Genomic DNA, 144,179 nt, shown 5'->3' on the forward strand with positions numbered 1-144,179 from the left:
CAAATTGTATTGGGTCGATTTAATTATGATCTATTTAAATGTCAATGATATAATTATGCATGATTCAATTTTAGTTTCATGTTTTCAATTGAGTTATCAAGTAACCATGCAATATGTTATTTTTTAAGTATGAAATTATGAAAGATGATCATGGAGTTTATCAATAATGTATGAATGATTCATGAAAATAATGAATGATGCTTTCAAGGATGTTTCAAGTAAGTATCTATGCTTGTGAGAGGATTTCTCACACACTCATGTTAAAGGTGAAAGGTTTTCTCATATACTCATGGATTCATAAAGATGAAAGGTTTTCTTATACTTGTATAATTCATCATTTTAATAAGCTACTCTTATAACTACTTTATGATGTGGATTAGTATTATTATTGCCTTTCCTAATAATGTTAATGATTATTATTTATGACCTCCGTTAGGATATTGACTAAGCACTAAGAGGACTTTGAGGTGGGGTTTAGTTCGGAAACTCTAGAATGACCAAACAGAACTCTAGTAGAAACCTCTAGGGTACGACGATCATCACGCTCATCCTCTTGCTCATGGCTAGAGTTGTCTATTGTGAGCATTACATGATTGGTTAGTCCTCAAATCCTGAGGGTGTAACTAACATGAGTTTTATGTTCTTTCATTATGATATTTCTTTCTTTTCTTTGGGTGAGCTAGGGTCCATTCTAGCCCCCTATCTAGACTAGTAGAGGCCTATTTAGAATAGTACGAGTATATACTTCCGACTATTTGAACATATTGCTTTACGTTTCTTCTTGTCATGACATAAGCTAGTCCCTAGGTGCGGCACAGTGATTGGAATCCGGAAGAACCTCAATCAAGACTCTTAGCATATCATTCATAAGCATACATAAGGTAAGTAACAAAATAAGCTAAAGAATACACATGGAAGCATAGTCTCGAAAAAGAGCATAAGTCTCAAAATTCGGAATAAAAATAACATAGAATCTAAACATCGAACATGCCTCTACTAACTAGATGTGGGCATAAGACAAGCTCCTAGATCACCCAATATAAATAATGAAAGAACTTCATAAACTCATAAGAAAATAAAGTGTCACATCGTCGGGACATAAGGACTCACCACCAATACAATGTTTTAAGCTCGAGCCACAAATAGAAGGATGAGTGTGATCATCGGACACTATATTATGATACAATATAGAAAAAACGTATGTGTTAGTACATGGAATGAACTAAGAATGTGAGAAGTATGCATGAACAATAAACATAGAAAATAATCAATATGAAACGTAGGATGCAAGACCAATTTCTTAAAATATGAAAAAAAAACATCAGAACCTTGAAAACATCATAACTATTGGTCAATGCATCAAAAAATAATTTGCATATGAAATTCATAAATTTTCATTTAACCTGGTGTGGGATTTAAACAACACTCAATACCATGTGAGCTATTACATGGAATACGATGATCTCCACAGCAATAATGGGTAGGTTACCTTGCAAGGGTATACTCCGTCATGGTACTCCTTTTAATTGTGCTATATGCGGATCCATTAGATTTTCCATATTGGCATCTTTAAACCTACGTGGGAAACGTAGTTATGAACTAAAGGTTTCTACTAGGATTTGCTTGGGTAGCTACAATGGCTACCAGATCGAACCCCACCTTAAATTGCTCTCAGTGCTAAGTCTTTATCCCAACAAAACTTTCATGAAAAAATAGGCGTTAACATCATTAGGAAAGATAATAATAGATATCAGTCCATATTTATAAAGATATGTAACATCCCTCAAAAATGCTCACAAGTGCCTTAAGAAATGCCTTGAGATTAGGTCGCTAATGTAACGCCTTATCCGTAATTTTTATGGAAAATTCGAGTTCGGAATATCGATCAGGGGTCAAAACCTATAGAAGAATAGTTTCGATAGATTTTTAGGACCCGTAGATTGAAACATAGAATACTCAAGAAACTGTACAAAATACAAAGGTCCGCAATAAGTCCGCATCGTGGACCTAGCAAGGGTTCTCTAGCCGAGTTGGATTTTAGTAAGGGCATTTTAGACTTTTTCCAAATTATTAGCTAATGAACCTAGACATTTTTAGGACCTAATTCAACTCAATAAATTAACCTAAACCTCAAATTCTATTCATTCTTCTATAATTCACCTACTCAAATATTTTTCTCTCTACAAAAGACTCTCAAGGACACCATTAAAGACTTCAAGTAAATTCACTCAAGCTCTCCATCAAAACTCTCAAGTTCTTTAAAATTATTTGGTGTTCTTACTCAAGGTATGTGGGTATTGATTCATGGATCCTTTCATCCTTGATACCCAATCAATTTCTCAAGATTTTCTATCAAATTAAAGTTTGATATTTCATGGGTTTTATGATCTCTATTCCTATTGCATGAATTTTGATTCAAAGTATGATCATGAGTCTATTTTGATATAAATTGATGTTTATTGCATTGAATTGAAGAGTCTTCCCAGGAATTCTCCTATTTTCATTTCTAGGGTTCATGATGAAAATTATGAGTATTTTCAATTATACTTCCTAATGATATTATCTATATGAATTATGTATGGGCTGATATAAAATTTATGATTACGCATGTTTTCAAGTCAATTACATAATTTTTAAATCAATTGATCATGCATTCATGTCTTACCTAAATTTCAAATATAAGCTATAATCATGAATTTCCAAGTATGAATTATGATTATGTATTTCAATTATGATCATGGACTATAAATATGTTTTGAAGGATGATTTTCATGCAAATTATGAAGTAAGGTGACTTAGGGCCCTATGTGGTGAACTAAGGCCAGACGAGATGAATTATGCAAATATGATTGTAATGATAAAAGGACAATTCGCACATTACAAGTATGTTATGAACATGAGCTACTTCGTGATTTCAAACCTATGATAATGAATATGATATATAAAATTATGATTTCTATGCTATGTATGTATTCCGTGGGATTTGACTTAGCACTGAATGTGGACTTGAGGTGGGGGCTCGAAGTATGGGGTCCTTATACAAAGTCTCTTATCTCATAACTACGTGCCACTGTAGGATTGTCTTCATGACCTAGCTATTAGATCCTCATATAGCATATGCATGACCCGCTTAGTGGGGTAGAGTTTACCTCTGCAAGTAGGTTCCCCTTTTTCTTAGTTGTATGGAGAGACAATGGGATTCCATGTTATAGCTCACATGGTTCTATTGTGGGTTATGGTTTCTATCCCACATATGTATGATCTCTTATGTATGCTATGATTTTAAATTATGCTTTTTAAATGCTTTGGTCAATATGATTTTCTCATGTCTTTACTTACCTCATCTTACCATGTGATTTGCTTGACCATTGCATTTCATGATTTACGTTGCATGTCACACCCACATACTTAGTATATTCCAATGTACTAATTGCATATTTTTTTCCTACATTGTCTCATAATGTAGGGGTCGAGGTTTAAGATCACACTCATCTACGTGGCTAGTTAAGCTTTCCTATCCAGCGGTTGTTGTGAGTCCTTATTTATCGGGGACTAGTTATAGAGTTAGTTATTATTTTCAAAGACTTTTTCTATGTTTCATATTGAGGGTGAGCTTAGGACATGTCTTAGCCCCCGCCCATATTCATGAGTAGAGGCATCTAGTTGGACAAATGTTTTGAGCTTATGTTGTCATGTGTCATTCTTAAATTTCTATTCATGAGTTAGACCTCTAAGAGATAGAAACGGTAATATATGGCGGGACAGGGCCCCTGGCATACCTCTGAATAAAAAAATGTCGACATCAAATGACCAGCACCAAGAGCTAGGCTCCAGAACAGTAAAGCCCTTCCAATATAGCTAAGTGAAAATCCTAAGCTAGAAGATCTCTAAAATGAACATTTGTACCTACGGGTATGAAATGCAGCCCCCCATAGAATGAAAGGTTAGTACGATATATAAATTGAGTATATAAAGCATAACATAACATAACTGAGATAACAACTGAAATAGGGATGCAGGAAACAAATATGACTGTTAACAATCACTGTGCCTACATCTTAAGATATGTAGTCATAAACATTATCATACACTGTACGCGGCCCTCTAGTGGACTCGGTGTCATAATCTTTTCATCATAACAACATACCATCATATCATCATGTCGTCATCTCCTTTTATCATATATATTACTTCATTATGTCATCGCATATGCCTTATATCATCGTATACGGCATAATCTTATCATATATGTCATCATATTTCATCCAGTCCATTATGGGGCTCGGGGTCACAATTGTATCACTATATTTTCACATGCATGCCTACATAAGGTATTTGGCCCTTTAGTGAAAGACTCGGTGAAGGGAGTGGTGTACATTTATAGCGTACCAGCATCATATATACATACTGTACCCGACCTTCTAGGGAGGGACTCGGTATTTCTTCCTTATTTCACCACACATACCATCACACACGTACCATTATATTATAATACATACCATCATATTATAGCTGGCCCGGGACTCAATGAATAATTGTATCATTATAACATATTATCGTGCCTCATATACGGAATCATCTCCTAGTACAAGAAATTATACGTACTCGGCCCGGGACTCGGTGAAAGAAGTAGTAAAGCTATGCCTGATATAATATCTGGCCCATCATGGGATACGGAGAAAGAATGGTTACAGCATGCACGAGTAGAGTAGTGAGAAACCATATGCAATTAAGTCACCCTCTGAGACTCAATGAAACAGCCAAGTGAACCGTCACCTGAAGACCAGAGAAGTAAATATCCAAAGTGCCCTTTAGATGTCATTAGGAATTACATCAATTGGGGCCTCAGGAATCACAGACATATATCAAGACAATACCACATAGCTTATGCAAGAAAAGACACAACTTATGCAATCAGAAACATTTATCGCTATAGAGCCTTTAGGAAGAGGAGTTGGCATCTCCACTTACTATTCACTATATAGAAGGCTTGAGAATAGTAGTTTATCTACTTTTAGACTTTTAATGTTCAGAAGTGACTACAAGTCACGAGTTATACTCAGAGCTCATAATTGGAATTACCTCTAAACCCATATCATATATCATTTCACTTACAATTAAGCCATTCCAAAGGAAAGAAGAGATAGACTTTACATGTACTACTTTTCATCACATAGAAGACTTAAATACAACAACTCAGCTATTGTAGGAGTTCTAACATCAAGAAGTGGACAAGACTTATGAATCATACTTGGAGTTTTATGAGTGGAATTATCCTCACATTTCATATACATATCAATCGTAACTTACATCTAAGACATGCCAAAGAAAAGAAGGGATAGCGTTACATACCTGTTATGGATTAATCGCTTTCAAACTCACTTCGGTACTCCTTTAACCTATTTAACATAAAAGTAATACTAATATTAGCAACCTTCTACCTTCCATCTTCTAAATCCACAACCCAGCACCCATAGGAATCAATTCCTTATTCTCCTTTCTCGACTAGTCTCGACTACTCTATTAGTTAGTTAAGGAGTTAATAGAAATTGGGCAGCATCTCTCCTATAACTTGCCCTATCCAAACTTTAAATTTAACCCCCAAACCTTAGACTCCAACCAACAACAAAAATAAGCAAAATATATAAAAGTAAACCACTTCAACATTACACAACACAAACTCCAAACAACTCGCTTAAAACTACGATACCAAAATAGGGTATTTAATCTCTATTTTGTAAAACATTTAACCACACGAACTGTAGGGCTAAGTGTCTGCAACTGAAAGCTACCACACCCTTTTTGGAACGTGTTCCATCCCTTCAACACACAATAAAACCATCTTCAACCACAACACCACAGTCGCAACACCACCACATAAGTTTAATTCACCTAGAACGGCTCCAATTTAGTTTATTTCTAACGCTAAGCATAATTATTCAATTTTCTTACTTCCATCTCCATTTAAGACATGTAATATATTCCATAACAACATTATTAACTCCACTTTAAAATGGAAGGCCTTACCTTGTCCAGAACTTGCCAAGATTCACCAAAACTAGCCTTAGAAGTTCCTTAACCTGCTGAAAGTCAGCGGACTGTTTTTGTCACTTCTTTGCTTCCCCAAATAATTAATTCATATTATTAAACACCTTTATGTTATTGAGGAACACCTTAAATAATTAATTTATGGAGTGGAATGGGAGGACTCACCTTAATCTTAACCAAGTCGTGGCTACTCTCTCTTCTCCTCAACATTTTTCTCTCAATTCTTTCAACTTAAGTATGCTGAAAAATGAGATATTAGTAATAAGATAAGGTGTATATTCCTACCTTTGGAGAGTGACATGTGGTATCCCTATAGGGGTGACATATGGCAGCCCCTAGGGCGCCACCTCATGCCATGCCTCCAATCCTTGGCAGCCATGTGGCAGCATGGGGTCCACTCAAGTAGGTGTGTCACCTACTTGTCCAAGTAGGTACATCACCTACTTAGTCCAAGTAGGTGCATCACCTACTTGTTTCCGAGTAGGTGCTACGCCTCTTTCCGCCTCTTCCGTAGATTTATAATCTCATCCTATTTTAAGAACCTATGTAATCTTTGCTACGTAAGCTCAGTATGTACTCATGTAGCTTAGTTATGTAAGATATCCAAGTTTGTATCTTACGCAAATAAATCGATTCCTACGACTCATTACTCAACCTCCAACTCCTTCCGAATTCTCATAACTCTATTTCCAATCTTCACTATTATAGGGCATCACATCCTCCCTTCCTTAGAGTTATTTGGTAATGTTATAGATAATGTGGATCACATGATAGCTTTAGAGAAGCTAGATAGGTGTTCCCATGTACCAAAAGTGTGGGGCATAACATCCTTCTCCCCTTTAGAACATTCATCCTCGAATGTTAATTAATCTCATAAGGTCTTACAAAGACTTTGAGAGTTCTCTATAATAGTTGTCATCCACAGTGATCTTATTTATCAAACCAATCAATTTAGGAGTTTAGGTCACCTGCAGACATTGGGAATAGGGACAACTATTTCTTTTCCATCTCTTCTTTGGCTTCCCAGGTCATTTCTTCTGTATTCTTATCTTGTCATAAGACTTTGATGGAAGCCACATCCTTAGTTTGCAACCTTCTAATTTGCCGACACAGGATGGCGATAGGTTTCTCTTCATAGGATAACTCATGTGTTATGTGGACCTCATCCACAGGAAATACTTTGGAAGGGTCGTTTATATTTACGGAGCATTGACACATGAAAAATTGGATGTATTGCTCCTAAATCGGGTGGTAGGTCCAACTTATAGGCAGCTCTGCCTATCCTACAACTGATTTGATGAGGGTCAATGTATCTTGGGATAAGTTTCCCTTTCTGGCCGCATTCATTATTCTTTTCATTGGTGAGGCTTTTAATAACTCCCAATCTCTAACTTCAAACTCTATGGGTCGACGTCAATTATCTGTGTATGACTTTTGTTGACTCTGGCTGTTAATAGTATTTCTCTGAATAAACTGCACTTTATTAATAACTTACTGGATCACATCTGGGCCTGTTCATTTCCAAGTCGGGATTTTTATCTCCTGTAATAGGTTATCAGGTTTTTGATGCTCGATCTTGTTTAAGCTATTTCACAATTTCTCTTATGCCAACTTATAATACTCTAGGTATATTCCAATGTGCCTTTACTCAGATTTTCTTTCTAATTCTCTTACCCCACGTCATATTGAAATCCTTACATGAGAATGTGTAGGTACTTAGTTAGTTCCGAAGATGCCGTAGCATTTCCATATTAGTTATCCGCCTGTTAATGGCTTTTAGATCTGTCTAACTTATTCCAACATAGGATCTCACTTGAAGTTAAAGTGCTCACGTTAACACATTGTAATATCGGTTGGTTTCATCTCACGCTTGTATGTATCATATCCACTTCCCCCCTTTAGGGTGTATCCATGTGATTGTCTGTTTATTTTCAACTTTCCAAATACATATAAGTCTTTTCTAACATATTTGGCATACTGCACCATATCCATGTCTTTCTTTATATCACCTATACTTTAGGTTACCCATATACGAAACCCTAATACAATTATGATGTGCTTAAAATTCTCGATATATCATATAAAATCTTATCTGATGGTTGGTACTCGAGTAATGTAATTGATGTAGCAATTTAGCCAAAGCCACATTCTATGTATTCTGGTTAATAGTCAGTTAATACTTGTAGTCGCTTCAATCCTACTTAGGCAGCACTTATATTTCGATGATCAGTGTCCAAAATTATCTTAAAGTAATATTTTTGTCCCAACCTATATCATCTTTTTCTTTTTGAAGGATGCACATTGCACCACTTGTTCCTCAAGTCTACTATCCTTGTCCCCTAAGGATTTCCCTATTTTGAGGTAAGATTATGTGCATGCAGTACCCTTATATGCCTCCTGCCTTTCATCCTTGTCATGTACCCGATGCTAACTTCTAATTTTACTCAAAATCATATCAACTTTGTTTTAATAGAGGCCTTGTCCTATCACTTTTTTATCGTACTATACCTTTAGTTCGTAGCTGTCTATTTCCCTTTTTGTTCGATACTCATACTTAATTAATCACGTCCAATTCGAGTGCTTTCTATAGTAATCCTCTCACTCCTCTTGTCTATGTCCATTTGTTTTTTTGGGCACAAAGAGTTCTATGTTACTCCTATATCCCTCATAAAACACTAGTTTTACATAACCTCCCTTTCTCATTTTCAAAACATCTTCTGTTCACCTCAATCTATTCTTAGCATACCAGTCATTTCTAGCATTCATCCTGTCTTGTTGCTCACCCTCACTTTCGTTACCACTCGACCTTTTATTCTGAATTTTCCCTATAATTTTGTGTAAGTCTTTCTTATTCATTCTCTATTTGCTTTTTTGTTTTCCACAAACCACATCAGATCCCTTAGTTACTTTCTTACTAGGCTTTACTCATTTTCATAATGATCTTCATTATATTCACATTATATCCTGTTCTCATTCAGTCCCCTAGTATAATGCTTCTTAACCTTTCTCACAATTCTTACTATGGGTTACTTACCCTTCTTAGTTAGTCTTATCCTTAATATCCCATAAGCTGTCTTGTTAATACTTCATATCCGTCGCAATTTTTTTCCCTTGCACTCTTGTCTAAATCATACTGTTACTTCTTTTAACTATAGCTGGTCATAGTTTATCCTTGTGTATCAATTCAGTCGGTACCTTACTATTTCGTTCTATCCAGATCTCTCAGTCTCCCCTAAATCATCTTCTCAAGATCATGCATCTTTTCCAACTTCATTTTACCATACCAGTATCAACCTCCTAGTTTCTATTGCCATCAATTCAGCAATTAACTTATTTCTCGGGGTCATCCATACTTATGGTTTAACCAAATCTCATCATTGTTGTTGGCATGACCTTTCAAGAAATACTACAGCCCTGTATCTTATTCTCTTCTTATTTCTAGGAAAATTTGGGTAGAGTTTCCTCTATATTTCTTACTATCTTAACACCTTCACGCAGAAAATGCCAACAATGCCTCACAGGGCCAACATATGTATTTACCTCATATCATATCCTAGCCACACAGGGTGCCCACAATTATTAGTATAAAAATGGACTTTGATGGAAGCCACATCCTTAGTTCGCAACCTTCTAATTTACCGACACAGGATAGCGATAGGTTTCTCTTTGTAGGATAACTCCTGTGTTACATGGACCTCATCCATGGGAAATACTTTGGAAGGGTCATTTATATTTGCAGAGCATTGAGCCAAGAAAAATTGGATGTATTGCTCCCAAATCAGGTGGTAGGTCCAACTTATAGGCAGCTCTGCCTATACTACAACTGATTTGATGAGGGCCAATGTATCTTGGGATAAGTTTCCCTTTCTGGCCGCATCTCACTACTCTTTTCATTGGTGAGGCTTTTAAGAACTCCCAATCTCTAACTTCAAACTCTATGGGTCGACGTCAATTATCTGTGTATGACTTTTATTAACTCTGGCTGTTAATAGTATTTCCCTGAATAAAGTTCACTTTATCAATAACTTGCTGGATCACATTTGGGCCTGTTCAATTCCAAGTCGGGATTTTTATCTCCTGTAATAGGTTATCAGGTTTTTGATGCTCGATCTTCTTTAAGCTATTTCACAATTTCTCTTATGCCAACTTATAATACTCTAGGTATATTCCAATATGCCTTTACTCAGATTTCCTTTCTAATTCTCTTACCCCGCATCATATTGAAATCCTTACACGAGCATGTGTAGGTACTTAGTCAGTTCCGAAGATGCCGTAGCGTTTCCATATTAGTTATCTACCTGTTAATGGCTTTTAGATCTGTCTAACTCATTCCAGCATAGGATCTCACTTGAAGTTAAAGTGTTCACGTTTACACATTGTAATATCGGTTGGTTTTATCTCATGCTTGTATGTATCATATCCACTTCCCCCTTTAGGGTGTATCCATGTCATTGTCTGTTTATTTTCAACTTTCCAAATACATATAAGTCTTTTCTAACATATTTGGCATACTGCACCATATCCATGTCTTCCTTTATATCACCTATACTTTAGGTTACCCATGTACGAAACCCTAATACAATTATGAGGTGCTTAAAATTCTCGATATATCATATAAAATCTTATCTCATGGTTGGTACTCGAGTAATGTAATTGATGTAGCAATTTATCCAAAGCCATATTCTATGTATTCTAGTTAATAGTCAGTTAATACTTGTAGTCGCTTCAATCCTACTTAGGTAGCACTTATATTCCGATGATCAGTGTCCAAAATTATCTTAAAGTAATATTTTTGTCCCAGCCTATATCATCTTTTTCTTTTTGAGGGATGCATATTGCACCACTTGTTCCTCAAGTCTACTATCCTTGTCCCCTAAGGATTTCCCTATTTCGAGGTGAGATTATGTGCATGCAGTACCTTTCTATGCCTCCTGCCTTTCATCCTTGTCGTGTACCCTATGCTAACTTCTAATTTTACTCAAAATCATATCAACTTCGCTTTAATAGAGGCCTTGTCCTATCACCTTTTTGTCGTAGCATACCTTCAGTTCTTAGTTGTCTATTTCCCTTTTTGTTCGATACTCATACTTAATTAATCACGTCCAATTCGAGTGCTTTCTATAGTAATCCTCTCACTTCTCTTGTCTATGTCCATTTGTTTTTTGGGCACAAAGAGTTCCATGTTACTCCTATATCCCTCAGAAAACACTAGTTTTACATAACCTCCCTTTCTCATTTTCAAAATATCTTCTGTTCACCTCTATCTTTTCTTAGCATACCAGTCATTTCGAGCATTCATCCTATCTTGTTGCTCACCCTCACTTTCGTTACCACTCAACCTTTTATTTTGAATTTTCCCTATAATTTTGTGTAAGTCTTTCTTATTCGTTCTCTATTTGCTTTTCTGTTTTCCACAAACCACATCAGATCCCTTAGTTACTTTCTTACTAGGGTTTACTCATTTTCATAACGATCTTCATTATATTCACATTATATCATGTTCCCATTCAGTCCCCTAGTATAACGATTCTTAACCTTTCTCACAATTCTTACTATGGGTTACTTACCCTTCTTAGTTAGTCTTATCCTTAATATCCAATAAGCTGTCTTCTTAATACTTCATATCCATCGCAATTCTTTTTCCCTTGTACTCTTGTCTAAATCATATTGTTACTTTTTTTAACTATAGCTCGTCATAGTTTATCCTTGTGTATCAATTCAGTCGGTACCTTACTATATCGTTCTATCTAGATCTCTCAGTCTCCCCTAAATCATCTTCTCAAGATCATGCATCTTTTCTAACTTCATTTTACCATACCAGTATCAACCTCCTAGTTTCTATTGCCGTCAATTCAGCAATTAACTTATTTCTCGGGGTCATCCATACTTGTGGTTTAACCAAATCTCATCATTGTTATGGGCATGACCTTTCAAGACAAACTACAGCCCTATATCTCATTCTCTTCTTATTTCTAGGAAAGTTTAGGGAAAGTTTCCTTTGTATTTCTTACTATCTTAACACCTGCACGCAGAAAATACCAATAATGCCTCACAGGGCCAACATGTGTATTAACCTCATATCATATCCCAGCCACACAGTGTGCCCACAATTATTAGTATGAAAATGGACTTTGATGGAAGCCACGTCCTTAGTTTGCAACCTTCTAATTTGCCGACACAGGATGGCGATAGGTTTCTCTTCATAGGATAACTCATGTGTTATGTGGACCTCATCCACAGGAAATACTTTGGAAGGGTCGTTTATATTTACTGAGCATTGACACATGAAAAATTGGATGTATTGCTCCCAAATCGGGTGGTAGGTCCAACTTATAGGCAGCTCTGCCTATCCTACAACTGATTTGATGAGGGCCAATGTATCTTGGGATAAGTTTCCCTTTCTGGCCGCATCTCACTACTCTTTTCATTGGTGAGGCTTTTAAGAACTCCCAATCTCTAACTTCAAACTCTATGGGTCGACATCAATTATCTGTGTATGACTTTTGTTGACTCTTGTTGTTAATAGTATTTCCCTGAATAAACTTCACTTTATCAATAACTTGCTGGATCATATCTGGGCCTGTTCATTTCCAAGTCGGGATTTCTATCTCCTGTAATAGGTTATCGGGTTTTTGATGCTCGATCTTGTTTAAGCTATTTCATAATTTCTCTTATGCCAACTTATAATACTCTAGGTATATTCCAATATGCCTTTACTCAGATTTCCTTTCTAATTCTCTTACCCCACGTCATATTGAAATCCTTACACGAGCATGTGTAGGTACTTAGTCAGTTCCAAAGATGCCGTAGCGTTTCCATATTAGTTATCTGCCTCTTAATGGCTTTTAGATCTGTCTAACTTATTCCAACATAGGATCTCACTTGAAGTTAAAGTGTTCACGTTTACACATTGTAATATCGGTTGGTTTCATCTCACGCTTGTATGTATCATATCCACTTCCCCCCTTTAGGGTGTATCCATGTGATTGTCTGTTTATTTTCAACTTTCCAAATACATATAAGTCTTTTCTAACATATTTGGCATACTGCACCATATCCATGTCTTTCTTTATATCACCTATACTTTAGGTTACCCATATACGAAACCCTAATACAATTATGATGTGCTTAAAATTCTCGATATATCATATAAAATCTTATCTGATGGTTGGTACTCGAGTAATGTAATTGATGTAGCAATTTAGCCAAAGCCACATTCTATGTATTCTGGTTAATAGTCAGTTAATACTTGTAGTCGCTTCAATCCTACTTAGGCAGCACTTATATTTCGATGATCAGTGTCCAAAATTATCTTAAAGTAATATTTTTGTCCCAGCCTATATCATCTTTTTCTTTTTGAGGGATGCACATTGCACCACTTGTTCCTCAAGTCTACTATCCTTGTCCCCTAAGGATTTCCCTATTTCGAGGTGAGATTATGTGCATGTAGTACCCTTCTATGCCTCCTGCCTTTCATCATTGTCGTGTACCCGATGCTAACTTCTAATTTTACTCAAAATCATATCAACTTCATTTTAATAGAGGCCTTGTCCTATCACCATTTTGCCGTACTATACCTTTAGTTCATAGCTGTCTATTTCCCTTTTTGTCTGATACTCATACTTAATTAATCACGTCCACTTCGAGTGCCTTCTATAGTAATCCTCTCACTCTTCTTATCTATGTCCATTTGTTTTTTGGGCACAAAGAGTTCCATGTTACTCCTATATCCCTCATAAAACACTAGTTTTACGTAACCTCACTTTCTCATTTTCAAAACATCTTCTGTTCACCTTTATCTGTTCTTAGCATACCAGTTATGTCTAGTATTCATCCTTTCTTGTTGCTCACCCTCACTTTCGTTACCACTCGACCTTGTATTCTGAATTCTCCCTATAATTTTGTGTAAGTCTTTCTTATTCATTCTCTATTTGATTTTCTATTTTCCACAAACCACATTAGATCCCTTAGTTACTTTCTTACTAGGCTTTACTCATTTTCATAATGATCTTCTATATTCACATTATATCCTGTTCCCATTCGGTCCCCTAGTATAATGCTTCTTAACCTTTCTCACAATTCTTACTATGGGTTACTTACCCTTCTTAGTTAGTCTTATCCTTAATATCCCATAAGCTGTCTTGTTAATACTTCATATCCATCGCAATTCTTTTTCCCTTGTACTTTTGTCTAAATCATACTGTTACTTCTTTTAACTATAGCTCGTCGTAGTTTATCCTTGTGTATCAACTCAGTCAGTACCTTACTATATCGTTCTATCCAGATCTCTCAGTCTCCCCTAATTCATCTTCTCAAGATCATGCATCTTTTCCAACTTCATTTTACCATACCAGTATCAACCTCCTAGTTTCTATTACCGTCAATTCAGCAATTAACTTATTTCTCGGGGTCATCCATACTTGTGGTTTAACCAAATCTCATCATTGTTATGGGCATGACCTTTCAAGTCATACTACAGCCCTGTATCTCATTCTCTTCTTATTTCTAGGAAAATTTGGGCAGAGTTTCCTCTGTATTTCTTACTATCTTAACACTTGCACGCAGAAAATGCCAATAATGCCGCAGAGGGCCAACATATGTATTCACCTCATATCATATCCCAGCCACACAAGGCGCCCACAATTATTAGTATGAAAATGGACTTACCTCGTATGTCTACTCGAATTGTACCTGTTATACTTCCTTGTCTACTTTTCAATTTTATGTGTCAATCATATTTCTACACCTTACCTACGTGTTCTATAACTTCCAATATCGTCAGTTACTTTGTTCTATCGATGTTGTCCTTCTGTTGAAATCTCAGGTTAGTATGAGGAATTTCATTCCCTATGACTCGGCTTTATCGCACGATCTTAAATATGAAAGAAAGTATCATTCTAAATGTCATATAGCCTTCTGCTTATAGATGTGGTGCACAACACACCGATAAATAAGACTCTACTAGACACGGTCGTTAGACACTCAAAGGATGAACTACTCCGATACCACTTCTGTCACGACCCAACTCCATAGGCCGCGACTGGAGTCCGACCTGGACCCTCATATACATATCTATCAGCTATAGTCAAGTTGAACTATGTGTGATGTGATACTACACACAAATACCCCAATGGGTCAAAATGTTTTCAGGTACATATAGCCTCTTTCATTTATATCATATCATGAAAGGGCATGCAAGACGACAAGGCTGCTGTAATATAAAAATATTTACAACGCGACATACAGGCATAGCTAAAATAAACTTATAAACAACCCACATACACATGTCTACAGACTTCTAAGAGTTAGGAACGGTAACATATGGCTCGATAGGGCCCCCTACGTACCCCTGAATAAACAAATGCTGACATCAAATAACCAGCACCAAGAGCTAGGCTCCAGAACAGTGTAGCCCTTCTAACATAGCTGAGCGAAAATCCTAAGCTGGAGGATATTCGAAATGAACATCTGTACCTGTGGGCATGAAACGCAGCACCCCAGAGAATGGGGGGCTAGTATGATATATGTACTGAGTATATAAAGCATAACATAACTGAGATAATAACTGACATAGGGATGCAGGAAACAAGTATGATAGTTAACAATCACTATGCCTACATCTTAAGTCATGTAGTCATAAACATTATCATATACTGTAACCGGCCATTTAGTGGACTTGGTGTTATAATATTTTCATCATAACAATATACCATCATATCATCATGTCGTTATCTTATTTTATCATATATATTACTTCATCATGTCATCGTATATGGCCTCATATCATCGTATACGGCATAATCTTGTCGTATATATCATCATATTTCATTCGATCCATTATAGGGCTCGGGGTCATAATTGTATCACTATATTTTCACATGCATGGCTACATAAGGTATCTATCCCTTTAGTAAGGGACTCGGTGAAGGGAGTGGTGTACGTCTATAGCGTACCATCATCATATATACATACCATACTCGGCCCTCTAGGGAGGGACTCGGTATTCCTTCCTTATTTCGCCATACATACCATCACACACGTACCATTATCTTACAACACATACTCATATCACAAACGGCCTGAGACTCGATGAATAATCATATCGTCATAATATATTACCATGCCTCACGTATGGAATCATATCCTCATACATGGAACTATATGTACTTAGCTCAGGACTCAGTGAAAGAAATAGTAAAGCTGCACCCGATATAATATTCAGCCCATCGTGGGATGAGAAGAAAAAAAGGTTACAATATGCACGAATAGAGTAGTGAGAAACCATATGCAATTAAGTCACCCTTTGAAACTCAATGAAACAACTACGTGAACCATCACCTAAAGACCAGGGAAGCAATTATTTGAAGTGCCCTTTAGATTTCATTAGGAATTACATCAATTGGGGCCTCAGGAATCACAGACATGCATCAAGACAATACCACATAGCTTATGCAAGAAAAGACACAACTTATGTAATCAGAAACATTTATCGATGTAGAGCCTTTAGGAAGAGGAGCTGGCATCTCCACTTACTATTCACTATATAGAAGGCTTGAGAATAGTAGTTTAACTACTTTTAGACTTTTAATGTTCAGAAGTGACTACAAGTCATGAGTTATACACGGAGCTCATAATTGGAATTACCTCTGAAGACATATCATATATCATTTCACTTATAATTAAACCTTTCCAAAGGAAAGAAGAGATAGGCTTTACATGTACTACTTTTCATCACATAGAAGATTTAAATGCAATAACTCAGCTATTGCAGGAGTTCTAACATCAAGAAGTGGAAAAGACTTATGAATCATACTTGGAGTTTTATGAGTGGAATTATCCTCACATTTCATATACATATCAATCATAATTTACATCTAACACATGCCAAAGAAAAAAAGGGATAGCGTCACATACCTGTTATGGATTAATAGCATTCAAACTCACTTCGGTACTCCTTTAACGTATTTAACATGAAAGGGATACTAATGTTAGCAACCTTCTACCTTCCAGCTTCTAAATCCACAACCTAGCACCTATAGGAATCAATTCCTTATTCGTCTTTCTCGACTAGTCTCGACTACTCTATTAGTTAGTTAAGGAGTTAACGGAAATGGGCAATATCTCTCCTATAACTTGCCCTATCTGAACTTTAAATTTAACCCCCAAACCTTATTATCCAACCAACAACAAAAATAATCATCATATATACAAGTAAACCACTTCAACATTACACAACACAAACTCCAAACAACTCGCTTAAAACTACGATACCAAAATAGGGTATTTAATCTCTATTTCATAAAACCTTTAACCACACAAATCGGAGGGTTATGTGGATGAAAACAGAAGCTACCACACCCATTTTGGAACGTGTTCCATCCCTTCAACACACAATAAAACCATCTCCAACAACAACATCACACAACTTTAATTCAACTAGAATGGCTCCAATTTACTTTATTTCTAATGCTAAGCATACTTATGCAATTTTCTTACTTCCAGCTCCGTTTAAGACATGTAATATATTCCATAACAACATTATTAACTCCACTTTGAAAGGGAAGGCCTTACCTTATCCAAAACTTGCCAAGATTCGCTAAAACTAGCCTCGGAAGTTCCTTAACATGCTGAAAGTTAGCGGATTGTTTGCGTCACTTCTTTTCTTCCCTAAATAATTAATTCACGTTATTAAAAACCTTTATGTGATTGAGTAAAATCTTAGATAATTAATTTACGAAGAGGAATCATAGGTCACACCTTAATCTTAGCCAAGCCGTGGCTACTCTCTCTTCTCCTCAACAATTTTCTCTCAATTCTTTCAACTTAAGGATGCTGAAAAATGAGAGATTAGTCATAAGATAAGGGTATATACCTTTGTTTGGAGATTGACACATTGCAACCCCCTAGGGGTGACATATGGCAGCCCCTAGGGCGCCACCTCATGCCATGCCTCCAATCCTTGGCTGCCATATGGCAGCATGGGGTCCACCCAAGTAGGTGCATCACCTACTTGTTTCTGAGTAGGTGTTATGCCTCCTTCTGCCTCTTCCATGGGTTCATAATCTCGTCTTACTTTAAGAACCTATGTAATCCTTGATACATAAGCTCGGCATGTACTCAAGTATCTTATTTATGTAAGATTTCCAAGTTGGTATCTTACGCAAGTAAATTGAGTCCTACGACTCATTACTCAACCTCCAACTCCTTCCGGATTCTCATAACTCTATTTCCAACCTTCACTATTATGGGGCATTACATCCTCCATTTGTTAGACTTATTTGGTAACATTATAGATAATGTGGATCATATAATAGCTTTAGAGAAGCTAGATAGGTATTCCCATATACCAAAATGCGAGGCATAACAAATCTGGAGTTCTGAACCACCATTACTATACTAGCCTGAGTGGTGACCAACAAATGTGTTGTGACTCCTCCTAATGTTCCTACTCCAGCCTTAAGAGTAAGGTATTTTGCACAAATGAATCCTCCAAAGTTTTATGGCTCAAAAATTGATGAGGATCCTCAAGAGTTCATTGATGAGGTCTACAAAATAGTGAGTATTATGGGGGTGACTTCAGAAGAAAAAGTGGAGTTGGCGGCTTACCAACTTAAGGGTGTTGCTCAAATATGGTACACTCAATGGAAGTTGGAGAGGGTGGATGAAGGTTCTATTGAATGGAAAGCTTTCAAACTTGCGTTTCTTGATCACTTTTTCCCTCTTGAGTTAAGGGAGGCTAAGGTGTTGGAGTTCATAAATCTTTGACAAGAAAATATGGGGATGAAGAATTATGACCTCAAGTTTACTAAGCTATCCAAGTATGCTCCTTCAATGGTTGCCAATCTACATGCCCGAATGAGTAAATTCATATAGGAGGTGTCCGACTTGGTTGATAAAGAATGTTGCACTGCTATGCTGATTAAGGAGATGGATATATCTTGGCTTTTGACTTTTGCCAAACAAATTGAAGGAGACAAGCTCAAGGAAATAAGGATGAGGGATTCTAAGAGGGCCAGGTATGAAGGTGGGTTCTCCAATGTTAGGACCGTTGGTAGTAGTGGATGCTCTCATTAAGGCCAAAGCTTGGGGAAGAAGTTTGATAAGTATAGGGTACCATACCCTAAAGCTCAAGGAGAAGGAGGTGTAAATTCTAGTAACCCTTTTTTTCCTAAGTGTCCAAAGTGTGGAAAGCATCATGGAGGAAAGTGCTTGACGGGAACGGGTGCTTGCTATAGATATGGCAAGATGGGTTATAAGCTATCCGAGTGTCCTCTTATTATAAACAAGGGTGGAGAAGGTCGTCCTCTAGGAGACCAAGTGCAACAAGACGCCCAAGCTCAACCTAAGGGTGGACAATGCAACAACTGATTATATACTCTTCATGCTAGATAAGAGGTTGATGAGGCTCCCGATGTGGTCACGGGTATTTTACGAGTCTTTAACTTTGATGTTTATGCATTGCTTGATCCGGGTGCCAACTTATCTTTTATTACTCCTTATATTTCTATGAGATTTGATGGGTGACCGAGGTGTTAATAGAACCCTTTTCAGTTTATACTCCCCATTGGTGATTCGGTATTAGCTAAGAGGGCTTATAAAAATTGTCGTGTATGGGTCTTTGACAGATTTATTCCATGTGACCTTTTTGAACTTGATATGGCTGATTTTGACATCATTCTTGGTATCGATTAGTTACACGTCGCTTATGCATCCATATGTTATAGGACTTGTGTGGTTAAGTTTCACTTTCCTAATGAGCCTATTCTTGAATGGAAGGGTAATGATTTAGTGGTTAAGGGTCTATTAATCTCATGCATTAAGGCCCAAAAAATAATTTCCAAAGGGTGCATTTATCATATTGTGCGAGTTAGGGACATCGATTCTAAAACTCCTACTCTTAAGTCAGTCCCTATAGTTAATGAGTTCTTTGATGTGTTTCTCAATGATTTTCCCAGTATTCCTCCCGAAAGGAAAATTGACATTGGCATAGATTTCCTTCCCGATACCCAGCCTATTTCGATTCCTTCTTATTGTATGGCTCCGATGGAATTATGGAGTTGAAGGAACAATTGAAGGATTTTTTGGATAAGGGTTTTATAAGACCGAATATTTCACCATGGGATGTTCCCATGTTATTTGTTAGGAAGAAGAATAGGTCACTCCAAAAGTGTATAGACTACCGTCAATTGAATAAGGTTACCATAAAGTATGGTCATTATGAATTTGTAGTAATGTCATTTGGTTTGACTAATGCTCCCTCTATATTCATGGATTTGATGAATCAAATTTTTAACCATATTTGGACGTGTTTGTAGTGCTATTCATTGATGATATCTTAATTTATTCTCGAAATGAGGAAGATCATATGGGTCACTTGAGGATTGTCTTGCAAACATTAAGAGACAACCAATTATTTGCTAAATTTAGTAAGTGCGAATTTTGGCTAAGGGAGGTTGCATTTCTTTGCCATGTGGTGTACGGTGATAGGATTAAAGTAGATGCAAAGAAAATGGAGGCGGTTAAAAATTGGCCTAGACCATTCTCTTCTTTGGACATTAGAAGCTTTTTGGGCTAAGTCGGATACTATAGAAGGTTTGTTGAAAGGTTCTCATCTATTGCTTCGCCATTAACTAAGTTGACACAAAAAAGGCAAAATTCTAATGGTCGGAAGAATATGAGAAAAGTTTCCAAATATTCAAGAATCGTCTTACGTCGGCTCCTATTTTGAGATTGCCTAAAGGTTCGGATGGGTTTGTTATTTATTATGATGCTTCGTGTGTTGTTTTTGGGTTGTGTCTTGATGCAACATGGTAAGGTTATAGCCTATGCCTCTAGACCACTTAAAGTGCATGAAACAAACTATCCAACCCATGATCTTGAACTTGCGGCGGTTGTGTTTCTGTTGAAAATTTGGTGTCATTATCTTTATGGGGTGCATATTGATGTGTTTACTGACCACAAAAAGCTTGCAATATGTGTTTAGTCAAAGATACTTGAAACGTAGGCAAAGGAGGTGGCTTGAACTCCTAAAATTCTATGACATGAGTGTATTGTACCATCCGGGTAAGGAAAGTATTGTAGCCAATGCCTTAGTCAATTATCTATGGGTAGTGTTCCACATGTTGAGGAAGATAAAAGGGAATTGGTTAAAAAGGTCCATACATTGGCAAGTATAGGTGTGCGTTTGGTTGATTCCAATGATGCAGGCATTCTTATACATAATAGTTCAGAATTATCTCTTGTAGCAGACGTTAAGGATAAATAAGACAATGATTCAATTTTGATCAAATTGAAGAAGTCGGTTGCCAAAATATCCATTGAGGCTTTCTCCCTAGGAGAAGATGGGGTACTACGTTACCAAGGTCATTTGTGTGTTCCAAATGTTCATGAATTAAGAGAGTTGATATGAATGAGGCCTATAGTTCTCGATATTCAATTCATCAAGGATCCACCAACATGTATCGTGACTTGAGGGAAGTGTATTGGTGGAATGGCATGAAGAAGGACATAATGGAGTTTGTAGCTAAGTGTCTAAATTGTCAACAAGTGAAAGTTGAACATCAAAGGCCATGAGGTCTAGCTCAAGAAATCGAAATTCCTACATGGAAATGGGAAGATGTGAATATGGACTTTGTCACAAGTTTGCGACGTACTAGAAGACAACATGATTCTATTTGGGTCATTGTGGACCAAATGACCAAATCGGCATATTTTCTACCGGTCAATACTTCTTATGGTGTCGAAGACTATGCTAAATTATACATTCGTGAACATGTGAAACTTCATGGTGTTCCTTTGTCGATTATATTAGATAGAGGTACTCAATTCAGTTCATATTTTTGGAAGTCATTTCAGAAAGGTCTTGGTACTAAAGTAAAGTTAAGTACCTCTTTCCATCCTCAAACTGATGGATAACCTAAAAGAACAATTCAAACCTTGGAGGATATGTTAAGGGCATGTGTGATTGATCTTAGAGGAAGTTGGGATGACCATTTGCCATTGATTGAGTTTTCCTACAATAATAGTTACCACTCTAGCATCCAAATGGCTCCTTTTGAAGCCTTGTATGGGAGAAGATGTAGGTCTCCAGAGGAGTGATTTGAAGTAGGTGAAATGCCATTGGTTTGTCCAGATTTGGTAATTGATGCAATGGATAAAGCAAGGCTCATAAGAGAAAGATTAAAAATGGCTCAAAGTCGTAAAAATTCCTATTCGTACACTAGGAAGAGAGATCTTGAATTTGATGTGGATGATATGGTGTATTTGAAGATTTCACCTATGAAAAGGGTAATGCAGTTTAGTAAGAAAGAGAAGTTGAGCCCTAGATTTATAGGACCCTATAGGATATTGAAGCGCATTGGAAAAGTAGCATATGAGTTAGACATGCCACTTGAGTTGGCTTTGTTTCATCCGGTATTTCACGTGTCAATGTTGAGGAAGTTTGTGGGTGATCCAAATTCTATTGTGCCAATGGAGAATGTAAGTATTGAAGAGAATTTGACATATGAGGATGTCCCGATTGAGATTTTAGACCGGCAAGTGAAGAGGTTAAGAAATAAAGAGGTTGCATCCGTCAAAGTGTTATGAAGGAATCAACAAGTAGAGAGTACTATGTGGGAAGTGGAATCAGACATAATAAAGTGTTATCCGTATCTCTTTTCTTTCACTCGAGCCTAAAGGTACTAAATTTTTCATGATTAAATCAATTAAACTCCTATATTTCAGTTCCATATGTCATTCATATGAATGCATGATTCATGAAAATGATTTTTTCTAAAGGACTATGTCTTATTTTAACTATGAAGCTTACATGTTCTATGCATCTTTCAAAGTGTCCTCATAATGATGTTGGGTTGTTAGTCATTTTTCCATGTCCTTCCAATATTAGTTGAATCTCATTCGAGGACGAATCTTCCAAAGGGGGAGATATTGTAACATCCCTCAAAAATGCTCACAAGTGCCTTAAGAAATGCCTTGGGATTACGCCGCTCATATAACGCCTTATCATTAATCTTTTTGGAAATCTGAGTTCAGAATATCGATTAGGGAGTCAAAACCTAAAAAACATATAGTTTCGGTGGATTTTTAGGAGCCGTAGATCCAAAGACAGAATTCTCAAAAACCTGTACAAAATGAATAGGTCCACGACAAGTCTGCATCACGGACCTGGCAAGGGTTCTCTAGCCGAGTTGGATTTTTAGTAAGGACATTTTAGACTTTTCCCAAATTGTTAGCTAATGAACCTAGACTTGTTTAGGACCTAATTCAACTCAATAAATTAAGATAAATCTCTAATTCTATTCATTCTTCTACAATTCACCTACTCAAATATTTCTCTCTCTACAAAAGACTCTCAAGGCCACCATTGAAGACTTCAAGTAAATTCACTCAAGCTCTCAATCAAAACTATCAAGTTCTTTCAAATTATTTGTTGTTCTCACTCAAGGTATGTAGGTATTGATTCATGGATCCTTCCATCCATGAAGCTCAATCAATTTCTCAAAGCTTTCTATCAAATTAAAGTTTGGTATTTCATGAGTTTTATGATCTCTATTCCTATTGCATGAATTTTGATTCAAAGTATGATCATGAGTCTATTTTGATATAAATTGATGGTTATTGCATTGAATTGAAGAGTCTTCCCATGAATTCTCATATTTTGATTTCTAGGGTTCATGATGAAAATTATGAGTATTTTCAATTATACTTCCTAATGATATTATCTATATGAATTATGTATGTGCTGATATAAAGTATATGATTATACATGTTTTCAAGTCAATTACATAATTTTCAAATCAATTGATCATGCATTCATTGCTTACCTAAATTTAAAGTATAAGCTATGATCATGAATTTTCAAGTATGAATTATAATTATATGTTTCAATTATGATCATGGACTATAAGTATGTTTTGAAGGATGATTTTCTTGCAACTTATGATGTAAGGTGACTTAGGACCCTATGTGGTGACCTAAGGCCAAACGAGATGAATTATGCAATAATGATTGTAATGATAAAAGTACAATTCTCACATTACAAATATGTTATGAAAATGAGCTACTCCATGATTTCAAACCTATGATAATGACTATAATATATGAGATTATAATTTCTATGCCATGTATGTATTCCGTGGGATTTGACTTAGCACCGAATGTAGACTTGAAGTGTGGGCTCGAAGTACAGGGTCCTTATACAAAGTCTTTTGTCTCATAACTATGTGCCACCGTAGGATTGCACATATAGCATGTGCATGATCCGCTTAGCGGGTAGAGTTTACCTCTGCAAGTACATTCCCTTTTTTCTTCGTTGTATGGGGAGACAATGGAATTCCATGTTATAGATCGCATGGTTTTATTGTCGATTATGATTTCTATCCCACATATGTATGATCTCTTATGTATGCTATGATTTTAAATTATGTTTTTTAAATGCTTTGGTCAATATGATTTTCTCATGTCTTTACTTACCTCATCTTACCATGTGATTTGCTTGACCATTGCATTTCATGATTTACGTTGCATGTCACACCCACATATTTAGTACATTCCAATGTACTAATGCATATTTATTTCCTACATTGTCTTATAATGTAGGGATCGAGGTTGAAGATCACACTCATCTACGTGGCTAGTTAAGCTTTCCCATCCAGCGGTTGTTGTGAGTCCTTATTTATCGAGGACTAGTTATAGAGTTAGTTATTATTTTCAAAGACTTTTTCTATGTTTCATATTGAGGGTGAGCTTGGGACATGTCTTAGCCCCCGCCCATATTCATGAGTAGAGGCATCTAGTTGGATAAATGTTTTGAGATTATGTTGTCATGTGTCATTCTTAAATTTCTATTCATGATTTAGATCTCTTATGATGTTTCTGCTTTTGCTTTACCTTATGAATGCTTGTGATATGTACAAGAGGCTTGGTTGGAGCCCTTCGGGGTTTCAATCACTATGTTACAACTAGGCCCTAGGTCGGGTTGTGACAAGATAACATAGGAATAGCTCATCTATCAACTTCATCATGAATGTTTGACGAAATTTCATCACAACCTTTAACTTTTTTAATATGATTGTGCAAGAATGGTGGTTATTGCACTATAACTTATTTGCTTATAGTATCATTGAAACATCATTTATAAATTCTTGCTTAAATCATCTTTGAACATCATTCATAAAGCTTTCATTGAAATACTTTGAAAATCATGATCATAGCTCATAAATAATGCTTAAAACTAGCATATAGCATCGGTCTTTGCAATCCATCATGAAATCATGCAACATAATGTGAATTATGCATAATTTAATCAATAATCATAATATATATCATGAGTAAGAAGACCCAATCCAAATCATAAAATTAGGGTTTTTAGAATAAGAAATCATAAGAGATTTTCAGAAGAAATCTTTGGAATTCCATGGGTGAAAGGGCCCAGGATGAATTCCCACATACCTTGACCTTTAGAAGCCCTAAATTACAGAAAATTAAAGCTTGACCTTGAAGAAATCCTTAGAATTTTCTTAAGGAAGAAGGAGACCTTGAGAGCACACATTTAGAGAGTAGATTTTGATTTAGAGTGTTAGGTTGAGAATTAGAGGGTTAGGAAGGGTTATGGTAGTTAATAGGTTATAATACACTCTCACAAACTATCCACATTCATTAATAAAAACATAAGGAAAGACCAAAATGGCCCCAGCTTAAACTGGATTTGGACACCTAGATAGACCTCCATCACGGCTCGTGAATCCCAATATGGGTCGTGGTGATAATCGTGAACTGGAGAGGGATATTGAACTTGGGAGAGGCTTCCACCTTGGAGGGCACCAGAGTCCTTCAATGGAACTATGGTCTATGGCCCCTATCGTGGTCCTCACAGGGACTTGGAGTCTTGGGGACTCAACTCAATAAAAGGGACTACGATCTGTGGTGCTCACCATGATCCATGGTCCCACTCATAAACCTATCCCTTGGCTTCATATAAATACCAAGGCAGTTCTCCTTAGGTGGTAGTGAGAGGTATGGCCAGTGATGGCTTTCATGGTGATTGTCTGGTGACAAAAAGTTGAGTTTTCTACGAGAACATCCTTTGAACCTCAATTTTCTAACTTTCTAACTTTCCAACTTTCGAAGCCTTTCAATATCTCCCCATTGGGAACATTCATCCTCAAAATGGACTCAAACTATAATGAATAGAATAAGAAAAGAACATAACAGCCCAAAAAGAATACAAACCATCTCAAAAGTGCATAAAACATGAAATATTCAATCTCAAGCTAAAACATGACTTTAAAACTCTTTTCATGAACATGAATGCATATGAAAATATGGGAATAACTGAAACACATGGTTTGGGCTAAATAGATCATGAAGAAACTAGATACCTCAAATAGGTACAGAAGGAAAGATATGAGCATATCGAGACATCATATCGTCTTCGGCTTCCTATGCTGCACCTTCAACTTCTTGGTTCCACCATAACAATTTAACTGAAGCTACTTCTTTGTTTCTCAATTTTCTAACTTGACGATCTGGAATTTCAACCTGAACTTCCTCATATGACAGATTTTCCTTCACAGCAATACTATCCAAAGGCACAATAAAGTTAGGATCACCAACAAACTTCCTCAACAAAGATACTTAGAAAACCGGATGCACTGATGCCAAATTAGAAGGCGAATCCAACACATATGCCACCTTGTCAATCCACCTCAAAACTTGATATAGTCCTGTATAGAGGGAACTAAGCTTCCCCTTCTGACCAAAATACATCACAACCTTCATGGGTTAAATTTTCAAGTTAACTCAATTATTAATCTCAAATTCAAGTTTCCTTCTCCTCACATTCGAATAGGACTTTTATAGACTATGGGTTGTCTTCAATCTTTCTATAATTAATCTCACCTTCTTCATAGCTTCATGTACCAACTAGGGTTCTATCAGGGCAACGTCACCCAAATCAAACCAATTAATAGGATACCTACACTTCCTACCATATAAGCAAACTCTATCAATGCAAAATAATCATCCTAATTACCTTTATAATCCATAACACAAGCTCTCAAAATCTTGTAGGGTCTGAATGGTACGCTCGACCTGACCATCTATCTGTGTGTAAAAAACTGTACTAAGCTTCACTTGAGTACCAAGACCCTTTTGGAAAGATCTCCAAAACTAAGATGTAAATTGATTACCTTGGTCCAAAATGATAGACAATTGGACACCATGTAGCTTAACTAACTCTCGGATATACAATTTAGCATAGTCCTCAGCTGAATATGAAGTCTTAATAGGAAGAAAATGAGTTGACTTAGTTATCCGGTCAACAAGAACCAAATCGAATCATGTTGCCTAGGAGTACAAGGTAAACCAGTAAAAGTCCATATTCAAGGGTTGCCACTTCCAAGTAGGAATCTCAATATCTTGAGCCAAACCTCCCAGTTTTTATGCTCAACCTTCACTTGTTAACAATTAGGACACTTAGCAATAAACTCTGAAATATCCCTCTTCATGTCATTCCACCAATACACTTCCCTCAAATCATGATACATCTTCATGGAACTCGGATGAATAGAATACCGCGAGCTATAAGCCTCGGTCAATATCATTTCCCTCAAGCCATCAACATCAGGAACACATAATCGTCCTTGATACCTCAACACATCATCTCCCCCTTGAAATAAAGCCTCAATGGCATTTTTGGCAACCGTCTTCTTCAACTAAACCAAAGTAGGGTCACTATCTTGTTTTGTCTTTATATCTGCCACAAGGGGAAATTTGGAACCATTCTGCATAATAACATGCCCATCCTTGAAGTCAACCAATCGAATACCTAGACAGGCTAGTCTATGAACATCCCAAACTAGCTCTTTCTTCTCATCCTTAATATGCAAAACATTATTCATGGATAATCTACTAAGAGCATCGACAACCCCATTTACCATTCTTGGATGGTATAGCATACACGCATGTGATAATCCTTCAATAATTCAAGTCATCTCATTTATTGAATATTCAAATCATTTGGAGTGAACACATATTATAAACTCTTGTAATCAATGAATACATCCAAATGAACACCATACAAATAGTGTCTCCGCAACATCAAAGCAAATACTACAGCTGCTAACTATAAGTCATGGGTTGGATGATTCTTTTTGTGAACCTTGATTTTTCTAGAAGCATAGGCTATCACTTTACTATTCTGCATTAGCACACAACCAAGACCAACCCGTGAAGCATCAAAATAGATAAAAAAAACCATTGGAACCTTCTGAAAAAGTCAATACTGATGCGAAAGTCTATTCTCACACACCTCAGACCATTGGAATTTCACCTTTTTTGAGTTAAAGTTGTCAAGGATGATGCGATACAAGTTAAACCCTTCCACAAACTATCTATAATAATCGGCTAAGCCAAGAAACTTCAAATATAGGAAGGGGAAAATGATCTAGCAAATTCTTAATCATTTCGGTCTTCTTAGGATTAGTCATAATACCTTCATCGAATACAATATGGTCAAGGAAAGCAACTGACCTCAGCCAAAATTCACACTTGCTAAACTTAGCAAAAAATTAAAGGTCCTTGAGAATTTGTAAGACAATCCTCAAATGATCTGCATGCTCTTCGTCACTCTGAGAATAGATCAAAAGATCATCAATGAACACAATTACGAACATATCCAAATATTTCTTGAACTTTCTATTCATCAAATCTATAAAAGTTGCAGGAGCATTCGTTAGTCCAAAGGACATAACCAAGAATTCAAAGTGACCATACTGGGTTCTAAAAGCCATCTTTGGAATGTCTCATTCCCTTACTCAAAGTTGATGATGACCATCGAAGATCAATCTTTAAAAAGTATCTTGCTCCTTGAAGTTGATCAGAAAAGTCATCAATCCTTTGAATTGGATACTTATTCTTAATTGTGACCTTTTTCAATTGTCAGTATTCAATACACGTACAGAGAGAATCATCCTGCTCTGTTATAAAGAGAATGGAGCACCCTGTTGAGAGATACTTGAACTAATAAAGACTTTATCCAACATATATTTCAACTGATTCTTTAACTCTTTCAACTTTTTCGGGGCCATTCGATAAGAGGGATTAGAGATAGGTTGGCTATTAAGGAGAAGATCGATACTAAAGTCTATTTCCCTTTTGAGAGAGATGACTAGGAGATCATTAGAGAAAACTTTCGGAAGCTCGTTAACAACTAAAACTGACTCAAGAGTAGAAGCTTCAGAATTGGTATTTCTAACCCAATCTCGATGATAGATGCAACCTTTAGAAATTATGTTCCGAACTTTAAGGCATGAGATGAATTGACCCTAATAAACAAAATTACTACCCTATCATTCTAAGACTAGCTCATTTGGAAATTGAAACTTAACCACATGGGCTCTACAACATATAGAGACACAATATGCATGAAGCCAATTCATTCCAAGAATAACATCAAAATCTATCATATTAAATTCTACAAGATCAACTAAGGTGATTTTATGAAAAATTAGAACTGGACAATATCTATAGACTCTTTTAACCACAACTAAATCACCAACAGGAGTATAAACCAAAAAAGGCTCTAGCAAGATCTCAGGACTAACAATGAATCTCATAGAATAGAGAGTAATAAATAATAGAGTAGCACCTGAATCTAATAGTGTATAAACATCAAAGTTGAAGACTTTCAACATACCAGTCACAACATCGAGGGAATACTCTAACTCCTGACATGTTTGAAAGGTATAAAATCTTTTTTGGCGCTGATCGCCACTTGAAATAGTAGCACACTAATCCGGAAGATCAGTAGCTTGAGTCTGAGCCTGGGGTCTAGCCTAACTCCTACACTATTTTTCATGATGACCCCATTTTCCACATATGTAGAATATATCCAATCTCACTAAGCACTCTCCCCCGTGGGTTTTCCCATACTTTTTGCATGAATGGAAAACTTGACCACTCGGAACTTCTCCCTATGCCTTAGGATTAGGCACCTTATCCTTATCAAATTTGGGAGCAGGAGTGTTATATGAATCTTGGCTTGAATACCTTTGATGAAACTGAGGATGGCCACCTTTTCCGGGCTTACCATGAGAAACATTTCCACCATTGGCTCGAGCCACTTAGACTCCCTCTTAGACCTCTCCTTTAGCTATTCCTCCTCAATTTACTCAGCATATATCATAAGCCTTAAAATATCCATTTCCTTGATAAGCATGGCGGTTCTACACTCTTTGACCACCAAATTGGACACGCCCAAAACAAACTTTCTCATACGAGCCCTTGGATCCAAAACCATGAAAGGAGCATATTTGGAAAATTTAGTGAACTTGAGGGCATACTCTCTCACGCATATGTTACCTTCGTGTAAATTGATGAACTCTTGCACCTTAGCTTTTTTCAACTCCAAAAAAAAGAATCGGTCAATAAAAGCATCCTTAAACTACTCCCACTCAACGGGACCATCATCTCTACCTCTCTAACTCTTCTATTGACCATACCATACTTGAGTGACCACTTTGAGTTGATATGCCGCTAGGTCCACTTTTTCCACCAGGATAACACCCGTGATATCAACGATCTTACTAATACCCTCCATGAACTCTTATGGATCTGCATCTACCTTAGAACCATGAAACTCAAGAGGGTTCACACAGGTGAAATAACGAACTCAGCTAGCCGTCGTACCCACATTTGGGTTTATGGGAGCTACCACCTCTTGGTTCACTTGAGCCTCCATGGATTGAGTATATGACCCAAGCCTAGGGCCTAGATGTGACATGGCAAATGAGAAACCCGAAAGTACCTCAAACAAGCCTCTTAGCATTCTTTTAGCCTTTCATAGGTAATGACAATAAATAAACAAGAAGAAATCATAATAGTAAATCTTCAATTTACATATGTTCAATAATACCTAACTTTTAGATTTAACGGGGCTAAGACAAGTCCCTAGCTCACCCTCAATCATAATAGAAAGAAATGTCATAGTAAGTGTCTAAAGATCTCAACATATCATAAGCTAGAAAGAAAAAAGAGTATTGTTCCCGGAATATGGGAACTCACCAAAAGTAGTCTTCAAATGAAATCTCAACTAGCCACGTGAAGAAGAAATAGGAGGAGCAAAATTCCCTACATGGTGATATCATGTAGGCAAAAGAGTATGTGTTAGTACTTTGAATATACTAATTATGTAAGCATGCAGGAACATTGAGGAAATATTAAAACATTTATGTAATATGAAACATAATCCAATGCATGCATAATCAATCATATAGATATCCTTTAAACATTCATTTTGTGGGAAAATGACCATAACCGATATTTAAAATCATGTGATCTATTACATGAAATCCAACATAACCCCCTATATTGGCTGAAGAGACTACTTGTCGGGTAGAACTCCATCAGCTTCATTTATTTCTTTAACTTTAACTTTAAGGACTTTCATGGATCCATTAGCCTAAGCCTACAAGGGCTCCTATGTTGGCACATAGTTAATGAGAATAGGGGTTGCTACTAGGATTTCCTTACCGAATCCCACCTCAATGACCCATTTTGTGCTAAGTCAATCCCACAGAATAATTTAATACTTTAAAATAGTCATAGCATATAGCTTGAGAATTCAAAATATCATATTCAGTAGAATAGCTCATTCAAACATTTGGTGATTCAAATATGCAAGAATTATCCTTATAGCATAAAGAATCCATCATTCATAGAATATCATCATTCTATTATTCTATAAGATTCTTTTTTTGTCATAGACATTGCTTTCATAAACATTCATTTGGAGTCAAACCTTTTAAGTCAAACTTTGTTTAAAACATAGTAAAACCAAGTGGGTTCAAATCACTTCAACTTGCAAACATGTATGTAAATAAATATGAATAAATACTTTGAAATCCATTAATTAAAAATCATGATTTAAACAACCCACCATGAATTTCAAGAACCTATAAAGGGATAAATAGATAAATTACTTCCAAACCATCAATTCATACATATGAAATCATGTTGCATCAAAATAGACCAATAATCATTAGTTTAACCATGATTCATGTTGTTAAGTAAAACTAAAAATTTTACTTGAAATCAAGAGATTTAATTGAAAGAGTTTTTGGACTACATGGGTGGAAGAACCCATGGATAAACACCCACATAACTTAGAGTAAAGTTTAAAGAAAATAAACTTAATTTATCATATAATCAAAATACTTTAGGCATGAGAGTAGAAGGAAAACTTTCATTGAAGTCTTACATACCTGGAATCCAAAACGTTACTCAGAATTGAAGAACTTAATAAACACTCTTGAATCCTAGCATTTTCTCCTCGCCGGAGCATTTTGTGTACTACTCAGAGTATATAAATCACCAGAATAGTATTTATACACTACTAAGAACTAAAACTATATTTTGAGAATGAGTAAGGAGTGTATAGAGAGAAGAGTTGCTTGAGAAAGTTTGATGAATAAAATGATGAAATAAGGTGGGTATTTATAGGTGTGAAAGAGGGATCTACTAATAATTAAAATAATTATAAAAAAATCTAAAAATTTAATGAAAGATTGTTATGGCATGGGTGATGCCAAATGGAGGACTATTGATGTCATGGGTGATGTCAAATGGATCTAGATCTTTCCATGGTTGGTGAGATGAACCTTTTTTTAACGGAATACCCTTTTTCGAAGCTGCGTTTGAAAAAGATAACTTCCTCATTAGGACTTGTTGTCTTAATATGAATTGTTACTCTAGAAATCTACTTTTATGTCATTCAAGAATCAACAAATTTAGAGATACTATAGTGAGATATGACTTTTCTTCTATAAATACTTCATTTCATCACAAAACCATGTCTTGCAATAATTAATTTATTTGACCTACTTAACCTCCGAAACTTAAAATATGGTCTTCACAAACATTGTAGGTAATGATGTTAGGGTTATTCAAAAATTTGAATCACCTAATTTAAAATATCTTATTAAATGTTATTCCCAAAATATAGAAGCAATATCATTTTCATTGAGATTTGGAATATCATATACAATGCTTTTAGGGGGTGTTACATTATCTCACCCATGGGAACATTCATTCTCGAATGAGGAAAGACTTAGATTGAGTTGAGTAGAGTGTAAACCAACAACCCATCATTAATGCAATAGTGCAATTAAATACATCATTTGAAATATATTTCATAATTTTGCAAGCATATGACAAGAAAAGTTGAAATGCAATGATTTCAAGTAATTAAGCAAGGACAACTTAATACCTTAAGTTTGGGTAGAGGGAAAAAGATGAGGGTATCACTTAATCATATCCGCTTCTGCTTCCCATGTAGCACTTTTGATTTATTGATTCCTCCAAAGAACTTTAACAGATGCAACTTCTTTGTTCCTCAATCTCTTAACTTGCTAGTCCAAAATTTCAGTCGAAACTTCTTCATAGATCAAGTTTTCTTCAACATTCACTACTCTTAAAGGAATAATGGAACTAGGATCACCCACACATTTTCGCAACAGAGATACATGGAACACCGGATGAACCATGGCCATTTCTAATGGCAACTCCAACTCATATTCAACCTTGTCAACACATCTCATGATTCTATAAGGCCCGACATACCAAGGGCTCAATTTCCCTTTCTTACCAAACCAAACCACACCCTTCATGGGTGAAACCTTCAAAAACACCCAATCGATCACATTAAACTCAAGATCCCTTCTTCTAGTGTCAGAATAGAACTTTTGATGAATTTGATCCATCTTCAACCTTTATCTAATAATCTTCACCTTCTCTAAAGCATCAAGTACCAAATTGGGGCCCAACAAGGTCATCTCTTTCACGACCAACCTCCGTCGGCTGTGACTAGTGCCCGAGTTGGGCACCCACTTAGCGTGTTAGCAGAATAAACAAAAGTAGAAATCAAAAAGGGGTCACTAGAGAGCGCATGAGAACAGATATAGCACAAAAGGGACGTTAAGGCCATCACGGAAAATAAATCCCAAAACATATATACATAACCCACATCCCAAGTCTACATACCTCTACAAAATGATAGCCTAGTCATATGATGGGAAAGGGCCTCGTCGTACCCTTAACCAATATGTATAAATGTACAACGGAAAAGTTAGTACCAAAATAGCTCCAGACAAAAGAGCACTACCAACAAATAGGGTAAATATCCTAAGAGAACGGATTAGCAAACCGAGCATCTGTACCTGCAGGCATGTAACGTAGCCCCCGAAGAAAAGGGGTCAGTATGGATAATGTACCGAGTATGTAAAGTGTTACACCCCACACTCTTGAGCTCAGATTGTCTTTTAAGCTTCTTAAAAGTTATGAAGTGAGTCGTATAATCTACTACACTATCACACAACTTTAAGAAAAGAAGAATGCGATACCCCGTGAGAGGGAAGGTTGGGAATAGGGCTAGGAGAGTCCAGAATGAGTTAGAGGCCAAGTAATGAGTCATAGGACTTGATTTACCTATGTAAGCTACTAATTTAGAAGTATTTCGGACCTAAGACACTTTAGTACATACCAAGCTTACGTAGAAAGGATTACATGAGCTCTTAAAATGAGACAAGATTATGAATCCATGAAGAGAGGGAAGGACGACACGTGGCAGCAAGAGAAGGTGACACATGGAAGCCTAAGAAAGTGAAACGTGGCTGTAGGTGACCCACCTACTTAGGGTCAAGTAGGTGACCCACTTGCTTAGGGGGTGGACCCCACTGCCATATGGCAGCCCCTAAGTGGTTGTATGGTTACATTGGTCCAATAAAGGTTGGACACATGTCACCCTATGGGGATGACATGTGTCACCTACAAAGACACCCTATATATTTATTTTAAGTGACTAATAACTTGTCCTTCATCCAAAACTTCAGCAAATAAAAGAGAAAAAACTCTAGAGGAAAAGAAAGAGGCAGCCACGGCTTGGAAGAGTCTAAGGTAAGTTCCAATTTTTCTCCGCGAATTAATAGTCTAAGGTATTCCTTAATTATGTGGATATTTATATATGTATCTTACGATGCCTACGTAACCATGTCTTCATCCCTACACTTGGAAAAGATAGGAGAAAGTTGAAGGAAAACCTAGAAAGCCAAAGAAAGAGGGCTACGGGTTTGGGGCTGCCAAGGTAAGCCTCTGAGTTTCATTCCATTAATTAATTATTTAAGGTGTCCCACGGTTATGTAATGGTTTTTGATACATAAAATTCCATTTCGGGGCAGCAAGGAAGTGATACAAATAGTTCGCGCAATTTCAGCACGTTTGGAGAAGTTCCGAGTCGCAATTTGGCAGTTTTGGCCAATTTTGGGTAAGGTAAGGTTTTTTCTTTTAATTTGGACTATATTTTTTTGTTATGGAGTATGTTATACGCCCTATAGGTGGCTGGAAATGTGAAAATATCATAGATATGCTTGACGTTGAAGATAATCTAAATTGGAGTCGTTATAGTTGAATTATCGTCGAAGTAAAGTGTTGTGCTTGTGGTGTGCTGCTGCAGGCGTGTGGTGGTGTGTTGAAAGGCTTTAATATGGTATAAATAGGGTGTGGGTGCTTTTGTTTGCAGCCACGCAATCCCTCATGTCGTATAATTAAAGGTTTTACAAAATAGAGATTAGAAACCCTAATTTGGTATCGTAATTTTCAGCAAATTGGTTGGAGTTGGTATTGTGTAATGTTCCCATGTTTTGTGTGTATATGAGATGCAGGTTATTGTTTTTGGTTAGATTTAGTACTTAGGGATGTAATTGGAAATTCGGATAGGGTATGTTATAGGGGAGGTGCTGCCCAATTTCCAGTAATGCTTTAACTAATTAAAGAACTAGTCCAGGAGACGAATAAGGAAATAGATTGCATGAATACTAAGGTGCAACTTAAGATGCTGGAAAGTCAAGAGTGTTTGATATTCATATTACTTCCGTGTTGAATAGGTTCAAAGGACGATGAGGCGAATGTGATAAAGAGTCACTCGTACGAGATATGTGAAGCTTTCTCTTGGCATGTTTTTGGCATAGGTATATAAAGCTATCTTTATTTTCTTTTGGAATGTCTTAGCCTTAAGTGAATTGTATGTGAAATTAGGGGGTAATTCCATTCCTATAAATCCAAGTATGCCTCATAATCCCTGTCCATTGCTTGGTATTGGAACCCCTGCAAAAATTGAGTATCGCCTGTCAAGGCTTCTACGTGTTAAAAGGTAGTGTGTGGAAAGCTATCTCTCCTTTATATTGATATGTACTTGGCATGAAAATGAGATTATGATGCCATGGTTGTTTACCGAGCCCCAGGATGGGCCAGGTACAAAATATATACATGATGACCACATGAAGGTAAGTACAAACTAAATAGAGCTTATTCTCTTTCTTTTTTTGCATGTCCTAGTTGTAAGTTAAATATGATATGAGCTCCATGGTAATTCCATTCTTAAGCATCTCTTATTTACTTTTGAATATTGAACTCCTATAGTAGTTGAGCTATTTCCCTTGAAACTTCTATATGTTAAAGAGGTACCAAATGTACAGGCTCCAAGTCTTGAAGACTATATGATAACAAGTATTTCTGATTCCATAAACGATTTGGCCCTATGTTAATATGTGTCTAGGGTCCCCGAGATTGCAATTGATATAGCCCATAATGGCATTTAGAGGACACTCGAGATGACTACACCACTACTCGGGTCCTCGGGCAAAAGCTTAACTTTCTTATATGGTCGAGTCTCTGATAATGATTTAAATTGCATATGGTTACTCACTACTCTACTCGTGCATACTGTAACCCCTCTATCACAAAGTCCTAGGCCGGGTACATTATCATACACAGTTTAATGCATTATCCACCAAGTCCCTCACTAAATGGTTGAGTACGCTATACGAGGATATGATAATGCAATAACATAAACAACTCACCGAGTCCCTCACTAGAGGGCCGGGTACGTATGTATATGTATATGATGATGTATTGTAATAAGGTGGCGATGGCGCCGGGTCTATGATGGTCCTATAGATATAATTCACCAGATCCCTGACAGGGTCGGCTATATTGTATGATTTGAGTATGCATGCTTTTATGATTCACAGGATACAGGTACAGGTTTCGGATTTGATATTTTATCCCCTGCTTCTCTATTTCAGATATATTTCCAGTTGTATTATGTTATGGTTCTTTTCTTGGGGGGCTACATTTCATGCCTACAGGTACATATACAGGTTTTGGAAGTCCGTCAGCTTAGGATTCCATTCAGCTCAGCTGGAAGAGGCCCCATTGTATTGGAGCCAATTTTTTTGCACTGGCTGCTGATGTATATCATTATTTTGTTATTCAGGGGTACGGCAGGGGCCCTTTCCCATCATATGTTGTCGTTAATATTTTTCGAGGTCTGTAGATATGTATATGTGGGTTGTGTATGTTAGTCAGTTCAGATGGGTCTGTATAATGTATTGTATATGTTATTATGTTATGGCATCCTTTTCGGCTTGCGTGGCCTTTCATGTTATGATACAAATGAAAGAGGCTACAGATATATGAAATGTTATAACCCATGGGGGTTTTCATATACGTATCATATTGTTTGTAGTCCGGTTTGACTATACTTGATTTATATGTATTACGTGTCTACAATTCGACTTGACCACAGTTGATAAATATGTATACAGGGGTCCAGGTCGGACCCCAGTCGCTACATACGGAGTTGGGTTGTGACATAATGCATGGACTGTAATAGATAAAGCCATTACCAGAATAGAAGGTGCAAAAATGAGCAAAATATCCAGAATATCAAAATGCTTTTCATAACCACAGATAATGTATACAGAAAAACATATGCCATATTCGGCCCCATTATGGGACTTGGTGAAAAAATCATGGTCGTCGCCCCGTTACTAGCGCCACAGCACATCATAACTCCAGAGTAGGGAATATCTCCGTATAAAATCATATCATATCAGATGATCATATCAGATCATATCATATTATATGTGTACATGGCACATCATAACTCCATAAATCAAACCTATGTACATGGCGTACCTGCCCCCTCATGTCGGGGCACAGTGAACGATGTAGAGAAGTATGCACGATAACAAAACTTGACCCGGTCTAGGTGAAGAAAGCATTGAGGCATCCACGAATGGAGTAGTAAGAAACTAAATGCACTTTAAATCATTTTTGAGACTCGATGGAGTTAACAAAATGAGCTATTATTCAAAAATCAAGAAACAATTTGTATTAAGTACCTTTTGAATATCACTATGAGTTATATCCAAATAGAACTTTTGGAATCATATACACAGATCTAGGCACGATAAAATATCCTTTGGAAAATCAAGAAGTTGTCCATCCTAGCGGCTCTACGAATAGGAACTTCCTTGGAATCATATAAAAGTCATATACTTGTTTCATAAAAACCATGCCAAAAAGGAAGATTAGCTTTATATACTTATGTCAAAATATGCCAAGAGAAAGAATGGTTAGCTTTACATACTTATGCCAAATATATGCCAAAAGAAGGAACGGTTAGCTTTATATACTTATGCCAAAGACATGCCAAAAGAAGGAATGGTTAGCTTTACATACCTCTTACGGATTACTCCTAATATGTTCGCCTCGTCGTCTCTTATACCTATTTAACATGAAAGTAATACTATGGTTAATGAACTTTCACTTTCCAATTCCAACTCTACAACCAAGTCTCCATAGAGTTCATTTCCTTATCCATTTCCCTCGACTAGTTCATTACTAGTTCCTAAGTTACCAAAAATCGGGCAGCATCTCTCCTATAACTTCAACATCTCTGAGATTTCAACTCGGCCACCATGTTAACAACCATACCAACAACAACAACCATCAGTATATATACAATTAAATCACTTCAACATTACTCAATACAACTCCAAACCACTAGCTCAAAACTACGATATCAAAATAGAGTCTTTAACCTTTATTTCGTAAAACTTTTAACCATACCAAAAGGGGGGGTCGTGTGGATGAAACCAGAAGCACACACACCCTTTTTAGAACACTTTCCATCCCTGCAACACACCACCAAACCAGATGGAAATACATCACCACAATCACAACACACTACTAGACTTCGATTTAGCTATAACGACTTCAATTTAGTTTGTTTCTAAAAGCGTACTTATGAAATTTTTCCACTTATAACCTCATTAAAGACATGTAATATACCTCATAACATCATCATAAACTCATTTCGAAAGGGAAAACTTTACCTTACCCAAAACTCGCCAAAACTTGCCGGAACTCGCCTCGGAATTTCCTTTAGCGCAATTGAAACTTCGGGGCTGTTTGTTAATGTTTTGTGGCTTCTCCAAAACATAAATTTACATTATAAATACCTTCATAACATAATGGTATATCCTAGATAATTAATTCATGGAACAAAATCGGAGAACTTACCTTTTTCCTCTCCAAATCCATGGCCTTCTCTCTCTACCTCTCTAGTTTCTTCTCTTCCTTTCTCTCTTATTCTTTAGTTTTATAGAAATGTATGGAACTTTTACAAGTCTTAATACAAATATATATGTAGGCCACCTAAGGGGGTGACACATGTCAACCCCTAAGAGGTAACACATATCAATAAGTGGTGACACGTGTCAAGCCCTCATTGGGCCAACACACCCCTTCCTCTAATCACAGGCTACCACGTGGAATGTGGGGTACACCACCCTTGCTCCAACTGCTTCCACATGGAACTCTCTCATGCTGACATGTGGCAATCTCTTATGCTACTATGTGGCACTCTCTTTTCCCCCTCATGGGTTCGTAATCTTATCTTACTTTACGAACCTATGTAATCCATCCTACGTAAGCTTGGTATGTACTCCAGTAGCTTAAGTATGTAAGATTTCCAAGTTGGTAGCTTATGTAAATAAGTCGTGCTACGACTCATCATTCTGTCTCCAACTTCTTCTAGATTCTTATAACTCTATTTCCAATCTTCTCTACTATGGGGTATCGCATTCTCCTTTTCTTAGAGTTGTTTGATAGCATTATAGATTATCCGACTCACATAGAAACTCTTAAGAAGCTTAATAGTTCTTAAGAAGTCTTAAGAAGCTTTAAGAAACTTTAGGAAACCTTAAGAAACCTAAGAGGCTTACAATCCTTCCAAGAAATTTAAGAGCCTTTCAAGAGACTTAAGAATGCATTCTAAGGTACAAAAATACGGGGTGTAACAATCTCACCTAGTTCAAACCAACCAACCAGGGATATACATCATCTCCCATAAAAGCCTCAAACGGCTCCATGTCAATACTTGAGTGGTAACTATTATTATAGGAAAACTCGATGAACGGTATATGATCATCCCAATTTCCTTTAAACTCCAACACACAAGACCTTAACATATCCTCTAGTGTTTGAATCTTTCTTTTGGCTTGCCCATTCGCTTGAGGATGGAATGCGGGGCTCAATTTAACCTTAGTACCGAGGCCCTTTTGAAACGATCTCCAAAAGTGAGAAGTGAATTGGGTACCATGATCCAAAATAATGGATAACTGCACACCATGAAACCTCACCAACTCTCGAATATACAACTTGGCATAGTCTTCGGCACTATAGGAAGTCTTAACCAGTAGGAAATGAACCGAATAAGTCATTCTATCAATAATTACCCAAATTGAATCATGACGCTTCCGGGTATGAGGTAAACCCACGATAAAATCCATATTCACATCTTCCTACTTTCAAGTAGGGATTTCAATGTCTTGGGCTAGGCCATCCGGCCTTTGATGTTCGGCCTTCACTTGTTGGCAATTCGGACATTTGGACATGAACCTTGCTATGTCCTTCTTCATGCCACCCTATCAATAGAACTCTATTTAAGTCTCGGTACTTTTTCATCGAATCGGAATGAATGGAGTATGTAGAATTATGAGTTTCTATCAAGATCAAACTCCTTAGGCTATCAGCATCTAGAACACATAGCCGATCTTGGTAGTATATCACCCCATCTCCCCCTTAGGAAAAGACATCTATCTTCTTTTCCTTCACCAACTTCTTTAACTTGATAAACGTCGGGTCAAGATCTTGCTTTGATTTAAAATCCACCACCAAAGAGGATTCGGACCTATTTTGAACAACCATACCACCATCATCAATACCACACAACTTCACCCTTAATCTAGTCAACCGGTAAACATATTTCACCAACTCCCTCTTCCCTTCATCCACATGGGCCACACTCTCCATACACACTCTACTAAGTGCATCGACAACTACATTGTCTTTACCCGAATGATAGTGCACACTCATGTCATAGTCCTTAAGGACTTCTAGCCACCTTCTTTGCCTTATATTAAGGTCCTTTTGGGTGAACACATATTGAAGACTTTTTGATCGGTATACACATCCACATGTACCCCATTGAGGTAATGTCTCCAAATCTTCAGAGAAGAAACAACGGCTGCCAATTCAAGGTCATGGGTAGGGTAGTTACACTCATACACCTTTAATTGTCTAGAAGCATAGTCTATGACCTTGCCGTTTTGCATTAAGACACAACCTAAACTAATATTTGAAGTATCACAATAAACTACAAACCCTTCTAATCCTTCTGGTAGAGTCAAAATAGGAGTGGAGGCAAGTTAATCTTTCAAGGTTTGGAAACTCTTATCACACTCATCCGTCTATATGAATTTGTATTTCTTTTGGGTCAATTTCATCATATGAGATGAGATGGAAGAAAATCCTTCGACGAACCTTCTATAGTATCCGGCTAGATTCAAAAAGCTTCTAATGTCTGAAGGAGATAAAGGTCTAGGCCAATTCTTAACTGCCTCCATTTTTATAGGATCAACCTTGATCCCATCACTGGACACTACATGACCAAGAAATGCCACCTCCTTCAACCAAAATCCACACTTACTAAATTTTGCAAACTATTGCCTATCCCTCAACGTTTGCAGCACAACTCTTAGGTGATTTTTATGTTCTTCCTCGCCCCGAGAGTAAATCAAAATATAATCAATGAAGACCACAACAAAAGTATCAAGGTAAGGTTTGAACACTCTATTCATCAAGTCCTACCTTGTTCGGAAAGCCATTTTGGGAATGTCACACTCTCTCACCCGTAGTTGGTGATGGCCGGATTAAAGGTCGATCTTAGAGAAGTGACTTGCCACTTGTAATTGATCAAACAAGTCATATATTCTAGGGAGTGGGTACTTGTTTTTAATGGTCATGTTATTTAATTGTCGGTAGTCTATGCACATTCGAAGCGACCCATCATTCTTTCTCACAAATAACACGGGAGCACCCATGGTAAAATACTTGGTCTTATAGCAAAATACTTGGTCTTATGAAGATATATACCAAAATCAACTTCCCTTTTGGGAGGGACACTAGGAAGGTCATTAGGAAAGACATCGGTGAACTCATTGACTATGGGAACCAACTCAAGAGGAGGATTTTTAGAGTCGACATCCCTAACCCTCACAATATGGTTGATATAACCCTAAGAAATCATTTTTCGGGCCTTAAGATAAGAAATGAACTTACCCTTCATTACTAAATCACGACCCTCCCATTCAATAACGGACTCATTTGGAAATTGGAACTTGACTTGATGAGTCCTACAATCTATGGAAGCATAAGATGCATCTAATCAATCCATCCCAAAAATGACATCGAAATCTACCATGTCAAGCTCAATGAGATCAAAAGGAATAACTTTATGCAAAATATACACGGGCAACCCCTATAGACCTTTCTAGAAATAATCGACTCACCAATGTGGGTAGACACCAAATAGAGCTCTAATAACATTTCGGGTGACACATCAAACCTATTAGCAAGGAATGGAGTAACAAATGATAAATTTGCACCTGAATCTAATAGTGCATACACATCAAAACCAAAGACCCTTAACATACCGATAATAACATTAGGTGTGTGCGTCCTCAACCTCTCATCTCACATGCAAGGCGTAAAAGTGGTTGGTGTGTTAGACACCTCCTTGGGCTTGTTGACCATGGGAAATTTATCCTTGAGGCCTACCACCACAATTTATACAATCCCTTGCATAGTGGTCCAACTTGCCACACTTAAAGCATGTATTGGAGCCGGTTAAGCATTCCTCTTTGTGAGTCCTTCCACACTTCTTGCAAGTAGGGAAAGTTTGAGCAGCAATATTCTCTATTTGAACCATTGGTTTAGCACCCTTGTCTTTGTTGAACCTTAGAGGAGGAGAATTGGTGGAGCCTTGTCCCATAAAAAGTTGCCTACCTTGGCCTTTGCCATTATTACCATAACTTGACCTTTGAGGGTTAAACCCTCCACCATCCACTCTAGCCTTTTTGAACCCCCTTCATCTCTCTCTCAACTTCTCTTCTTCAATTTTCTCTAGGTAAGTTATTAATTGAGAAATGCCCATCTCCTTGACTAACATGGATATTTTGCACTCCTTGGACACCAAGCTTGAAACACCAGAAATAAACTTGCTCATCTTATCTCTTGGGTCAGAGACCATGAAGGGGGCATACTTTGACAGCTTAGTGAATTTGAGAGCATACTCACTCACGCTCATACTCCCTTGACGGAGTTGATGAACTCTTGGATTTTGGACTCCCTTAGCTCCAATGGGAAGAAGTGGTCTAGGAAGGCACCTTTGAACTCTTCCCATCCTATCGGCCCCATTTCTTCATCCCTCTCAACAACCCATTATTCATACCACACTCGAGCCACACCTTTGAGTTGATAGGCTACTTGCTCGGCCTTCTCATTCGGTGGCACACCCATGATAGCCACAATCCGGTATACCTCATCAATAAACTCCATAGGATCCTAATCTAGTTTAGAACTATCGAACTCGTACGGATTCATCCTTTGGAAGTCCCAAATTCTAGAGGCCGAATTTTGTGTTTAGGGAGAAGAAACACCTTGATGCCCTTGGTTGGCTACGACTTGAGTCAACAACGTAATGATGTTGCAAAACTTGGCATGGATTACCCATTCCTTATGATGTAGGGCATTGGGAACCGGAGGAGTTTGGTCCTCATTGTCAACCCTTGCTCTTGGAGGTGCTCTTCCACGACATTATCTAGAGAAAATGAAATGGGTCGTTAGTTAAAGGAAAGCTTAGGATACTAAGGCACGACATGAATTTGAAAGAAGTGAAAACTTTTCTAAATGTCTCATAGTCTCCTATTCATAGTTATGGTGTGCTTCCAACTATGAAGAAGGTCCTATTTGAACCCGAAAGTACCTCAAACAAGCCTCTTAGCATTCTTTTAGCCTTTTATAGGTAATGACAATAAATAAATAAGAAGAAATCATAATAGTAAATCTTCAACTTACATATGTCCAACAATACCTCTAACCTTTAGATTTAATGGGGCTAAGACAAGTTCTTAGCTCATCCTCAATCATAATAGAAAGAAATGTCATAGTAAGTGTCTAAAGATCTCAACATATCATAAGCTAGAAAGATAAAAGAGTATTGTTCCCGATACATGGGAACTCGCCCAAAGTAGTCTTCAAACGAAATCTCAACTAGCCACATGGAGGAGAATGAGGAGGAGCACCGGTACCTACATGGTGATATCATGTAGGCAAAAGAGTATGCGTTAGTACTTTGAATGTACTAAGTATGTAAGCATGTATGAACATTGAGAAAATATTAAAACATTTATGTAATATAAAACATAATGCAATGCATGCATAATCAATCATATAGATATCCTTTAAACATTCATTTTGTGAGAAAATGACCATAACCAACATTTAAAACTATGCGAGCTATTACATAGAATCCAACATAACCCCTTATATTGGTGGGGGAGACTACTTGCCGGGTAGAACTCCATCAACTTCATTCATTTATTTGAATTTAACTTTAAGGGCTTTCATGGATCCATTAGCCTAAGCCTACAAGGTCTTACCCATTCGGTGCTAAGTCATCCCACCGAATAGTTTAATACTTCAAAAAGTCATAGCATATAGCTTGAGAATTCAAAACATCATATTCGATAGAATAGCTCATTAAAACATTTGGTGATTCAAATATGCAAGAATTATCCTTATAGCATAAAGAATCCATCATTCATAGCATTTCATTATTTTTTTATTTTATAAGATTCCCTTTTTATCATAGACATTGTTTTTATAAACATTTATTTAGAGTCAAAGCTTTTAAGTCAAACTTCATTAAAAATATAGTAAAACTAGGTGGGTTCAAATCACTTCAACTTGAAAACATGTATGTAAATAAATATGCATAAATACTTTGAAATCCATTAATTAAAAATTATGTTTTAAACAACCCACCATGAATTTCAAGAACCTTTAAAGGGATAACTTGACAAATTACTTGCAAACCATCAATTCATACATATGAAATCACGTTTCATCAAAATAGATCAATAATTATTAGTTTAACCATGATTCATGCTATTAAGTAAAAATAAGAATTACCCATAAAAAAATATTACTTAAAATCAAGAGATTTAATTGAAAGAGTTCTTGGACTATATAGGTGGAAGAACCCATAGATAAACACCCACATAACTTAAAGTAAAGTTTAAAAAAAATAAACTTAATTTATCATATAATCAAAATACTTTAGGCATGAGAGTGGAAGAAATACTCTCATTGAAGCCTTACATACCTGGAATCTGAAGCGTTACTCAGAATTCAAGGACTTAATAAACACTCTTGAATCCTAGCATTTTCTTCTCGTCAGAGTGTTTTGTGTACTACCCGGAGTATATGAATTACTGGAATAGTATTTCTACACTACTAAAAACTAAAACTATATTTTGAGAATGAGTAAAGGAGTGTATAGAGAGAAGAGTTGCTTGAGAAAGCATGATGAACAAAATGATGAAATAAAGTGGGTATTTAAAGGTGTGAAGGAGTGACCTAACAATAATTAAAATAATTATAAAGAAAAATTTAAAAATTTAATGAAAGAGTGTAATGTCATGGTTGATGTCAAATGGAGGACTATTGATGTCACGGGTGATGTCAAATTGATCTAGATCTTTCCATGGTTGGTGAGATGAACTTCTTTTAACGGAATACCCTTTTTCAGAGCTGCATTTGAAAAAGATAACTTCCTCATTGGATTTGGTGTCTTAGTATGAATTGTTTCTCTAGAAGTGTACTTTCATGTTGTTCAAGAATCAACTGATTTGGAGCATCCTACAGTGAGATATGATTTTTTTTCTATAAATACTCTATTTTATCACAACACCATGTCTTGCAATAATTAATTTATTTGACCTATTTAACCTTCGAAAATTAAAATATGGTCCACAAAAGTTGTAGGTAAACTCATAATAAAGTAAAGTGTCACATCTTCCGAACATGAGGACTCACCACTAATACAATGCAATAAGCTCTAGCCACAAATGGGAGAATGAGTGTGATCATCGGACCCTACATTATGATACAATATAGGCAAAAAGTATGTGTTAGCATATGGAATACACTAAGTATGTGAGAAGTATGCATGAACAATAAACATAGGACATAATCAATATGAAACATGGGATGCAAGACCAATATCTTAAAACATGAATAAAAACCATGAAAACCTTAAAAACATCATAACTATTGGTTAATGGCTCAAAATATCATCTTCATATGAACTTTAAAACTTTTCATATAACTTGGTATGGGATAGGATCTTAACCGATACTTAATACCATGCAAGCTATTACAAGAATTCGATGATCCTCACATCGAGAAGGGGGGTCTACCATGCCAGGGTATACTCTGTCATGGTACTCTCTTTAACTTTGGTAAATATGGATCCACTAGCTTTGCCATATTGGAATCTTTAAACCTATGCGGGCAACGTAATTAAGGACTAATGGTTGCTACTAGGATTCCCTCGAGTAGCTACAACGGCTACCAAACTGAACCCCACCTTAAAGTCCTCCCGGTGCTATGTCTTTATCCCAATAGAACTTTTATAAAAATATAGTCATTAACATCATTAGGAAAGATAATAATAGATATCAATTCATCTTCACAAAGATAACATAGGAATAGCTCATCTATCAACTTCATTATGAATGTGTGAGGAAATTCCATTATAACCTTTAACTTCTTTAATATGATTGTGCAACAATGGTCCTTATTGCACTATAACTTCTTTGCTTATAGCAACATTGAAACATCATTCATAACTTCTTTCTTAAAGCATCTTTGAACATCATTCATAAAGCTTTCATTGAAATAACTTCAAAATCACGATCATAGCTCATAAATCATGCTTGAAACTAGCATATAGCATTGGTCTTTGAAATCCATCTTGAAATCATGCAACATGATGTGAAAGCCCAATGCAAATCATAAAATTAGGGTTTTTAGAAGAAGAAATCATAAGAGATTTTGAGAAGAAATCTTTGGGACTCCGTAGGTGAAAGGGACAAGGATGAATTTCCACATACCTTGATTTTTAGAAGCCCTAAATTACAGAGAATTGAAGCCTGACCTTGAAGAAATCCTTAAAATTTGCTTGAGGAAGAAGCAGAATTGGAGAGCACACTTTTAGAGAGAAAATTTTGATTTAGAGTGTTTGGGAGAGAATGAGAGGGTTAAGAGGGTTAAGGGTAGTTAATTAGAATACACTCTCAAAAATCATCCACATTTATTAATGAAAATATAGGGAAAGACTAAAATACCCTCAGCATAAATTGGATTCGAACACCTCAACGAACCTCCACCGCGGCCCGTGAAGCCCAATATGGGTCGTGATGATGATTGTGAACTGGAGGGGGAAATTAAACTTGGGAGAGGCTGCCACCATGGAGGGTACATAGTCCTTCAAGGGCACTACAGTCCGTGGCCCCTATCGTGGTCCTCACAAGGACTTGGGGTCCTAGGGACTCAACTCCACGGATGGGACTATGGTCTGTGGTGCGAGCCGTGGTCCCCCTCATAAACCTGTCCCCTGATTTCATGGAACTACCACGACAGTTCTACACGGGAGGTGGTGAGAAGTACGACCAGTGATGGCCTTCATGGTGCTCGTCTACTGCCAAAAAGCTGAGTTTTCTCTGAGAACTTCCTTTGAACCTCAATTTGCTGAGTTTTCAACTTCCGAGATCCTACACTACCTTGTGCTAGATCCTACTTTGAGACTTATCTTTCACTTTATGTTCTCATTGATGTTCTACTTACTTATGTATGCTAAGTGGCTTGGTTGGAGTCCCTTGAGATTTCAATCGCCGTGTCACGCCTAGAATCTAGCTTTAGTCGTGACAATACTAGAGCAAGTCACTAATTCAATAGACTCATCTAGAAAAATTAAGCTCACCTAAAAATGAATTTTTTGGGGGGGACAACATCTTGTAAAAATAGTCTAATCTGAATCCCGAACAAGGTGAATTAGCATCTTTATTAGGTGCTTCATATGTGAAGAAGTCCGGTAGGAAATAGATCACTGCCATGTAACGGGAACTCTCCGAATGTTTTCGTCACCACGATAGTAAATGGGTCATGCTAAGGTCAGTTAAGCAATTGTTAATAGTTTTGGACTAGAATTAACATGCCGAAGGATAAGAATTATCATTAGAGATTGAAAGATTTTTGATGTGATCATCACTACATTTTGAGTCAGACTCATTCTTTCGATGGGCCCATACTACCGACATCACTATTTTCTCTCAGGGACTGAAAATTTAAAAGCCCCATCTATATCACCCCATTCATCCAAAAGAGAGGGGACGGAGCCTATGTATTAGCATGACTCTTAGATTTAACATTATGATATTCTCTCCATTTATGATGGATTGACTGACTTTTTGCTGAAGTCTTACTGCATCTTTTTTATATAGTGATATGAACAATACATTGGTATCACATAAGAGTTGACCAATTGAAAGGGTATATATTTATTGAATCAAATAATAGGTACCGTTGAACTTCTTTATAACATTGTCATTTGTATGAATATTTTTTATTTACAATGGTGAAATGTTGTTATAGAAAATATACCATCAACATCTATTCCAAAAAAAATTGATTGTTAAAATGAAATGCTGTTATAAAGAGTCTATTGTTTGAATTAGTGTTTTTCTTTTTCTATAGGAAATGTACAGAGGGTAAGGACGGCAACTCAAGCCAGTCATGAAGAGTTTGTCTTGATTGTTGGATTATAGTTTGATGCATTTAGTATTAGGTTGTGCATGCTGAATTGAGCGTGACAACGTAAGATTTTGGGTGCTTTCTCCACAACAATGCATGCTATCGTATCTAGAATTACATGATTTTGTCACTGTTTTATTAGCTAAAACGTATTAATATGTTTGATGAACTAATATGTTGGGTCCGTGCTTAGCACGGACATATTTATCTAGTATATATATAAATGTATAACTACAAATATTCTATATCTGATTTAAAATGATGATTTTTCTGTATGACGTTATGCAAAAAATAATTCGAATAATTGCATCTGTATAGTAATAATTTTTTTAAAAAAAATAGGTATTCAACGATATATGTTATGTTGCAATAATTGATTTTTTTATATATGTTTTTACTGACAAACACGATACACATGTGCAACGCACTTACACTAAACTAATTACATTAAAAGTGGAAAGTTCTTAAAGATAAAAGTTAAATTACTATAAGTACCATCTAAATAATTTTCAAATCCTATTTATAAAAGAAAATCGCATTACTTCGTACTCCTTCGTCAATAGACACAAACATTCAACTCACACTAGAACTTGTTTTGATCAAGACAATCCAATGATCGGGAATATTATCTCTAAATTAGTTGTTGCTCTTCTTTTTTAACCTGTGAGACAACAAATTACAAAGACACCATACGTCCTCAGTTAACAAATTGTTAATTATTTAAGATTTATATCCCATATTATTGTCATTTTTCGTGCTTATTTTAATCTTTTGTTTCTGATTATTTCAACTGTGTAGCCAAAATTGTCAACCATAGCTTTCATACTCAGACGCAAACTCATTTTTGTTTTAAGCGAGGAAGAAACATCGAAACTCTTAAATTTATTATCATAATAATATGTCGCTGTATTAAGCATAGCTTATAGGATAATTTCTATATAAATTATACATTGAAAGAATGATATAACTCTATTAATTAATGTGCATTTCAAAAAATGATGGGCATTCTCAATATTTTTACAAGTTTAGGATCGTTTGTTAGTTGATTAAAGTCCAACCTAATGAATGAATAACTTAGATTATTCATGTATTAATTTTATGCATTGTTTGATTTGTAAATAAAGTTAAACTTTTATTAATTTTATACAATGTTTGGTTGGTAGGTTTCATATATTGTATGAAAGTTTTTAATATGTAAATTCTATATGGTGTTTGGTTGTGTTTTAGTTATTCTACATAATTAATACTCACATAACTTATGAGAAAATCTATGTATAATTTTATGCAAGGTAGAATATGAAATAAATTATGGGGGTATTAGTTATACATAAATTTAAATAATAAATTATATATTTATCTCCATCAATTTACGGAAAACTACACATAATAAACTAAGGGAGTAAACTATTTACTTAAACTGAACCTACCCCAACTTATTTACTGTGATTGGACCAAAGGCCAAAAGCAATTACATCACTGCCCCGCCCCTCTTCGCCCATGTCTGTTTTCGCGTGACCTTCATGATACTGTCAGAGTATATATACACTCGTATATACTTTAATGGTATCAAGAAGTAATTGGACAGTTTATTCAGTGATTAGTTGCTTTTTGCTCCTAGATAACAATACAATACAATATATATATATATATATATATATATATATATATATATATATATATGAATAATTATATCAAGAAATAATTGAGCAGTATAACAATAATTATTCCATCAATTTACTTAAATCTTTTTTTTTTTAAAAAAAGAAGTTTTATTTAAATATACGCCCAACAGAAAAATATTTATATTAGATGTGGATCGAAAATTGAATGATGTTACCTAGGGTTCTGACGAAATCGGCAGCCTCAATACAAATGTTGGTTTTCTTATTGTTTTACTTTCAAAATCTTTTTTTTTTTAAAATTATGTGCACTTTTAAAATTATACTATTTTTCTTCTTTTTTTTTTTATCTTTTTTTAAAAATTAAATAAAAATTAGAAGTCTCTCCACCTACAAGTAATCGATCTACGAATTAGTTTAAATTATACTATATGAATGTGGCCATTAGTTACATATTTTTAACCGATCGAGTCAATTTAATTTGTTTACTTATCTGTTTGTAAATAATGTATATTGATTTACAACAAATTAAAAATTCAATAAGCAATAATTTATGTATTTTAATTTGTACATAACTAAATTCTATATAAATAATACCTACATAACTAATACCAACATCACTAATACTTGCATAACTAATACATGCATAACTAATACCTAGATAACTCTAACCAAAAACCAAACAATCCCTTAGTATTTTCGACTTTTGGTTACGTGTGAAGTTGCTTATTAGTACAACTAATTTCTTAGATTTTGGTGTTACTTCATTTTGTCACGAAATTATAATATTCACAAGTTCAAAGTGTCCTCTCTCGCTCATTTGAGTGAGTTACATGCGAAGAAAAATATTTTAAAGATTTTTGTGAAAGAATTGACTATCTTAAAAAATTATGTCGATATATATAGTCGCATCCTTAGGTATTGTCCATCTTTTGTTCTTTCGCAAGCAAGATTTTACGAAGGCTTTTGATTTTCTCTACCTGTAAATGGAGATAATAAAAAATAAATATACATTTAAGGATAGCGAAAATTCTTGTATTTCCTCTACATTCTAAATAATTTGACAAAAACACATCTTTGGGTTTTATAAGTACAGAATCTTATACTAAAAAGTTGAATTACCTAAATATTCATTCCTTTAGTTTTAAATGAAGACCTTACATATTTAAATGAGATTCCAGCAGCCAACAGCATTAAAACAATTCAATTCATTCTTCCTAAACTGCTTATTCCTTCTTCACTCTCAACATTGAAGAAATTTGCATAGATACATTGTGGGTTTGGAGAATTATTTGATCGTGTAAATGTGTTGTTACTGTTGAAAACTAATTATAAAAAAAAATCTAACGTTTTTTAGTCTTTTGAAAACAAAACTGCAAAACAAACTTTTAATAAATGATAAAATTTCCTTTGACATTGAGTTATTTCGTAAATAAATATTATTCCTTCTTCATTCTACTACTAGAATTTATGTCCCATCATCAATTCTCTCTTGATTTAATTTTCTAACAATTTTTTGTATGACCACTTTGTGGGTTGAATCTCGGTTAAGGAGCTTAACTTTTAATTTTCTGAAGATTATAGAAAATCTTATCAAGAATGTGACTTTCAACAGTCTGGTAGAAAAATAATTTTAGAAAGAAAATATATTAACTTAATTGACAGAATGATGGCTAAAACACAAATAGAATTGTGCAAGAGTGCTATGTTTCGATTTTATATTTTATAACTAAATGAAATATCTATCTACGTATAAAATACTTTTAAGCATATAGTTTCTGAAAAAATAAGATGAAGCAACACACATGCAGAGAAACTATTTACTATAACAAAAGGATGTTGATACAAGTGAATAAGAGGCATCCGAAGCTTTGCCAAGCTTCACAGGCACATAGAGTGTCTATGATATACAGAACATCAATTTAAATGAAAGGAAATCAGGCCGATAGAGTTTCCCTTATTTTGGTGAAGCAGAACACTTCATGTCAGCGATGAAGATGATAAATTAGAAGACAACTAAAACATTTTCATCATGTTAAATCGACGAAATAGACTTCTTTCAAGAATAACCAGGAAAACTCTGAAATCCATCAAGGCTTCATTCAACTGCAATTATGCTGGTAGAACTTGTGGTAAGACTAGAACGCTCAAGTATGAATGCTGATTCTCATTTTACATAACCCACTTAGCAACTTGGAAAAGGAAATTGTCGATTATAAGAGTCGCTCTAGGAACTACCCAACAAAAGTACTTACTAATCTTCATTTATATGATCAACCTCAGAACCTAATCTTCTGTTCGTCCAGGCATTTGAGGTGGAAATGTCCACCATTTCTGTATCAGCTTCTCCAGTTGATAAACTACTAGGTCTAGTCTCCAGAACCGCAGGAGTAACATTGTGGCTCTCAGTCATACTTCCAACTGTACAACTGGTAGCACTCTTGGATCCAGATTCTGGTTGTTTTGGAAGACTCTCATGTTCTTTCACAGCATTGAGCACCCTATCATCTACTTGAGATGAAGGAACTGGATAACTGGATTTACTAGCTTCAGAATTCCGATCTTCTTGAACCAGTTTCCTCTCAAAATTAGGAGTATTTTGATGAGGAGAAGAAAGAATTTGGTTCATCTGTTGACAAATAGCTTCCAATGGAAGGATGTTCTTTCTCATCCCTGAACTAGGGTCTGTCTCATTAAATGAGTCTTGGACATTTCCAGAAAGTACCAGGCACATCTGCAGAACAGAGAGAGAAGGATACATGTATCATGTTCAGAATACTTTCCAGAGAAATGTGGTTTTATTGTCTTATACTGGAAAGTATTTATGCATAGATGAAAACAAAGTATGTTTGGAGTGAACTATTCACCTTGTTATAAAGCTCTGCAACACTTAAACGATCTGGTTTACGATCACAAGCAACTTGAGAGATTCCTTGTGGAGCTGCATGCAAAGAAGTGCACGATTGGCTGCTAGGTCAGTACATTCACTACATGACATGCAATAGAAGCTTGAGGAGGCAAATGATTACTTACAAATTGCTACTAGTCTTGCGAAATGGTCAATCATTTCAGTATTGACTTCTTCAACATTTCGATTTGGTTCATCCACAACCTTGGTATCACACACCATCCCTTCGTTGGGCAGTTCATGAGATTTTTCATCATCCTATAGGGAACGCACAACGATCAATATAACACATGAACAAGTGTAGCTCCACAGAAGTAACCAATGATGCTGCCACCCTTAGTGACCTAGATTTCATAAACTAGTTCACTGAAAGAACTTTAAGCAATTAAGCAAGTCAATGAATTGTACTGAGTTCCAAACATGTCCAATGGTTGTTCCTCAAGAAAAGGGGTCATATTATCAAGGCCTGATTAATTCTATAGGAGAATATCCTTATATACAGCTGAGAATTCACAAGGTTCTATACTAGTTAAAGTGCAAACTAGCTGAGAACATGTAGTTCCATTCATGAGCTAAACCCGCCAAACCAGGTTAGCTCACGAAATACTTGGATCTCAGAGAGTATAAAATACTTGGATGTGAAATTCCTTTGATTAGTTTTCTGATACTGACTTGACATACACTGAACGACAGAAAAATTAGGGATCAATAAACCCTTTGGACATGTACATGACAGATCACAAGCTATCCAACATCATGTATTTTAAGAGTTCGATAAAACAACTTACAAAGGCTTCTTTCTGATATTCTGCATTAAGGCCCTTTTCAAGAAGCAGCACCCTTTTCTTTATAAATTCAACTTGTCTTCTCTGCATCTCTCTAAAATGATACAATGAAGACGAATCTTGGATAATTTGTCGGTTTGAAGGATCACTTGTCCCATGTGAAAGTTCAGCTCCATAGTTATTCCCATCACCAGTAGCTTTCACCTGACTTCCAACAGACTCAGCATTAGCTGTATTTACCCCGTGTGGTGGTTGAGAAACTCCAGGAACAGTAAATTGTTCTAGGGGAACTCCGGAAGCTGGCAGTTCTTGGAAAGGTCCTGGAGCAGGAGGAACTTGTGGCTGAGAAGCTCCAGGAACGGGTAAATTTACGACAGGAAGATTGAGTTCTTTACAGATGATCTCTTGGATCCTCAACTCTTTGTCATCAACAATTGTCTGCCATCTTCCGTAACCATGCCTGCATAACCATAGACCCAGAAAATCGAAAACAATATCAGCAGAACTTAGCAATTTGCCGCAATTATTGAATTTAATGTTTGCTCTGCCAGCTCCTCAAATCCAGAGATGAACTTATAACCTAAGATGAAGTTAATAGAAATGCACAGTGAAAAAGACGTGATCCTAAATACATTAATTTGTGTTTCAAGGAGAAAATGGGCAATGACGGTTTACATGGTGTGAACAAACAAAATTGTCATAAGATGATTAGTAAGCAAATACCAGGGCTTGACAAAGTGAAATAGTTACAAGTTCAGTTCTAGAACATATGCAAAAGAGTAGCATGGCAATCTTAGATGTCAATTAGTGAAAATTTTGATATGAACATAAACTGATAAAGCAAATTCTTTTCCGTTAATCAGCAAAGATTTTGAGCATTTTCACATGTTTTACTTTTTGTAAGTACAGGATAAATTCTCCAATCAAGTTTTGAAGTAAAGGGTATATCTTATATTTTCTGTAAATTTGTCAGACCTACCATATTCACTTTTTTAGAATTTTAGGAAAGGGCTCTAGTAGTTGTGATTGATGAAAAGAAAGTAGGCCAATTAAGTACTAGAACAATACTAAAGATCATCTATTCAAAGCCTTCATCTCTTTAATTCAATAGACTTTCACATGCTTTTCACTACTGGTAAATGCAATCTATCAACTCCTGTCCTAGTCTTTCTTTATAAAGCACAATTTCAGAACTACAGCTTTATTTCAACTGGCTAAGCAGTTCCTAAATTCATTATAGAGATCAGCAGAGATAAAGGTTACATACTTTATCAATGCCCGTAGAAGCAGCAAATCATGCTCATCCTTCCAATGTTTTCCACCTTTCAATCCAGGGAACCGAGACATGATATCCTCGGCAAAAAGAGAGCCACCTGTCTTTTCTGAAAAAGCCTTCACCTGAAACAACAGAACATATTTATCAACCTTGAACCATGAATACACCTCTATAGTTGTAGCTTAATGAAGATCTGCTGTCATCTGATAACACAACTTGAGGTAGAAAGCTTCAGCTTTGTGGGAAATTAAAGATCACATATAAACATTTGACAGTGTCAAGATGACTACATGAAAACCGAGCAAACGTCATAGTTCTAAATTATTTTAGACATTACAGGCACAAGAAATTCAGCAACAGCACTGCATTTTACCATTCTATTTCTGACAAGTTACATTATATTTATACGTCTGATACCTCAACCACATTGCAAAATAGCATTAACCATGAAATAAGACACTTCCATTTTCTCTTTTCAAACATGAGAACAGAATCTCGTGTTTTCATGCCAAAAGACCAAGTTGCAATAGCAGTAGCACAAGTGAGGATGCAAATGATGTGTTGGATGTGAAACAAAGATATGCTAATTGGAGCAATTTATAAAGACATGAAATGTATTCAATATTAAGTTTAAGTTATGATTTATTGTTGCCACAATAAACAAATTAGTTGCTAGAAGTAAATAACTAGACAAGGGGAACAAATAGGACATGCATATCGGAAAAGATCTAATACATTCTATCAAAGGTCCTGTTTGAGATACACCCTGTTACAACCACACACCAGTGAGAATTCGATACTGCAAAGCTATATAGGACACTGGAGTATGAAAAACTTGCCTTGTCCCTTATAAGAAGCAAGACAGCTATCCTAACAAGCACATCTGGTATTCTAAGTCCTTCTTTTGGAACACCATCTGCAATCAAAAATATTTAAATGTTTCCTGACCCGCCAGGAGGAAAAGGAGATTTGAAGCCTATAAATAAGAATCATAAACAACGATTTAAGAATCAATACAATTTCTTAACCTGAAAATGTAGGTGAGTCAGTGATTTCTTCAGATATGTGTGACAAAAAGAGAGCTCCATAACTGTATAACAGTGATTAGAACATGTCAGTACATATGATCTAACATGTCTATCCAATAAGAGAAATACAACACTAGGAATTTGTCAAAATAAAGATTCATGAAAAGAATCTGTGTCTTGGGGGAAATAAGTTAGGCTTGTCACAGTGTAACTTTACAGCAGATGTAACTTTACTTATAATTACCATAACTTTAACATAATATAGATTGAAGATGTAATACCCTATCAAGTTGTCTACTACAATTGATATGGTATCAAAAATTGTGCTTCGTCCGTTTCAATTTGTTTGTCAGGTTTTGACTTTGCACGGAGTTTAAGAAACTAAAAAAGACTTTTGAATTGTAGGTCTTAAATTAAAGATATGTAAAATGTACCAAATGCCCTTTCATCTTGTGGTCTTAAACATGCCATGAGGAAAGATGAATTGAAGAGTTGCCAAAAGAGGAAAGAGACATTCTTTCTGAACGGACTAAAAATGAAAGTAGGACAAACCAATTGAAAAGGAGGTAGTACCAATTATCAAATTCATATTGATGCGAAGGCACGGGACCAAATCACCGACAGATATCTCAATTATTCAATCAGTATATTCAGATCCATAAAAAATTTAAGAGAGAGAGACAGAGATAGAAGGAGAAGAGTAAGAAGATGCATGATGAGCGACTTTTGATAACAGAAAGAGGTAGTGGTTTGGCATAGAAGGCAAGTTCATCTACGTATACCTTTGGCTGAGACATAGCTACAGCCTAGAGCAACAGAGAGTTTAAATGTACTAATAATCGGGGAATATAAAACTTCACAGTTAATGTATGCACATACTCTTGAATTTCTTCATAAGTTTTCTGCTTCAATCGTGGAGTGAAGTCTGCCCAGTCAAACTCACCAGCCCCAAATCTGTAAAGACAAGAAATTATGTCCAACATTTTCAGATTTTTGTATGTACAGAAGATGTGAATACAGAATAGTAGGAAATTATTACTACTCATCTACAAGAACTATGTTCAAATCTCAAACTCAATGGTAGGAAGTCTTGAGAGGAGAATATAAAGAAAAATGTAGCAGAAAAAAGAATACAGAAAAAATGAAACCTCATCAAAATTTGGACAAATGCTGCCCTTTGGCTTTGATTGAACCCCAGTACCCTAAATGATCTTCCTTCTCCTTCCATCAAAGGGAGTGGTTCAGTAGAATCAACTGTCAAAAGAAAATATATTCTTCACTAAAATATTGCTTTTCATTAGTCGGAACTGAAATTCAAAAATGAGATTGAGAACCCATATCCCACCGCGGGCTTTCTTTCTGTGAGCCTTCCTCGCAACTGGCGCTCCCGGTGAAGCTGTCTCACCATCACTTGAATCAGCTTCAGCTTCATAGTTGTCATCCTCTCCATCGGTGCTCACATCCTCCAGACCAGCAAGATCATCATCCTCAACTGACACCATCTAGGAAGAGAATAAGATATGAAACGTGGAATCAAAAAGGGAAAGTAGCAAGAAATTACTAGATTAACGTGTCCAATAAAGAGCAACCACCAGAAAATATCAAAGAATGAAAAGGAATGACGCATGACACAGTGTTTAATAGCCCATCAAACTCATTCAAAAGAACAAACAAAAATTAAATTAACAAGCAAAAGATTTCACACCTGCTTACGACTCCTCTTTCCCTTCCCCATGGTCTTGAATTCTTCAACTTGACGCACTTCATATTTATCTCGTAGCAGTTCTTCCCAATAAGATGCTCTCTCAGAATTGCTTACAGTTGCTTTATTCTCCACAGGGGCAGTTGGTGCTTCCTCTTCTGCTATTGCTTCTGCTTCTTCAACGTACTCAAAATTAGCAACCTAAGGCATTCATCAGTTTATATCAGCAAATGAAGAACAACGGCAAACATTGTATATTACGAATTTTAAAATGGTATCACTTACACAACTAAATCAGGAATTTAGTATATCAATCATCATAACATTGTTTATTAACTATCCTTACAAAAAACCATCTAAACCATCAAATTATTTCGTGCTTATTCAAAGCCAAATATTTGTAAAAAAAATTACTTTATATGCAAGCAAAAAAGTCCATTCAAGGACAGCACTAAGTAGGTGATGAATATGTACTGTTAAATAAACTCAGGTTCACATTAAACTTGGAAGGACCTGAGAAAACTGTACTAGAGTGTCTAATTCATCTACATTTAAGAAGTTAAACCAAAAAAGTCAAATTATAAGCATTTTCATTTAACTCTATCAGCTTGTACTAAATTGAAAGGCTATTGGCCACAACTCCAAACTGCATGTCCGTATATATAAGAATTCCTTATACTAGATGGCAAACCTCAATGGAACACCTGGAAGGAATATTTGATCAGCCCAATAAAATGACCCAATCATGTCAACACTGCCAATCCCCAAAATTTATTGCAGAAACATGAAGTTCACTGTCCTGGACTTTTTTTTTGTTTTAATAGTCACAGTTCTAGATCTGAATTGACATTTTCTTTTTGAAATTTACATGAAACTAAATATAAAAGCTCGACAAGCCAGAGGGTACTGACATTTCATGAGATCCTGAGATACCATGGAGGGGGATTTCAGTTTAGGAGGAACCTTCATGACTGGGAGATGGGAGAATTTCAGAGCCTGGTCGAGCTATTTTATGGGCAGATCACAACACACACTCATCAGATATATGGAGATGGCGAGAGATCCCTATTACCAGAGTTTACTAGGGGGTGAGGATAGGCTGGTTCGCTTAAAGAGAAACTTTTCTATGATCAGGTCCAAATCATGTTGCACATGAGCAGGCTCTGTAAGATCCAGTATGGAATCTTCTTTTCCCTACCGGTCTATCTGGGTCACCAGTGTACCTAGAAGATGTGTTACTTTGCGTGGATGGCAACTAGAGGAGTGATTTGACTGCAGAAAATTTGAGAAAATTAAGGATCAACTATGTGAGCTGGTGCAATGTGTAGATGCTCAGGCGAAGATGTGAATCCTCTCCTATTGCATTGTAAAGTGGCTACTAATTAGTGGTCGGTGGTCCTTAGCTAGTGTGGAGTACAATGGCTGATGTCAGGCATAGTGATGGAAGCATTGCAAAGTTGAGCTAAGATCGCGGAAAAGAATCCCAAGGGTATGAAATGTCGCACCACTAGCCATTATGTTGGTTATATGGAAAGAGAGAAATAGGAGAGCTTTTGTAGGGGTCGAGCAAGATATTGTAAAACTGCAAAACAGTCTTTTGTTCCTAGTTTCTTTTTGGTGTCACCATGAGGTTCCTGTCTCTGGAGAAGATTGGGCCTCTCTTGGAGAAAACCATATTTTTCTATAGATTTCTCTACTTTTTTGGGTATACGTCTTGTATATGGGGTTTTCTCCGTATTGTTAATAAAATACTTTACCTTACCACAAACAACTAGACAACGTCAACCAACTGAGATCCATTAGTAAAAATGAATATACTTATTTTGCTCAATTATATTGACCTATACATTTATCATCTGAAAGATGCCTCACCAATATAAGTATACAACTAGCATATGGTACAATATAAACATGTTGACAATAAAGAGAACAATTATACTTTATGAGAAGTGTCTTCTTCAGTGACTAATCATAAATTGCTTTTCGGTTTTACTAAGTGAAGTTTATTTAACATGTAATTACTTTTTCTCTTTTTCCGGGAGGGGGGAAGTAAATTTACTTTGATAAAAAATGTATTTATTTAACCTTTAATGCACTAAACTTAGCTACTGTAAAATTGTAAGCAACTGTTATTAAATGAAATAAAAGCTGACCCAAAAAAAAAGGAAGCAACAAGGCTCCTAGTGCTTAAGCGAGAACTAATGTTCATGCTTCTTAGAGGTGAAAAACAAATTAAAAACAATACAAAAGATACCTGAACATATATGAAGTTAGTGCTTATAACATCATCATTGGTACTACAACCATCATTACTACTTTTAGGGGTCGTTTGGTTGGGAACAAGTTATCCCGGAATTAATTAACCCGGTATAAGTTATCTCGGGATAAGTTATTCCACCATGTATATGGGATAACTTATCCTGTCACTATGGAAAAAATGGTGGAATAAATAATCTTAGGAGTACCTAATACCTCAAACCAAAGGTGGGATAAAATAATCCTACATTTTATCCTGGAGTATTATACCTTAAACCTCACACCAAACGACTCCTTAGCATCTAATACATAATAATATATTGACCCCAACTCAATTCAAACGTCATTAAAATGTAAGTAGAACAAGCCCATAGAAGAATAATTTCAATTGCAAAGTTAAGTTTCAGTTTTCAATTTGTCAAACATGATATAGGAATAAGTCGCTACACTTAAACTTTAGTGAATTTTGCTATAATTCAAGTCAATTGCAAGAATAATTTCACAAAACCAGTTTCCTGTCATAAAATGCTAAAATAGATATAAAATAAAAAAAAAAAAAAAAAACCTTAAAAGCCTTCAGAAATGAATCCTCCTCTTCATCATTTGCTGCAGCATCCTCATCTCTAACTTGCTCACGATCAAGTAGTCTAAAAAAAATAGAACGAATAAATTACTTGAATTATAATTTTTATAAAACATATACTCCCTCAGTCCCAATTTATGTTGCACCGTTTCACTTGACACAAAGTTTAAGGAAAAAAGAAAGGCTTTTGAAAGTTGTGGTCCAAAACAAACCTCGGATGTTTGCGTGACTATAAATCTTTTCATTAAAAGGTAACAGAGAACTTTGAAGTTAAGTTATTTCTAATTATTTTCTAATTATAAAAAGGGGACATTCTTTTTGGGACAGACTAAAAAGGAAAGGGTGTCACATAAATTGGGATAAAGGGAGTAATACTTGGGTACTCCACAGACCCAACAAATCAGTCCCAGATTGACCTGCTTGTAATTTCAGAATAAAATGTTTGGGAAAAAAAATAGTACATTGAATGTGATAGTCATGCTAAAATTATAGTTTAAAATGTGAAACACCGAGCAGTACAGAAAACGGTAGAATCAATATAGAAACAATATAAAATATTACTTTCATATTGGAAAGAAAGGTGGGATTAAGAGTATGACGGAGAAATAACTCAAGTGTCCGTTTCAATTTGAATAACAATTTCTTTGACTCAAAACATACATAATTAGAAACTACTACACTACATCATTTGTTATAATTAACAATACTTTTAAAATGTAGCAAAAAAATCACGGTAAACAAAGAAAAGCAAATTGACTCCCCAAAGTTATAGTGCCATATAAAATAAAACAGAAGGTTAACACTTAATATTAATTGACATAATACATAAATATGACCCTTAACTTGGCTTCAGCTGGCAACTATAACCTCTACCTTTTCTAGTGCATAAGTTGGCACTTTAACTATCCAAAACTTGAACAAATAGACACATTCGTCCTACATGGCGTCCTACATAGCGTTTTTGTGTCCTACGTGGCGTCCTACGTGTATTGCGTCACGTAGGACATATGTGTCTATTTGTTCAATTTTATACAAGTTTAAGTGCCTACTTGTGCACACCCAAAGTTGGAGGGCATAAATGTGAAATAAGGCTAAGGCCAAGTTAAAGGGCATATTTATGTATTATGCCACATTAATTTTCTCTCAAGTCTCAAGGGAGAAATATTTGCCATTTTAGGATAGGTCAGATTTTTGGGACGATCAAAAAAGGAAGGTTTAACTTAATCAGATGGTGGGAAATGTATAATGCAAAATTTAAGAAGTTATACCCCAAAATTATGTTTAAAAAGAGAAACTAAAGAAGGAATCTCTGGGTAAACAAAACTTACCTATCTATTGCAGCATCATCATAATGAATTTGTCGGGATTTTCCAGCCTCATCATTGTCATCAGCAAATAATTCTTTTGATCCATACCTTATGATGTCATCTAATTCTTCCTGCATTAGGGAACCACTCAGGATGGAAGGTACATCAGCATTTTTTTGATGAAATAAGAAGGATATCATTAACAAAAAGCATCAAGAAGATGCAAGCATTACAAAGAGATTATCAGCCCCAGAAAGGCAATAAAAAAAAAAGGTATCACAACTATCAAGATTGATCTATGGAGCTGATAAATGGTTGGCCCAACTAAAAAGACTAATCAAACATCTAGCCTTAAGAGAGGAAATGGGAGTTGGGATGCCATCAAAACACCTTTTCTTCTTCTCTATCCATACAACAACAACATACCCAGTGAAATCCCACAAGTGGGGTCTGAGGAGGGTAGGATATATGCAGACCTTACCACTACCTCATGGAGATAGAGAGGCTTTTTTCGAAGACCCTCGGCTCAAAAGTCACGGTCCCAAGTAAGAGAGAAAAACAATATATATATATAGCATAATGGCAAAAAAACGGAAAAGCAATGCAAATTTTACAACACAAGAACAATAACAATAACAAAGTAATGTGATAATCAAAGGCAATAATAACACAACTATAAAATACATAAGCACCACAAAATACAAGCAGAAACCAAAGACCAGATCTTTTTGATGGACTTTCTACATCAGCATTATTGTTGTATAGGGAGAAAGCAGAGCAGTAACAATTATTCCTGAGGGGACGTTAAAGAAGGATGGAGTAAGATTGCATTATAGATTCAAAGATTCATTAATGCTACACATACGACAGATAGAGGCTGGGTATGGATTCACCTTTTGGGGCGTTCTCTGAATCTGTGGTCTCAAAAGGTTTTCCAAGAAAAAGGAATTTTTTTGTGGTGGATGTATTGAAACTGAAAAAGAAACCAGCTTAAGAAATCATTTGCGATGGGCGAGGATAAAACTGAAGGAGATGGAGGAAACATTCCATAGGTAGTGGAGGTTGAAAGCGGCCGATATGGTTACACTATTCTAATTTGGTGAGCAAATTCAGACGAGCAGCGGTCGGAGAATCTGGGTGATAAGACCTCTTAGAAGCTATGAAATATGGGGCCAACAGATCTTACAAATAGGGGGACGAAGGGCATGGATTTCACATCAGGCCCTAGATCACTTGGGCACATCGAAGGAAGCAAGCGATTTCAACGTGAGGAGGCATGTGACTTTTTGAAGTCGCCCATACCCGATGCTCCACTCAGCCGCAAGTCTTTGGGCCAGTATTTATCAGGCCCGACCCAAGACCCTCTGGACATCTTATATGAGTTCCATGCTTCTTGAGATATAAACACACCGAATATCTATAGAAGTCTTGATTATTCTAACTGCGAACAATACAGGAAACATCACAACTCAAATTCAACTTGTTCTACCTTCAATTCCTCAGGGACAATCCAGTGGTTTCGGGCGAGATCCTCCCGGGGAACTTTCGGACAACGTTCAGAATTTGTCGCATTTTTCCCCAGACCAGGTTCTATCTTTCCTCTCCTCAGCTGATTATTTGTGCTCCCATATATATTTTAGTATCACTTTCTGATGGTTTGATTACTGCTCTTCTTTCTTAGTTCTTACCATTAGTGTTTTAGTTATTGTTCTTCATTTTTCTTCTTAACTTAGTGTTTAGTGTTCTTGATTTGCCTATTAGCTAGTGTGTGTTGTTTCTCTATTATACATTTTATATTGTCAATTATTATCTCGTTGCTTGTATTTTCTGGATTTATTTGTTATCAATTTTTCACTTTGTAGTTCATATCGTTTTAGTGGCTTTGGATACTGATGGTGGACTAGGGTCATGTCCTCAATTGGGGTTGAAGGCGAAGGGAAATAGTGGAAAGAGGGAGACGGGTTTTCGTAAGTTGAGAGTAGGATCGTGGAACATAGGCTCGCTTACAGGGAAGTCCATAGAGCTAGTGAAGAGTCTTAAGAGGAGAAAGATTAATATAGCCTATGTTTTGGAGACTAGATAGGTAGGTTCCAAAGAACGAGATGTGGATGGATTTAAATTATGATACTCAAGAGGCTAAAGAGATAGGAATGGAGTAGGTATTCTAGTCGACGCAGGTCTTAGAAAGTGTGTGGTGGAGGTAAAGAGGATCAATGATAGGATGATGTTTATTAAGCTAGTTATAGGCAAGCTTATTGTGAACGTTGTTAGTGTGTATGCACCCCATGTGGGCCTGGATGAAGAAGTCAAAAGGCTCTTTTGGGCGGATTTGGATGAGGTAGTGAAAGGTATACCGAGTACGAAAAAGATTTTCATTGGTGGAGATTTAAATGGGCATATCGGTACAACTTCTAATGGTTTTGATAATGTCCATGGAGGCTTTGGTTTAGGGGAAAGGAATGGAGGTAGGGTATCTCTCCTGGAGTTTGCTAAAGCTTTTGAGTTGGTTATTACTAACTCGTGTTTTTTGAAGAGGGATAATCAATTGGTCACCTTTAGTAGCACGGTAGCTAGGACTCAGATTGACTATTTACTCCTCCGGAAGGGTGATAGAGGCCTTTGTAAGGATTGCAAGGTTATTCCGAGTGAAAATCTTACTACTCAACATAAGTTTTTGGTGATGGACTCTGAGATTAAGAGGGATAGGAGAAAGAAGACCCTTTTATGACTAATCGAGGATTAGATGAGGGGGGGAGCCTAACTCCCGCCCTTTCTCGGGAGATGGGGGGAGAAGTTGATTGGTCTACGGGCCTGGAGTAGTAGCGGGAATGTGAACAACATGTTGGACATGATAGTTGGGTGCATTAGAAAAGCAGTTTTCGAGGTTCTAGGGGTATCAAGAGGAATCTTTGGTGGTCGTCAAGGAGATTGGTGGTGGAATGGAGAAGTACAAGGCAAAGTGAAAGCCAAGAAGGTTGCCTATACGGAGTGGTTGGAGTGTGTGGATGAGGAGGAGAAGAGTAAGCTTAAATATATCTATAAAAAAGCGAAGTCGGCGGTCACTAATGCTAAGACAGCAGCTTTTGAACGCTTATATGTCGAGTTAGGGGAAAAAGGTAGGGATAAGAGATTGTATAAGCTCGCCAAGGTGAGAGAGAGAAAAGCTCGTGACCTGCATCTAGTAAAGTGCATCATGGATGAGAAAGGTGAAGTGTTAGTGGATGAGCCCCTCGGCAAGGACTGTGTGCACTCTACCTTAAGTGGGGTCTCCCTAGGTATGTTGTTGTTGAGATGGAAACAACTCTTTGGGTGCATAGCAACATTTTGGAGAGGATGTCAAGGGGTATGAAAAAGAGGCCTTAAATATTTTTCCAGAAAACTTATAGCAAGACTAAGATCAACAATCTAGTGCCAAAGATTCTTTCAATTCCAAGATCGAAAGGTTCACAAGAACTTATGAATTTAGTTGCTGTTAATGTCAAATTCAGAAGCAATAGGGACAGAAACAGGGACAAGTTACAGTCAGTTGAACGTCCATGAAGATAAATACAATCTCATGGAACGTTAGGGGGATAAATAATAGGAGGATGTGAAGAAGTCCCACACTCCATGTTAATTGAACCCAACCTAAGCTAGGCAAGTGATGTGTGATAATTGTAAAAAGAGAGAAAATCGGAGCAGAGTCATTAAACACTAATTTCTTAGCATTGAACCTTACTTCAATGACGGGAAAGCTTACGACAGAGGTAATAGAACAAAGCCTTAGGCTGATAAACACCAGTGGTTAATGGAATGGGTGGTCTCCTTATATGGTCTTGGACAATCCTTCCCTCAAGCTAGCTTTAGGGGTTGAGTTAGGCCCAAAATTCATTTCTTTACGTGGTATCAGAGCGGTACCCATCTCACCTAATATTGGGCCCCATACTAAATTGCTCACACTCCAAATGTTCAGCCCTGCGTGGGAGGGGGGTTGTTAAGAAGTCCCACATTGGTGATTAATAGGATGGGTGGTCTCCTTATATGATCTTGAGCAATCCTTCCTTCATGAGCTAGCTTTTGGGGTTGAGTTAGGCCCAAGATTCATTTCTTTAAAGAAGAAAAGAACACTTTACAGAGTAAAATACACAAGTGGAGGGCCGATATTTACTATCTACAAGAAACTAAAGTCAAAGAGGATATGGATGAATATGTGAAGCAACTTCAAGCAAATAGATGGGTGAAGTATGAATGTTTGCAGGGAAATGGCACTAGAGGGGGAATTTTAACGATATGCGGACAGTAGAGTATGGAAAAGGGAAATTTGTTGCACTGGGTTACATTCCCTAACTTGTAGCTTCATGGCACTGACTCAAGATTTTACATGGCATCTAACAAGGGTATATGGACCAAACAACAGAAAATAAGACATGATATTGAGGAGGAAATTGGAGCATCCAGCAGTGGAGATCTTAGGGTGGTATGTGGAGATTTAACACTCCCAGATTCATTTCAGAAAAGAAGAATTGCACTTCCCTCTCCAGAATATGACTGACTTATCAAAAATCATAGATGACATTGAGCTGGTGGATCTTCCACTAAATGGGATGAGGAATTCAAATGTGTCATGCAGTCTATTTTGCAGAGGGTAGCCTCAGACCACATCCCTTTATCATTGTAGAGTGAGGATTTGGACCACAGCAAATCCTACTTTAAATTTTAAAATTGGTGGTTAAGAGTTGATGGTTTCAATGTGAAGATTTAGTGGGAATCTATTGAGGTGGATGGCAGACCAGACTACATCTTGACTAGTAAACTGAAAGCTTTGAAAGGAAAGCTTAAGGAGTGGAACTTAACTAAACATGGGAAGGAACTAATCAAGCTTTTCCATCACTTCTCATCTTTTTACCCAAATTATTCATCAAAAAAGAATCAAAATTCCCACAAAAAAGGGGAAAGAAGAAAACTGAAATAATTACTGCACTACTTCCTCATATGGTTATGCCTAGGTGTTAAGATTGACTTTAGTTTGCCCCCGGGGCCTAGCTCAAGTGGCAAAGGGTGGAGGATTTGTGGCTTAGGTCACAGGTTCAAGCCCCACACCATGCAAAGTGAAGCCTGGTATTTAAGTGGAGAAGGGTAGAGGGGCGGACCCATTATCCACCGAGCTTAGAAGGTTATGGTTGGTCCAAAGGGCGGGCCACAGACGGATTTCTCGGTTATCAAAAAAAGAAGATTGCACTTTAGTTTCAGCAGCATATCCATCGCTGACTCCAATAAGTTTTAATCATCTACAATACAATACAGCTTCACTACAAACTCACAATTTCTACATGGCAATCCATCCACCCCTCCAAAAACAAGAGAAGTAGGAGACCACGTTGAAGAACATTCTACAGGTTTTGAGAGAGGAAAGGGGATGTGTGATCATAAGGCATGCAAAGGGAAGGCTCTTCAACAGAAACAAAAAGAACTATAAAAGAGACATATAATAAGGAAAATGACCAACAGAGAACAAAAATTACAAGAATTGGAGTCATACTTCGTATGTTAAATACAACTCAGTTTTGAATGTAAATTGCATGTTATTCCACGTAATTTCAGTCCTGCCCTGGAATTCTCTTTATAACTTCCATTGTACTACTTGCATTAAAATATCATTCCGGTTAATTAACAAGCACCGAAAAAGCGACTTTTTATGGGCATCTTTCTTCTTCTTTTTTGATACTCCTGGTGTCTGGGCTAGCTTTCACGCACCTCAAATAATTATGTGGGATACCTGTCACCTCCCACAAGCAACAGGTACCAGGTAAATCTGTCCACCAAGGTTAGGACAAGACTAGGACAGATAGAAACAAATCACCTGGTAATGGTATTTTTTGTCTGGATTCAAACATGAGACCTCATGGTTCTCAACCCACTTCATTGACCACTAGGCAACGGGTGCCTTGTATTTCCCCCAAATGCTTTTGCATAAAAACTAGAGGTTTTTAAGCTACAATGATACACAACCTCCCTTCAGCACATTGTGACTGGTGAAATGGGTGAAGATCAGACTGCAATAGGACCTTATTCTAAGATATCTAAGACAATCAACCTTATATACCATATGCACATTTGTATGATCTTGATGTACATATATTCAAGCTTGTGAATATGCTACCTGATTGATGTTTTGAGCTTTGAGCCGTCCAACAACGAGATGTTCTAAAATCATTTTCTTCTTAGTCATCTGCATCATTCTTTCTTCAATTGTTCCTCTTGTTATGAGTCGGAAGATCATCACCTGCAACAGCCAAAAATATAAGTTATCAATTCATCTAAAGGTCAAGAATCCAACTAGCAAATTCAGACCATCTCCATTTTGGCATGGAAATGAGGACTCAAAGGCTTATTAATCATTTTGGCGGGGAGGTGGGGTTTGGGGGAGCAAGATGTATAACCTTGTTTGTTTGTCCAAGCCGATGAGCTCTAGCCATTGCTTGTAGGTCAGCATGGGGATTCCAGTCACTGAGATAAACATCCAACTAAGAGATCAGCTAGTAATCAAAGGCACCAGGAAAATAAAGTGGCAGGAAGTTGTTCCTCCACAAACTCTTCTGTTTCAGGGAGAATTCTTGAAATGGACCAGCTGCATGAAGTTCCAACATGGAGAACCAATTGTCCATATTGTTTTAGCTTCGTGCAGAATCACTTTGCTATATGCTTACCAAATAGACATTTATTGCAATTAACAACCCACTTACCAATAGAATCTTATCATTCTTCTTACAACCATATTCCGAATTTACAGACTAAAAAGCTCACCAAATGAATGAAAAAGCAACAAAGATTGCTCAAATAGCTCTAATATTCTTGTGCAACATTTTTATTGAGTTATTACACTGGGTATGTTGTATTCTTGTGCCAAATTTCTATTGAGGTATTACAAGTCTTCTTGCACTGTTGTTCATACATATATGTCAACACTATGGGCTCCAACGACCAAGTAAGACCACAGAATTTCTGTTAAAACCAGTCTGTCTCACAAATAAAAAAGAAACAGAGGGGAACCCCTAAAAGATGATAAATAAAGAGCAATGCAAATTGTTTTCTTTTATGCTCTTACAGGTTGTTTTCTTTTATGTTCTTACAACCTCCAACAAGCTGGGATTTAAGGGAAGAGATTCGGATTCCCATGACAGAAGGATGGAAATAAAAGGAAATTAAGGATGGAGAATTGACAAAAATGATTGGTAACTCAATGATAAAAGGTATTCCTACTCCAGGTGCAAGAGAGCTAATTTGTTATTGCCTACTTTTAAGGATACCCAGAGGAAGAAAGAAGGGTAGAAAACGTGATAAATTTCCATAGACTGGAATATGTTACATTTCGACTAATCATAGCATCTTAGTTCTCACTCATCCCAGAGACTTGTCTGCTGTAATCCAACCAATTCAAACAGAATTATGTGTTTCCAAAAACTTACACAGCCATTTCCCCTAATTGACCAATGTTCTTTGAAATCAAATTATCCAAAACCTAACGATCATCTTAGAAAGAGTCTCAACAAGCTCTATGCCTACATGTTGATAAAATAAGAGTAACCCAACGTGATAAATTTCCATAGATAGAATATGTGACATTTCAACTAATCGTATCATCTTAGTTCTTTCTCAGCCAAGGAATTGTTTGATTTAATCAACCAATTCAAAGAGAATCCGGTTCTTCCAACATCTTACACAATCATTTTCCTAATTGAGTGATTATTTTTTTAAGAATAGTAATACTCTACATATTGAAGGGGAGCCTTGGAGTAACTGGTAAAGTTGTTGTCATGTGACCAGGAGGTCACGGGTTCAAGCCTTGGAAACAGCCTCTTGCAGAAATGCAAGGTAAGGCTGCGTACAATAGACCCTTGTGGTCGGGCCCTTCCCCGGACCCTGCGCATAGCAGGAGCTTAAGTGCACCGGACTGCCCTTTTTTTAGTAATACTCTACATATTAACAGGTATACTATATGTCTATACCAAATTTTATAGTCCCCAGAACCAAGAAATTACAAAATATAGGAAACTTCGTGAGTATGTTCTTTCTTACATGTTGTCTAAAACATCAAAAATATCTTCAGTTTGTACTAGACATTCCTCTTTACACCAAAAGTAATAAAGTGCTAAGAAATTCATCTTCAGATTTAGTATGTTGCACTGCTTCTCCTCAAAACACCTCTAATTTCTCTATCCCTATAGTCTACCAAGCACATGTTGGGACAACCCTCCACCTCTCTTTCTGATTAGGTAGAATTCCTTCTCTACCACAACTGTCTAGTGCCTCCTTTGTGCTGTGTGGCATCACCCATCTGATTTCCCTTAAGTTGAGTGATGTTCATCAACATCAAATTATCCAAAGAACAAAAATCCTCTTAGATGGGTCTCAACAAGTTATAGAGTATAGACCTTCATGTTTAGAAAATCCATACACTAGCTTCTTTATCTTATTTGCAGATCTTTCAAGGATTTTGAGCAAACCCAGCAACGTAGTCTAGTATTGTAAGACAAAAGGAAGCTGTGCTTCCGGTGAATTGACCCAGTAAAATTCCTCCGAAATAGGTGGACCAAACACTGGATAACATAACATCAAGCATGGATCTTCCTTTGATACCATGTTAAGAAAATAGACCTGAATCAGACCTAACTCAACCACAAAAGCGACCTCATGTAATGATTGTTCAAGATTGGATAAGGAGATCACAGAACATACAAGGAGATTACATGTCATACGCTCGGCTGATATGGGATTCTAACAAGTGAAGAAAATATATTGCGGACTTAGTGATTTGATGAATACAATAACACTTATTATGGGTTAAATACAAGCGATATAGTATTTGTCTCTAATGGGGGAAAATATCTCACATAAGAAGATAACTGTTCTGAAACTTAATTCCAACACTTTCCCTCAAACACAAAGTTGAGAAACTAACCTGAGTTTGTCTATTTTGGAAACATAAAAAAGTAAATATTTTCAAAAAATACGCCAAAAACAAAGGAAATCTGATTAGAAAAGCACTGCCTTTCAGAAAACTTGTTGCTAAAACAATGGTCAGAAAATCTGTGTCACTACCAAAATGATCATTGAATAAGTGCAACGTCACCGAAGTTGTCCAGGAAAGAGTCACCATGCTACCGAAATGTACATCGAGAAGAGACATGGTGTCTTCATAATGCTCAGAAAAAAACCGAACGCATCAGAAGGATCACCATAAAGAGTTGCAATGTCGCTGATGCAATCATCAGAAAGAGGTATTGTGCCGCCAGAACAGTCCCCAGAAAGAAGTTAAGTGCCGCTGGAGCTGCTGCCTGAGATGTGCATGCCAGAGAAAAATGATAGCACTAATTGCTAAAAAGTAAAAAGGGAGGAAATAAGAATAATAAGCAGTGTAAGGCCGCACACCAGTAAACAGAAGCTTCTGGAGCTACTACCAAGACAGTAAAGGAGAGAAGAGGTAAGAAGAAAAACATTGCCCACTAGGCAACAGTTACTTGAGTATCTACCAAGATATTAAAGGCTCTAATACCATACAAATAATAGAAGAGCGACAAAAGTATATTAAAACCTTGATGATTTTGGATACAAGGGACACCTGTTTATTTGTATGTGTTAAATACAAGATATGATATTTGTACATAGTGGGACGATTTGGCAAAGATATGGATTATTCCTATTGTGTCAAAATGTTCCCACCAGCTTATGGTGGACAGCACCAAAATGGTTCAGACTGTAGATGAACCAAGCTAGACACAGTCAAGGATATGTTGTACAGATATACTATTAAGGAAAAGACGCATATTATCGGATGTTGCTCCTTTAGCCCTCGTGTATGAATAACAGAAAATTCAAAGAGATAGAAGCTAACTTTGTATATTTCAAAAATAGCTTTTTGCTTATAGTGAATTTTGGTGCACCCATGAGATTTTTGTTTGAATAAGAGAATTAGGTGTCTTCGTACATAACACTCTTAATGTGAGTTCGCTACTTTTTGGCATATCGCTTGTATATGGAATCTGTTCTCCCAAGAGTAAAATTGTTTACCTTATCAAAAAAAGTGTGAGACTAACAAATAAGAGCCCTAGGACCTTGGTTAAATTGGTAAAGGTGGTACAGGTGTGATGTGTGGTAGGTGCATATTATCCGTTCCCATTATACTATGATCCAAGTCTGGTATTAAGTGGACAATGGTAAATGAGCAGGTTATCCACTGAATTTTGAAACTAGAAAAACAAATTTCCCAATTATCGAAAAAACAATTAAAACTAGAAGAAAAAAATTTCTCAATTATCGGAAAAAATTCTCTCATATAAGAACATGACTGCTCCAATACTCTATATTACAATACTTATACTTAATTTCTAACAAGTATTGGCCCTTGATCAATGGAGAATGAAATGGAAATATAGTAAAAGATGGGTGCGGAGATAACTATATTAGTAGGGACCAAAGGTATGGGATAACAATGGAGAGGCAGCCAACTTTTCCACATCCAATTAAAAGGCACATATGAAGGGTGAAAAGGATGATTAGGAATATTCTTACAATGCTTATCCATGTCGATTTTTGAAAGTAAGATTTAAAAGATATTAATGGTAAGTGCCACCAAGTAAAAGGCAAGGAAATGGCATGGACAAGAGCCAGACAAGGAAGTTGGAACTGAAGGAAGAGGAAAACATAAATAGAACCATATAGACAAGTCAACTGAGAGACAAGGGTGGACTTTGGTCACCTGATATGAAATGTATATTGGTGAATCAGAAAGCTGAATGTTTGGCAAAAAAGGGTGAGGGAGGAGGTGAGCCCACTGCCCAACAAAAGGGGCTCATTCATTTGTGTGAAGCTTCGCAAAGGCCCACAAGGACAAAAGATAAATATTATTTATTCTCATTCATTTGCTCTAAAGTCAGCCATGAAGACAGCCCAAAGCCTAAAATGAATATAATGAAGTTAAAACCTCAATTGAACCCCACTTATAAAATTGACAAACTTACTCATCTTCGCACTTCGCAGATTTGGGAACCAATTCTAGTAGATATGAAGCAAAAGTTGAACCAGAAAGCTAAGCCAATAAAAGCAAATACTCTAAATTAACAATGACAAACAAAGAAGTGAGAAATTTAAGAGTTACTTAAAGCTAACAATTGTGATCGAGTAGTGAGCATAAGGACACTGCTTGCTCCAACAATGTTTTATTGGAGTGCATGTTGGGCCTCTAAGTCCTAAGAACAAAATAAATGTTGTCAAATGTGGATGTGTGGTCAGAGAAGAATGGATAGGATTAGAAATGATCACAAACAACAAATACAACAAGTAGCACACAGAGAGGAAAAAATGAGAAAATGTCGCTTGAAATAATTTGCATATGTCCTATACAGATATCTAGATGCAACAATCTATATATGATGATTGAACATGATAATAGAGCATGAGGTAAACCTAAAATGAAGGAAGTTGTTTCAAAAAGCCTATAATCCTCCAAAATCAACACGGACTTAGCTAAGAACATAACCTAAGGGAAACAAGAGATCCATACGCATGATACCAACTTTGAAGATTAAGTCTAGTTGTTGTGATATACTTCGATCCAATCTGGTGCTTGTCGCGAGTCCTTTTATTCTGGCTAAAGACTTGATGCATGTATAGTGATAAGAATGAGAGCTAGAGAACATCATTTAGATCACCATAATTTGATTTATATTTAATACTGGAATAAAAAGAATCTGAATAGATTGGATGAATACAATGGTTCATATAGCCTCCCCAACTAAACTAGGATTGGGGAATAGTTGATTGACTCACAATTACAAGAAACATCAGTAATAAAGGAGCGGGAAGGGATTTTGCGGAGGACCTTTTTTTCATTTCAGACAAAAACGAGTTGGACGCAATCTCTTCTCCTCAGTGAGATGCTAATTATGATATGGTCTCCAGTGAAGCCAATAGACTTTCTTTAATGTTCCATTTTTTAAACAACATGAAGGGATTATGCAAACTTTCACTCATTTCTTATAGTCAGACCCTGCAGAAAACTAGTTCTAAATGCATGGGATGGCTTAAAACTAGTTCTAAATGAAGAGTAATTCTAAGGTGTGGAGTCAACAAGCAAAATGATAAGAGGAGATAGTGTCATTATGGACGAATGGAAAAATATGTAAATCAAGATATTTGTAGGAGTGTCTCCTATAATTCAACTACTATAGATATTAAGATAACGGAAGGAACAGTAGTGTGAAGGAAAAAAGCCACAAAAAAGATTTTGAGACAAATAAATGTAGGATATCGAGGATAGAAGGAAAAGGAGAGGAAAAAAAAGAATCTGAAGGATATAATTCTTAATATAATTTCCGGGATTTTGCCTTGATAGTACTTCATTTTCCAAAAATATAATTTCGGGGATTATTTATCCCCAAAAAGAAAAACCAATTCCTGGTCTCAATGAAAGTATGGCTCGTGGAATAGAAAGCATAAATGTTTTGGTAAAGAAGACAGAGGGTATATAAAATGAAGTTTTTAATATATAGTTAGGAAGAAGGTAGAAAATACATTTTTACTAGCTAGGGGATAGTAGGACAAGAATGGATGATATGCGGTGATACAAAAGAAAGTAAACCGGCGAGATTCCACTTGCTTCTTTACTTGAGTTGGTGGAAAATGGTTTGGTCATGCCTCCCTAGGGTTTTCAAGGAAACGCATGATGTTTGTTTCTCGGACTGAATTTGGGAAGAATAACAGGAAACAAACAAAAGCCTACCACAAACCATTTGGTGCAACGACCGCAAGGCTTTGGGATGTGTGGCTTAAGTGCATCTTCACGTGTCCGAATCCTAACACAAACAAAAGCCTAGAGTTTAAGTGGAGAAGAGTATAAAAGGGGACATTATCCATCGTATTTCGAACTGTGCCCAATTGGCTCTTGGGGATTTCTCGATTATCAAAATATAATGGAACAATTTGGTGCATGCAGGTGCTCCTAGAGTTTCATAATGTGGAACTAATTCTCCCATTGACTAAGCAAGATTTAAACGAGCAGGCAACCGAATCAAAGTCCATATCCAGAATTGACACAAAGTAGACAAAAAACTTCACTAAAGAGGCATAGAAGAGTTTGTCTGAGTTGACTTTTTAATTGCACCTATGATCCTAAATTACGAAATGAGTAACATGACTTCTAATCCACACTGCTACAAGCAAAAAGCTCGTCAAATTGGCATTGTACTACTTGCAAGAGAAAAGAAATAGGCCAATTACAATATAACAACAAGCAAAGAGGGACTGAAAATGGACTACACTAGGTACGTTGTTGTTGTTGTTGGAATGGAAAGGGAAAGTAAAATCACGGTGGTCGCTCAAAATACTTGTTAAAACAAGATACAGAAGTGTTTAGCTTAAGGAAAGGGATAATAATGTGTCTCCCTGGCATTGCTAGCCCTGAGACTGAAAAACTTTATTAAGAAAACTACAGTTTGTAGAAAAGGTAAGATGCAAAGAAGGAGAAGAAGGTACTTTCAGTTTCTACGAAACAGCTGATAGAGAGAGGGAAAGATGGAGACCTGCTAAGCACGAAAAATTTTATAAGCTTTAGAGTTTTATCTGTTAGCCCTCAGAAAATTAGCTAAGATTTTATCAGGAGGAGAAATCAATTTTCTTATTCTGGGACAAAAGTCATCATCCAAGGATGATGCTTCTTTAATAGCTAATGCACATGACCCAAGGAGGAAAACCTCACACAGGTGTATTCAGGTTCCCACAATTATGAAAAGATTTCAATCTAAAGCAGTAAAGCAGACACTTTTGAGATATAGAGATGGTCCAGTGGAACAATAAAATTACCTGTCATAAATAATTACTGTATCAGCAGTTGCAAGGTTTATTCCTAAACCCCCTGCCCTAGTTGAAAGCAGAAAACAAAATCTTGAAGAATTCTTAGCATTAAATCGATCAATTCGGATTTGTCTCTCAGCTCCGCCAACTTTTCCATCAATGCGTTCATATTGCCATTTCTGAAAAGTTAACAGGCAAATGTATCAAACTCCAAATAGTGAAGACAGAAATTGAAGTAGATTTGATAAATAATTTAGTGAACTTGTTTGTATCCATACTCTATAATTACAGTAGTCTTCAAGCAAATCAAGCATATGCTGAAATTGAGAATATATAAGAACTCTGTGACCTTGCTCTTTAAGCCTAACCATCATCTTGTCCAGAAGTTGCAGTTTTCCAGATGATTCTAGCAGCTGTCTGTCAAATAAAAATAAGCCATAGAGCAGATTTATAAGAGGTCAACAGAAAGAGCACAATGAACTTTCTTAAACTAAGGAACCTTTCATGTTCCCCAGGTCATCAAGAGTCGCACTGTTGAGAATTGGCATAACACTTGAAATTTCAATAGGTGGATTATTCCACTTAAGGGAAACTGACAACATCAAACTCCTCTTTGATCCCGCAGGTCAGAAGAAAAAAAGATTTTCTTCTTCCAAAGGTAGCACTTCAGTCAAAGTTTTGATGGTATCACAAGGAAATACAAGAATCTTAAATATCACTTCAATGGAGATTGGGCACATCAGAAACCAGAGAAAGTAAGCGACTGAAAAAGAGAACATTTTGACATGTGAGAAATATAAGAGAAAAATATTATTGAACTGGGTACCTACATTATTACACTGAGCCCTATTTATAGCCATTACATTACAATCCTTATCTAAGTAGGATTCTATATACTATTCCTATTCCAACACTCCCCCTCAAGCTGGTGCATACAAGTCATGTGTGCCGAGCTTGGTACAAATGTAACTAATATGAGAACCGTGAGGGACTTGGTGAAAATATCTGCAATTTGATCACTCGATTTCAAAAATTATATCTCCTAAGAGTATCTTTTTCCTGACAAAGTGACAATCAATCTCAATGTGCTTAGTCCTCTCATAAAAATACCAGATTTGATGAGATATGAAAGGCCTCTTTGTTATCAGAATAAGTTCCATCTGACTGGTTTCTCCAAATTTTAGTTCTCTTAGCGACTATTTAATTCAAACTAGCTCACAAGTTTTTTTTTTGAGAAAAGGGTAACTTTTTATTCACACCAAAAGTTCATCATCCAAAAATTGATGAATTGGAAACTTACATCCAAAACCCAAAGGGTATTCGATGAGGTGTCGTGGTGTATGTTATTTGTAGATGACATAGTACTAATTGATGAGACGTGTAATGCAGTCGATGCGAAGCTGGAGGTGTGGAGGCAAACTTTGAAGACTAAAGGGTTCAGATTGAGCATAATCAAGATAGAGTATGTGGAGTCTAAATTCATTAAGGTGATGCATGAGGAAGCCGTGGAAGTGAGGGTTGACACACAAAGTATACCCAAGAGAGACAGATTCAAGAACCTTGGGTCTATACTCCAGGGAAGTGGGGACATCAACGAGGATATCACACATCGTATTGGTGCGGCGTGGATGGAGTGGAGGCTTCCCTCTGGAGTCTTGTGTGATAGTTATATAAAGTGTTGGTTAGACCAACATTGTTATATGGCGCGGAGTATTGGCCAATCAAAAACTCGCATGTTCAGCAGATGCATGTTGTGGAAATGAGGATGTTGAGGTGGAAGTGTGGTCATACTAGGAGCGATAAAATTAGAAATGAAAATATTTAGAATAAAGTGAGAGAAGCGAGACTAAGATGGTTTGGACATGTGAAGAAGAGATGCATGGATGCACTAGTGAGTAGGTGTGAGAGGTTGGTTGTAGAGGGTACGAAAAGAGGTAGAGGCAGACCGAAAACGTATTGCGAAGAGGTGATAAGACAAGATATGACACAACATCAGATTACTGAATACATGAGCTTAGATAGGAGGGTGTCGAGGACATGTATTAGGGTAGAAGGTTCGTAGGCAGTGTAGTGTTGTCTTGCTTAGGATGGTTGGTGTCTTCCATTGTACTAGTTGTATCACTGTAGTTCTTGTTTTTGATATCCATCATTATTAATAATTGTTTTAATACTCTATCCTAGTATGTTGTTTATTGTGTTTCGACTATTGCACTGCTTTGTTGTTGTTGTTGCTCCCCTCAGGTAGACATGGCACTGTTTCCTTGTGACTTGCTATATTTTCTTCTTTGTATCTGGGATTATTGCCTTTGAGCTAAGGATCTTTCGAAAACAGTCTCTCTACCTCCATAAGGTCTGCGTACATTTTACCCTCCCCGGACTCAACTTGTAGGATTTCACTAGGTACGTTGTTGTTGTTTACACCAAAAAAACAAAAGGCTTATACAATTCATTATAATCTTCTGTAAATTAGTCCCGTCCATCAAAACACCTTGAATTCCTTTCTTTTCAAAGAGTCCACCATATATGCATGCTGGGATAGTTCTCCACCAGTTTTCTTTTCTTCCTTTGTTACCACTACCTTTCCAACTGCTTAGGAGTTCCATTGTTGTATTGGGCATCACCCAGTAAAATCCTAACAAACATAAAAACATGTTCCACAGGCTCATAGCTGCCTTAAATGAAGGAATGGATTATCATTAACTTTTGTTTCCTGCTCACATCCGACACATCTTCAGAAAAACTGTCAGCCCCTTCTGTAAAGCCTCATGAGTTAGGCTGTCCTGTCTACATACCAACAAGGTAAAACAAGCTACCTTTGAAGGGCATTTGGTCTTTCACAAGTTGCTACAAACATTGCTCAATATCCTGTTTTTGCACCAAATCGAGCAACCACACTATGTTTTATACTCTTCTAGGACACCAAATTACCTCCTACAAAAGCATAATATCTAGATGTAGAACATCTATCAGAGGGTGATCCTACCCAACCAGCGTCTGTTTATCTGTTGGCTGATATAGGATTTTCAAGAAGATAGTCTTCATATCAAAATTTGATCCTCTAAGATGGGAAGATATTCTTCATATCAAAATCTGATTCTCTAAGATCTTAAAATAATTGTTATACTCTAGAATATCATATCTACGATTCTTTCTCCTTATGTAAAATATATGATCCCCAGATTTCATGGGATTTAGGTGATTCTATTCCACAATCTCTTATGTATATAAATTCATGTATATGACATAGAAAGATATGAATGAAATTATTCAACTATCTTTTTCCACATTGTATCAAAGGCAAATTAGACCCACATGGAATTTAGGTGATTCTACAACTAATGATTATGAAATTGCAAAACACAAATTGTTTCCTTTCCAATTAGCCATAAAAGATGTCAAACTCCTTTTTCTCTTATTCACAGTGATATTTGGGGACCCTCTCACATTCCTAATATATCTGGTGCTAGATGGTTTGTGTCATTCATTGATGATTGTGCAAGAGAAACATGTATCTATTTGCTAAAGCAAAAATCATATGTTAGTCAAATTCTTCCTACCTTTTTTAATCTGATCAAAACCCAATATGATGTGCTAATTAAAAGAGATTCCGATCTGATAATGAAAAGGACTACTTCAATCAAAACCTCTATATTTTCTTCCAAAAAGAGGGAATTATTCATGAATCTTCATACGTCAATACTCCTCAACAAAATGGGATAGCAGAGAGAAGAACCAGTATGTTACTTGACATTACTAGATCACTATTGTTTCACAAAAGGGTAACAAAAGAGTATTGGGAGGAAGCTATCCTAACTGCTGCACATCTTAGTAACAGAATACCATCAAGAATTTTGAACTTTAAAAGTCTACTTGTACTCTTAGGAATTTCTTCCCGAATTTTGAAATTTCCAATAAATTGGTTACTAGAATCTTCGGGAGGTTGCCTATGTTCATAATATTCTCAAAATAAAGACAAATTAGACACACGTCCTCTTAAGTGTGTTTTCATAGGATATTCTCCTACTCAAAAAGGCTACAACTGTTATCAACCATCATCAAAGAAATTCTTTGTTTCAGCTGATGTCACATTTGATGAGAGTGCATCCTTTTTTAATCATTCTTACAATCAGGGGGAGTCACTAAAGGAAGAGGGACCTCTAGACTTGTCACTGTTTGATTAGTCTATTTCTAGTTGCGCCAAATCTTTGCCTAAGTCACCATTTCTTCGGTCACCCGAGTCTCTAAATCCAAATGAACTCACTGAGTCTCCTAATCCAGATACAAATAATGAAATTCAAGAAAATAATCTACCATTGCAGGTTTATTCCGAAAGAAAGAGACTAACTGATCAAACTACTCAGCTACAATCATCTCCTCAGGTAACTGTTCCTAATACCCATCCTGACCCTATTGAACCATCAGAAACACCAAACCAAACTGATCATGACGAAGAACCTAATAACCTTGACCTTCCCATTGCACTAAAGGAACCAGAACTTGCACACAACACCCTTTAAGCCTTTCCGTGACATATCAAAATCTATCCCCAAGTCATAAAGCTTTTCTTTGTAACCTCAACACAGTTCCTATTCCCGGAAATTTGTCTGAAGCATTAGGAAACAGAGAATGGGAGAAAGCTATGAAGGTAGAAATGGAAGCGTTGGAGAAAAACGAAACTTGGACAATTGTGGAATTTCAAAAAAGGAAAAAGTTGGTCGGGTGCAGATGGGTGTATGGGTGTTTACTGTGAAATATATGTCAGATGGGGGTCCATATAAAGATTTAAACCTCGTTTGGTGGCAAAAGGTTATACACGGATCTATGAAATTGATTATTTGGAGACTTTTGCCTCAGTGGCAAAAATGAATACAGTGAGAATCTTATTATCATAGGTTGCGGTTTTTAATTGGAACCTACAATAATTTGATGTAAGAAATGCTTTATTACATGGAGACATAGATGAGGAGATCTATATGGAGGTGCCACCTAGTTTTGAACGTAAGAAGGGAATGGTGTGTAGACTGAAGAAGGCACTCTTTGGATTAAAGCAATCACCTCCGGCATGGTTTGTAAGAGTTACAAAGGTTATGATCAAGCTAGGGTATCGACAAAGTCAAGGAGACCACACCTTGTTCATATGACACTCAAAAATAGAAAGGTGACAACATTATTAGTTTATGTGGATGACATCATAGTAACAGGTGATGATACAGAGGAGATACAAATTTGGACTGACCAACTTCTATACCTAGAAAATACTTCAATCGATCCGTATAAACTTCTTCCTCAAGATCACCATGGAGAAAATAATTCTAAATGCCCAATTATCAGAAGGCCAATCGCTGAAAAAGTGATTCTCATCGGGAGGTGCTCAGAATCTGGTATAAAGTGTATAGGTCATCTCCGAATCAAGAGACAAGTAGATCTCGACAAGAAAATCATAGAAAATTGGTTAGAAAAGGCTCACTTGCCGGCACATGGTTAAATCTCGCCGGAGGTGACGACCTTCTAGGTGGCATGTGGGAGGTCAGTTCGTGGTAACGCTATTTGGGGTTTGGTCATAGGGAGATACTAGACCAATTAGTGGTGTTGATTTTCACACAACACTGACGAAAAGTGAAACTATGCAAATCAGATCTAAGTAGTCACCAGAAAGATGCACGATGATGACTTTCTCTGTCCCGAATGCTTCTCAACTTGGCTCTAATATCATGTGAGAAATATTTTTTTTAAAATATATTATTGAATTGTGTATCTAAATCATCACACTGAGACCTATATATAGACACTACACGGGAGTGAAATAGAACAAGAAACAAAATTGTAGTTAACTCATCACTCAAGTTTTAACTCCCACACATCATCTCTTCCCCTATAGAATGCAACCATCGGGCACCACCACCCCTAGGACAACCCTTCACTTTCCTCACCACCCTCATCCCCATCACTTAACCCATATCCAACTTTTCGCCTTCCAATCGTTTGCCCACAACAGCTCTTCATGATCCCCAACCCTTGGTCCCACATGTACCTCATCCCTCCCAGGCTACTATCACCCTCTCTAATTTGACAACATTTTTGAGGTTTTTGAACATCAGCAAATCTATAGCCTCCCTCTTCATCTTCCCTTCTATAGTTCAAGGGAGAACCTTCCCCTCATCATCCCATATCACCCCTACTCCACTCTCAGCCCTCACTAACAATGCCAAATTCCACTCACCAATTGTTGCCAAAGGCAATAAAGTTTTATTAAAACTTTAAACACAGAGCATTTGTAGGCGCTTTAAGGAAGAATGACGTAGAAGAAGAAAAAATATAAAAAGATACGAAAAAGTAACAACTCCCTGTGTTTAGTTTATATGGCACTCTTTCATTTTTAGACTATTCCAAAAGAATTGATAAATCTGTCAACTTTGAAACTCTTGAACTTTACACTTCTCATTTTACCCTTAATAGCATGCTCTTTATATCCATAAAAATGGCATGGCATGCTTAAGACCACAAGTTTGGGTATGTGCCAAAATTCTTTCTCTTTTAAACTGCATGTCTAGTCAAACACCTACATATAAAATGAAATTGAAAAGCGATGATACATTCACAATAATTATATGGATCAAAGAATTGAAAAGTCGACAATAAATAAGATAGGGCAGCCCGGTGCACTAAAGCTCCCGCTATGCACAGGGTTCGGGGAAGGGTCCAACCACAAGGGTCTATTGTACGCAACCTTACCTTGCATTTCTGCCAGAAGCTGTTTCCAAGGCTTGAACCCGTGACCTCCTAGTCACATGGCAGCAACTTTACCAGTTAATCATCATACTAAATTGTTGCTTTTCATTCCTTTCACTAAATATACATTTATAGCTTGGACTTAACAAGGAATATTGCTTTGCTAGTTATACTTACTGCTTAATGTCTCACTCTTCAACATGGAGCTCATGGGCATAGCATAATTGATTTGGTGCCTACCCTAACGCTCTACCTAAGCGAGACAAAGTACTCAATGTGCGTTTGCACCTTAGCTTCAGGGCTTAAGTGGGATTTTATCAACATTACACTCACCAATGGCATTTGCTTTTTTGAGAAATAATAATATATTGAACTTTAATTTACCTATAAATATAAGATATTACGTATAGTTCTACCAACAATTGACTAAAAACTGCCATTTTTGAAGCACCGCATGTGAAATTCAATGTGACTAGAATTACATAGGGTAAAACAAAACTTTGCATAACCAAAAGACATACTCAAAAAGAAAAAGATCCCTTATGAAAAATCTCGACAACTCAATCTTCAGAAACAAGTGTTAACAATTATATAGTTGACTATCAAAAAACATGACATACTTGGTAAACTCATTAGTGTCCTCTGGCTCAACACCTTCTAACATAAATGGATGACAGCAAAGCTTGCGCAGCTCCATCACCACATTTATAAGAGAAATCTGATACACAAATATACAGCGAGGTCAGAATTCCTATTGTGGCATAAAGGTATCTCAGACAAGAAATTGGCTCACCTGAGCACCTCCCTTGCGAGTCAGTATCTGGAAGTTACGCGTCAGAATTGCTTTGTAATATTCTTTCTGTTTGCTACTCAATTCCACACGTAAAATGAGTTCCTTTTTAGGAGGCAGCTCTGTCATGACATCTTTCTTGAGTCCTGAAATATCACACACGCAACAGATAATAGTTTAAATAGATGTAAGTTACCTAAATTCATGTTTCTTGAAACAATCTACTGCCTTGTGAATCTTTACAAAAATAAACTGATTTACACTAAGGGCCTGTTGGTCATAAAAATTATTCATTTTTCAGGAATAATTTAATAATTTTCAGGAATAATTTCACTTTATTGAAAATCAGTGCTTGGCCATGAAAATTCCAAATTCAACTTGAAGTTGGATTCCATATTTGAAAAACAACTTATAACCTGTTTTCCAACTCCATCTTTATAAATCCAAATAAAATGCTCTCCTCTCCTTTGTAAAAAAATATAACCAAAACTCAATACCATCTTCCAAAATTTCAAATAAAGTGAAAAATATTTGATTTCTATGGCCTACAAAGAATTTACGTGCTGGAATTACTTTTTGCTTCACAAGTTCCCTCCGTTTTGTTGAAATATATGTGAATTGTAAGAAGCTCAATCATATCATCCTAATCAGTTGTGTATGTTGGACCAATAAAGTTAATCAAGAGAGAGTGCTACCTCCAGTCAAATGAATATAGGCAGCTGATTTGGGAGACAGCTCTACCAAATCAGAGTTTCTAATGACATGGTAAAGGAGAAGTTTGACATTTCCTAGTTGAATAATTACAAATTGGCAATGCCTATTCTATCACCAACTCTTTTCCCTGGGAGGATTAACACTATAAGGCATAGTTTACAGTAAAGACAAACACCAGAAGTTTGCGTTCACAATGAAAAGCTTCATGTTACTACGAGTATCTATATTACAATCTGGAAAGGCTTTTACAAGGATATAGCTAGGATGACATTAAGAAATCAATAAAGAAAATTATGACGAACTAAACAAAGGAAAAGTAGATAAGATTTACATTTCACCAATAGATATCATCGAACTAACAAATATTCAATGACAGACACGGGAAAAAGTTTCAGAATCGTACTTCTGAGCAGATGAGGTGCCAGCATTTTATGAAGTCTTGAAACCTGTTCCTCCTGACTAATGTCCTCAAACTCTTGCTGGAATTCCTCCAAGCTTCCAAACTGCATTTGGCATCAGGTCCCATGAAACTTCACATGATAACTCAACAAGTAAATAAGTTTGTATGTTTGGCCAGAAACATGTTGTGGGACTGACCTTCCCAGCATCAAGAAAGTGCATCAGCATGAAAAGTTCATCCAGATTGTTCTGAAATGCATAGAAAAATAATTACTACAGCCAACAGAAAGAAAAGAAAGAATAAAGACGTGTATCCTTATGCAAGTCAGTTTTTGCATGTCAAAAAACCTCGTTCTTGTCTAGTTGAAGAAAATAATTATTACCAAAATACGAAGTGTTGCAAGTGTGTAGATTGTTTTATATAGATGGCAGAATCAAAACATACTGACATCAATCATCTAAAGAAGTTCAACATGTCAGTAGTTCTTCTGGCTGCCGTTTCTTTCTCCCACATATCTGGTGATATTAAAATCACTACAAAGTGCCCACGGACCATGACATACACCCCTTGTTGTGTCCATCTCAAAGTACACATACTATTTATCTCTACTACAGTTCTGTAAATCCCAGTTAAGTACTAGCTATAGTTCTGAAAAAGTTTTTCAAGATGCACTGTTAAACTATATTGACCTAATGCACAACATTTGACCCCTTCCATAATCGTTTATCGCACATAATCAGTATACCACCACTGCTACCTTCAGCTTCCACATATGTGAAATTCGCCATCTGTTTGGCCATAGTTATCTGATTAATGATGAAGTCATGACATTCAGTTTGTTTCCTGCAAGCAGTAACCATCCACCCTCCATTCCACTATCAACGTCTTCAGAACTCTCCTTTTCGCCCTATTATTAAGTCCCCTCATATTCCAGCTAAATATTTCCAGCTTCATGGTTACCCTGTAAGCCAGTAATCTTCCCTTGCAACTCTCACTGTTACTCATAAGTTTACCTTAAACACTAATTTTCTTACTTCAACTTTCCCAACCCTCCTTGGACTTGTTGGACTTACCAGACCATTGGAGTTCTTTGAATTCTCATACTGTCTATTCTAGTGAATATAGTTACATTCCTTCTTGTTTCAAAACCCTAAAGATGAACCCCCATTTGTTTGCTCAGTTTCAGAAAATTTCACACACCCATGCGGTGGCGTCAGCTTCCTTTGATTTAATCTGGCCCATGGGTTCATCATTATGACACTCGAACAATTGAATTTGTTCCTCTCTGTCAATTGGTTGAATTTATATAGTTGGTGTTGATACCACGTCCATAATCATCACCTCTATTTTATTTTATTTTTCAGAAGATAACATTTTTGTATGTATTAACCACAAAACAGTACAACCCTTGTGTACTGAAACCTTATTTATACAAGTGAGCAAAAGTATAGAAATAACTCTATCTTCTAACATGAACCTAATGTGTCTAGGATAGATAGTGTATCTTCAGGGTAGGTTTGGTTGCACCAAAAAAGGAAAACAATAATTCAGTTGAGTATGATTTTTTGGACTGTATTGATGCTGTTATCAGAACACCTAGCATTCCTTTGTCTCCAAATAGTCCATCAAATGCATGCAAGGACCATCCTCCATTTGCCTCTATCTCCAGCTCTAGCTGCTTCCCAACTAAAGAGAGCTTCAGTAATCTTTCTAGGTATTGTCCATTCTATGCCTCTGAGATTAATGAAGATCTTCCATAACTGATCAGTTGTATTCTAGCGTAAAAATAGATGTCCCACTGTCTCTAGTTCCTTTTTACATTAAAAAAATCTTGAGTATAGAGTCAACTTCCTCTTGATTAGATTTTCTTGTGCAAACACAGCCTCTTTTTCCAGTAACCATGTGAAACATGCAACCTTAAAAGGTCTTTTGGCCTTCCAGATATGTTTCCAGAGTCAATTAATGACTTGAGGTTGAGGTTGATTCATTGTTTTATAAGATGCATTAACACTGAATCTTCCACTGCTATGTCCTTGCCATTTCAGTGTGTCCTCTCCATCCTGGATTACTGTGAAGTTTTCCAGCTGTTTGAAAAACTCAAATCATTCTATTCATCTCCCAATCATTCAGGTCTCTTCTCCCCATCATCGCTTCTCTATTTTTGCAGGTAAGGGTTCCATAAACTCAGCAAATTTCTGTGAATGGGGAGAATTTTGAAGAAGAAGTAGAGAAGAGGTCTGAGAAGCATGGGTCCAGCCTCTGTTAACACCTTAGATTTCAACGAAGATTGGGTCTAATCCCATTGTAGCAGAACCAAAGAATTTGTTCGAAAGAAAGAAAGTAAGTAAAGCATCCATGATTTGAATAATGCAAAAAAAGATGCCGTTGGTTTCAGCTTCCTGATGGCATAGAAAACACCTAGAACAGAGATGAAAACCCCCTCTTTGAAGTTTATCATGAGTGAGACAAGCTTTCCAAACAACTAGCCAAGCAAAGCAAACCACTTTGAAAGGAGCTTTTGCTTTCCATATCTCTTTACATGGACATAGGTCATTGAACTGCTCCAAATCCATTAAATAGTTGTAAGCTGTTTTGCCGGAGAAAAAAGACTTGATGCCACCTATCCAAGTGAGAGAATCCTCCTCCTCCTAGGCCTGAAAAACCTTCAAGTTTACCAAAGAGACCAGTAACTCTAGGAATCTCCTAATCATTAAGAAGCCTTCTGCATACAATATTCCACCCTTGTGGAGTCCAGAGTTCTTCGACTGTAGCATCAGGAGAGGAGGATAAAATGAACAGATCATGAAATTGATCTATCAAGGGCCCATTCCCTAACGAGTCATCTCTCCAGAAGGAGATTTTCTTCCCGTTGCCCAACCTTACCCCTGTATTTGCTATAAACACCTCCCATAGATTCCTGATGGATTTCCAGTTCCCCACTCCATAAGCAGATGTCACTGGTTTGGTAGTCCACTGACCCATTTGTTCATGCCTGCACTGTATAACCTGTCTCCATAATGCTTGCTCTTCAGAGTTCAGTGTTGCATCTCCAAAGCCACTTAATAATAAGCTCATATTCTGTATTCTGAGATTTTTGATTCCTAGTCCTTCCACCTTCTTACTGTAAGTGAGAATCTTCCACTTGACCAAATGCAAGCGTTTGCTGTCCCCATTACCCTCCCAAATAAAGTTTCTCATCAGCTTATCTATACTTTTTCACACTTTGTCTGGAATAAGAAATAGAGACATTACATAGGTGGGGAGGGAGTTCAAAACACTGTTGACTAGAATGACCCTTCCCCCTAATGACAAGTATTGTGTTTTCCATCTTGCAAGCCTCCTTTCACATCTTATCAAGTACTCCTTCCCATATCTCAACAGCTTTGTTTTTTTGAGCCCAAAGAAAGACCCAAATATTTAGTAGACGGGGCGCCCACCTCACAACCCAGAATACCAGCAAGAATTAAACAATTTGGGACTTCATTGACAGGAAATATTTGGCTCTTTCTCCAATGGACATGAAGGCTGGAGATATCTTCAAAAACAGTAAGGATCAACCTCAAATGCATTAGTTGAACAGCAAAAGAGAGCCACCAAGATTTAAACATTTATTTGAACCCCTCGACCTCCAACCACCAAACTTGAAACAAGATTTCCTTTGATCCCAATCCCCACAGGCAGCTGGATACGACAGAGGTCTGAAGCAATTCTGGGCAACAAAATTTGCTTGATCTTACTGAATTGTTCATCCCATTCAATTGAGAAAAGAAACCTATCAATTCTTGAAGCAACACCTTGGTTGTTCCCCTTATTCCAGGTGAAAGAACCCCCAGTAAGAGGAGGATCTACTAGCTCTAGTTCATTGATTGAGTCAGAAGAATCTTTCATAGCTCTAGTGAGATTGTGAGTGTTGCTCCTTTCACTAGAAAATCTGGTAGTGTTGAAATCACCACAAATCACCCATGGTCCATTATAAACAGACTCCTTGAAGCTGCTAACTCCCACCATAATTTTAACCTCTCCCTTCTGTTGTTAGATCCATACACCCCTGTGATGAACCAAGTGAAGTCTTGTCTAGAGTTAAGCTTACAGGTTATACTTTGACTACCAGACTCAACCATTTCACCTTCCAGTACCCTTTTGTCCCACATAATGAGGATACCTCCACTATAGCCAATTGCCTCAAGATTGACAAAATCTACCCATCTGCTACCCCGTACATGTCTAGCAATGTTGGTAATATCCCCTTCTATTTTTGTATCTTGTAGAACCACCACTTCACATCTCCATTCATTGAGCAAAGCTTTAATCAATCCTCTTTATTTCCCCATCATTCAATCCTCTCACATTCCACGATAGAATGTTATCTTCATTAATCCACTTTGAGATTGTCCCTCCCCCAGCTCCTTGGTTGCCCGTCTTTGTATTAAATGACTGAGATCAAACCTTTCAATTGCTTTTGCCCCTTTGACTTGAATTCAGGTGTTGTGCCTGCTGAGCATTCTCTCATCTTCTTTTGTCTTCTACTATCGATCTTCATTAAAAGAGACAGAACATCCTCTTCGCACCCTTCAAAGTCAACTCCAAATTGTTTGCTAAGTTTGATGATATTCAGGTGCATCCGCAGTGAAGCTTCTGATTCAGCCTTTTCAATGAGAACTTCTGTAGAAGGATTTTCTTCAAGATTGCATGGTGATGGTTCCCCGTAAAATACCATCTGTGAATCCCCTTCAACAACATGAAAAGTCTCCCCAATATTGATGGGTTCAGAGACTTCCATCACCTGAATGGATTGAGAGTCTGAGACTTAATTTTCTGTTACATAAATTTCAGGAACCAGAGAACGAAAAGAGAAAGGGGAAGAAGAGACTTTCAATTGCATGGGATCGAACAATTTTGCCGTAGGTTCCAAAAAGCTTGCAGACTTAAACATAATAGTCGGATCTATTTTCTCAAGACTGGGTTTTTTATCTTGGTTGTTAGGCTGTTGGCTATCTTAATAATTGGGCTTAATGAAACTGGCCCAACAACAGAAATGTTCTGACCCAATTGGACTTCTTTTAGTGTGCACGTGTCTGCTGTCTCTTCTCCACGTAAGAGATGTTTAAAATTCAAACCCTCATCTCTTCCCGAGGATTGTACCTCCCTAGCCCTAGCCTCTGCATAGGATCTAAAAGGCCCTGCTTCTGCAGCAACATTTTCCGATGAGCGTTGCCGGACCCTTGCCGGAGTTTCAGCCCAGAGAGGAAGAGTATAATGATACCCTTCCTGTTGTATCTCCACAGTTCTAGGAATCGACTCAGGTGGGCTTTGACCTTTATTCTTGCCCATCTTAAATGGTTTTTGAGAGTTGATTCCTCCTCTGTCTCGATCCATCAGCCACAATAATCTCCAATTTCTTTCACGACATTTGGGTCCAGAGGCTGAGAGGAAGCCCGAGAATCCTGACCCAAAACCACTCGAGATTGACCCTCTCATCTACACACCCAGAAATCGGCGTCCACCATGAAAGGTCTAGTGTAGCTTGCTGCATATTCCACTGGCCAAGCTTGACTTGCTCTGCTAAGGATCGAGCTGGGAAATCGAAAAGAAATTGAAATCCATTCATGTCGAACACACCAACTGTGTTACCCCATTTGCTCAACACCCATCTTCTCACTTCTACTATGGTGGGGACAAGATAGCAATCACCATAAAAGCAGCCCACTAAACATCTGTCGAGTATGTCCTTCCCCGAAAGACCAGAAAAACCAACAATCTCGATACATCTGTTTTCGTTTTTCGAAATTTCCAGATTCCCATTTTTGTCTGCCATCTGTGCCTTGTAATAGTTTCTGCAAAGGTTGAGCTTCTCTTTGGTTGATGTAAAATTTCCTTCTGTTTTGGGGGACCCCTCCTATTAATGAATACTTCAATTCTCGGTGACAACATCTCCCAACCCCCATTAAATACAGACTCTGGTATAATAATGATGGATCTCCATTGACCCTGGACTGCTATGATGCAAATGAATCTCCCTGCCCCATTAAATTTCTGAGAAAAGTAGTTGGAAGGGTGATTTTTCATTCTCCATCTATTGACTCTGTTACCGCTAGCTTTGGACGCCAAACGCATTAAATGACATAGCCAGAGTAGAACTTTCTTGCTTAAAATCATGGTTATTAATGATCCCTTTCTACCCAATCGTACCAGAATTCTGAAGAGGCATAGCTCTCGGCAATGACATATGATTTATCCCCTACCCAGAAATATAATTTGTTATCCATTCGGCTGGTTGCCAGAGTGAAACAGGAAAATAGAAGAAAGGCTGGAAGTTACCACAGAAGGTGGTAGCTTAGAGAGATTAGACATAAAGGTTTTTTTCCCAGCTGAAGAGTCACCAGAAAAGGTGTTCTGCACCCCTAAGAAGTAGGAGAGAGAAGTGTTTTGGGGAACGTGCCTGAGAGCATTTTTTCCACTCCATCCATCCCAAAACTTCAATTTTAACTTTAAAAAAAATTACTTTGACAAATCGCTAGGCTACACGTGCAAAGCATTCAAAAAAAGGGGGAAACTATAACCACATAAGTAGAATGACAGGTCAAAGAAACATCAAAGAAAGAAGGGATTGTATTTTGTACCAACTATTTTAGTATGGCAGATGCAACATGAGGATAAATACACGGGTATACACCTTATGATTCTATGTAACTAGATATCCAAACATGAAATGGGACTACACAATTTGTGTAGTATACCTGTTAAAATCTATAAAACTGTTACCTTTATCAAAAAAAAAAATGGGAGAACTACCAGGGGCAGAGAAAGCAACCTATTGCAACAAACCTGAAGAGGAGTTCCAGTCAAAAGAACACGATGCCTACTAGAGTACTGCTTCAAAGATGAAAACAACTTGGAATCCTTGTTCTTGAGACGATGACCTTCATCAACAATCTAAATGCAGATGCCAAGCATCTTTATAAGGCAAAAAGAATAACAAAAGCTAATGGCACAATTAAGGAATTTGAAGGCAATTACCATGCACTCCCACTTGATTGGCTTCAGAGAGGCACTATCCATGTTGATCATTTCGTATGATGTAAGGAGGACATCAAATTTTATCCTATCTTGCTTGCTTTCACCAACAATTTGACCAGATTTCTTTTTCTTGGTCTTCTTAAGATTTTGGGGGAAGAAAAGTTCATATTCTCTAATAATAGCACGAGCTTGTGCACCTCCCACATACATAACCTACAGAGATCAATTCTCTTCAGAAAGATCTATCTGCTATTCATCTTATTAATTATTATTCTGCTATTCATAGTAGGAAATATATCATCTCAAACTTACCACATTCATTTGAGGAGCCCAAGTGGCAAACTCACGCTCCCAATTTCTCAATGTCGAAAGAGGTGCTACTACTAAATGTGGAGAGACTTTCTCATCAAAAAGAGAGGCTAGAAGTGCAATACTCTGTATTGTTTTGCCTGCAAGCTTGAAAATGCATCAGCAAAAAAGAACTAGCAGTATTGCAGAATAAACTATATGCAATAAGGACAACAGAGAAAAATAATTCAGAAAAGGACCATGCTGCAGTTGTATACGATAAAGCAAATGAGATAAAAAGGCGAGAAGAAAAAACTAGAAGCAGTGGAAGAACAAAATAAATCCTACCTAGCCCCATTTCATCAGCCAGTATAACATGCGTCTGTTTGGACCAAGCAAAACGCAGGAAATTCAGCCCTTCAAGCTGGTATGGATGAAGTGATCCTTTATTTCAACCATAGAGAAGATTAAGGAACTTCACTAGATGAATACAATAACATACATAGACTAATTAAAACTGGTACCATATATACCTCCAGAAAGAAATTCAGGACTGCTTTCATACTGTTGAAACTCTTTGGCTTTCTTGTTAGATTCAGTTGTCTCTGTAGGCCTTCCCTTTTGTTTACTTGAAGATTTTTTATGTCTAGACTGAACTATATGAAATCTTTCAATTTCGTGCAGAAAAGAAGAAATGTCTGATTCAAATTCCCAGTAGCACTCATCATACGGAAGCTCCTTCCACTTTACAAGATACTCTTTTTCTTCACCGTCTCCCCTAAGAACAACAGCATATTATTCAATGCAATTTAACCTGAAACTTGTACTTCATTTGTAGGCCCAAAATAGCACATCTTAAATAAAATGAACAAGTTAAGGAATAAAAAAACTCAACTATTAGGTACTTTAAAAATCTATTACTATACTAACATGCCACTTAATCGCCCCCACGTGGGCATTGACATGTATATGCTTGCTTTATTAACACAATCATATTTCTTAATAAAGGTCTCTAGTTTTAAAATTATTAAGAATTAGGAAACTGTTAATATGGCAAGAGCATATTTTAGTTAACATGGAAAATAACACAACTTAAATGAATTTTTGGCCAAAAAGTCTTTTACCTTATTTTTGTTCCAAAAGACAATTAGGAATATGAACTACTTTTCTTTCCTTTTCAGGATCACTTCTAAACACTAATTAAATTTTAAACCCAACATGCTCTAGGGAATAATCAAAGCATTCACTCCCAATATCTATTATTTTCTCATTCTTTACATGGTATCAGAGGCAAGGATTTGAGTCCCTACTGTAACAACATTTTTTCTCTCGTCTAAAAGTTCCTTCACTTACTCTTATTACAGTTAAAAGATAAATTAAAAATAGTTATTTCCTTTCCTTCTTTTTTTTCTTATTCCCACAAAAAAAAATTGTGGTTCACAACTGATAGAGCAGGAATTCTAACTTCATCGGAATCAAGGGATCAATCATCTCATTATATTACCCTTGATTAGAGAAGATTTTCTTGACTATCTTTGGCACCAGATCGCATTATCCGCATCTACAGCTTGCACAACTTAATCTGGTAACTTGTTTGTCTGTGTCACACAATGTTCTTCATTTGGGCCATGGATTCTTGATTCGGGTGCTTTTACTCATATATCTAGTAGCAATAATATTTTCTTTGTTTCTCTTAAACCTTCTGCAATCTTTTCTAATGTCACCTTATCTAATGAACCCAAAAAGTAAAATGACAGAATAGGTGAAGCTCACCCTATTCATTCATATCTTTTAGCCTCAGTGTTTTCCACCAAAACGTCCATATAATCTGATATTCATTAGTCAACTGACTAAAAACCTTAATAGCTCTGTAACTGTTTTGGTTAGCTCTGTTGTCATGCAAGACCGGAATATGGAACATATGACTGGAACAGGACATGAGTTACAATGTCTGTACCAACTATTCAATCCAAAGACACTGCTTTTAATTATGTTACCTCTGTTGAACTTGTTCATAATTCTTTCTTATTTGTCCTCTACAGAGTGCAAGTCATTTCAGCTTGGGAAACACACTCATACCTCTATCCCAAAACAAATTAACATTAGGTTGCATCTAAAATTGAAATTATCCATTGAGATATACATTGTCCTAGTGGTATCAGCTCTACTTACAGTTTTCATTATTTTGTGACACTGTTGATGCCCATTCTTGGTGTGGTCCCTCTTCATATGGTGTGGGTCCCACCTCAGAGAGGAGTTCAAAACAAACCTTTAATTTGAAGTCTAGTTGAAATTCACGCAAGATCCATGGATTGGACATACCCCTCTAACGGAAAAATTCAAGGAACTTTTGTAACACCTTGGAAGTCGGAAAGTCGATTTGGAAAGAAATAGTTCAGAAATATTGTTGGTGCACTGGTTCTACGAGCCCACGTACAGACTGTAGAAGGTTCTACGGGCCGTAGAAACCAGTCGTGGAATGAGTTCAGGACTTGGGAAAAATCTAGTTTTAAAAGATGATTGTGAGGCCTACCTACGGACCGTACAAGGTCCTACGGTCTATAGAAGGTCATTGTAGGTAGGGATCCTGAGTTGGAAAAAAGATAAGTTTCAAAACATTTTCTACGGACCAACAGGACGGTCCCTAGATGGGACCTACGACCCATAGGAAGGGTTGTAGGATGAGATTTAGAAAAGAGGTATTTGAGGATTGGCAGGCCGGAAGGGCCTATGGCCTATAGGGTGGTCTACGAACCATAAGGGGTTCGTATAGTGAAGTTCAAAGGTTGGTATTGAGGGTACACAGGACGAGCAGGTCTACGGACCATAGAAGCATCTACGGCCCATAGGGTTGGGTCATAGAAGGAACTTCAAAGACCTTGACTGACCCCTTTTTCCATGAGCCCTTTTTGATAGTCCCTGGCCTTGGAAATTGTTGCTCTCTTTTGGGAAACATAGCGCTCTCTCTCTCTTCTCTCATTTCGCAACTCTCCTCTCATGCATACACTTAATGATGGTAAACCTATCATTTCAGACGAATATGTTAAGCCCTAAAACAGGCCTCTTTGCAGTCAGACAACAAATGCAGAAGATGGGGAAGGGAAATCCAGGCTTATTCATATAGAGCAATACAAAATTTCAACAGTTATGGATGCTTTGTGAGAATAGAGACTATTCTAGGGGACAAAAAAGCAGCATCATTCCAGAAGACAGATACAACAAGGGATAGGATGATATTGCAGGGAAGATCTCAAAAATATTTGGGCCCTTTTGTGGATCCAAGGTTCCATTTAGCAGATCAGCATTCCAAATCCTTCATGTAGGCAGCAAGGATCCCAAAATGGCCAAACACAATCAATTCTGGAGCAGGAATTTCAGTCACAAAGTGGTGATGGAAAGGGAGCACTTCCGCTCCAGGTGTGTTGTGGAAGAATTTAATGACCCATTTTCTACAAGCCCTAATGCAGATATCATCCAAAAAGGGTTTGTGGGCAGTCACTGCAGGACTTAAAGTCACCCATTAACCATAATCAATTTCTTTTTGAGCTTCCATCCAGGCTGGAGGCATGTAGGGTAAAAGCAGATGACTGGTTCTGGAAGGGCCGAAAGCTAACTCTTGAATGGTGGTAGGCAGTGGCCGGCTCAAAGCTAACCTCAAAAATATCAGATCATAAATGGATTAAGGTTTTTGGAATTCCACTTCATGCATGGTCATCATAAACCTTTAAATTTATTGGGGATAAGTGTGGAGGCTATGTCGGAGTTGACGAAGACACGATATACAGAACACACATGCTATTGGCTCAAATCTGTGGGAGGAGAAAATGAAGATGATCCCAGGTCCAAAGAGTTGCTCAAAGAAGACTGGGGTTTCGATCTCATGGTCTTAGAGGAACTGCACATGGTCGTTAGTCTCACCAGAAAAGCCACTGTTCTCGAGAAAGGGAAGTCGATGGAAGAAGATGGTACCTCGAACCTCACATCATATGAGGAGGTACAAGGGGACAGCTTTAATTCAAAAAGGGACAGTCTGGATTGTCCAGCAGACAAAAGGGCAAAGGTCAAAGAATCTAATTATCTTACTGGGAGTGGGCCAGTGCCAAATCAAATACATTTGGGACTAAAGCTAATCAGAATTATTACAAAACAAGCCCAAATGACAAGGGAAAAATAAAGTTTTAAATGAGGCCAAATTCTTTAAACTTAAAACCATCTACAAGTTAAAAAAACCCACCCCAACTGCTAATAGATTCAGTGCTCTATCAGCCCCATCAGACCCCAACGTCTCTGATAATCACATGAAAACAAACCCTGCAGAGCAAATATCAGGGAAGGCGCAGTCAGATGCAGATGACGAAAGAATTCCTCTTGAAAGAATCCACAGGTCACTGCGACAACACACCTCAAGCAAGGAACGGGTTGCTTTTTCCAGCTCAAATACAGATTTCCCCTCAATAGAAATAAGAGAGGCTTTACCATTGGCTTGGTATGAAGGTAACCCCAATCCACAGGTTATAGACGAACCAACTATAATCGATACATCAAGGTGGACAAATATCACAATGGTTAAGGCATGCAAAGCCTTTGGGGTCAATGCTATAGGATTTGAACATGATCTCTTGAACTTAGTTCTAAGAATGGAACAAAGAAGACAGAAACAAGTTCAGGAGCAGGAGTTAAAGCAACAGGGATCTAGGAATAGGAAGAAAAGAAGAGGAGAAGGGGAGAGGAAAAGATTATAGTGGGATTAATTACAACAAAAAAGAACAACAAAGTAGTGGAAGCAGGGCAGGCAGTACAGTACACCACATTACTGTTGGATGAATTTGAAAGTCCTCAGTTGGAATAAGGGGGCTGAATGGGAAGGGGAAGAGAAGCCCAATCGAATCCCTCATTCAGAAGTGGAAGGTTGACATTTTATGTATACAAGAAACCAAAATCCAAGGCTGCAATAATAGACTAATACAGCAACTATGGGGGAACAGATGGGCTGATTGGTGGAACTTGAAGTAGCCAGCACAAGAGGTAATATTATAGTGATCTGAGATAAAAAGAGACGGGTGTAAATGGACGCACTACTGGGCTGCTACTCAATCTCATGTATGCTACAGATGGTGCTTCACTGGCATTTCTGGTCCACACACTAATCAGGAAAGGGAGGAGATGTGGGATGAATTAGCAGGGATAGAGAACTTTGGGAACGTCAATGGGTCATAGTGGAAGACTTCAATGTATGCAGATTTGAAAGTGAAAGGCTAACTTGCACTAGGATATCAAGAGTCGTGGTAACATTGGACATAATCCAAGACCTTGGGATCATTGACCTACCACTGTAGGGAGCCCTATTTACATGGTCAAGAGGTGAGAACAACAAGCTTCCAGAATTGATAGATTCCTCATATCCCTGGAATGGAATGACTCATTCAAGGCTGTGAAACAAATTGCATAGCCAAAAGGTAAAATGGAATGATCCATTTTACCGGAGAATGGGGACTGTAATGCCACTCCCTCCTACTTTAAATTTGAAAACATGTGGCTGGCAGTTGATGGCTTTCTGGATAACTAAAATACTAGTGGGTAGAGCTACAACTTCAATGGGACACCATGTGTCATTTCCTGCACTTAATATTGCTTCTTGGCACAAATTAAGCCTGTAAAATATGCAGATAGACTGAGTGTCCTACATTTATTTCTAACTCACAGGCACCTCCTAGGTGCCACTTTTGTCAATGCCTCAATGGTCATATAAAAAGGTCAAACTCATAATGATTGAACAAGACGTATTTTTCCTCAGATAGCTATACTTGACGTCTTGAGTATCCCCCACAATAGTTAACATGCTTAAGCTCAAATCAAGTATCTTCGAGATAAGGTTGGGAGTTTGTCAAGTTTGAAATTGAGCCCCAAACCTCAACTTAATCCAGAAATATATTCTTATAAGCACATAATTCAATTAATAAAAAGAAGAAAAAATATAAAAGAAAACAATGAAGCCAAAGGACCAAATGCAGCGAAACTAAAATAAAAGTTGAGGTACAATCTATTATCAGAAATCACAACTAGGTGGTTCTTGTAAAGTTTCTTCTGCATTCAGCAACAACTTCGCAATTAAGGCTCTTCTATCTCTCACTTAGACATTGTGTAGGACCTTGATAACCTCTAACTATTAGCATATGCAGCAGCACCCTTCCCCTCCCCCCAACTAATTGTCTTCACAAATCAGAAACTCAGAATAAGAAGAAAATGACAAAAACGGTTCCTTATGTTGGGGAGTAAGTTTAAAGTAGTCTCTTAAATACAGTCCTGAGCAGTTTTGGTCCTATTGTCATGACCCGCCACTTGATCATGAAGACGGGGGAAAGATCTAGAGTCTTGGAGAGGTTAATAGAAGGCTCTAGAATGTCCAAGAGAATTCTAGAAGAAGGTAGAGAAATCTAGAGTCTTGGAGAGGTTAATAGAAGGCTCTAGAATGTTCAAGAGAAATCTTGAAGAAGGTAGAAGAACCTAGAGTCTTGGAGAGGTTAGTGGAAGACTCTAGATTCTTGTAGAAGCTTGTAGAGAAGTCTTGAAAGACTTGGAATTCTCTAGAGTGTAAAGAGAGTTCTAGAGTAGGGACTTCTTTGTAAATATGGGAGGACTTGTATAGTAATTTTTATTTACACTTAAGCCCCTTAGGAGTAGTATAAATAGAAGGGGCCATTCATTTGTAAACCATCCAGAAATCAAGAAAACAAGCATTCTTCCAAAGCAATACAAAAGCCTTCTTCATAAAAACTCTCTTGTCTTCTTATAATCTAACGTTCCCTTAGCGATCTAGTCATAAAGGCTTACTTGAGCTTGCAAGATCGTGAAAGATTCGTGAGTAAGTTGTCAAGTGCCGCACGGAAGTCTTAGCGTGAAGTCTAAGTCCGTGACACTATAGTCTACCAAAAGTGAGCACTTTTGGCTACCATCAACTATTTTAACGAACTCTGTTGGTTAGATTTGAGGGGAACTGCAAAAAAAATTTAACCACAAAACCAGGAAGTCTTATCAGATCCTAAAAACTGCAACACAAAAAACTACACTAGCCAACAAAAATAGCCGAAATCTCACCTATTTAAAGTTGGAAACTGCACCGAACTCTAGAAGAAGACCAAATGATAACATCCACAGAAGCATAGCACAATTAAGGAACTTGGATGAAGCTTTGGAAGCTCCTAGAAGACCTATGACAAGATCTCAAACAAAGAGACTTCAAAACAAGATGATTGGGCTTCAATTACAAAGAAAAAAATGTCTAATTTTGGTGCCAAGGAGAAACTTTTTTCTTGAAGTGTTACGACTACTTTGTGGACCAAATTGAGGTCCAAGACAATGTTTAGTGTTGGTCCAGAACCAGTCTATGAAGGAGTTCCACATTAGTCCACTTCTAGACTAATTTAGGCACCTAAAGTGTGTCAAACATGCACCCCATGAAGTTCCCACTTGGGCCACATCTTTAGTCCTTAAAATGGGCTTTTGTGTTACCCAAGAAGGGCCAAGAAGTCGTTGATAGGAGAGATGCTGCCCAAGTTACTTGCAAGTTGTTTTCAAGATTTCAAGACTTCCCTTAATTTTAGGGATTTGTCAGAGTTTCCTTATTTTACCCAAGATAGTTATGGACCGTATTTTAGGGATTTGTCAGAGTTTCCTTATTTTACCCAAGAGAGTTTCCCCGAGTGGTCGTTAAATTCAGGTTGGATAGACATAGCCACCAAAATAATGAGATTCATAAATGCTAAGGCCCAGAAAGTAGTTGCTAAGATTCCAATACTGCCAGAAACAATAAATGTTCTACAAGAGAAACAAATGTTGCTAAGATTCAACAAAAAGGGAAAAAGCTCGTTCTTACAGATGCAGCAACAACAAATCAAAATGAAATTCTAGCAAAAAGTGTGATTGGAAATCTCCCGGAGGAGATTTCAGATGCCTATCTCTCAGAGATTCGATGGTGGGTGGCAAGCACATGGAAACACAAGCATGGTATCAACATCTACGATTTGGGTCAAGATCGTGTTTCCTCTTCAAGTTTCCCAACAAAACAATTGCAGACCACATTGTAAGACCACATTGTAAGTGGGAAGTGCATCTGGCCACAAATTCAACATGCAATGATGGTCGCCAACATCAACCTCTATCCATGATAGGCTGGACCAGGTCTGGATCAGAGTAGTAGGCTTGCCCTTTCAACTTTGGTCCCAAAGAGTTGTCCATGAGATTGGAAACTTATGCAGTGGCTGGATCAGAACTGAAGAAGAAACAGAGCTACGAAATCACCTCAAATGAGCTAGGATGAAGGTCAGAGGAGACAACGACTTAGTTACGAAGCCAGTCGAACTGGTCCACAAAGGGTTAACCTTCAAATTTCCAATCTGGATTGAACGCCAGCGAGGGTGGTCGTGATGCGCGAAGCAAAGTACCCACAAAGACCCAGCAGTCTGATGAAAGAACTGGTGGACTACAAGATGAAAGCCTTTTAGGCTTTATAGAAGTGTCAGGGCACATGGGCTTTTTCTACGAATCCAGATATTTTGAATTGGCCAGCTGTCTCAGCACGAGATAAGGCACGCGTGGCTGAGGCCCCACTTCCCACCACAGTCAAAAAGAACAGACCTGCAGTGAAAAAGAAAATATTGGCCCGGATCTGCTGGCCCTAATTCGTCTCAATTGGGCTAGTAAATGAGCCCTCCTCTCATTTAATTGACCCAATCTCAGCCGAACTTGAAGCTATATTTCCAAGTCCATCATAGCACTGAACTGTGGAGAAGGAAAAGAAGCAAAACCCGAACGGGAGGAAATTGAAGAAGAAGATACTCTAGAAAAGAGTAAAGAAAAAGAAGTAAGGGTAACTGAAATCCCTCAAATCCTAGAGGAGAGTGGCATGCAAGATGTTGCTATGAGCCTGTTTGGATGGGCTTAAAAAAAGTAACTTTCAGGTATGAAGTGCTTTTAGAACTTTGAAGTGCTGAAAGTTATTTTTATAAATAAGCAGTTGAGTGTTTGGATAAAAGTGCTTATGTTGAAAATAAGTGTTTAAATTTTAGTTTAAAAGAATAAAAAGGGTAGTTTGGGAATTTAGTTAAAATATAAGGGATATAAAAGTAATTTATATGGTCAAACAAAATGGCTTTAAGTACTAGGAAAAAAAAAGTTAGAAATCCTAATTTTTTATTTTTGACTGACTTTAAGAACTTTATAGCTTAAAGTTAGCATTAGACAAACACGTCCAAAAGCTAAAAAGGGGTTTTAAGTTGGTTTTGACCAACTTAAAGCCAATCCAAACGGGCTCTATGTTGAGAAGTGAAGAAAACATCTCCGGTATGACAACAATCGAAGATGTAGTACCTTTAAATCAACATAGCCCAGGGGAAGGGGAAGATCCAGATTTCGATATCCCTATATGGATTCATTAGAACATCATCAAATTTGCCAAAGAATTTTGTACAGATATCAAGGGATGCAAAGAGGAAGCAACAATGCTATTCATGAAGATAGATAGCATGAGATAAAAAAAATATGAATAAGGAAGAGAAGAACTGGAAAATGACTCCAGCAGTAAAGGGATCCAAAGAATTGAAGAGCCTCAAGTGTGGAAGTAATTTCAGAAGCAATGGCACAAGAAGCAGGAGGGGTTACAATATTAATTGTGATCAATGACAGTCTCCATAGTATCATGGAACGAGAGGGACCTGAATCAGGTAAGCAAGAGGTGTATCATTAAAAATTTAATTCATGGATTGAAAGCTTCTGTTTATTGCTTTCAAGACACAAAAATTCAAGGAGATATCAAGAGTTTGGTTAAAGAATTGTGGGCGAGGGGTAAGATTCTGTAAACTGGAAGCTAGTGGGACAAGGGGAGGTATCCTAATTCTATGGGATGAGAAAGTATGGACAGGAGAAGTAAGTAGTTTGGGGGATTATTCTCTAACCTGTAAGTTCAGTGGAAAGAACAAAGACCTCACTTGGTTTCTTACAGGTATCTATGCTTCAAACAACAGAGAAGAAAGGGAAGAGATATGGTGGGAAGTAGGCTCAGCTAGAGGACTGTTTGATGGTCCTTGGGTAGTATGTGGGGATTTCAACACAGTCAGATTTCCCTCAGAAAAGAAAAGCTGCTCTAGAATCACAAGAGCAATGAATGATCTGTCTGATTTCATTGAGGATATGAGCCAACAAGATCCACATCTGGTAGGGGGCAATTACACATGGAGGAAAGGGGATAGACATGATGTTGCAGCCAGCCTTGATAGATTCTTATTTTCTGATGAATGGAATGAGGAATTCAAGAACATCAAGCAGACAGTTCTACACAAGGTAACCTCTGATCACACCCCCATAATGCTTCAAAGTGGGAACTGGGAACCTAGAAAATTTTATTTTCAATTCGAAAATTGGTGGTTGCAAACAGAAGGTTTTCTGGATAGAGTTAATGTGTGGTGGAACTCTATAGTCTGTGAAGGCCAGATTTTATCTTTCCCATGGGAATTTAGCAATCCAGAAACAGAGCATCCTAGACCAGCTAACAGAATTAGAAGAAGTCCAGGACCAAAGAGCACTAAGAGAAGATGAGATACACTCAAAAGAAGAACTCCTTGTAGAGTTTGAAAACATAGATAAATTTGAGGAAATAGCTTGGAGGCAAAGATCAAGGGTTAATTGGCTGAAACAGGGTGCAACAACACCAAGTTTTTTCCACAGATCAGCAAATGCCGACAGAAGATATAACAATATTGATGAACTAATGGAGAATGCGAAAGCAATAAAAAATGCAGAAGCTATAAAGGACGAAATTGTGGAATTCTACCAAAGATTATATGCTGAGACTGAGACATGGAGACCATCTGGTGGATGCAGGGAAGACCACAGAATTACTTTTGAAGACAACCAAATGTTACAAAGGAATTTGAAGAACAGGAGCTATGGGACTGTGTGAAACTTTGTGCTGGAGACAAAGCTCCTCGCCCTGATTAACTCTCCTTATCCCTCACATCAAACGACTCCTAAGATTATTAGTTTTGCATGCATTAGGGGAAAGTAACTAAAACATTTTGGAAGAAAAATAAAAATGCATTGAACAGAAAATTTTGAGGACAGCTCAACCTCCCATCTTTTTTAAATAAAGCATCTCAACTGAATATCTACAAGTCAGTTCTTTAAAAGCACCTGCAAGCAAGAATTCGATCAACTGTAGTCCACTCCGGTCGGATTGCGACATATTCGTCTTCAGAGTTAGTCACTGATGACATTTGGCGATGGAAGTTATTCACTTTAGTCTTCAAACGGGGATATGCTTTGTAAGCTTTTACAAACTCTTTCTCCGGCACCCTGCAATAGTTAAAGCGCAATATGACTACAAATACATAAAAATGAAGATATCAAAAGGTCTAAAAGAGATAACATAACATATTATACTGATCATTTACACAAACAAGCATTATGGTGAAGCATAGAAGACAGTGATAAGCAGTGTTATCAAAGGTGAAAAGCGCAAAAAAGCTCTAAGGTCTGTTGGGACTTCAAGCACAAAGCACGAATAAAGCGTGGGCTTTAATGAAAAAAGGTGCAAAGGGAGAAAAAAATACAACTATATATGTTTAGTCCAAGACTAATAATTATAAACATGATTGGCAAATATATGACCAAAGAAATTGAAAAACAATTATGATAAAGTGAAATATCAATTGTTTAGTGTCCCTTCTTCTAAAGAGACTCATTGGCAAGGAGAAGTTTGCCTTAGAACCTTGATGAAAACACTGAAGCTAACATAAAGTGAGGCGAAGCGCTCAACACGCTTTGAGCCTTGCTTAAGCGCGCCTTTGACTACACTGGTTATAAGCACTACGAGATGATCTTTGTTGCTATAAAATTGTCATAGGTGTAAAGAGAATCTAGAGCAAATAAAGTAGTAGTTCAAAAATAAATACCATGTGCAATGAAGGTAAGACAATCCTTTCCACTTAACAAGGTATTGTTTAACAAATACTTGCTTCGACCCTAGCTTAGAAGTATCTTGATCATCAGCAACAGTAGGGCGCATTTCACAATCCAATATTTTGTCAATATCATTCAGGGGACTCACCTACAGAAAAATGACAATATCTAGTGTAAATCTAGGTGGAGGGGAAGGGAACTGACGACAATATCAGAATTCCATGTTTAAATATATAAATTTGATAGAAGGATGGGTACATACACATTCAGGGCACCTCCAGCTGCTTGGAAGAGGAGCCTTTAGTGGAGGAACTAAACACTTGGGGTGGTAAGCATAGTTACATGTTTCACAATACAAAAGATTACTATCTCCTCCACATGCTTGACAGGACTCGTCTTTCTATCAAAAGAGGCAATTTGCATTGTTATTTCTGGTGTAAGTAAAACGGATAAAGATCATTACAATTAAACACTACAAAAGAGAATATGTTTCCGGAAAGCTGCTAATGCAACAATTCGACACTTGTATAGCTATGTACTGGCACGTGTTTATGATTAATGGATCTATTGCGTTGTTTATTCCCAATATATGAGCAAACTCCCTAAAGAAACCAAGATATGATTTAATCAATCAAAGACAAAGGGAAAGGATATGATTCAACCGTAGGAGGCATATTCAGTAGCACTCCTCTTCATCGGCCTATTTGGGAACATTACCATTCCACGAGTAAAGAAAAACCTTCCTCTTTTTTTTTAACTTGATCGTAAGTAGCCATACCGAAAATGAAAGAATAGAGGAGTTACAGCCGAGGAAGAAAACCCTATGGCTAAGAGGACTCAAATCGAAATTTTGGTACTATTCTATGTAAAGTGATGATAGCTTGTAAGTGGTTTGTGGATTCATTGTTAAATATCCTGTTATAATATATTATTTATTTATCCTTTTTTCTGGGTTAAATACATCCTCTGATTATACAAAGAAAGTTGTGCAGATTACAATTAAATAGTTACTACTTTATGTAAACTACATATAATAGTAGATGCATGACACAATATTATATTTATTATATGTAAGTGAAAACAAAAAGGTTTTAGCGAAAAGACTAGATGCTTTATGTAACAAGCATAATATGTTGGTAGAAAGATACAAAATAAAAATAGACAAATAATTTGTGTATACATGAACCTAATATGGAATGTCGTACAGATACATTGAATGACGATAAATTCATTTATGATTAGTTCATTGTATCATTAATTGGTGTATTCCTTCGGCAATATCTTATATGATAGAAAGAAAATACTCTACTTTTTACTGATTATCAATTTCTTATGTATGCAAAAAAAGTATATGTGAGAAGATCTAAAGTAAAATGTTGATAAATCAAAATGTCGATTGAAAATTGGACAATCATTTCTCTTCAAACGAAAAAAAGAAAGGGCAGTCTGGTGCACAAAGCATTGAACACAGGTTTGGGGAAGGGCCGCACCTCAAAGGGTGTGATGAAGACAGTCTACCCTAATGCAAGCACCAATGGTTGCTTCCACGGCTCAAACTCATAACCTATAGGTCACATGAAGACATCTTTACAATTGCTCCGCGGCTCAAACCCATCACTCTCCAAATGAACATTCCTATAAAATTTGTGTAACAGTAATAGACGCAAATCTTTCATTATACTCTTTAATGTAGCATTAAATTCTAGAACTACTTCCAGTAATATCACAAAAAGACATCTAAGGAGTTAAGTGGAGCAAAATTCTGTTATATAATCAGCTTTTTTTCTTAATTTTTATTTTATAATTCAAACATATTATTAAATAATAATAATGTAATTTTTTAGAAGTATGGTTTTGAGATGGGGACATGCGTCTGCGCATACCCGGCAACTAGTAAGCTATAAATGTATACTTCTTGTACTAAGATTAAATGAACCTGTCACAGCTGCATCTTCTGCATCAATCATTCTCTATACTTCTTCAGTATCATACTTTACTTTCCAAAGCTAAAACATTTGAGTACAGGTCACATATACAAATTTGTACATCTTAGACTTCCCTTAGCACGAACTAGAGGTCATTTGTTTTATGATACGTAAACTAGAAGCTCGTTTGTGTCTGGATCTAGAGCCCGTTTGGATTGGCTTTAAGTTGGTCAAAACCAACTTAAAGTCCCTTTTCAGCTTTTGGACGTGTTTGCCTAATGCTAACTTTAAGTCAGAAAGTTCTTAAAGTCAGTCAAAACTGAAAAGTTAGGATTCCTAACTTTTTTTTTTCTAAGTGCTTAAAGTCATTTTCTTTGACCATGGAAATTACTTTTATATCCCTTATATTTTATTTAAATTCCCAAACTACCCTTTTTATTCTTTTAACCCTAAAATTCACATAATTTTCCTCATTTAAGCACTTTTATCCAAACACTCAACTGCTTATTTATAAAAATAACTTTCAGCACTTTAAAGTTCTAAAAGCACTTCATACATAAAAGTTACTTTTTTTAAGCCCATCCAAACGGGCTCCTAATCAAAATAGCTACCGTTAGTCTTATCATGCAGAGCATGCTATGTGTTTGACTAAATACTAATAAATTCTGGAGCTTCCTTTATTTTTCAGCTCTAGATTGTGGAATCTATGACCGTAGGTTTCTTTAGAAGACATTTCATGGTTCACAAATAAAAGCCAAGAGAATAAAACTTTATAACTTCAGAAGAGATAATTTAAACAACAAACTTTTGCAGCCAGAGCTTTGGACTCTGTATTTTTTAAAAAATAAGAAAGCTCTGGGCTATGAGGTCAAACAAACTTTTCTTGGAGGCAGTTTAATCACATTCCAAAATGACCATCTTAAGTCTGAAACTCCTTAATTTTTTTGATAAGGTAAACGCACCTGCTTAGTTTCACATTCATCAACTTTACTATACCAGCATCTCTTAGAAGAGTTTTAGTTGTAATATCTGACCTCAAAAGCTGGATTTGGCAGAAATTTCAAATAAATCCAAAGATTATGCTACATGATTCTTTTGAGAAACTAAGATTATCAAATTGAACATATGAGGAGAAAAGATGCTCAATCTAAATATAAATAAATTTCCTTTCACTTTGATCACACCATCGAAGAAAGAAGATCATTAAGTATCAGTTTCTTTTTTGGAAAGAATGTTAGACATCAGTTTCTTGTATTGTTTATTGTTAAATATTCACAAGTTAGTCTTCCACTTCTTTTGATAAAGAAGTTAGTCTTCCACTTCTTTTGATAAAGAAGTTAGTCTTCCACCTTATAGCTGCAAGATATCTCTGTCAAAACAAAACTCAACATGCATTGCATATTACCAGGCAGAACATGAAAGAGTACCTGCTCTTTTATTTTTGACTGTACATATTCAGATGGTCCAAACCTTTACTAGATTGACCGACCGTGATAGTCCTCATTATCAGTTCACCTATTAGTGAAAGTTCTCAGGTAAATCATAAGACTAAGAGGGAATGATCCTAACTCTTCATCTTGGAGGATGCTATGACGCTAATGATGCTAGATAGGATGCATTCTCTATTTCTACAGCAAGTATGTTATGTATTCTCTTAGTGCATATCCTTCTGAAAGAAATCAGGAGGCACCAACAAGGACACGTACTTTAATAGAAGATCAAGGTGCAATAGTTATAATTAGAAGGAATTTAGCAGATCAGAAAGGATGCAACCAGAGATCAATCTTGAATCCCAGCCTTCCATAAACACCATGAAACAAAGACGAGCACATTAAATTGCTAAATTTCAAAACTGAGCTTGACTCTGGTGTTGCCACTCCAACAATTTGAACAAAAGCAGTATAAAAATGTATTTATCTTCCAACGAGCATACGCACCAAGCTGGATTAAGTTTCTATGCTTAACTTAGCAGACAGACCAGAAAAAAAATGAAAAAAAAAGAGGGTACGACTTTCCCCATGATGACCAAGCTAAAGCCCAAGTCATGTCTAGTCTCTGTCATATCTTGAAGCTGAAAATGAATATTAGAAGATGATATACACATGTAACAAATGAAAATCAATACTGAAGTTGGGAGAAAGAGCCCTGCTATGGAAAAAAAATCAAGGAAAGAAATGGTAAAAGAATAAGCAATAACCAACCAAATATACAAGAGCAATTTATAAGTGAAATTTAGAGTTGTAGATGCAATGGGATGAAGAACACCCAAAAAAAAAATGCCAAGTAAATAAATAGTAAAAGAGAATCCCCAATGTAGACGCAATTTACCACATCAGTTCGAACAATTTTCTCAATTTCCTGCTTCTTCGTCCCAGATTTTCCAGGCATCATATCAGTTTCATCATCAGAGTCATCTAAATTGTACATAGGTTTTCGATCTGACCGCACCCGAAGTCTCTCCACCAAGCTAGCCATTTTCTGCAATCAAACAAAGGACAAGGAGACCGTCCAAAAATGTATACACGATAAATTTATATGAACAACAACAAAGGGAAAAAGGGCAACAAAAGCACCAACAATAACGAATTTACATTTCCATCACGCCCAAAACAAACAAATTAGACATATTCGGTTCTCTTCAATATTAGTGTAGACAAGAGAGTAGTAGAAAGCACCAAAAACCCTATAAACGTTAAGCTGGTAAAATCAAGAACAAATAACGCCTATTTGAGTACCTCGTATCTGTTTGTGTATATGCACCGATTTGCAACCAAGTAAGAAGAGGCAACACTCCCTAATTCCTCAATTTCGTATTTATATCAAATAAAATAAAATAATTCTCCTCCCTCTTTCCTCAAAATCTTGCCAATACCCGCTGCTTTGGCAATATATGAACGGGAGTTTTTCGACAAAAACATCCCTAAATTATAATCACCACTTAAACTATGTCCTTAAACATTTTATTTCTAACAAAAAACATTCTTAAAGTTTCCTTAAGTGACCAGGTTACATCCTTTTCTTGCTCTTCAATTACTTACCCCTACATTTATTATTATATTGTATTATTAGTTTAAATATAATATTTTTTAGGAATTATTATTATTATACCAAAAGAAGAAACTATTTACTCTTGGCTACCTCCTTATTTTCATGCCCAAAAATGGGTATAACTACTAATGCGCGAGTTTGCTCCCAAATTAGTAATACGCAACTTGACCTCCTTCTTTACCAAATGAGTAACGTGCAAATTGCCGCCTTCTTTTTTCAAACCTGCCTTCTTCTTCCCCAAGCTATCTTCTACTATCAAATTCAAATTGCGTTGGGTTGGAAATTTCAATCCATTAATGGATAACGTTGCAATATTAGTCCAACATAATGGAGTTTGGGATTCAAACAACCACTACAATGATTATCATGTTGACGCAATATTAGTCAATTCTACTATCAATTTCACAGATCTAGTTGAAACAATAGTAACACAACTACAGAAGGACCCTGCTGCAAGTAATGTTGAAATAAATATTCAATATCACATGAATTTCCACCGCTGAAACTTCAGAATAACATGGGCTTGAAAGTCTATTTTGAATTGAAGAAACACAATCCTGCGATCACTATATATCCATGATTGTAGAATTCACTGAAGTATCCTGCCCCACGAGCATGCCCAGCCTTGACTGCCCTGAAAGCTCATCAAAAAATACATAGATAATTCAGTTTGTAGACGCAATTAAGCCGAATCCTAATAAAATTGTTGTAATTCATCATGAACACATATATGGTCAAAAGATCATTATGGACACAAGTAAGCATTCTATTGAAGTTCAACATGTATACATTGACAAACAAACACTAATCAAAGCACTGTGACAACATTCAGTGCAAGAAAATTTTGAATATCGAACTCAAAATCTTGTAAAAGAAGGTATGCTATTTGCACAAAATATCAATCATAGCAATCCTTTGGTGAAAACACCAGTCTCGTCATCCTTGATACCATCAGAGTATATATATACTCTTATAGTATCAAAGAAGTAGTGCTTCACTGAAAACACCTTTCTCTTCCCTTCTTGATACTATTAGAGTAAATATATATACTCTAATAGCATCAAAGAGGAATACAAATAAAACATACATAAAACACTACTCATTTACTGATTGATACCACAAGAGTATATTATACTCTGATGGTATCAAAGATAGATGGATAGTCCTTCAACAAACACACTTTTAATTTATTACTTGATTCCACAACAGTATATATATACATTGATGGTATCAAGGATGAAGGAGTAGTTTTAGTAAAAACACTACTCATTTTTAAGGCTGGTCTTCGGTCCGAACTGATTTCGATTCTGATTCGAACTCTGATTAAACTAGTATCGATGGATCCGATAAGTACTGGTAATATATGGTATCAAAACAGATATCGGTACGGGTCCTAGATTTTTACCCGGTTGACTCGATTTTGAATCGATTCCAAACCAATTTTAATGGTAAAATTTGACTTTTTTTTTAGTTTCAACGGCTCTTAGCCATTTTTTGTGAATGTGTCCGTTGGGGAGGGGGACACTAACGGCTACTGTAAGCCACCCCTCCCCCATAACATCCCCTACCCCTTTAACCCCCTAATACTATAAATATATCCCATTTTCTTTCATTTTTCTCACAAATTCACAAAATATTTCATTAACATCTTATAAATTCTCTCAATTCTCAAACTTTTTTGTTGATTATAAATTTTATATTTGTGTTATTTGTTAATTGGAGTTTGGATATTTTTTTAAAGTAATTTACAAGCTTCAATTGGCATCTCTCAAATCTAGCTTTTGGTTATACATCTGTTTTTACACATACATTCGATACATTCATTCCAACTTTAATCTTTTTATTTGTTTATTTATTAAGTTACTATATTTTTTTGTTATATTTATATTTTTTGTTTTAATTATATTTTAATTATCTTAAACTTTGAATATGGATTCACAAAAAAATAGTGGCAAAGGAAAACAACCAATATCCGTCAAGAAAAAATCTACTAGTAAGGGTGGAAGCAGTTCTAGACAATTGACTCCTAGATTTAGAATTAATACTGATGATTATACTCAGATTAATGAAATATTTTTTATATCACGTCCAAGTCCTATAGATTTTAATTTTGAAAATGAAATAGACCATGAGACATTAAATAGATATTATACTAATTTTGAGGAAGAATTAGAGGAAGAAGTAAAAATACAAGACCACGAAGAAGATGACACCCCTACTAGTCCAATTATAGATTTACCACAACAAAGTGATCTCCCCCCTTTACCTACATTTTCTAAGGCCGCGATCAAATGTCCTAAAAGATATTTAGTTCGATAATTTTTGGTACAAAATCCGAAAAAACTACTGCTCAATGTATTAAATGTAAGAAAGTCATTAATCATTTGACTACGAAAATACATGGAAGGACGGGGCGACTTAGTACAGATTTGAGATAGTGTAATAAAGAATTTACTCGTCTAGAAGCTATTAATAGGGCTAAAAAAAGAGGTACACCACTATCGGAAGAATTTGCAGGAGGTTCTAACATGGTTTAAAGTGTGTTAAATTGTCTAACCCAGCTAGCCCAAGCATACAGTGCACATATAATAAAGAAAAAGATCGTCAAAAATTAGCTAAAATGGTTGTTGTTTGTGGTTTGCCTTCTAGTTTCCTTCACATCCCGAATTTATTTATTATATTCAACAAGTTTATAACCCATCCTTTCAAGGTTTTTAAATAAATACTATTAAAATGATATTTTTAAATATCAAACTGAACATTGACATTGTCTTCGTTTCTTATTTGCTTGTTTTGATAGTAGAATAAGTGTTATTTCTGATATGGGTCGCAATCCTAATGGTAATGATTATTTTATAATTACTATCCATTAGATTGATCATGATTGGATTATGCAAAAATGAATAATTGGTTATAAATATGTTGAAGAGAGTAAAACAACTTCTTAGATAGCCACAACAATAAGTGATATTTTGCAATATTTTGGAATATGTGATAAAATAATGAGTGTTAATTTAGATAATGCTTCTAATAATTTAAAAGCAATTGCTTTTCTAAAATCTAGAATTTGTCCAATTGATAATGATGCTTTTCATATTAAGTGTGTTGTATATATTTATAATTTGGTAGTAAAAGATGGCATTTTTAAATTTGGAGATTCTTGTAACAAAATTAGAATTGCTTATAATTGAATTTTTAAATCTAAAATAAAGACTAGAATTACAGAATTCAAAAATCGTTGTAATGAATGTGGTTTGGAATATAGAAAAATTTTAAAAGAAGTGTCTACAAAATGGAATTCATTATTTGAAATGTTTGAAGTTGCTTATATTTATCAATCTCCGATATAATTAATTTTTAATGCTCATAATGCGAACCCAAATTTCGGATTTGGTAAAGAAGATTGGGAAGAGGCAAAAAGAACTTATTGATTTTAAAAGAATCTTTTATATAGCTACAAATATTATTTCTAGTCAATATTATCCAACTTTTTCTTCTATTTTAGTAAATATTTGTGCTATTTCATCCCAGTTTGCAAAATATAAAAGAAAAGATAAGTTTAGAAAATCAATTGATTTTATGATCGAAAAATTCAAAAAATATTTTTTTCCTATTCCTCAAGTTTATTTGACTTACTACTTTATTTAATCCATCTTACAAATTAAAAGGCATTGAAAAAATTTATGCTAATTTAGAAATTCAACCTGATGAAATTCCTAGTGTTGAAGATTGTAAAAGTAGCATAATATAAAAAACTATATGATACATATAGAGCCATGGAAATAAATGTTCCACCAGTTGTACCTCCATCTCTTAGACCTAGAAAAGATGATATAGATGATATGATGGATGATTATCTTGGTCTTGAAACTTCTAACAATAATAATTTTTAATGAATATATTAATCAGGGACTGAAAAAGATCAGGGATGAGCATGGAAAACCTCAACTATTACAGTGATGGAGAAATCGTAGAGAACCTTGCTAGAGTTGTTTGAGATGTGCTAGTGATTCAAGTATCATTGATAGCTTCGGAGCAAGCTTTTAGTGCGACGAGATTTCTAATTGGAGAACATCGACATTCATTAGCAAAAGATAGTTTAAAAATATCGGTGTTGTTTAAAGATTAGATTACTGCCGAAAGACAGAATTATGGACTACCAAAATTATCTAGTCAAGTAAAAGACGAAATAGATGAAATACTTTGAGAAAATAGTGATAATGGCATGAAAGCAATGAAGGAAGAACAACAAATACAAGTTTCAGATAATATTTTCCAAGAAATAATAGAAAATTTAAGAAAATAATATTTTGAAAATTATAAATATTAGTATAATATTTGAGACACAGTTGAAACAGAACCCTTCCTAGAAGATGGTTGCGTAGATTAGATCCTCTTTCTAGTATTTGTAATTGAACAATTTTATTTATTTGAATAAATAAACAACTATTCGCCTTGATTTTCTTTTAAAATATTCTTTTATTTAATACAAGTATGCAACTCGTTATAAAGTTTAATTTTTAATATTTTTTTTTAACATTAGCCTACTACAAAATTAAATTTAAAGTTCCTATTGTTTACTACTTTTTATTGTTTAAATTTAAACTTTACTTAAATTACAATTCTTACAAGTTTCAAATTGAAAGTTTTTATAAAAAGTTACAAACTTTTTGTAATAATATAATACTAAGTTACGACTTATAATATTTAATTAGTTATTAATAAATATTTAAATAACATTTTAAATATTTGAAATATATATTTTTTTAAAAAGATAATGACTCGGTTCCGGTCTCATCCGATTCCAACCCGTTATATATAGGACCGGATCGGAACATTAAAAATATATCGGTAGACCCAGTTTCAATAGATCCTATTCCAATAATTGAAACTGGTTAACAAGAACCAATTCCAATTTCGAATTCGATAAAATCAATCCGATAATTTCCGATCTGGTCCGTTGCCAGCCTTACTCAGTTTGCTCCTTGATGCCATTAGAGTATATATATTATATATACTCTAATGGTATTAAAGAGAAACATGTAATGCTTCAATCAAAAACTGCTCAATTAGTTCTTCATACCATCATGGTATATATATATACTGTTATATTATCAAGGGTGAAGAAATAGTTCTTCAGTTAAAATACTACTCACTTACTCATTAATACCACAAGAGTAAATTATACTCTGATGGTATCAAAGATAGATGGATAGTCCTTCAACAAACACACTTCTAATTTACTACTTGATTTCACAATAGTATATATATACTTTAATGGTATCAAGGATGAATGAGCAGTTTCAGTGAAAACACTACTCATTTTGCTCCTTGATACCATTAGAGTATATACATACTCTGATGGCATCAAAGAGGAAAATATAATGCTTCAGTCAAAAGCTGCTCATTAGTTCGTGATACCATCATGGTATATATATATACTCTTATGATATCAAGGATGAAGAAATAGTCCTTCAGTGGAAACACTACTCATTTACTCCTTGATATCACTAGAGTATATTATACTCTGATGGTATCAAAAATAATGTAGCATGTAGCATTCATGTATTGCTCTAAAAGTGATATCATGTAGCATCCATCTTATGCCAGGTATGTTGTTATTTGTACAAACAACACGTGTTGTTGGACTCATAAATCAAGGAGCATAAAAAGATTAGATTTGTTTCTAATAGCACAGTTTAAAGATGTCCACACATGCCCCTACATGAAAGATCTTGTGCAGACACTCAAGTCGCTGCACTCTTTGTAAGTAGTATCGTACAATAAAAAATTGTTGATCCAAAAATAGTGTACACACCAGCAAATATACAACGAGATTTCAAAAATGCATACGGTATTATTTTGACGTATATGCAAGCATGACGGGCGAAGAAAAGGGCAATTCAAAATGTAAGAGGCAACCAAAAAGATGCATAGCACAATTACCAACATACCTATACAAGTTGCAATATGCAAATCTAGGGACAGTTACAAGAATACACACCGAGGAGGATGACTCTTTCTTATATCTTTTTATAGTATTAAGTGCACCAATTCAAGTGTGGAGGTATTGCAAACCTAATATGCTAGTCGATGGAACATTCCTAAAGGCAACATGTAGAGGTACAATGCTAACAACTGTCACATAAGATGCACTCCCCCTGGAGTGAGTTCTTTTCTGCGAAATTTAGGGATTCTTGTCTTTTGCACACCCTCCACACAAGCACCGCCCGACGAAGGGGGAAAGGTAACATATTCTCATATATTACATGTTTTCTTTTTGCTATACTCTACGATATTCATATAGTATCAATACCCCTAGGGTATCATAGCCGATTGTTTCTTAGATTTAATAAACTGTCATCGTCTTTTTTAAAGATTGTCATGCATTTTTACACAAGTCAAATTATACCAATTACTTATGGTATAGTTGATTCAGAAAATGATGCATCTTGGTAATGGTTCTACAGACGATTGAAAAAGATATATCTAGAAAGGTAAGGAATGTGCATAGTCTCAGATAGGCATGAGAGTATAGCGAAATGAGCTACACTAGTCTATCCAAAAATTCCACATTGTGTGTGTATGTTTTATTTTTGGAACAATGTGAAGGGCAAGTTCAACAAAAGTGCAAAACATATTAAAGACATATACTTCACACTGTCAAGAGCATACACTATCCTGGAATTTAACACACTCATCAAACAACTAGATGCCATTGATAAAAAAAATTAGACCATACTTGCAAAATATTAGTTATTACAAGTGGACCCACTCACATTGCACAACCAATTGAACAACAACAATGACATCAAACATAATAAAGTTAGTTAATGCAGCAAGCAAACATGCGAGAGATCTCCAGTTATAGATCTACTTGACTTTATAACCATAATGGTACAAAAATGAAATTATAAAAATGATATTGTTGTAAAGTATTCAAATACAATATTGACCGACAAGTATGAGATGTTGTTGAATAATGCTGTGAAAGAATCACAAATGATGGTGGTGAGATAGTTAACTAGTACTCTACTTTCAAATCTGCTTATTTCTAGTTTTATATTCATATACTAATTTACATTTTTTATCAAACACATAAAAAATAGATTGTCCCTTCAACTCAATATGTCTATGCAGATGATGATGTCAAACATATTGTCTGTCTACAAAAAAAGACATGCACATGTGGATAGTTTCAAATAAATAAATTTTCATATGTCCTTACCACCTCCCAAAATATTTATATTTCTCTTCTTACTACACCAGGGAGTTTTTGATTAAAACCTATGAGGCAACAATGCATCCTTTCTCAGATATCAGTATGTGCACCATTTTCAATGAGGTGTCTTCACTAGTGGTTCTCCCACCATGCTGCAAGTGTGGAGGACAAACTTATAATCGAAGAATATGTGATACAATTTCAAGGAAACATTGAAATATTATAGTTATTGATATATTCAGATAAAGAAACATTGAAATATTATAGTTGTTGATTAACTCAGAAGTTATAAACACTTTCTTCTATTTTTTTTCTTATGTTTTCTCATATTGACATGACAATATAAATTCGTATTTTGATACTATTAAATGTTTATTGGTTATCTTACTTTAATGACAATAAATGTATGCTTGAGTCTTTTATTAATACACTGCAATGAAAAAATAATGCTCGATTATTCTTTGATAACATAAGAATATATATATACACTCTGATGGTATCATCAAGGAAGAAAATAATGCAGTGAAAAGCAATGCTCAATTAGTCCTTGACACTATCAAAGTACATGTATACTCTGATGGTATCAAAAAATAATACTGCAGTGCCAACAATATTCAATTTTTTCTTTGACACCCTTTGAGTACACGTATACTCTAATTCTATGAAGGAGAAAAAATAATTAATCACTGAGAAAATTATCCAGTTACTTCGATGGTATCATCAAGGAAAAAACACTACAGTAAAAAACAATGCTCAATTAGTCTTGATACTATCAAAATACATGTGTACTGATAGTATCAAGGAAAAAATACTGCAATGCCAACAATGCTCAATTATTCCTTGATACCCTCTGAGTACATGTATACTCTGATCCTATAAAGGAGAAAAAATAATTAATCATTGGATAAACTGTCCAATTACTTTTTGATACCATCAGAGTATCATGAAGAAAAACACACTGCAATGAAAAATACTGCTCAATTATTCATTGATACCAACATAGTATATATATACTCTGATCATATCATGGAAAGAATAACATTCGGTGAAAATAATGTTTAATTATTCCTTGATACCATCAGAGTATATATATACTATGGTATTATCAAGGAGTAAAAAACAATTAATCACTAGAAAAACTTCGAATTACTTCTTGATACAATGAGAGTATATACTCTGATAGTATCATGAACGGAAAAACACTACAGTGAAAAACACTGCTTAATTATTCCTTGATACTATTATAATATATATATACTCTGATGGTATCAAGTAAAGAATAACACTGCAGTGAAATAAAATGCTTAACTATTCCTTGATATCATTAGAGTGTATATATACCGTGGTGTTATCAAGGAGTAAAAACAACAGTCATTTAATTTAAAAAATAATAGTTTCAGTTGAAAACCACTTATGCTAACACACAAATATTTCAAAACTAAAATAATATCAAACAATACAAGCAAAACACATATCTCATTTCAGATGAAAAACATATAGCATTCACTAATATTTCATGGTTTTGATATTCGAAATACAAATCCTACAATTCACATCAGCTGTACACAACTGGTTTGTGCAAAAAACTATATATTCAAAATAAAATGCAACACACATAACACTTTTATGTCTTGCGGTTTCTTCCACGAGTTTATTTCTTCCCTCGTTCAAAATTTTCAAAATCACTGCATTCGCCATTCAGTTGCTTCTGTCGATTATAATGTCACAATAATACACCATATCTTGATCGCATGAAATTACATCAAAATTATTAACAGGAATTTGAAGCTTCTCAATGTAATACTCAGCAAAGCATGCAACAAACACACCACAATTGCTGTACAAAACAAAAAATAATCCAGTCAATAAGAAAAATATAAAACAAATGATCAGACTACATAATTAAAAATAGAAATATACATTTTTTTTGTGTTGGCAGATTTTTCAACCAATAATATATCCAATGAATCAGCTAACTGATGGCCCTTATGAAGACCATCCACCAATTCAATGTCATCTCTTTTCTTATAGAATCGATTTCGATCAAGAACAATGGCAATAACACAACAAAGAATTCTGCAGAATGTCGAATAGTTGCCTTATTTTTTGGTCTGCTCAGGAAATCATACACATAGAAACACCTATCATGAAATGATAATACACCCAAAATTCAATGCCACTTGCTATTTTTCATGTGAATAGGGAAAAACACGGCCGGACAAAATCTATAAAATGGCTATTTTTATGATAAATACTTTCAAAAATCAATAAACAGTCGGACAAAATCTATAAAATGGACATTAAAAAATACATACAAAATAAGATATTGCTTTGGCAGAATAATTTAACGTGTGGAATCATGTCTTTGATGACACCAAATAAACTTCAAAATCATACGGTGGATCCAAGTAGTCATCATCATCAGAGTAAACAACTAAACTTTGCCTACACAAGATAGCATACACCATGTCTTATTATTTAGTGTAAATTATAAGAAATAAATAAAATCTAAATAGAGAATACATACTTTTTTTGTGATTATATTTTTATCAAAAAAGGATGATAATTCCACCATAAGATCATACTCTACAGGAGCGTTTATTCTTGGCATTAATGGAGACCTACCTTTGACCTGCTTAACGGATGCTGAACCAACTTTGCTAAGACTAGAGTCAGAATTAAAAAGAGATTGTTGTACCTTACTAGGCTTTCTATTCTTTTTGCCTCCGATAAACTTTAGGTGTTTTTAAGTCATTATCTATCTGAATGACTAATGTACCTTCAGAAATAAAATACCTAGCTTGCTCAGATTCAGATTCGCTACCCACACCATATATTGCAGCGACATCAACTTCAGATTTCCATGAATATTTGTCAAACCAACGTTACCCTTTTTTGCCATAACATTAGTTTGAGATTCACAACCAACATCTGTTGCAGGCAAATTAACATCAACACCTGAACAAGCACATTTTCTGCGGATTTATTATTGTCTACACAAACCCTTACACTGTTATCCTTCAACCCCTAATATCAACTCCTTCATCATCAACTTCTTGTATAGATGCATCATGTCCAACATTTGCATCTGCATTAACAACAATATCGGTCATTTGATGTTCAACACTATCATCCCCAATAGTTTGAAATTTCTTAATTTCAATACCTAGATGAACAACAACTTGAGTTATCGTTGCTATATCTGACTCACTTAAATCCAAGAAAAAATTCATATCCAATAAAGGGTCATAATTCAACTTTGCGTTAGTCAAAAATTCTTTCGCACCTTCTTATTTTCTCTTATAATAATTTTGAGTGATAGCAGCAATGACAGATTTCGACATAGAAACAAACACAAACTAGGACTGGGAGATACCATCATTATCATTAATATTTTTACTACTTTCACCAACATACTTAGCTTTAGCAATTTTCTCGCCACCCACACCTTCATAAACAATAGGCACACTATCTGCAATATTTTCATGATCATTTCTTTCCAAATCTGTATGGCCTTTCTCAAAGTGTTAGACTTATCCTTCCGTGGTGCCTGAAATTGATTAAAAATATCAGTCTCTGTGATACCAAAAAGGTATACATATATTCACAAGATATTATGTAAAATAAAGATGCCAGTCCTCTATGATACCCATAAAATATAAATATATTCAGATGATATTATATAAAATAAATTACTGGTTCTTAATGATAACCAAAGGGTATACATATACTCATAGGGTATTATAGTCAAACTTTAGTACGTAAACACAAAAATAATATGATTACTAAGAAATTATTTCAAATTTGTTTCTAAAATCATCAAAGACTTGAAGAATCTCGATAAATTTCAAATCAACAAGCTTTCAAAAATCACTGAGTTCATTCTTCAAGTAAACATTTCTAGCTACATCGTCAGTACCACTACTCGGACCGACGTCTGCCTTTGGCGCTTATGTGCAAAAAAAATTCATCATTAAAGTATTGAGATTGTGTACCCGCATGACAATTTTCAAACACAAAGTCACCTAACTCTAATATCATCTTTTCATTATCTCTTGGGAAAATGTTCCTCAACTGCAAACACAATACAAAATCTATGAAAAAATTATAAAATTACAATAAAAATGCAAAATAAAATAAAATAATAGATACTTGATCAACATACAAGCCGAATATCCTCAAGCAAACAAACTCATGGCTTGTTTGCTTATCTATGGTCCAATTCAAAATACGGGGCACTTGAGAACCATTACAAAAAGCAAATCAACCGTTGAACACTTCACAATATTCATAGAACCAAATCTATAATGCGAGCGGAAATCCTCCATGCCTGTAGAATCTAGATTTTTTTCTAAACTTATCATAACAACTATTATATTTCACCTCAAATACATCAATTCCCCATTCATAATTGTTGAAATCTCCACTCTCAACTAGAGTGAAATATGACATATCAAGCTTTAACTTTTGCCAAACAAAAGAGGAACGTATTTACAAAATAAAAAACTGTCATCTTCACAATATCAAAATCCTTTCTATATGTCATATTCTTAAAACAATGTTCCATTTCACCCATGTCACACTGGTAGAACCTTTGAAATACCTCTTCAACAATCGATTACAATCCAACACTAACGCAATACTCATTTTATCCTTGCATTTTAACCCTGTAGCATGGACAAACTCAGCCAATCCAAAATGAAGATGCACACCACTTACCCAAAAATGCATCATATGATCCTCCTCAAAATGCACTTGCCTCATCAATAAATTATGCAAAATGCGCCCTTGCAACATAATTGATAAAATATCTAGATATTTAGCAAAACAAGTTTGTCTAAATAATTTAATTTGTTCATCCAACAAAACATCATGCAAATCATTATCAATATCATAATTTGTAGAGCAGTCGATATTTGGCTTGTAATCAACACCCATTTTGATATAAAAATCACCTACCTTTCTACATGATAAAAGTACACAAACAAATCAACAAAATCAAAAAATTAAGAAAATAAATGATCACTTATTGCATAATACTATCACAATGTATATATACCATCACATTATCCATTAATATAAAACACAAATAATTAAAAACATAACTTACATTCACATTTAATTCATCACCAAAATGACCTTCAGGGGTTGGATCAGTATTTCGAACGGCGAAAGACGACATGGCCCTGTCTTGTCACTCGGAGAGGCAAGGGGCAAGGCGCTTTCCTTTTTGAATTGAGGCGACAATTAATACCAAATTCTTAAAATATTTAATTTCATATATAAATATCCAAAATCTCAATAGCAATAACATATATTAGCAAATATTTCAATTCAAAAACTAATAGTAGATACTAAAAGTCTAGAACTTGAACTCTAAAAGTCTTGATTATATTGCTAAAAGTCTAAAAGTCTATTCATCTTCAAGATTATCAAAATATTGAAGATCAACATCCACTTCATTTTGATTATATTGCTCCTCATCTTCCTCCTCCTCAGATTGTTCATCAATTAGTGTCCGAGATATCTTACTTGAACTTGTAGATGCAGTTTGTACTCCTTTGCTCTTGTCAAGTGCCGTATCAACAGTACCCCAATTAAGATCACCTTCCTCACAGACTAGTTCATCTTCTTGATCTTCGGGGCATCCAACCATCCATTCATTTGCGTCACCAATATAATCCAAGGCAATTGTACTTAATGTACACTAGATCATTGAGACGCGATAGTGGAAGCTTATTTCCCTTTTTAGAATAAATTTGCACATAAGTAATAGATATTAACTAATAAATACTAATAATAATATAATATGGATATTAGGATATAAAATATTCTTCTTACGTGTTCAAACACATTCCAATTTTTCTCATATCTGGATGAGTTACAAGTTAGACTTAATACTTTCATGCAAACTTTTGCAAGTTTGGAGTTTGACTATCAAATAGTGACCACCTTTCAACTATAAAAAAATAAATTTAAAGGTTAATAATAAGTATAAATAAGTCAAATAACTTAAGTAACTATAAAGAACTAAATCAACTTACTTATCAGGGGACCTTGTGTCTTTGGCTCTTTGAGCCTGATCACAACCAAACAATCTCTCACCATTTTTGTACCTAGGAAGCTCAGCTACTAGTAAATATTATGTTGCTATATCGAGGTTCATTTTCTCAACACATGCATGTTAACTCATCCACACATCTCGATGTATAGTTCCATCTTCATGAGCTTTATAAAATAATCCTGGGTTCAAAATATGGCTTGCAACATGCAAAGGCCGATAGAGTTGGTCAGTCCACCTCGCATCAATGATTTCAAACACTTTCTCATATTGCTTCTTAATTTTACCAAAGGCCCGCTCAATAGTTTCCCTTGCTCTATCCATTACTTTATAAATATATCCAATTGGTGGTTTTTTCTCCCCATACACCAAACAAAGCACTGTTATCAAAGGACCACAAACTTTAAGTGCCCGAACAATATCATTCCAAAAGTAGGCAGAAATAAAAAGGTTGGCAACATCTTTTCCCAAAGTTTTCTTTGCAAATCTACTTGAAGTCCATTCGGTTTAGAGGATTAGCATTCTCAAGTTTTTGTTGATAGTACATAGCTCTCAAAGTCAAGTAGGCCATTGCAAATCTTGCCGGTTTCACCAAATTTCTTTCATTGGTGAATTTCCTCATCAATTTTAACCACAATGGCCTTTGACTAATATAAGAATGGATCTTGATGGCCTTCTTAAAACTATTAAAATAATATAATTATGGTAATTAGTAGCTAATAAATATTAAATATTAACTTTACTGAAAGTTAGAGGATAGAAGAGTGATATTACCTGAAGCATATGGGTTAATTTTGAATATGTCACAAAACATCAAATTGATGCAATGAGCCACACATGGAGTCCAGTAAATCTTTGGGTACACACCCATTATCATGCTTCCTACTTTAACATTCTCACTAGCATTATCGATGAAACTTGTCCCATATTTTTCGGTCCAATTCTTTTAATAGTATTCTCGAATAAGTTGTACATTATGGTAGAATCAGTAGATTCATTGCTAGCATCAACAGAACTAAGAAATAAACTATCGATTGGAGAATTCATTAAAATATTGATGACCATTTTACCATTTCATGCCGTCCGTTTATCCATCATAATGGAACATCCAAACTTACTCCATTGAACTCTATGCACATCAACAATTTTGTCAACTTTCTTCACCTCTTTTTGTAGGTGAGTAACTCTTACTTCATGGAAAGTAGGACGCTTCATTTCGGTGCCATGTTGTCCTACTGCCTCAATGAATTTATCAAATAATTTGTAATTAACACAATTAAAAGGGAGCCCCACATCATACATCCATAATGCAAAAGCACTTACCATACGGTCCCTTAGAACTTTCTTGGTTTCATCAAATCCTGCTCCCTTTTCAAAGCCTTCCTTTTGTTGTGATTTTTGTGAAAAATAGAGATTGAGAGGACCTTTCGCCACGTTTTGCCCTGTGGATTTTGTACTTCCACTAGAAGACATCTTTTGTATTTTTGAGGAAGGCATCATTTCACCATATTCATTCATATCATCATCATCAATATTAATGTCATGACCCAAGACTAGGGTCTAGACGTGACATGGCAAATAAGGAACCTGAAAGTATCTCAAACAAGCCTCTTAGCATTCTTTTAGCCTTTCATAAGTAATGACAATAAATAAACAAGCAGAAATCATAATTGTAAATCTTCAACTTACATATGTCCAATAATACTTCTAACTTTTAGATTTAATGGGGCTAAGACAAGTGCCTAGCTCACCCTCAATTATAATAGAAAGAAATGCCATAGTAAGTGTCTAAAGATCTGAACATATCATAAGCTAGAAAGATAAAAGAGTATTGTTCTCGGAATATGGGAACTCACCAAAAGTAGTCTTCAAACGAAATCTCAACTAGCCACATGGAGGAGAATGAGGAGGAGCACCGGTCTCTACATGGTGATATAATATAGGCAAAAGAGTATGCATTAGTACTTTGAATGTACTAAGTATGTAAGCATGCATAAACATTGAGGAAACATTAAAACATTTATATAATATGAAACATAATGCAATGCATGCATAATCAATCATATAGATATCCTTTAAAATATTTATTTTGTGGGAAAATAATCATGACCGATATTTAAGACCATGTAGGCTATTACATAGAATCCAACATAAAGTACTACGTTGTTCGGGGAGACTACTTGCTAGGTAGATTTCTGTCAACTTGATTCATTTTTTTAACTTTAACTTTAAGGGCTTTCATGGATCCATTAGCCTAAGCCTACAAGGGCTCCTATATTGACACATAGTTAATGAGACAAGGGGTTGCTATTATGATTCCCTTACCGAATTCCACCTCAATGACCTATCTGGTGCTAATTCAATCCCATGGAATAGTTTAATATTTTAAAATAGTCATAGCATATAACTTGAGAATTCAAAACATCATATTCGGTAGAATAGCTCATTAAAACCTTTGGTAATTCAAATATGCAAGAATTGTCCTTATTGCATAAAGAATCCATCATTTATATATCATTTCATCATTCTTTCATTTCATAAGAATCCTTTTTGATCATAGATATTACTTTCATAAATATTTATTTGGAGTTAAAGCTTTCAAGTCAAACTTCATTGAAAACATTGGAAAAACTAGGTGGGTTCAAATCACTTCAACTTTCAAACTGAATGTAAATGAAATTATACATAAATACTTTGAAATTCATCAATTAAAAATCATGTTTTAAACAACCCTCCATGAATTTCAAGAACCTTTAATGAGCTAAATAGAGAAAATACTTGTGAACCATCAATTCATACATATGAAATCATTTTATATCAAAATAGATCAATAATCATTAGTTTAACCATGATTAATGCTATTAAGTAGAAATATGAATTACCAATAAGAAAATATTACTTGAAATCAAGATATTTAGTTGAAAGAGTTTTGAACTACATGAGTGGAAGGACTCATGGATAAATACCACATAACTTAGAGTAAAGCTTAAAGAAAATAAACATAATTTATTATATGATCAAAATACTTTAGACATGAGAGTGGAAGGAATACTCTAATTGAAGCCTTACATACCTGAAATCCGATGCATTACTCAGAAGGACTTCATAAACAGTCTTGAATCCTAGCATTTTCTCCTCACCGGAGCATCTTGTGTACTATCCAGAGTATATGAATCACCGAAATAGTATTTCTAAACTACTAAGAACTAAAACTATATTTTGAGAATGAGTAAAGGAGTGTATAGAGAGAAGAGTTGCTTGAGAAAGCTTGATGAACAAAATTATGAAATTAGGTGGGTATTTATAGGTGTGAAGACCTAACAATAATTGAAATAATTGTAAAGAAAAATATGAAATTTTAATGGAAGATTGTGATGTCATGGGTGATGTCAAATGGAGGAATATTGATGTCATGAGTGATGTAAAATGGATCTAGATCTTTTCATGGTTTGTGAGATAAGCCTTCTTTTAACAAAATACTATTTTTTGGAGCTGCGTTTGAAAAAGATAACTTCCTCATTAGGATTTGGTGTTTCCATATGAATTATTGCTCTTGAAGTCTTATTTTATATTATTCAAGAATCAACCAATTTGGAGCACCTTACAGTGAGATATGATTTTTCTTCTACAAATACTCCATTTCGTCACAACACTATATCTTACAACAATTAATTTATTTGATCTACTTAATCTCCGAAACTTAAAATATGGTCTCACAAAAATTATAGGTAATGATGTTCGGGTATTCAAAAATTTGAATCACCTAATTTGGATAATCCTATTAAAAGTTATGTCAAAATACAGAAGCAATATTATTTTTATCGAGTGAGGAAAGACTTAGCTTGAGTAGAGTAGAGTGTAAACTAACAAACCATCATTAATTCAATAGTGCAATTTAAAACATCGTTCGAAATATATTTCATAATTTTGCATGCATATGACAAAAAAAGTTGAAATACAAGGATTTCAAGTAATTGATAAAGGACAACTTAATACCTTAGGTTTGGGTAGAGGAAAAAATATGAAGGTATCGCTTAATCATATATGCTTCCGCTTCCCATGTAGCACTTTCGATTTGTTGATTCCTCCAAAGGACTTTAACAGATGACACTTTTTTATTTCTCAATCTCTTAACTTGCCGGTCCAAAATTTCAACCGGAACTTCTTCATAGGTCAAGTTTTCTTCATCATTCACTACTCTTAAAGGAACAATGGAACTAGGATCACCCACACATTTTCTCAACATAGACACATGGAACACTGGATGAACCATGGCCATTTTCAATGGCAACTCTAACTCATATGCAACCTTGCCAACACGTCTCACGATTCTATAAGGCCCGACATACTAGGTCTCAATTTCACTTACCAAACCGAACCACATCCTTCATGGGGAAACCTTAAGATATACCTAATCATCGACATTAAACTCAAGATCCTTTCTTTTAGTATTGAAATAGGACTTTTGACGATTTTGAGCCATCTTTAGCCTTTTTCTAATGATCTTCACCTTCTCTAAAATATCAAGTACCAAATCAGGGCCCAACAAGGTCATCTCACCTACTTTGAACCAACCAATTAGGGATCTACATCGTCTCCCATAAAAAGCCTCAAACGATGCCATCTCAATACTTGAGTGGTAACTATTATTATAGGAAAAATCAATGAACGGTAGATGATTGAGTTTTCCTATAATAATAATTACTACTCAAGTATCCTCTAGTGTTTGAATCGTCCTTTCGGCTTGCCCATCCATTTAAGGATGGAATGCGTTGCTCAATTTTACCTTAGTACCAAGGCCCTTTTGAAATGATCTCAAAAGTGAGAAGAGAAAAATACAACAAGATAACCCCCGATACTCTCTCTCTAGAAAATCTCTCCCCTAACGGTAACTAGCACTACTGTTCATCATCTTCATCAGCAGAAGACTGCCAGAATGGCTTCACCACCATCGGTGGAGCTCCACATACTACCGGACCGTAATATGAACATAGCTCAAGCAACATCAACCTCTAATCCAGCTTAGAGTACTGCAAAAAAATATTGACAAAGCAGTAGCAATTTCAAGTAAAGCAGGATTGACTCAAGTTGCAACATCTCAAAATTCAACCCACAGCTCCTCTAATCTGCAAAACACACCTACGAACACTGTAGCACTTTCGGAAGAGCAAATCGCCTGGGTTCACAAAATCATTGCACTAGAGAAATCTGGTTTGATTCATGTAAAATCAAACACTGGAGATGAATATCCATTGCCTAATCTATATACTAGTAAAAAATCAGTTCATTTCACCGTGCAATTCTCGACATCTTCATTGTCAGCTCAAGTGCAAGTCGCAATAGCACAGCTAGAAACTCGATCATAAATTAGCGATACCTCCGGCGATATTCGAGCAAATTTGATCACTAGGGTTTGTTCTTTAGTCCATAGCGCTCCTCATACCAAAAATTCAGACCAAATGGCCGACGGAATTATGGTGGAGCAAACTGACGCCGTCGGCGGCAGAGCTTTGGTGAACTTTTTAGTTCAAAACCAATGCCAAGAGGGACACTTCAAGAGCATAACAACCCCCACCAGGTATCATCCATCGAATCTCAGCCTATCAATTCAAATATTAAAAACTTACCTACTGGAAGTGAAAATGCTGCTGAGATTTCTGAAGAAAAAATTCATGTTTCAATTCTGGATAATACTCAATGTAGTCATTTAGTTATTATGAAAGATAGAGATTATCCTACTCCAATAATTGGTGATGAAGATTTGAGATCCTCAATTCTTGGGAAAAAGGACCTGTACACTGTTTCATTAAACGACAAGCTCGAAACTGATAAAGACATATCAAAATATGGTCGTAATAAGATGAATAATCTAAGTTCAACTAATTTTTTGTTTGGTCTAACTACTCATGAAGCCTTGTTAGAAATTCAAGCAAATGACAAGAATCAAGGATTTACTGCCAAAGAAGTAGAACAACCATATACACTTTTGACGGTTGCTCAACACAATAATACATATCCAATAGCACCTACCATAGCAGATCAATAAGCTGGTAATGTAGAGAATCCACGATATCATAATGCTAATGAGAATGCAAGGCAATCACAAATGCAAACAGTGGGCACAACTACAAATGTGGTCAATACTGAACAGGGGAATACATCCTTAGGAAATGTGCAAACAAACAACAATATAAACCAACAACTTACACACCTCACTATGAACCTCCAACCTGTCCAAAGACCTTATATTCCTAATAATAATCCTATGAAAGTGTCTAACTATTTTGAGGTTTTCAAATCCAATAATAAAACTGCTGCTGTGAATAATGAAAGCAATTTAGGTTCCAAAAATCCAAACCAAATTAGAGTTCCAAGTCTTAATAGTCCTAATCCTCCTAATCATGTGGTACCTCCCAATACTAATCTGGCTATCAAACAAACCAAGCATCCCAATACTAATACTCCAACCCCTCCTAATTCTGTCATCCCTCATACCTTGGCTATTAAGTTGAGAGCCCAAAAAGCTATGAAAACTGCTACTATTGAGATTACCCCTCCCAAAATTACCACAAAGTAGGGCTATCTAGCTGTTGTATTTACACAAGAAGATTTCATGGTGAAGTTGGCCAATGACTGTAAGTATACTCTAATAGGCAAATTCACAAACACTATGCCTAAGATGGAAACCATTAGAAAGGAATTCATCTTGCAAACAAAGCTTAGAGGAGGAGTGAAACTTACCCACTTTAACTCTAGGCATCTGTATATAGACTTGGACAATGAGTATGACCACTCTACTGTATGGTCCAAAGGAAAAATGTACATAAATGGCCAACTTATGAGACTCCAGCTATGGACTCCCACCTTCAGGAAGAAACTCCTTTAGTTCCTATATGGGCTATCTTACTCGAATTGCCTTGGCACTGCTATCGTCTTGAAGTGGTAATCCTATTATTATCTCCGATTGGAAAGGTCTTGTTCTTGGACTTGGCAACCTATAAGAAAACTGGGGTAGTGTTGCAAAAGTCAAAGTTCAAATTGATCTTACCAAACAAAGACCCCAGCATGTCTGGATGGGCTTTGATGAAGATGAAAATGGAGCAGGCAGGTGGTAGACTATTCACTATGAGGGGGTGCCAGACTACTGTCACCACTGCAAGCATCAAGGTCACATTATTCATGTGTGTACTATTAAAAGAAGAGATGAGGATAATAAGAAAAAGATAGAGCAAGAAGAAGAAGCAAGAAACAAAGACAAGGCCAACAATGACAAGAGTAAAGAACTGAAGCACCAAGAAGACAAACAAACTAAGGAACAACTAAACACTAGTAGGGCTAAAGATGAAAAAAGAGACCAAGAACATGCAGGTTGGCAAATTCAAAGAAGGAAAGGCAAAAAAAATGGATAGAACTACCAACAACAACTACAACAGCATAAAACACAAGTATCCATGTCAAAAAGGGAAAGCTGAGTACCACCCCAGCACAATATCAGCAACAGCACTAAAGGAAAAACTCAATAGCAGGCATGTATGCTTATTAACACTAGAGTCCAGAGCCAACCCCCTTCTCCCCATATAACATTGGATCCTAGTCCCCATAATCTCATGCAGCAGGTTTTACATGTTAATGGAACTAGCAGACCTGCAGACAAACAAAAAGATCATAATATTACCGTCAGGTTTGAACTAAATACTGATTTGGATAATGTGGAATGCAACAATGCCAAAGGAAAAATCCCAGGTATCAACTTAATGCTCCCACACCCTCATGGCTCCCCTAATTATTTTAATGTGTTAAACAATATTGCTGTTGTGGCTGAAGAAGTCTGTGAAGGTGAGGTTGGGGAAATATAGGAGAAAATCACTAATTTGCAAGAAGGGGAAACCAGGGAGAGGGAAAATCTATTGATTGACCATTGGAGAGTCCCTAGAGCCTCTGCCACCACTCTTCCAGCAAATACAAGGTCCAATATGTAGGTTCAACAAGTTGATGTTCAACAGGTTTCAGAGGACAGGTTCCACTCAATGAAATTGATAAGAGAGGTACTGAATCTCCAAATATCAATGAACAAAATATGGGTACAGTGGCTCAGCTCTCGAATAATATATATACTCTATCTTTGAGTAAGAAGAAGAGGGATGCATTGAAGAAAAATCTAGTTAAGACAAACAAATATCTGTTTGAAAAGTCACAGCATAAAGTGAACTATGTATTGGTTGAAGAACAAGTAGGGATTCATGTGAATCCTCTTCAAATTCAAGCCAGCTCTACTGAGTTGTGTGTGCTTAATAAAAGAGCCATATCATATGACTTTGAGGATGAATACAGAACTATTCTGTAACACCCCTCAAAATTTTTCCCTAAGATTTGGACCTTTCTTGTATACGTGTAGGGTCGAACTCAATTATTGTGAAGTATATGCTTGAGCTAAGATGAGTCCCTGAGTAATTGAAGAGTGTTGGAGGTGATGTGGGGTCACAAAGAACCCCTAGGACCAAGCTAAGTCTAAAAGATTCGTCGTGGCTAAGTTTGAAGAGGAGTTCGCATATGGGGTTGACTTCTAACGACCCTATCTTTTGAAGGATGACAATTTGGGTGGCCCACGACCTTTTAAATTAAAGGTCATCGAGTATTCTTTCCAACGCCACCAAGAATGTAAATTTTGAAGTTCGGAGTCAAAAGATATGGCGATCCTAAGACAAACTAGCACGGCAGGGATTTCAGGCCTGGGTTGCAATTGCTGGAAAACTGGGCTTGGCACCACAGTGGCGCGGTGCACCACTATCACGCTAGGAACAAACCTCAGTAGTTTGGCCCCTGGCGCGGCGCGCCACTGGGAGGTGTGCAGGGTTTTCAAGCCAAATTTCCATAACCCAGAAAATATGGCCTTGGCGCTGTAAGGGCGCGATGCGCCACTATTGCGCCAAAAAACATGCCTCAGTAGTTTGGTCCTTGGCGCGGCGCGCCACTAAAAGTTGTATAGGTTTTTAGGTGTAATCGGCCTGGCGCTGCTAAAAACATGGGTTGAGTCCACCCATGTGCCCTACTCTTGCTTTGAGGTTAGAGGTCCATGAGAATGAAGTTTCTTGATATGGTTTATGTTTGAATGAGTTTTGACTCCTATTAATTTGACTTTATTGGTATTGATGTTGCTGAGCTAAGAAGTTCCTAAAACCTTCATGTTAGTATGAGTTGATGGAGATGACTTGTTATTATGTTTTGTTTATCTCTTTAACCATGTGATTATGTTGCATAAGTCAATTTTCTTGAATGTGCTATTCTACTTGAATTGTTGGGTTAAAGCCTTAGAGTTGTGATGAGTCCTAATGAGAGGTTATAAATGCTTATCTAAATGAGGCTTGATTGAGTTGATTGGAGGATAGAATTGACAAGTGGACGAGGTCCTAAATAGGACTTGCCATTATGACGTAATTGAGTTGAAATAAGAATAGAGTTGATGAGTTGGCAATATCCCACATGAAACTAGCTGTGAGGGCTCTTTTGAGATGATTGGAGGGAGTCTTATGAGCATGGAGTCATGGAAGGAGTATCAAGCACCAAAGCGGGTAAGAGTATAGTCCATACTCGAACCCTAGAAACTACACCGCCAACGTAGGTAGGGATGGAACCATTAAAGTCGGAAGCTTCCCATGCGATCGAACCATTAAAGTCGGATATTTTCCATTTTATTGTCCAAAAATGATAGGACTTGAATAATCGATGGTATCCATGATTAAGGAGGCGTTTATGCCCTGGCATTGTATGGATGGACGTGGCAACAACGTCTGATTGTTGTACTATCACTGGCTCATAGGTGATAGTTGTCGGATAAGAGAAACTCCCATTTAGGTCTTGATAGTACTCTGAGTTAGTTGAGTTAAGTGGCTTGTGATTGATCCCGTCTAAACCATTTCTTGTTAGACTTAGGACACTTGAGTGAGTTGTTATGTACATATATATGAGTTGAGATCCTGAGTTGATATTGATGTTTTCTTGATATTTGTTTTATCCGGCCATTTTACATACTCATACATTCCATGTACTGACGCCATTTGGCTTGCATCATTTCATGATGCAGAGACAGGTACTAGAGATCATCAACTGGCACTCCGTTGAAGATCCACATACACTTCAAGCTAGTTTGTGAGTCCTCCTAGTTTCCGTAGGATGTTAAGCTTTCTTGTATAGTTTTTTTGTCGTTTCCTTTATTTTGATATTTGGTAGCCATGAGCTTGTCATTGACACCTTCTAGACTTTGATAGAGGCTTCATAGACTAGAGTGTGAGAAAGTTAGACTGCTATTTTTGAGAAGTCTTATTATATTTGTTTTGATGAGTTGATAGTGATTGGCCCTCGTCCCTTATATTATGAATAGTATGTTATGATTGAACCCTCCTTTGAGTGAATATGATTGAATGATAGTATGACTGAATCAGGTGGTTCACTTGAAGGTCTGAAATGGATTTCGAGTGCCGGTCACGTCTAGGGTACCCTCCCGGGGCGTGACAAACATAGTATCAAAACACAAAGTTCTAGAGTCCTATGGAGTCTATGAAGCCATGTCTAGTAGAGTCTTGCTTATGGGTGTGTTGTGCACCACACTGATAAGCAGGAGGCTATAGGACATTAGGAATTATTTCACTTCTTTCATACTCTGAATTCGTGCGATAGAGTTAAACTCTATAAAACTCTTTTCTAATTCGTGCATTTACATGTTACAGATAATGCCTCCGAAATATACTGCTAGCCAGAGGAATGCCAATAATGCAGGGACGCCCTAGTTTGAGGTGTGCCGGCAAGGGCTAGAGGCCGACCTGTGAGATACTCGGAGGCACCTCAAGTGCCAGCTACTCCACCTGCACCCATATTAGAGGCAGAATTTCGAGGGGCAATTGCAATGCTCACTCAACTAGTAGCCGCCCAAAATGGTAACTAGAGTTCGCCAACTCTTAGCTCTAGTTCCCAAGAGCTGTCTGCTACTACCAGAATCAGAGACTTTTTGAGAATGAATCCGCCGGCATTCACGGGTTCTAAGGTTGATGAAGACCCCCAAAATTTTATTGATGAGATATGGAAAATCTTGAAAGCTAGGAGCATTTTAGCCTATTTTCAGAACTTTTGAGAAGGGGAAATTTGGGAATTTTTCCCAAATTATATATGTATCATCCTTGAGCATTTGGGAACATAATTTTTAGCCATTCTCTCTCTATAAAAGCCCTAGAAAATTCTCTCTTCATCATCTTCTTCTTCTTCTTCTTCTCCATTTCTAACAAAGATTTATTCCAAGAGCTTCAAGATTCAAGTTGCTATTGAAGACCCAACAACAAGGTTTGTTCAATAATCTATTCTAAGGTATGTAAGGCTATCCAAAACATGGGTTGAGTCCACCCATGTGCCCTACTCTTTCTTTGAGGTTAGAGGTCCATGAGAATGGAGTTTCTTGGTATGGTTTATGTTTGAATTAGTTTTGTCTCCTATTAATTTGACTTTATTGGTGTTGATGTTGCTGGGCTAAGAAGTTCCTAAAACCTTCATGTTAGTATGAGTTGATGGAGATGACTTGTTATTATGTTTTGTTGATCTCTTTAACCATGTGATTATGTTGCATAAGTCAATTTTCTTGAATGTGCTATTCTACTTGAATTGTTGGGTTAAAGCCTTAGAGTTGTGATGAGTCCTAATGAGAGGTTATAAATACTTATCTAAATGAGGCTTGATTGAGTTGATTGGAGGATAGAATTGACGAGTGGACGAGGTCCTAAATAAGACTTGCCATTATGACATAATTGAGTTGAAGTGAGAATAGAGTTGATGAGTTGGCAATGTCCCACATGAAACTAGCCATGAGGGCTTGTTTGAGATGATTGGAGGGAGTCTTATGAGTATGGAGTCATGAGAGGAGTATCGAGCACCGAAGCGGGTAAGAGTATAGTCCATACTCGAACCCCAGAAACTATATCGCCAATGTAGGTAGGGATAGAACCGTTAAAGTCGGATGCTCTTCGTGGGATCAAACCGTTAAAGTCGGATGTTTCCCATTTTATTGTCCTGAAATGATAGGACTTGACTAATCGATGGTATCCATGATTAGGGAGGCGTTCATGCCCTAGCAAGGTATGGACGGATGTGGCAACAATGTCTGATTGTTGTACTATCACTGGCTCATAGGTGATGGTTGTCGGATAAGAGAAACTTCCATTTAGGTCTTGATAGTACTCCGAGTCAGTTGAGTTGAGTGGCTTGTGATTGGTCCCGTCTAAACTATTTCTTGTTAGACTTAGGACACTTGAGTGAGTTGTTATGTACATATATATGAGTTGAGATCCTGAGTTGATATTGATGTTTTCTTGATGTTTGTTTCATCCGACCATTTTACATACTCGTATATTCCATGTACTGACGCCATTTGGCCTGCATCATTTCATGATGCAGAGACAGGTACTAGAGATCATCAACCGGTACTCCGTTAAAGATCCACATACACTCCCAGCTAGTTAGTGAGTCCTCCTAGTTTCCGGAGGATGTTGAGCTTTCTTGTATAGTTTTGTCGTCGTTTACTTTATTTTGATTTTTGGTAGCCATGGGCTTGTCGTTGGCACCTTCTAGACTTTGATAGAGGTTGCATAGACTAGAGTGTGAGAAGATTGGAATGCTAATTTTGAGAAGTCTTATTATATTTGTTTTGATGAGTTGATAGTGATTGGCCCTCGGCCCTTATATTATGAATAGTATGTTATGATTGAACCCTCCTTTGAGTTAATGTGATTGAATGATAGTGTGACTGAATCAGGTGGTTCGCTTGAAGGTCAGAAATGGCTTTTGAGTGCCGGTCACATCTAGGGTACCCTCCTGGGGTGTGACATATTCAATCTGAAGATAAAGAGGATCCAGATCAAAGGGAACAATCTCATGATGAGGATGAGAAAACTAGTGCCCCTCTTTGGAGAGCACTGGATGCTACCACAAATACTACAACTCAGGATGAAGTGTTGCAAGTCACTGAGAAACAGGGTTTATCACCCAGGGATTAGCAGGACAAGAAGAAGAAAAAAAAAGCAACAGATCTCTACCAGTTCAGCTAATGCTACTTGGAAGAGTAGCATCAACACAAGGTCCAAATCTCTGAAATCGTGATGATGAATACAATATGCTGGAATGCAAGGAGTATTGATACTAAAGGTGCCTTGGATAGACTCCAAATACTTAAGGATTATCACAACATTTCTATGCTGGCAATTTTTGAACTATTTGCCAATCAATCACAGCTCAACCACTACAGAAATCAATTGAGAATGGACAGTCCCATTCATAATTCCAATAACAAGATTTGGTTGTTTTGGAACCAGGATGTGGATTGCTCCATTTTAGATCAAGATGACAAGAGTTTAATTGTAAAATCAAACATGTGGCTAATACTAATTCTCATATTATTACATTTGTTTATGCCAAGTGTAAGAATTATATGAGAAGAAGTCTTTGGGATAAGATGCTGCAGTATGCTGACACAGACAAGCCATACTGCATTAGTGGAGACTTTAATGTGATCACTGATGTTGAAGAAAATCTAGGAGGGAAACCATACAATATGAACAAAAGTTTTGAGTTTATAAGTGTAATTGAAGCATGTGGACTTACTGATTTAGGCTTCCATGGTCAAAACTTTACATGGTGCAATAACAGGGACAGAGAGGCTAGAATATGGAAGAGGTTGGATAGGGCCATGGTGAATGATAGGTGGTTAGAGATGATGTCTATCATCTTGCTTCTAAAGGTTCAGACCACTGTCCTTTTGTACTTGAATGCAAGGAGACTCAAAGTAATCTTATCAAATACTTCAAATTCCTTAATTGTTGGGTGAAGAATGAGAATTTCCTAGACATAGTTAGATTCTACTGGGAAAGACCAATAGAAGGTAATCCAATGAGAATTTTCCAATTAAAGCTTAAGAGAGTGGCTAAAACTCTTAGTACTTGGTCAAAACAGCAATATGGAGACATATATGAAGCTGTCAAAGAGTTTGAAGAGAAGGTAAAGCAAGCAGAAGATGCTCTCATCCAGGACAACTCTGAAGACAACAAGATCAAGCTAAATCAAGTGAATGCTCAGTACATGAAATACCTGAAGACTGAGCAATCATTCCTTAAACAAAAAACTCAGCTTCAGTGGTTTAAGGAGGGAGATGCCAATTCCAAAGACTTTTATTCCATCATAAGAGGAAGGAGAAGAAGATTATTCATCCATCAAATTACTGATAATCAAGATAGCACCATTCAAAGTGATTAGAATATATCTACTGTAGCATGTGACTACTTTGAGAAGATCTTTACTGGTAAGGAAGATGTCATCAATGAAGATATTCTCAGGTGCATTCCCAACACCATCACAGATCAGTAAAATCAGTCCCTTAAGGCTATGCCTACTAAAGTGAAGCTAAAAGAAGCTGTATTTTCTCTTAGTGATATATCGGCTGTAGGTCCAGATGGAATTAATGGCAAGTTCTTCCATACTTGCTGGGATATCATTAGTGAAGACTTATTAAACTTGGTGAAATTCGTTTTTTGTGGTCATTCTCTTCCCAAGTTCATCTCACATGCATGTTTGGTTCTACTTCCAAAAGTAGACCATCCTAATAAGCTTTCAGACTTCAGGCCCATATCCCTCAGTAATTTTACTAATAAAGTCATTTCTAAGGTTCTATGCCTCAGATTAGCTCCCATTCTTCCTCAGCTAATCTTTGAAAATCAGTTAGGATTTGTCTAGGGAAGAAACATCTCTGAAAATGTCATATTGGCACAAGAAATCATTCACAGCATCAAAAGACCTAAGATTGGTGATAATGTTGTTATCAAACTAGACATGGCCAAAGCCTATCAAAGTGTCTTAGTCATTCATATGCCTGGTTATGAGAAGGATGGCATTTGGAGAAATATTTATAGATATGGTTTGGAGGTTAACGGCCAATAATTGGTATTCAGTTATTGTGAATGGTGGTAGACATGGTTTTTTCCATTCTACAAGAGGCCTCAAACAAGGAGATCCATTTTCCACTGTCCTCTTTGTAATAGGTGCTGATGTTCTTTCAAGAATGCTCAATAATCTGCATCAACATTACATGTATAGATCTTTTTACATAGAGAAGAAGGGCCCCTTGATTAATCATCTGAGCTTTGCTGATGATATAATCATGTTTATTTCAACTTGCAAATACTCTCTCAAGCTGATCATGAAGATACTCTAGAGGTATGAAAAAAGTTCAGGTCAGCTTATTAACAAGGAGAAGAGTCAGTGCATACTCCCTTTGAATACCAATCCTGTGATTATGTCAAGGATCACTTCCATCACTGAATTGAAGCATACTTATGGTCCTATTACCTATTTAGGATGTCCTCTATATATTGTAAGACTAAGGATCATTTACTTTACTAGTATGGTGTCTAAAGTGACCTCTAGAATTAGAGGATGGCAGACCAAAGTCCTTAGCTATGGAGGGAGAGCTGCTCTTGTGAAGTATGTATTGCAGTCTCTCCCAATTCATCTTCTATCTGCTATCACTCCTACTGCCACTACCCTCAAACAAATAAAGTCTCTTATAGCAAACTTCTTTTGGGGATGGGACAAAGAAAAGAGGAAATACCATTGGGCTTAATGGGAGACCCTCAGCTATCTAACAGAAGAAGGAGGTATTGGTATGAAAAATCTTAAAGATGTGTGCCTAGCATTGCAGTATAAATAATGGTGGACCTTCAGGTATAAAAAGACTCTATGGGGGAGCTTCTTGAGGAACAAGTACTGCCAAAGAGCTCATCCAGTAATCAAGAAATGGTACACTAGTCAATCACTTATGTGGAAGCACATGATGACAAATAAATCCGACATTGAGCCTCATATACAGTGGCACATTAATTCAGGTTCTTGCAGCTTTTAGTGGGATGATTGGCTAGGAATTAGCCCCCTAGCCTACCATAATGACCATCTACCTAGACTTAACAATATCATTGTCTCTAAGTTCTTAGTTAATGGAGGTTGGAATGAAGAGAAAGTGAGATAGCATGCACCACAACACCTTATACATAAGATCCTCAATTTTTCCTTCAAGTATCAACCTGACCTCTCAGATATAGCCTGCTGGAAACTGACCTCAAATAGCAAGTTCACTTGTGCTTCAGCTTGGAACCAGATCAAGCAAAAAAGGAAAAAAACCATGACTGACAATAATATATGGCATACGAATATCCCTTTCAAGATATCCTTTCTTATTTGGAGAACTCTCAGAAGCAAGTTGCCTACAAATAAAAGTATTAAACACTTTGGTCATGCACCTGCTCAGTTTTCTTGCTGTTATAGGACAGGGTAGGAAACTATAGATTACATATTTATCTCTAGACACATTGCTAGACACATATGGACGTATTTTTCTAACTGTTGGGGTATACAACACAGCAGTAGCCCAATGAGAAGTAAGTTGATAAAATAGTGACTGTCTAAACCAAATAATGAGGTACATAAACTCTTATTGCTAGCTACTCCTATATTTATTGGTTGGAACCTATGGAAGAATAGATGTGCTAGCAAATATGGAGGCAAAAAGTCAAGCAGTACTAGAGTGAGTTTTTTAGTCATCAAAGACCTCTATATGCTGATTTTCACAGCTTTTCCTTATATTAGCTGGCCAAATGACTGGAAGGGGCTAATAGCTATGGTGGAGAGATGCAACTATGAACTGAAAATCATCTAAGTTAGTTGGCACAAACCTGCTTACAACTTGGTTAAGCTTAACACTGATGGAAGTGCTTTGGAAAATCTTGGAAGAATTGGAGCTGGGGGCATCCTAAGAGATCACAAAGGAAAGCTCATTTATGCCTTTGCTGCACCATTTGGATTTGGATCTAATGACCAAGCTGAGCTGCAGGCTGCTTTGATGGGTATCACTTGGTGCATTCAGTATGGCTACAGTAGGGTTCTCTTGGAGGTTGATTTTGAATTACTTGTGAAATGGCTAAAATAAGAGATCACACCACCTTGGACCATCAAGAACTACATCATAGACCTGCAAGAGCTGATTATAATGCTGGATTACTTTTAATGTAGCCACATCTATAGAGAATTTTGCTGCAGATACTCTTTCCAAGCACAGTCACAGTGTAGACAACATGTTCCAAGTCTACATTATTCAACAACTTCCAAAGGAAACAAGATGATACTAAATATTAGACAAAATGCAGATGACAAATTTTAGAAGGACAAAACTGAAGAGGATCAAACAACCTCCATGACTTGTATACCTTATCTATAATTGTAGTACAGAACTCTTTATGTATAATTTCATAGTTAGAAGTTTTGTAAAAGGGAGAGTTTCCCTTGTTTATTGCTTTCCTGGAATAATCAACTTACCAGTAAAGGTAAGGACTAGAGTAGTTGTTTCTTGGTTTTTACTGTGCAGGTACATGACTGATCTGTAGCACTTGAGCCAACACTTGGAAATACATTGTTAGTTTCTTTGTGCAGGTACACTAAAGTGTTGCAGCACTTGGTTATGGAGCTCCAACATGGTTCTAGTACCTGTAGAGTCCAAGAATCTGAAGGTTGATACCAATAAAGATGCAGCACCCAACAACAACATCTTCAACATCCAACACTCTGTAACTAGCAGAACTGCAGCTGTATACTCCAGGACTGCAACATCTCAACCAACATTTGGAATTTTCCTTTCCTTTTCTTATGTTGTGCAGGCTACTTCAAGAAGACCAGTAGATCCAACAGGAGCAACACACAACAACAACAAGAGTTGCAATAGTTACACTACAACTACAACAATCACCAGGAGCAACACACAACACCAACATCCAACAACAACAGCACTCAACATGTTCATGGAGTTGCAGATTGCAACCTTAATCAGCCTGACATGGGGGCTTTCTTATAGGTACATTGCAGAGCAATAGTTCTTGTATACTGCAGGTCTGCAACAACCAACAAGTAGTCCATTAACCACTCCAAACACCTACACCAACATACAGAATTACAGTAATATCAGTGCAGACTGCAGCACTACTTCAATCACACTACAGACCATCAGCATTTGTTGCATCTCTTATTTTTTTGCTCTCTTAGTTTGATTATTTTATGCAGGCACACTAAAGAGCTACATCATTTTCCTAAGTTGCAACATCATCCTGTACCTGTAAGGCCAAGCATCAATCCTACAACAATAACAACCTGTAAAAACCAGGGACTATATGTTGGTTCATTAAGAGATGCTGACCTGCAGAGAAACACGTACAAATACTGCAACCTCCAACACTAGATAAGAACTTGAGGTTAGGAATTTCTTGAACTCGACTAAGATGGAATCGATAATTCAGAAGACGATGACGACTCTAGACGAATAGGATAACATCATGAGTTCTCCAGTTTTACTGTTTAATTTGGAACTAAGTACTTCTTAACACTTTAAGAATATTTAGTTATGATTAGATTGTAAAAGGGAGAGTCTCCCTCATTTATTGCTTTTCTAGATATTGTGAATAGAAAAGAGTCCACTCATAGGGTCTTTTTTTCCTAGTATTATAAAAGCACCATATTGTATCGGGGATGAGTTGGCCGACCTTAGGAGGTTAGCTGACTTATGAACTACTATAGGATCGGAGGTTAGGTTTATGTCCCCTTCCTTGTATTTTTTTGTTTTCATGTATAATAAGGCTTGAAAAAAGAAGTGAGAAGTGAATTGGGTACCATGATCTAAAATAATGGATAACGGCACACCATGCAACCTCACCAACTCCTGAATATATAACTTGGCATAGTCTTTGGCACTATAGAAAGTATTAACCGATAGGAAGTGAGCCAACTTAGTCATTCTATCTATAATTATCCAAATTGAATCATGACGCTTCCAAGTTTGAGGCAAACCCACTACAAATCCATATTCACATCTTCCCACTTCTATCTAGGGATTTTAATGTCTTGGGCTAGGCCACCCGCCCTTTGATTTTCAACCTTCACTTTTTGGCAATTCAGACCTTCGGATACAAACCTTGCTATGTCCTTCTTCATGCTATCTCACCAATAAAACTCTCTTAAGTCTCGGTCCATTTTCGTTGAACTAGGATGAATAGAGTATGTAGAATTATGAGCCTCCATCAAGATTAAACTCGTTAGGCCATCAATATCCGAAACACATAGCTAACCTTGGTATAATAGCATTCCATATCCCCCTTGGAAAAAGACCTCTATCTTTTTTTCCTTCACCAACTTCTTTAACTCGATAAATGTCGGGTCAAGATCTTGCTTTTATTTAACATCCACCACTAAAGAGGATTCAGACCTATTTTGAAAAACTGTACCACCATCATCAGTACCACACAACTACACCCCTAATCTAGCCAGTCGGTGAACATATTTTACCAACTCCCTCTTTCCTTTATCTACATTGACCACACTCCCCATAGACACTCTACTAAGTGCATGTACAACCACATTGACTTTACCCGGATGATAGTGCACACTCATGTCATAGTCCTTAAGGAGTTCTTGCTACCTCATTTGCCTTAGATTAAGTTACTTTTGGGTGAACACATATTGAAGACTTTTATGATCTGTATACATATCCACATGCACCCATAGAGGTATTGCCTCCAAAGTTTCAGTGCAAAAATAACAACCGTCAATTCAAGGTCATGGGTAGGGTAATTATGCTCATGCATCTTTAATGTTTTAGAAACATAGGCTATGACCTTGCCGTTTTGCATTAATACACAACCTAAATCAATCTTTGAAGCATCACAATAAACTACAAACCCTTCTAATCCTTCTGGTAGAGTCAAAATAGGAGCAGAGGTAAGTCAATCTTTCAAGGTCTAGAAAATCTTCTCACACTCATCCGTCCATATGAATTTAGCTTTCTTTTGATTCAATTTCATCATAGGAGATGAGATGGAAGAAAATTGTTCGACGAACCTTCTATAGTACCCGAATAGACCCAAAAAGCTCCTAATATCTGAAGGAGACAACGGTTTAGGCCAATTCTTGACTGCCTCTATTTTCATAGGATTAATGTTGATCCCATCATCCGACACTATGTGACCAAGAAATGCCACCTCTTTCAAACAAAATTCACACTTACAAAATTTTGTTAACAATTGCCTATCCCTAAACATTTGAAGCACAACTCTCAAGTGATTTTTATGTTCTTCCTTACCCCAAAAGTAAATCAAAATATCATTAATGAAGACCACCACAAAATTATCAATGTAAGGTTTGAACACCCTATTTATTAAGTCCATAAACGCCGTTGACGCATTCGTCAACCCAAAACTCATCACCACAAACTCGAAATGACCATACCTTATTCGGAAAGCTATTTTGGGAATGTCACACTCCTTCACCCATAGTTGGTGATAGCCGGACCGAAGGTCGATCTTGGAGAAATGACTTTCCCTTTGTAATTCATCAAACAAATCATCTATTCTAGGGAGTGGATACTTGTTTTTAATGGTCATCTTATTTAATTGCTAGTAGTCTATGCACATTTGAAGTGACCCATCCTTCTTTCTCACAAATAACACAGGATGAACAAATATATAGCTTATTGTTGCATATAAATAGAAAAAAAACTTCAATATATGTAATAATAATATATGTGCGATAAAAATTTACAAACAAGTAAGAAAAGATGAAGAATGCATATACCTGCTATTGGAGGTTACTAGATTTAGTGGGGGAGTTTTCGAGCTATTTTATTATAGCAATTTTGCAGTTTTTTTGGAATCCAAAATCGCCTCAAGAAGAGTAATGTAAAAGAGAAAGGGGCCTGGTCACAAAAGAAGGAAATTAGGGCGTGGTCACGTGAAGAATGGGCTGGTCACGTGAAGAAGGGGATATGGGCTTGGTTTTATGAAGGGGCAGATAATTCTCTAATTACTTTGGGCCTTTGGTCCAATTAGGGTAAATAAGTTGGGTTCAGTTCAATTTAGGTAAATAGTTTACTCTCTTGGTATATTTTGTGTAAAAATCCCTTTTTTATATTGTTACTTAAATTTTATTGTATCGTATTGTTTAAATCCATTGTTACGTAATGACAAAAAGTTTTATTTTATGTAATGACCAATTTAGTGTGATCTCATTTTATGTAATGATCAATTTGGTGTGATATCCTTGTTACCTTAATATTTTTTTCTAATTTTTTCTTTATTTATTATTTAATAATTCTATCTTATCATTACCCTATCTTTTCATAGTAGCTCTACTCTGTATCATACTTTTCTTATAGGTTTATCATTCAAATTTCTGTTGTGTGACCTTATGTGACGACGTAGAACAATACAGTCTATTTAAATATTGTATTCATTAAAATAATATAATACAATATAATATAACACAATACAATACAATACACCACATTGTGAAGCAATAATTAACAACTATCCAAGTGGAGTGTTAATACACTATCACGACCCAAGCTAGGCCATAGGCGTGACACGAGGATTAGAATCCCGAGGGAACCCAATCAAGTCTCTTATCATATCATATATGAGTATAAATAAGGTAAATAAGACAGTAAGATCAAAATA

General features: G+C 36.4%; 1 protein-coding gene across 1 annotated transcript; it reads right to left on the bottom strand.

Moving 5' to 3' along the window:
* Positions 1-52,595: 52,595 nt before the first annotated feature.
* LOC129889128 (CHD3-type chromatin-remodeling factor PICKLE-like) lies at positions 52,596-109,223 on the bottom strand. Its single transcript, XM_055964303.1, has 31 exons — positions 109,012-109,223; positions 108,605-108,754; positions 104,614-104,751; positions 104,345-104,499; positions 103,584-103,745; positions 92,933-93,177; positions 92,748-92,843; positions 92,424-92,560; positions 92,112-92,324; positions 91,920-92,027; positions 85,292-85,342; positions 85,098-85,197; positions 83,984-84,126; positions 83,811-83,908; positions 76,740-76,878; positions 76,471-76,640; positions 69,054-69,120; positions 68,774-68,896; positions 62,656-62,765; positions 61,310-61,391; positions 58,492-58,689; positions 58,132-58,288; positions 57,935-58,040; positions 57,666-57,740; positions 56,787-56,848; positions 56,598-56,674; positions 55,750-55,880; positions 54,486-54,942; positions 53,823-53,955; positions 53,657-53,730; positions 52,596-53,523 (listed from the first exon to the last, which is right to left on the bottom strand). Exons 2-31 carry the CDS (start codon positions 108,749-108,751, stop codon positions 53,044-53,046), a joined length of 4,434 nt encoding a protein of 1,477 aa, XP_055820278.1. The 5' UTR covers positions 108,752-108,754; positions 109,012-109,223; the 3' UTR covers positions 52,596-53,043.
* Positions 109,224-144,179: the final 34,956 nt, after the last annotated feature.

The sequence above is a fragment of the Solanum dulcamara genome, chromosome 5, assembly GCF_947179165.1.
Source record: "Solanum dulcamara chromosome 5, daSolDulc1.2, whole genome shotgun sequence".
NCBI classification, from domain to species: domain Eukaryota; kingdom Viridiplantae; phylum Streptophyta; class Magnoliopsida; order Solanales; family Solanaceae; genus Solanum; species Solanum dulcamara.

Bases quoted from the DNA above. Each gene is read 5' to 3' on its own strand.
- LOC129889128 (XM_055964303.1), bottom strand. From the start codon at position 108,751: ATGGCTAGCTTGGTGGAGAGACTTCGGGTGCGGTCAGATCGAAAACCT. The intron at 76,879-83,810 runs GTATGTCATGTT...TTTATTTGACAG, and splicing joins GACACTAATGAGTTTACCAA to ACAGCTGCTAGAATCATCTG. The intron at 54,943-55,749 runs GTATGTAACCTT...ATGGTTATGCAG, and splicing joins CTTCTACGGGCATTGATAAA to GCATGGTTACGGAAGATGGC.